A 144,179-nucleotide genomic window follows, 5' to 3' on the forward strand; every position below is an offset into this window, starting at 1 on the left:
AAGGCACAAGCTAATGAGACTGGTTAGTGATTCAAATTTATGGAAATTTTATTAATTACACACACCTATCTTTCATCTGTACCATTTGGTGGTCGATTAATTAAAAGCAACAATGGCAGCCCCAGCATTGAAAAAAAACAAAGCAAACAACATGAAAGAATGCAGAGCAGTCAAGAGAAAGTCTGAGTATGGTGAACTGGGCCTGGCTGTGGGCAACAGGGCCTCATTAAAGTCACACTGTGTTGATCAGCAATTAACCTGCTTTGTTGTGCTTCTGATTTTAACACCACTCTCCCTCTGCTCTTCACTCATGAAGGTTTGTGCGTCATGTTTAGCTCGAGGTGACCAGGGCAGATCATAAGAGCTGCCTGGTGTCATGGAGGAGCAACTTCTGTCGATTCGTCGATTGGAAAAGACAATTGACCCCGTGGAGTTAACAGGCCTCAGTTCATATTGGATATGACTTCTGGCTAAAAGCATATTTCAATCCTATACCTCAAAGAAGATGTAAAAAAAACCATAGAAATAATGGGGAAAAAAATAAAGTTATGTTAAATTCCCCCTTCCTTTCTCCTTCTATTCATCTCCAGTTGTTATACAATTTAATGCATCGCTTTACATATAGTGAAAGGCAATAAAACGTATAGATGTGACATTTCATGAAATTCAATTCAAATGACCTTTAAATTTAGAGGGGGATGTTTTTTGCATTTATTTCAAACTTAAAATCGTGGACATCTCACAAACCTTTAATTTATCGAATGTAAAGTAGAACACTGTGTCGTCTGTATAATATCTACTTTTGAAACAGCAGAGTGTGTAGACGTTAGGACCATTGACACTTTTCTGCTTTGTTGTTTCTTTATGCAAACTTATTTTTTCATTCTATGTTTTTTTCTGCGTGAAAGTTTGTGAAACACAGTAAAAAATATGTTTGTAACTAACATTTTTTTTTTTAACCAATCACAGAAACTTCAGCAAGGGTTTGACATTCTTTTAATCAATCTCTGATTGGTCTTTTAATTGACTCAGACTCTGAAGTGAAGATTAGCACTCAAAACAAAGCAAAATCTGCCTGCTGACAGTGACCCTCAGGAGACCCTGAGCTGTATGGACAACAATTGGATGGTCGGTCTTAACTTTTGTTATGAGCAGTGGAGGTCATATTTAAAATGAGAGATTAGCCACTCATCACAATATTGGTGGATTATCAACTACCTGCAATGAAAGCAACCCCTGGCTCTCGGTCGATAAGAGTTTGACTGCATTTCGAATTAATTTTCCCCAGCTTAGAGAGCCGCACTCCTATCTTGTTATTGATCACAGCGTTAATCCATAACCAGGCTCATCCTCTCCCCACGGAGGGAGCAGGAAAATATAAAACCAAAACAGTGGACGACTCTTGACTCCATATAAAAACTGGAACAGACTTAAAAGTGATTAGACTTCATTATTTCAAGAATATGTTCCCAGACTATTGTTTTACATGGCAGTCCATCTTCTATTGATCTGTACACGCTTATTGTTCTTTTTCCAATTTTATACCAACATTTCTTCTGCTCTGTATTCCTTTGGTCAAGGTTGTGTTTATACATGACGATTGATTGATTTCCCCGACAGCAGGGACACTTCACACCTCAGCTGCTCTCTCTGTTTGTCTTTTCCAACAGAGGGACCTCCACTGTGGATGAAATTTAGCCCCCACCTCCGACCTTTGGGTTCAGCGTTTGTCTCCAGTCCAGTGACCACAAACAACTCCTGGATTGCTGTAAATGTCAGTGCAGCGGCGTCACCGCCCTCTCCCCTGTGAACCATAGGGCTGCACTCAACTTGCACTAATAGGACACTTTCATGAGAGCTCTATTATCGGTTCTGCTGTATTTGATATCTCACATTTCCTCCTTACGATGCCTTTATTAATTAACTAGCTGTCATGAAACAAACGGCAATGAGGCTTAGTCTTCTACACCTCTTTAACTTTATTTTATCCAACTTTTCAAACATTTAATGTGTTGGGACACTGCTTCTGGCACTTATTACAATCCTGGAATTTAAATAGTTTTAAGACTTTAAAAAAAAGAAAGATTTGAAATGCAGAGTTTTTAACACTGCAGGACGGGCTGCTAAAAGTGACCCATTTAGCAGACAAAGCAGCTGGTCCCATCCATCATAAGGCCCAGTTATAATAGAATGTAATTCATGTTCTTCAGACATTGGTTGTAATGCATCCCATTTTGAAGCACTTTGGCTCGCCCTTCCCCCCTCCCATAAACACACACGCTCCTTTTCTCTCCTCCCCGGGCCTCCCGAGGTTGGTGTCTCTGCGTTAGGACTCTATTGTTGCCTACTGCTGGATAATGCCCTTATTAATTGTACCTCTTTGTAAGGTGTCAGCTGTAGCCTCAGATTGAGATGGATGGATCTCTGGAGTCTGCTCCTGGTCCTCCACAGACGCTCTATCTCTGCACAACACACAGATGCAACAGTGAGTGCTGCCACACACTACCACTAAAAGCCCAGATAAAACAGGCATTTTTTAATTATTCCGCCAAAAGATGGAACATGTTTCCAAACTGAGAAGGCTTATTTTTGTCTATGCTAAGGTGAGCCCACATGTGATGTGTTTTAATTATCTGAATATCTGAGCAGTGATGAAATATATTTTTTTTTATTGATTATTTTAGTGTGTTGCAGAAAACTGCTTAATTAGGTGGATTGAAGCCTTGGTGAGATCAACAGCATTAACATCAAATCCTTTCCCTCTCATTAAAGGAAACAGAGTCAATTTAATTAATGCATATTAATCCCTACTGATGCTCATTTTAGCTTTAGAAAAAGCACCATAGTTTGGACCTTTTTTTTCTTCAAGAAGTTCAGGTTTGGATTGACGTATATTTGATCACTTTTATCACAAGATTGTTAACTTAGTAATAGCTAAGTGCATAACTGGTGGATGCTTTTTTTCTGCTCTTTAAAAATGTATTTATTGGTAGGTTTCTGTTCGTACCACGCACTAACTTAATATAATTTGCAGTTTAATCATATCGGAAAAAATCTCAATAATACACATTATATGAGTAAATTAAAAGTTAAATCTTTGGTCATTGGAATAATACTGTTTTGTTTGTGTTTTTTTCAAAATGGCAGGTACTTTGATAGTAGTTTTAAAATCATTTCAGTTCATATCATCCCCTTCTAGCCTCTCTTCCTCTGAAACAGAGCGGTTTCCTTTCTTGTCTTAATGTTCCCTGCTGTTAGCTTCATGAGTGTCAGTGGACGCCACTTTAACCCACCCAATCATCATCACCACACAGTTAACCAGAGGTGATGAAGTTAAAATAATGAGCTGATCTAAAGCCCCTCCTTGTCAACATGTAAATTGGTAATAATCTTAGAGAAATAAAAAAAATAAAAACACACTGAGAGGAACATTTCCACATTGAGGATCCTGCAGGAGCTTTTAGGATGTTTCAGGGATTCCTCATCACTTGCACTCAGCTCTTTAAATGTAATGAAAAGAGACCAAGAAAGAAATTCAATAGTTTTGATTCAATTTCACGCCTAGTGAAAGTGTTTTACAGGTAGTTACTGTCCTTTAAGTTTCAAAGAGTCTAAATGTAGAAGTATTGGACAACTTACTTCCTGACACTAAACTGTTACCTTTGTGCTATTCAGCAAGACAACAAGTGCTTACACACAGCTCCAATAAAGCTCCAAATTTAGAGTAAAACAGCAGAAATAAATAGAACGGGCTTTATTTATGTATCATTGTCACATTTCTCTGATTCTATACAATACTTTTAGAAGTGGAGAGAATACAAATGTTGCTAAGCAAATTATACTAAATCTTTTTATGTCCTTTCTCGTTTGAACAAAATCCTCCCCGTATTTAAATTCCTTAAAGCGCTTTATCCACTCTTCTTCTCTGAAACAATACTGTAGCTGCTCAGGCAGGAGTCTGAAGTAGGAGACAGGAGGTGGAGGATAAAAAAAAAAAAAAAAAAAAAAGCACAGAGCAGAAAATGGAGATCCATTCCCTTCAGATCCCATTTAGAAAGGCCCTGCACATTTTTAAAGTGTCAATTGTTTTTGTCTCTTGAAGTGTAGATGGAATGTTTGAATTCCAGTATTAACTGTAGTGCCTGCTGAGTTAAATTATGGTCCCTGGGCTGCAGGGTGGGAGTAATCAATAAGAATACACGAGGCAGTGTGTAATGTGTCTGCTCCTAGCAGCAGGGACACTGTCCCCCTTAGCCTGTCCCCCAGCAGGTTAGATAAATATGATAGTGAAACAGGGCACACTGGATTATATGATATCAATGTAGAATCAGGGAAGTGCTATTACACTCCCCGAGCCCACTGTGAGTACTATTGACAAGGTTGGCTTTGAACACGGTAGTGTATTGCTCTCTCTGTTTCCTCTCTTCTTTCCTCTCTCTCTCTCTTTCTTTCTGCATAATGTGAGGAACCACAGGAGGAAAGGAGCTATATTTCACTTAGCTTTGATTAAAATGGCTATTTTATGCCTGTGCCTTGAAGTGGAGTTCATTGCACCCACAAGTTAATCTGTGAAGGGTGTGCTGTGATCATACCACCATTTATAAATTCCCTTGTTTTTGGTGCATAAAATAACATAATGCACAATCAATATGCAATTGATTTTTACTGATCATAACATCTTCCGATCTTCCGTCTGTCTCATGTTGACCCCGCCAAATGTCCAACCAATTAAACCAGCATGCCCATGTTGTTGTTGATGTTTGGCTGGTCGCTCATACAGTAACCTCATATCACTGATCTACTCAGACTATTGATTAGCCCTCCTGAAAGGATCAAACCTGGCACGTCTAAAAAGGCCATTATCAGTGTCCACTTCAGATAACCTGCTACAACCTGATACAGGCCTTTGTGCAGGTCGCAACCCTGTGCCCTCTGCAGCAACCAAACCCCCCCCCCCCCCCCCACCCACCCCCCAACCTCCTACTCTAACCATCATTATCATTCTACTGCTAAATGGCACACAGGTCAAGAAAGACTGCACCATGTTGATGTCTCACATGTGAATAATCCATGTCGCTGCGTGACAGCTCCTGTAAAATGTCAGGCTTTTTATTTCTCAAGTACATTTTAACATAAAGGCAAATGTTCTGTATGAAAAACACTGAAAGGGGCAGCCCTGTTTTTTACAAATTAAATGTAATATTCTGTTGAAATCTCATAGACAGGGCATCTTTTTTGAAAACGTGTCAGCTCCTTAATTTCACTTAAGTTTTCACAGTATTCTTTTAAGGATAAAAAAAACAAGTTCTGAGGAGAAGTACAACTAATTAAAGGTTTACAGCAGCAGCAACCCCCCAGTCTTTATTTGTAGACTCATTTCTTTATTTCAATTAAAAACTCTCAAAGGAGGGTTTTTTTTAATTGAAAAGGATGCCGAGGTCTGGATGTGTGTCACTGTTACACTCTCCAAAGTGCATTTTGCATTCTGTGAGGAATCCATATATTGAAGCATGTTTTTTTTTTTTTTTTTGGGCCAGGTATTAGTGACATCGCGGCTGCTTTTGCACAAAAGATTTGGCAGAAGCTAATTTGCATAAAGGTCAGAGTCAAGCTCCTGATGGAAGTTGTGCAGCATCCCCGTCTCTTAGCAACACTCTTTCTCTCCTGGTGCCTGTGCTGAATTGGCTGGTCCTTGGCACTCATCTTTCACCAAGAAAATTCATAATGAAATGCCACCCAGCAACCTGCATCTATCACTAGAGACACTCCTCGCTCTCCTCTTGGGTGGTAATACTTTTACAGTGAAATTAATAAAAAAAAAAAAAAAAGGTGCATTGTTTTAGCGGAGGAGAATGTCACTACAGTGTGTTCAGATTTTCAGGGACTCTGGTTGTTGGGGAGGTGGTGTGTGTGTGGGGGGGGGATAAACATGTTTATTAAGAATTGTGCCAAGATTAGAGGCAAATTAGCAGGTAATTGGAGACACCTGCAAAACAAAGGGGAGGCTGGAGAGGTGGCAGTGTGGAGGGTGATAAAGGGAGAGATTGGGCTTCTGGCCTAGCCTCCACCCATTTATTGGATGGGTGAGGCATTTAAAAAGAGGGGATTTGGTATGTTGAGAAAATGACTTTTGTCCTCCTCCATGGTGACAGAATCCAGATGCTGCAAAGAGATGTTAATAGAGGGTCAAATATTGGACAATAGTCGTTTCTTTCACAGCCACCTCCATCCTCCAAGCTGAATGCTTTCTCCGCGTAAAAGAAGAGGAGATGTGCTCCAATTAGTGTATTTGGTTAAATCATCCAGAATTAAACTATACTGTAATTACCCTGCTGAGGATTTCTGTCACGTGTGGTCTTTCCCGGAACATTTAAACTCTCTGTGAAAGGTCAAATCCATCCACATTCACTCCCACTTCTTTTCATCCTGCACGCCCTTCTGTGTCGCGCAGGTCGAAGTCTTCTTCTTTTTTCCTTTTCTTCTGCTTCTTCTTCTTCTTCTTCTTCATCTCCGCGTCACCAGCATCCAGCTCCTGGCAGGTGCTCCTGTGTGGACATTACACCTGCTTGTTTCTGCGTCCTAGTCTGCCGATTTTTACGAGTCATTTCCAGGCATAGTCCGTCAGAGAGGGACTGTGCCTGAGGTAGGATTTCTATGCACGCTGGGAATTATTTCAGCTCTCCCTGCTGCTGCATACCTGACTGGATCATGTCACCGCGATAGGCGACTGAAATGAAACAATTTGTCATTAGATATTCTTGTTATTTTTATTCTCATTGTAATAATAATTATCTTAGTTATGCAATAAGAATTATAATTGTAATAATAATAACGATAATAATGGAAATTTGTAGTTGCTGTTGTTTGTCATGTTGCATTTATTTTGGCTATAGTAGCCTTTTGGAATATTAACTGGTTTAAATAGTTTTTAGGTTAAAGCTTCAGACTTCTTCATGTAATATAAAAAATTAAACAAATTTATAAATTCTGTTTTTCGAAGTTTTAGCATCTTGACAAAAACTATTTTCGATGTGGCCACGTGTGCAAGCTGCACACATCTCTACGCTGTCACGACAGGTGAACCACAATGTATTAAATTAGGATGTTGGTGAAGACAGAAAAGTGTTTTTTTTTTTGTTTTTTTTATGTCTTTGTATTTTATTTCTTCATTGAGCTTGAATGATTTTTTTTATATATATATTTGGATTGCCCTAATAAAAAAAAAAAACATCTATAAATAAAAGTTATCTGTACATCCACTCTGAATTTCTTTGTTATTGTTTTTGTTTGTTGATATTTTTCTTGAAACACACGGAGCTCGTGTAACCCTGTGTGTTCCACATGCTCTGCCGCTCTGCGTGCGACAGCTTCAGTCCACAGAAGTGAACAGGAGGCTTTCCTCCTCTCTCTATTTCCTCTGCGCGGCCTCACCGGCTACAACATAACCTAATTGTTTCGCTTAAATAGCGACTTAATTTTCCCTTTTAGACTCATGTAAAGCTGTGTAAAATAGTCCTAACGTAAGTAGTGGTAAACCCCTTTGAGGAGCTTATTGATCGCTACAGAGAGAGGAGAAGCACCTGCTCTATCTGTCCATCTCGGCAACCTGAACGCACCACGCAGGTGTAATTTCTAAGACGCTCAGGTGGGATGTGTCTCAATTGGGACTGAGATCAGGGGCTGTGATTGTCTATTGGTTCAGATTGGACTGCTCACTGCAATCCTGGGAACTTTTATTGCAATCCGCAGATTGTAATGATGGAGAGCCCTCGATGTGGCAGCACTGATTACATCACACGCTCCCTGTGTGTGTGTGTGTGTGTGTGTGTGTGTGTGTGTGTGTGTGTGTGTGTGTGTGTGTGTGTGTGTGTGTCTACCTTTCATCTCAGGTATTTTATTCGTTCTGCTCGCGCCGCATAGCCACATGCTTCTATACGTCTCTGTCACTGTTCATATAGAGCCGAAGTCTCCCATTACACACAGTGAGATTACCAATCTGACACTTTGATTTCATCCATTATTCATTCATTTATTGATCTGCAGTCTTTAATTAGAAATCAGACAAAGATAGCTTAAAAACACATCCAGGTGTTTTTATTACATTCTGCGTCAAAACATATTACTCATTTCCTATTGGCTGCTGCAGAGCTTTGTAATTAAAGACACAACAAGTGAACTTTTGTACTGGAGGCTTCTCCTGACGCCTTAATATTTATGTTTTTATACAGTTTTCATTTCCTTTACTGTCTTTAAATTAGCAACACTGGTATATAAATAATATAGTGTTAGAAAAGTGTTATTGGTGAAATGTGCTTAGGATCTAAAATAACATAAGATGTGAAAATAATAATATCAAAGGCTATATAATATTTTCATTATTACATTTATACAATAATGTGTATAATTCTGCTGTTTGTAGGTCTAAGTGGAGCTACTATTTGATTATTTATTAGGCCTATACTGTTTGGTAGCTTCATGTGCATGCTATTTAAAATAACCCTATTTTTGTTTTGTAGGTAAATTCTTAATTTGTGAAGTAACTAAAGTTGTCAAATATATTGTATTTTTGTCATTATGTTGGTGTACAACACTGTGTTCCTGTTAAATAGAATACATTCTATGTTTTCTTCTTTTATATGCACTTTACACCTGCTCAGGTTTTCTTGAATCAAAGGAATGAATCCCCACAAAAACACTTCCAGAGCCAGTAACTGGCTGGCATATCTTTTAATTAAAGAACTTGGTTTAAATGAAGAACCAGAAAGCCCCTAAAAATGTAAACATGCTCTGTTGCAAGTAAAAGTCCTGCATCTGTATGGGGAGAGAAGTGCTCTCAGAAAAAAAGCAGATGAAACTACTTGGTGTGCAGAGAGTAGAAAAACACCATGCAGAGTATTAGATTATAGGATATCAAGGAAATCAGGGTTTTTATTACCGTATTGGATCATTATTACAGACACAATCAATGAAGCATTTCATGTTGTAATTTAAGGCAAGGATGAGGATAGTGAGTGAATTCTGTAATGATGACTCATTGTTTTGTTTTGTTAAATCTCCTTCTCTGTCACTGTCAAAATAAGCTCAAATACGTGTTCTAGAAAAGAAGAAAGCGGCCTGATCCTGAGCTTAACTACAAGTACTTCATATTGCGATCACACACAGTATTCTAGTAAAAGTACTCGGTTACTTTCCCCGCTGCAGCTGATAATAAATCACACTTGTGTGTTTGCAGCCTGTGATCACTATCTGCTTGTGATTTGCAGCATGTTCTTATGAGAGCCCTCCCTGTGACATATGGAGATGCTTCCTCCCACAGCCACACCTGACTGATCCTCTCTCTCTCCCCCCCCCCCCCCCCCCCTCTCTCTCTCTCTCTGCACAGATGATATCGCACAGCTCGCTGGCTGCGACAAGATTCCCAAACGGCTCGTCTCTTGAACAGAGAAAGCATGTCGTCTGACCATGTCACCCAGCTACACCCAAATATTGTGCATTGTTGCTAAAGAGAGGTCAGGAAAACAGCGAGTCAAGTTTTTTTTTTTTTTTTTTCCCAGACTGTGTTCTCTAATTAAGTATTCATGAAGCAGCAGTGGGAGCAAAGTATAGGTTTACACTACACCGGTGGTTCCCCCCCCCCTCCCTGGTGTGCCTCCCCCCCCCCTCCTGCCCGCAGACAGGCCCTCATTCCTAGTGTACTTCCAGCAATGATATCAAAAAGGTTTTTTTTTTGGTCAAGCCAAAGAGAGGTCACACTAATAATACCCAAGGTCAGTGGTGGGAGCCAGCGAGTCTCCCAGTCATTATTCATTTGTTCACAGAGTTAATGACAGTTGCAGGGGGATGAGAACTTGGAGCCAGCAGCCATGTGATGTCACCAACACATGCCAAGGGATTAGGAGGGCAGGCAGGGGACAAGAAGTGTGGATTATACAGGGAGAAAAATAATAACAACAACCTTTTGTGCTCAATCACTACGCTCTCTGTGTTTCCTGCTGGAATTGTGACAAATACACGGAGAAATATCAGTCAATTATGACGAAGTGTTTAGTATCCAAGGAGAAAGCATTTCCAAGTTAGATGCAGCTTTATTAGTGTCTTTATAAATCCCATCATTACAAACCTAGAAATTCTCTTTGGAGATAATTTAACGAGTTTGATTCCCCCTCAGCGTGATGATTTATTTTTAAAACAAACACCCTAATTCACTGGAAGTCTTTTGCTTAGTGTAATGTTGTTGTTTTAATAATTCCCCCCTCTTTACAAATTACAGCTATTCATAGTCACCGCGTTTTACACCAATCTGCAGTTCAATACTGTAACATTTCTGGTGAAAAAAACTGGCGAGAATGAACAATGAACACACCTTATTCAGTCATCGTGCAGGCAGCGCACAGTGAACAATGAACCCCTCCCTCCTGTCTAGCACCATGTCTGATAATGACCACATCCACCCGGCTGATAGCGCTCCTCTTTTATGACCTACATGAGCATAAATACGGCTCAGATAAAACCTTTCAGGGAGGATATTGAGAATATGATCAGCTGTGCACCTGCAGCAGCAAAAAGTGTATTTTCTATGAAAGCCACATGTTGCATTATGTAGAATACCTGCTGGTCACTTGATCCATGATGGGAAATATGTGTTTTTTCTTTTTGCTTAATGCACCATTAAAAAATGATCCATAAGGTATTTTGTTTAAACGTTTAGTGGAACTCTTTGTTGCAAAGCAGCATCTCTCTTGTTCTTTCAGTCACATCTGATGAAGAATTAGAAAGAAAATCATCTGGTTTTTTGAAGAGATTCTGCTGCAGGAATCTCTGTGCCTCAGCTCCTAACATGCAGATACAGTAGATTCCCTGTTTGAGCATAAGGTCAGGGTATACATCTGAACTGCGTTTTGCATTACTTTCAGATGAGTGAAGCTGTCAGGGCAATAATATGAGCTTTCAGTCCTACTTTCTGCCACTTCTCCCCCATTCTAGGACCGAGGGGTCATGTGAAAATTGAAAGTGACAGTCAAAGCAGCATGTTGAACAGGCTGATTGGGCTAAGCTGTCACGGCCCAGATCAGAGCTCTTTAACACCAGGCCTATCAGAGGTCCGTCTGTTGGAGCCTCTGGATGCAAAATATAAAAGCCTGACAAGGAAAAGGAAAATGTGAACCTGAAGCAGAGCCAGAAGAAGTCTGAAAAGCCCCTTTAGTCACTTTTTAGAAGTAACTGATGCTATGATAAAAAAAAAGAAGAACTTAATCAACCAGAGAGACAAACTTTTAGAAAGTCGCCTAAAAAAGCTGCAATAAAAGGTTGAGAGTTCACTGAAGGGCTTTTCGCCTCATTTCTAATCTCGCATGAACGGAGTCCAGCGTGTGTTTTTTTCTTCCTTTTGTGCTCGTCTGAATGAAAATGTTTGTATCACCTGTTTTGCGGATGATTTAATGAGCACATGACGCTGTCAGATGAAAGAATTTTTACTTCTTCCAAAGCACTCCCTGTCAATTTATATTTAGTTTCATATGCAGCATTGCATGAAGCTCTGTCAAAAGCAATCAGCCCGCTGCTGTCCATTCAGATGATAATAAATCACGTCATTATCACTTTTCCTCTGGTCCATCTTTTGAAACACAGGCAGACTGAAATATTTTTGTCAGGTGGAAGAATAACTTATGATCCTTTTATGTCCTGCTGAGAACCCTTGAAAATAATAATACGGCCCAGCAGAAGCACATGAACAAGTGAAAGGCAGAGAGTGTTATAAATCTGATGGGATTTGCATATTTTGCCTCTCAAGAAGCGGGCAAAAGAAATCACATGGTGTATGGAAAAAAAAAAAAAAAAGAGTGGTTAGAAAACACACTCAGAAGTTATGGTGCACATTAAGAGGGATATGTTTCTCCAGAACTCACTTGTGATTGAAACTTGACAATCTCAAGGTGAAAGCTCCTTGAAGAGGTTTTCTTTTTTTTTTTTTTTTTTTCATCTGAAAGACTCAAAGTCAAGATTATTAATCAAAAAAAATCAGTTACAATGTGCTTACTTGACCTTTATTCCTCTCCTAACAGTTTGTCTTTTGTTCAGTTCTCTCTTTTAAAAAAAACCACACATTTGCATTATTACAGCGTTAAAAATGCTTCTTCAAGAGCCTCTAAACACACTGGTTCGTCGGCTGTCAGATAGTCTTAGTCCTTGCTCAGGATCACTGTCATACAACTCAGGAATCAAAGAGTCACTTGTGGTTGTCTCCTGCTGTGTTGGGAGCTTGAAGAGTAGGTTAAGGATTACATTGTTGCGTTTGTGAAGGAGAAGTTGTCAGGTTTTGTCCATTACAATCTGTGAATGTATTGATGTGAACCATGCTGGTTATAAGTGGTGTTCATGTAAAAGGAAGCACTAAAAGGGGCCGGAACTTTTCAAACACAAACTTTAGGAGATGAATGCAAGTAGACCTTTGCTGCACAAATGATAATACTTGTGTCAAAAGTAAAAGATTCCCACTATTTTAAACAATATTACACTATATTATTGTTTCTTAACAGCCCAAGGACACTTAACTCCAAACACTAAGTACACTTCATGCTGCTGAACAGCTCCATTTGATTACATCTAAGTTCTACAACTATCTGCTGGGGCTTGATTTAGTGTTTGTGTGTGCAAAAAGAAGTCGTGTTTCACAAGATACATTCACGTTTGTTTCAAGTTAAAAACCATATACGGACTGTATATATCATTTATCTTAATGAACAAGTCAACATAAGGCACTTAATGTGTTAAGAAAAACATTTCCCCCACTGCTCAACTCCAGCACTCCAAACTTCTGTAGAAAACTGCAATAGTTTGATCTTTCAGTTTTCGGCTCAGAATTAGTAGGTGATCGTGTAATTATCAATCTAACTGCTGCACAACATCCTGTTTGGTTCAAGCATCAGAAATAAGCATGAAGAGGTGCTTATACAAACCACAGAATACTAGCATTTTATGAAATGAGTTACACCCTGAAAACTAATTAATAATGGGATGTATGACTTTCTAAACTGATTCTTTATTTCTGTTTTTGAGTGCCAAAAAAAAATCTACATTAAAAAGGTGTTTCTCCTTTGAACTATAAAGCTTCTTCAACAGAATCTAGTTGAGTCGAGTTGTTTTCCTTCTCTGCTTCTTTCTGTCTACACACACACACACACACACAGAGCAAATTAGAGGAAAGACTGGAGCAGGTTTTGTGCATCCCGTTTCCTAACACACACACTGACACACAGGCAGACATTAGAGACACTGTTGCTTTAATTGTGTGATACATGTTTTAATGTAAGAACAAAAACTTGGGCTCGCCTCCCTCCTCCAAAGGCTCAGGTAAAAGGCTCGTCTCTCCTGCCTTTCCAAAAAAGCACTCGTTCTCCTGTGTCCATCCCAACATCACAATTCTCCAACCCATGTTCTCCTTTTTTTTCTCATTCCACTGATCTGAGCTTGAAATGCGAAGACAGCAAAGCACTAAGCCTTCAAACGTGTGATTTTTTCAAAGATCTCTAGAAGCAATCTCTGCCTGACTGACCCCTGACAGCTGCAGATCTCTTTATTTCTCTCTCTGCTGGCACTTCATTTGGTAGAAAAGCTCTCAGATTCACACCTCTATCAGGCAGCACCAGTGTTTATTATGTGCATACACACAGAGCCTCCCATATAGTGCACACCTCAAAGGCTGCAGGCTTTTAACAAACATGCTGTAAATTAAAAAAAAAAGGAAAAGAAGCCAAAGATAATGAAGCCATTTATGATGCTTTATTTTTCTCATTTATTGCACAAAATGATCATAAAAACATCCTATTTTTATTGCTCAGAGAAATTTAAATAATCACACAACATTTGTTGCTATTTATGTTTTTTTTTTTTAAGGATTCAAGAAACCAAATGTGATGGATGAAATGTTTATTTCATTCTAGTGATGAACCTAAACTGTGCAGATACATCAAGTATAAAAGGTTTAATTTCCTTCTGTGCTTGCATTTCTGCTTTTTCTTTTCTAATGGGACGTTATATCAAAACTAAAGTTACAATTACACTAAAATCCCTCTCCCTCACAGTGGAGTCTAAATCTAATGTAGCATCTCTGTCTGATAACATGATTCAAAGCTGCAAAAACACATACATTTATGAAGGAGCAGTTACATTTAGATACACTCATCCATGTTGTTAGTTCATAAATATCCACACCACAACAAAATGACCTGAACAAAAGCATGTGTTCTTATCTGCAGTTTGTGGTGCTGTCATTGTGGCAGCTCTTCCTCCGTCACTGGGAGTGCAGGGTCTGCAGGAGCCTCCCTCTCTGGAAATGAGACTGCAGGCTCTATCATTAGATCGGATGGCAAGTCTTTATGCAAAGTGTTTTGCATAATTACATACCAAAGCCAGAATAGCCACCCTCAAATTTTATGGGTCACAAAGCATCAACAATTGCTGCGTTATTGTCCACCAAAGTCCAGCCCCACCAATGACAAGGGACCAGAGAAAAGGAGAAGGAGTAGAAGAGAGAGAAAGAACTGCCTCATCTAAGCTGGGGGAGATTGAATTTTCCTTCCAATAAAAAAAGTAAAGAAGATTATTGCCAAACTGAAAAACTTGTTTACATGTAGTTGTAGAGTTCAGAGGACTGGCCAAGGCTTCAAGGAGCTCCAGCACTGAGTCCACAACATGAGAGCTTCATGCAAAAGCTGCAGGATCAGTCCAACCTCTGTACAGAAGTTATATTTAGAAAAAAAACAACAACCTGTTTAATTAAAATAAAAAAGATGTTTACTGTTTTATCGTGTGATTCTGCCTGTTTTTTTTTTTTTTTAAGTATTTCAGTTATAGCAAATGCCTAAAGTAGGAGTAAATTTAAGTAGAAAGCTATGCATATGAACTACACTAACTGTGGTAATGATTCCTTATGTTGTTTTGTTATTCTTTGAACATTTTTATTAGATGTATAAATATAGCTTGCAGGAGAGATTCGTTTCAGCATCCTTTAGTTCAGATATTCAACTTAAAAAATATTAATCAAGAGTCCATGGAATCAGTTCAAGAAAGTTGGAAGAGGTTTTTTTTTTTTAAACTAGATTTCGTTGTAAGAAAAATAAATCGAAAATCAAATGAATTAGATTAAAGCTTTGAAGTCAACAGAAGAGAAACGTGCGATAAAATAGATCAGAAAGATGTTACTTATTTCTCGGTCATTAAAAAAAAATGATTTTGCAGAAATATTTCACAAATATTGTAAGAAGGGTAAGTTTTATCATCACGCTTTAAATGGTAACATAGTCATGTTTTAAATATCCGTCGTTATTTGCCTTCGGCGTCACAAACCTCCAACAGACACAACAGGCCGCCTCATGAAAACAGAAACTGCAGTTCAGCCTAAAAAAAAAACAATCAATCTATTACAATTGTATAAGAACATTTTGAAAGCAGAACGTACTATCGGTTGTAATAAACAAACAAACAAAAATTAAATGAGACATCACGGAAACTGTCATTGGTGAGAAAAGGTCAGATATTAGGATATTTCCCCCTCTCTCTTTTCTGTATAAATCCGGTGTTCGATTATATAAAACAAATCTATTTGAGGAGTAATATAACATTATATGATGACCCGATCTATATTATGATCTAAATGACAAAATATCCCTAAATTTTTTTTTAAGACAACTACGTTTATTTTTTTAAGAATCGAATAATCACAATTATCAATGACGGCCCTGAAGGCAGCACCTCGGAAATCCTTCTTTCATTTTTTTTTTCAATCAAACAACTGAACTCTCTTTGTCACAATGATCGTTTTGATTTTTTAACATGCTATTTTATTCACTAAAAACTATCAGTAATTTCAGTATTAATTGGATAATATTAATAAGTCAGTTTCTTCATAAATTGGATTGTAAAATACAAATTTCAATTGACTACATTTTTAATATCCATCTCACACCGTCTCCGAGCAGAACCACACAGCTGCTTCAAGATTTAAACATCTTAAAAATTGTTTGAATAATATATATGATAGGAAATAGGTAAATAAACTTGATGAAATGTATATAATATAAGAGTGATACTGAGCAGCGGAGCAGCTGAGGTGAAACATGCAGAACAGCGCCATCTCGCTGCAGCGGACAGATTTTACTTCACAGTTTTCTTCTTTTTTTTTTTTTTCTTTTTCCTCCTGCTGCTGAGACCCTCCGTGAAGATTTGTCCTCTCATAAGGTTGACCGGTTTCTGTGTGCATAGCCAGCTCTGACAACAGCCTGCACGCTGCTGTCTTTTGGCGGCCAGCAGTCCTGTGTGTTATCGCTGTTCATTAGTGCAGGGGGTCCCGGAGCGGGGCCCGGACCTGCGGGGGTCACCTAGCGAGGAGGAGGTGGGGGGGAGGGGGTAAACTTGAGAAGTATACTGTCATTTCACCGCAACGAAATTATCACAGTCAAACATGTAGGCCTACACTATAGTGTCCAAAATGCGGTCCCGGGACGCTGGTGGGTCACAGAGGGAGATAAAGAGGGTCCTCAGAAAAAATCAGAGGAATCATTTGATTTCTCTGGTGGGTCAGGATTGGTTTGCTGCTGCGCATCCACGGGATGTTAAAAATGTGGTGATGTTGATCGCGGATTTTTGCTTTTCGGCTGCTCGTCTGCACTTCATGGGCAGCGTGTGTTAGTATGTTTGTGTGTGGAAAAAAATCCCAGAAAGCCGCGGGAAATGTCAGAGGGTCCCCCCGTGACAAAAAAAGAAGAAGAGAAGAAAAATAAATAATTTTAGGCATGAGCTGGAGAATAGTCACACACTTATTGTCTAAAGAATGTGAAATGCGCTTGTTATAGGTAAATATTAAGATATGATGAGGATGCTCTCTTAAACAAAGTGTGGGCATTACAAAAAGGAGAAATAAAATCCAGCACACACGACGAGTTGAGCTTCCCACAAAACTGCGTTGCGGTTTGACAAAAGTTTTCCTGTTTTTATTTTTATTTCATTTCAAAATTCACTTAATTAAAATAAGTTATTGGTGTTTCTAATAGTGTCTAAATTAATAAAGCAACTCATTTTTCGACTGTTATTATAGCAACTGAACGCAAATCAAGAATGCGTAAAAAGCTGCCACATGCATTCACAAGCACATATTTAATTGTGTTCCCGGTGAGATGCCCAGTAAGCTCCGTTCTGCAGAAATGTCAGGCACTGTTTCAATGAACGGTTTGTGTGAAGCTGTCTGCACAACAATATACACCTGCAGGAAAATAAATAATTCAAGCTTTAAATGGAACCAGTTCTGAAGGGAACACATTTTGAAGAAAAAAACCCGCATCAAATTGTACCCAAGGAGTTTTCCTGATAATTTTTAGGAAAATAATTAATTCAACTGCCTTTTTTCACCTGTGGAATTTGTGAACGTGTGGGATATATTGTTGGTGTTGAAAATGATGCTGATGATAATCCGAGTGATGGTGATGGATAGGAAGACTGAGAAGACGAAGAAAAAAAAACCGCTCAGGGTGTGAGATTTTGTCTTTCTTTTTTGTTAAAGCACCTTCAGTCTACCACCAGCATGGAGCAGAATTACGCCAAATTAATTTCACAGTTTGGAGCCAGCTTTGCCAAGTACGTGTTTGAAGTTTCGGTACACACACGCAACCCCCACAACCAGACAGACAGATACACACTCACACACGATTGTCTTAAAAAAAAAAAGAAGGATTTATAGGAAGGAAAAAACATCTCCATGAGCGGAGGCAGACCATGACAGGCCTGAACGCCTTATTAATGCAAACATTTATCACTTATTTTAACTAAATATGTGGCGTTTTTACATCCACCTAAGCTCATATCCAATGTGTTCAATATAGCCACCATCACAGGAGCAGATATGATAATCATCGTTATGAGGTCTGAGTTACGCACACGCGTACGCAGGTGCGCCCCTTTGCGCGCAGAAGACAAGTGTGAGCAAACAGACGTGCGCAATTGGCACCGTCAATCTTAGCTTACTATAAGCAATTTCTTAAACACACACACACACACACACACACCTATGGGACTCTAAACCTAGCACTTGCTCTCTAACTTAATGCGTGCGTACACTGACTTGTAGTCACAGTCAGGCTCCTCCAAACGACTCGAGAGTGACGCGCCAGTAACATTAATACTGCGACCCCTGGAACACTGACAATCACTGCGGTGCACCTAATGGGGATCTTAATAAAGTATCTATGTACCCCAAGTAACAAATCAATACAAGATGTAGGCCCGTATCGACCAATACCTATGAAGTAGCTCTGATGAAATAATGCGTGAGGGTTTTGGAAGGCTGAAGGGGGGAGGGGGGAGGGGGGGCTCTAATATCCAGGAGAGTGTTTGCGGTCTCTGGCTCAGCGCTCATGTCCGTCTTCCCCTCTCTCTCTCTCTCTGTGTGTGTGTGTGAGTGTGTGATCGTAGACATTAAGACAAATCAAACTGCAGGCTTTAAAAGGTGATGCCTGTGTCTGTCTTTCTTTTTCTTTTCTTTTTTAAACCGCTGGGTTGGTTTGATTCCCACCCACTTGCCCACTTCTCCTTGACAGTTTTGTCGTCTTTCGCCGATAAATACTTTTTTTTTAATGACAGACTACACGCGCCAGTCGTGACGTTTCTGTGTCCAAACAGTAGCTTGCGATCAGGTTTATTTGGCATGCAATATTACAGCTATCATAGGAAATATGGGCTGATCCACTGGCGTTGAATAGTATTCCTGTGCGTTAAAATAAAACTGAAATAGCCTTCTGAAAATGGGGGTGGAATGCAACATAAGGTATATTCACAATTTAAAAAAAGAAATATCTACCCCTATATCACCACAAAGCACTGCACCCCTCCACAAAGTCTGGCTCTGTTTTTTCCCCTAATGAACTTTGCCATGTTGGTGTTGATTGGCCCTTTTTCCTGCTTTCCCCTCTTATTTCTGTCTCTTTTTTTTTGTTTATTTCACTCACAACAAATGAACTCAATGAAGTTAGGAAGTCTGGTTAAATTGGACGAATCAAAATCGTAGTATTCTTGTTCTAGGGAGCTGTTATGATCTGCAGTTTTTTTCTTGTATTGGTCTGTGTACACTAAATGATCTGTGAAGGTCAAAAGCAGGGGCCTTTGATTTGTTTTCTTACAGCACCTAACTCCGCTTCACCTCCAAAGATAAAGGGACAAAACGCGCTGATGTTTTTCAGAAACGTGTTCATATTTTTTGTCATAATTAGAGCCGTGGGTCACGCGCGACAATGTAGAAATAATTCTTGGTCATCCTCTTACTTTTCTACCCTCCCCCCTTAAGATAAACTCCGGACTCCTCAGGAAAATCCCTGCTCCCTCTGATCATGAATCTACAACATCACATCTCTCCTCCAGGCAGAGGTGGCCAGTGGCCGCACACACCTCCTCCATTCACACAGACAGACAAACAGACGCAGTGGGATGCAGGGTGGATGACAGGTGCTTAAAACACACATTACTTGTAAAGTTACAGCCTAATAGCAGTCGGCAGCTGCTGTCTTGGTTGTTTGAGGAGGCGCCTGTGCGTGTGCAGCGCCGGTGCCCCTTTTCTCCCTTTGTGTTAAAGTGAGCTGAGGTCTCCGAGGTCTGCGAGCTACAGTTCCAGGGATAGCGGGTAGATGGCACAATTTTCTTACATTTATGGGCAGAATGCAGGAAGCCTGGTGCACTAAGTAGTAGGCGTGAAAGCCAGTGTTTTTAATGGGCAAAGAAAAAGTGGAAGAATGCCCAGAAAATAAAATAAATGTAAAAAAATGAATTAATTTTAAAGGCCTAAAAAAATTAATCAGGCATTTTCATAATTTTAAATCCATTGTGTTAAAGAAAAATAATTAGAATAGACCATATAACACTCATGATATGTTATCTTTTTTAAGTGCACTAACATAAGGAACAGGTGCCCCATCTTTACTCTGCGTTTCACGTTTATGATATAACGTAAATGAGCTGCTATGCGTCATCCTATGCGCAATAAAGCGCATGCTGTATGGGCTAATTTGTCATAGTGATAGTGCCAAGGTGCAAATAATGTGCATATCTGTCGCTTAAATGTGCGGCTGCATGTATGATCGCGTGCGCGCGCGTGTGTGTGTGTGCGTGTGTGTGTGTGTGTGCGTGTGTGTGTGTGTGTGTGTGTGTGTGTGTGTGTGTGAAAGAGGTTCAGGGAGCAAACCATATTCTTATCTTATTAAACAAATAGCCCCACTAATAGCTTGTGAGCCCTGAATCAGTTCTCAGCTTCGGCGTGTAAAACCCAAACAAACTGACTCTACTGTACACACATCGTTTTTTTTTTTTTTAAAGCTACCAGCTCGTGTGTCAAAAAGTTGTCACGTCACACAGGCGTAAATAAAAGTGACGTCGCGGCTGGTTACACCTCATTAGTTTTCTGTACAATGCTAATAAATGAGCAGAAGTACAAATTATTAGAGTTGAGCATTTACATCACGCGTTGTCAAGTAACATCAGCCCAATCTGACCCGTAAATATCCCCTTTTTGGAGCGAATCATTTCTGGGTATTTTACGTCCCGGCTCATCGTGTGCTCCTATTTGGAACTGCGAGTTTTTTCTTATTCTGTAAGTACTTGGAATCATATTGGCTCACTGATGATGGAGAGTGTGTAGTGTGGTGTCCACCCTTAATTATCATAATGGGGCTCCGTGTGATATACCCTCAGAGACAGTTTGCTTGGACAGGCAGTGAAAGCATCACTGTATGGATAAATAGCGCTTTCAGCAAGAATCCTAAGATAAAAGACCATCAGCATCACATCAAATCATCATTTTCATTGTTACCAACAGCAACAAAACCACACAGACACACACATATAAAGACACACACACCAGCAGCAGCAGCAGCAGCAGCAGTATAGCATCAGAAAGCGTGGTGGAGTTGGCTTCCTCACCATCCTGATTAAGCCTCTATAAAACAAGGCTAACTCTATTTCAGGCCTAACCCTCAACTAAGCCAATACTACTAATAATTACTGATGGGTCAAAGGTTTATAGCATCACAAAAGCACGCGCGGAAAGAAGTGGAATTTAAACCCATCAAGCTTCTTGGATATTTTTCACTTGCATAAACCAAAAAGATTCAAAGTTTGTTATCACTTCTTGTTTACTTCAGCAGATGAAAATGTTGGACATGAAAGCGTAAAAACGCAACCGGCGAGAAGTAGAGAGAGAAAGCAATTCGATTTTCAGTTTGTGATTTCACTTATTTCTCTTTCAATAAAACGCAGTTATTATCCAGATGATTTGTGTGTTCATGATGTTTACTGTGTGAGTTCATCATGTTAATATGTGTGTGCGCGTAAACGTGAGGCTCTTTGCGCGTAAAGCGATGAGGAAGCTGAGTTGGTTATTTCTGCACCCTAAGGTGTCATGTCTTCTATATGGGGGGGGGGGGGGGGGGGGGGTCAGCTGTTGTATCTTATTCTGAAGTTTAACACTCATTATTTTCCAAACAGTCTCGTAAAATGACCGATCGGCGTTTTTTTTTTCTGGAAAAAGAATCTTAACCTTGTGGCATAAAGTGAAGCGGGCCTGATGGATGATTGATTAATTATTTTGTAATTCATTAATCACTTTCATGGGGCAAAAGGGCAACATCATGCCACAGCAAATTGACTCCAGTCCCCCCCCCCCTCAACCCACACACACACACACACAAGGACAAGTTCACACGCAGGTTGGCGAAGTTAAAAGAAAAACATAGAAAAACCTTTGTTTTCAAATTCATAAATTATAATTTAATACCAAGAACAAATTTACAGCAGAATGCTTGTTTACAATAAGCTAACACAAACAAACAAGAATTGTGTTCAACTATAAACTTTCACACACACTCACATATATCACTTGCAATTAATAATAATAATAATCATAAAAAAAGTATCTATACGTTATCAATACCCTGCAGTCATATATTTTTATATATTTATATAAAAACGTGGGTCAGTTTAAACTGTTCATAATTACAATCATGTATCATTCTCTGGTCCACATGTGGCTCCGCACAGCCAAAGATCAGTGTTCAATCAGTGATCCCTTTTAATTCAACCACAGCGTGCTGTTTCAGTGTGGCGAAGAAAAGCCTCAAAACAGCTTCCAAATACACGCACACACACATTCGCTCTCACACACCACAACGGCACCTGTCAAAGAGCAAAAGGAGCAATAACACTAAAGTTCAAATATTAACTCCTTTTTTTCCAAACCTGCTCACCCTGTTTAAGTCTGTAGCCTAATAATGAACGCTCGTTTCTTTTCTTTTTTTTTTGTTTCCTTAAATACAAGGGCTAGTGTACTGAATGCACAGATTATATCTATACAGTCAAAAAAGAGAGAGAGAAAACATTTACATTTATATATCAAAGGTAAAATAGGTTAGCGACCTGTGGCCATGCATTCACAGTCTAAATATACATGAAAAAGAAAACATTTGTAGTAATATGTATATACATTAAAAACAGAACTTTCAGTGCTACTAGCTAAGTCTGCCACTCAATTTTGAAGACGTTGTATTACCGAGAGAGAAAAAAAAATGGCAACCACAGATTTTTCTTAATCACATATACTTTGTATAAAGGAAAAAAGTCGTTGAAAATGAATTGACCTATATTTACAAGAATACTGCCTCTAATCAGCGTTTGTCACGTGAAATAACACGACTGAAGTTTCAGATCTAATTGTGTTGTTCCCCCCCAAAAAAATGTCGTGCAGGCCTACTTTAACAACGTTTGGATAAGAAATCACATCATGCTTATCAGGCACTTAATGCTTGAAGTGAATAAAGGGTGACATTTCAGGGACGCTTTAATAATACTGCTATTAAACACTACTCCGGCTAGGCTTCAAACTTTTATGACCCTTGACCTCAAAAGTTTTTTAATTTTTTAATTTTTTTTTTTTTTTTTTAGAGAAGTCAGGTATGATTTCAGTGCAGCTTGAATCACTGCGCACGCTCTTATGTGCACGTGTCACGCTTAAAGAGCAACAGCAGGCTACTTGTTGGATTTTTATTTGTATTATATCAAATTGGGGAACTGTTTATATATAGTCAAACTAGATGAACTGGGAAAGACCCTCCAGCAAACAATTTGGAAAATATATTTTCTAAAAAAAAAAAAAAAAAAAAAAAAAAAAAAAAGTATTTTTCACTGGGTCATAAAGTTGAACATGAACTCCACAAACTCCCTCATGGTGTTGGTCATCCTAACAATATAAGTGCGCTTGCAGCATTAAGCCTAGTTTATAAGCCTATACTCCTATTGCTGTGGTTTTAATTCTTTTTAGAACGTTTTTTTCAACATCATTTCACCTTTTCAAAATAAAATCATTGTCTTAGAAAATAACACCACCTGTACTACAGAAATCACATAGGCCGGTTTGGAACCAGAAAGGAGGAACAAAGAAAGTACAAAACACAGCTATACATGGACACAGGACAAGTCATTTAGAGAAAAGAAAAATTCACGTTTTCGTATTTTCCCTTTCTCCAGTTTTTTTCCTTTTTTGAAACCAAATTATCATTTTTAAATGCACTTAATACTTAAATTTTCCTCACGAAGATCAACAAAAATCCCCTCCACCCCCCTCATTTCTTCTTTCATTAGAAAAAATGAATCGAAGCAGGTTGTTCTGGGAGCTTGTTTCTGCCATTTTGAAAGTTCAGTGGATGTCTCAATTTTTTGGGGGGAGCATTGGGGGGGGGGGGGGGGGGGGGGGGGATTCACAGTCATTTACGTCAAAGTCTTTCTTCATGAAAGCCAGCCCCGTGTAACAGCCGGTTGCTTTTTTTTATTCCTTCCACAAAAGCAGCTATAATCATTGTAGTCTTGCAGCCCCGCGACCCTCCTCCCCTTCCCCTCCCCAGCCCCACCTTTTGTTTGTTCGTCTCCTTCTTGGTTTACTGAATTGACATGTAAGGCCAGTTAAAACTGCTCCCCGACAGCAACATATCCCTGATGAGAGTTTCAATGGGGGTTTTACCTACCAATCGGACGAAAAATAACTGTTCTATGACCGAGGAAGAGACTGTGCGGAGGGAAGGCAAGCGGAGTAACAACTTCCCAAAGCGTGTGGGCTGGTTGGGGTACTGGCTCCGGACGTATTCCTCCAGGGCGCACTGGGACTTCTCCTGCAAACTTTCCACATGGGCCACATCTGAGAGGCCGCAAGCATCTGTGAGGGGGGGAAAGCAAATAAACATTAATAAAGTGTTTCTCTCATGAGGAGGCTTTTCCTAGTGGTGATTTACTGGCGACAACTGATAGCCTGTCAGATAAAAAAAAAACATTTAAATGGGCTGTGTTTTATTAATAAAAGTTATTTCACATAGTAATAAATATATACCTGGTTTAAATTCATTTTTCAAAGTCATCATTGAATATTTAGTAATAGTCCTACTTTCAATTTAAAATAACATTGAGCAAGAAGAATTATAAACACACCGTATGGAAATAGTTTCAATGCAATTTCATGACATCGTATATTGCATTGAAAATGACATAATATTTCATGTTGTGTGTGTGTAAAAAGAAGAGAATTCAAAATAAAATGTGAACTCTTGTTTTGCCTGCAGTCAACAAGCAGCAGATGGAAATTTGAGCTTTGCTTCCCTGACATGTTTCTCATTTTTATCGCCATTACAACCCGCTTATTTCCCTCGACAAAGCCACTTAAAAGTGAGCTAAATAATTAAGCATATTCATAGCCAAAGCCTGTGTTTAGAAACGGGCCCTGTCTTTCACAGTCAGAGGCAGTGCGAGGAGGAGAGAGAGGGGGGGGAGGAGGGTGGGGGGGGGAGAGAGACAGGGAAAGACAGGGAGACCTACTGACCTTTAGTGAGCAGAGATTTAGCTTGGAAAAAAAAGGGCCATAGCCTACGGAGTTGCCGTCATACTACACCACCGGAGACGCATAATCACTATCTGTGCTGCTGCTGCGTGTGGGCGGCTGCTGATTATGTGCCAAAAAACGCTTGTTCGCGCGTTGGTTAACTTTGTAAAGTTTATGCATGACAACAACCCCAAAAACCACCTAAGTAGCAGTAGGCGTGTCATTCAAGCTGCAGCTACACAGCTCAAGTCTAAGCCTCTCTAGGATTCAGGTATGAGGAGGACACATTAAGACATGGCTGCTTTAAAATGAAAATGCAATCACCTGTAATGTGATTTGTACTGAAGAATAGACTAACCATGTGAATCCAGAGGCTGCGTGTTCGCAGGTGTGCTGTCATGTTGAAGACATTCACTCCATAGTGAAACCTTGTAAATCTCTTCCACACATTAGTTATTTTTTTATTTATTTTCGCCATATTGCAGCAGCTAATGTAACCAAATAGCAGCGAGGTTTGGGTCATGACCTAGTTCTGGATCAAGTCCAGAGGCGCCCTGATTCTCACTTTAGGCGCAGAGAATATTCCTGCAAACAAAAAATGAAAGACGCCCCTTCCTGTCACTGCTCAAATGGTCCATATCACACACACACACACACAATATTATTATCCTGACATATTTGCAATTACAGGGTGTGTATGGTTTGTTCTGGGGCTTTTTTCCTCGGACATGTGTGTTCACTAAATGACACGAGGAGCGCTGGGCCCTTCTTTGCTTTTTACTGTGTGCAAATGGCACATTAGGCTTGTCTTTCTTTTTTTTTTCTTTTTTTTCTATTCCCCTCCCCCTCGGAGCCTGACATCATTTATATCTGTCATCCCTACAAACAAGACGTGGGCTTTGCATACATTGATAAATGGCGAAAAATATAATCAAAGTGTAGGAACTCATGTGCAAGCTATTATATTCTTTTAAAAAGGGGGGTTTAGTTTGATTACGCTTGAGGACATTAATGTGAATTAATCAGAATTATATATTAGACCTGAGTGTGTTTTAATGTTGCTGCACTTTCCTCGGTTTTTGTTGTCAATTTAATCAAAAATAAAACTTTATTCGTGGTCATGCTACGATTCCTAGTTTATCTGTGTGTGTGTGTGTGTGTGTGTGTGTCAGATAAATCAGTTGATTAATACAGTGATTTTATAAATCAGTAGCCTGAAGCATGTGACCGTGAACGCGGCATTTAGGTGGACATTTAAGCAGGGTGTTTTCCTCTCACACAAGCAGCAACAACCGTCAGCCAGTGCAGATAAATATTTGGGTCAGGGTTGATTTAGCTGATGTCAGTGTGCATGTGATGAGGCATTCACTGAACTTGGAGTGCGCCCGTCTTTTTTGTCTTACCTGTGGTGAAGAGCACAATTGCCTTTAAGCAGCTATATTCAGCAGAGTCAACGTGCAAAGCCTTGAGCTTCTCCACTTGTTCCTGGAAGATCCTAATGTGGTCCATAAAGGCCACCACTCTGTCCGCGGACATGGGGGAGGCGTGCAGGCCAGCCGCCGCCAGGAGAGGAGCCACATGCAGGGGCATGGAGCACTGCGCCGCGTTCAGCACAAATAACTCACTCCACGTCAACCTCAGCAGAGCCACCTGGTCTGTGATCTGCAGGTCTGGAAAGAAGGGAATATTCCTGGCCCACTCCACGGCGCTGAACAGCATCCTGGCTGCTAGTTCACAAATGTTCTCGATGCCCATGATGTTGTTGGGCTGCATGCATTGGCTGCCATACCGGGACGTCGGATAGGGCTCCGCTCTCAACAGAAGAGAGATATATCCGGATAAGTAGGAATGGCAGTGCAGTGGGTCTCCATTTGTCAAGGCGAACTGACCATGATGTGGCTGTGTGGGTGGCACCCGTCCCCTTTGCACGGCTGCAGTAAAAAGAGAAACTACAGATATTGAAGCCTGAATTCTATAAAACACATTATACTCACAAAGAAGAAGCTGGCAAATATTACATCAAATATTCTGAGCCATCAATCAAATGGTTAAGACAATACATGACACCCAGTATCTAAACATACACACCCACACACGCGCACACACACACACACACACACACACACACACACAGATACATACATACACACACACGTGCATACATACACACACACACACATACACACACGTTATGTTATTGCTGTTTTAAAAAATACAGTAGCATTGTTATTAATGAGGCTGTGGTAGAAATACTAATGTGGCGAAACAGCAGAGGGACGGCTCTAACACGTTAAACACACACCATGTGTATGTCTAGCTTTAAAATGATGTTATTCGGCAACAGCAACATGAGCTGGCTGTGAAGGAACACAAAGAGGGCAAGGGAGACCTTGCATGTTTAACCCTTAACCTACTTAGCAATTCATCTCCTTCTACCATTCATACGGGCCTATTTTTTCGACTAATATTCGGAGAATTTCTCCAGGTTATAACGAGTCTTTGTACGCCTAATACACGCCTGATGTCCAGGTTTTTAGAGCCCGTGAAGGCGACATGCGGGGCTGGATGTGGAGATGTAGCCTGAACACGCTATGTCTTAATTCGATACTCGCCATAATAGCGCAGGAGGCTGCATTGTAGCAGAGAATTATCACAGCTAAATATAATTTCGAATAGCTGTAGCCTGCTCATGGCTCGGATCTTATTTGTAAAAAAAACAAACAAAACGCAGAGCTTTAACGCGCTGGAGCTGTTTACAACAATGCAGCGCAACAAAAAAAAAAAAAAAAAAAAAGGAAGCTCCGGCGAGCCCAGTCTCCTGCACAGCAGAGAGCCGCTCCATGGCGCTCTGCAGCCGCACAGCCGAGCAGGCAACAGTCGGGGAGAGAGAGGGGGGGGGAGGAAGAGAGAACAGCAGGCTATGCATGGAGGGGCGATATCTCATCGTTTCATATCTGGAAGAATAAAACGCACAAACACAGAAGAAGAATAAGAAAACAAAAAGTCCTAATACCTTCCCGTCTCATGCCGACTTTAAGGCATTTTTTGAGGCGGCAGTACTGACACTGATTGCGGTGGTGTTGGTCGATTGGACAATTCCTGTTGGCACGACATGTGTAAGTGAGGTTCCGTCGTACGCTCCGTTTGAAGAAGCTTTTGCAGCCCTCGCAAGTAAACTGGCCATAGTGTTTGCCACTGGATTTATCCCCACACACCACACACTCAATGTGCTGCGGCTGCTTCTCCGACTGCTGCGACGTCTGGTTCGACGGCGTGGACTGCGTGTTGTTCGGGGGTCCTTGGACCGGCGTCTGAGGGGTCGGAGGGGCGACCTGAGAGGCTGTCAGACTCAACTGGCCTGGCTGAGGGGTGGGAAGAGATAGTCCTCCTTGGGTCTGCGAGGAAAGGGTGCCTTGGGTGTCAGCCACATCGTCCTGGGAGCCTCTCCACACTACCATTGCCATATCTATCAGTCAACGTAAAGAAACTTTTTGTCTGCCGTTTTTGCTGTCGCGGGTGGAGAATGTCTCTGGGAAACGAGGCAAAAAAACTGTGACACACAAAATGTCAAAATCTAGCCTACGTTGAATCCACTCCCGGAAAAAAAAAACTGTCGATTTATTGCTGTTGGAGACGCTGCGAAGCACGTTTTCAAAACTGATGCGATGGCGAGCTGATTCGCTGCCTTGCGCTTAAAGGCCAAGTCCAGGGGCGCTTACAGTCAGCCATCCAGCACAGCCATCAATGGGAGAAGACAGGCTAAATATTCAAATACCCAACCGAGGTAGCATGGATTACTCAGAGGAGGATGGAGCAGGTTGGAGAGAGCGCGCCTGCAGCAGCATGAAACAGTCGGTGAAGCACCCTGTAGCAGCCACTATCAAGTTCCAGCACAAGTCTTGGAAGAAAATCACCAACTGGGTAAAAAAAATCGCGTCTTCTTCCTTTTCTTTCCTCTGAGGTGCAGCGCCAAGCAAACCGCGCGGCTCAAGCCAATGTTTTTGAGAGGCTGGAATATGAAGACAACTCTCCCCAACGCAAAGAAGAAGAAAAAAAAAAAGCGAAAGCACTAAAAACAAAAAAAAACAAAAAACAGAGATCACAACCTAGAAAAACCTCCTCCGTGGACCGAAAAATAATCGGAAAAAGGAGCTCTGAATCAAAGTGATCAAATATGTTAAAAAGGCGGAGGTTAGGAAGTGATTTGCGATTGGTAGGAGCCGGGCTGGCAGAATGCTTTCTCTCTGATCAGCTCACTGAGCTCTCTATATAGTGAACTTTGACACGACTGCTGCAACTTAGCACACGTTACCATGGAGATCTGCTGCCATATAAGGAAGGAGAGTGTGTTTGACTGGTCAGAGCTCAGGGACCTCCCCCTCAACCCTATTGGCTAGTCGGCACTTGTGCTACTTGGTACCTTGCCAGAGCCAGCATGGAGGTCGAGAGGGCCGCTTGGTCCTAAAAGGAGACGTGTTTTTTTTTTTTTTTCTTTTTCGAAAAAGAGGACTCATTTCTAGTCACTCTATACACACAGAATATAGACTGTTATCACATGCACGGCCGATATAGAATAAGAAAATGAATAGGGTAAAAAGCATCCTATCCTAGACAGTATTCCATCACAACAACAACAAAAAAGAAAGGTGCAAAGAAACACAGGTGTACCATCTTGACCTGACATACAGGCTATACTCATTATAATAAAACTGTCCTAATCTATTTTGCACTTATCTGTTACACACATAGCTGCAAAGGTAGACTCCTTAAAAGAACCAAAAAAAAGAGAGGACACTCGGGCTGTTTTGTACTTTAAACAACACACATAAAAACCAACAATAAAAAAAGGTGAGGATGTACTTGGTCCGTGCATTTGAAACGACTCACCCACCAGGTGAACGAGACAATAAAACGTGCATTTCCACATTTCTTCTCCAATATCTGCACCAGATAATACACCTATTAGTATTTTCTTTTTAATAAAACTAGGTTGCAGCATCCATCACCATTCACACTTGTTATAAAAATGTTATGATAGGTTCTTAACATCATACCCCCCCCCCCCATGCATGGACACATAGACCACCAAGCAGCAAGCAGCACAGGTCACAAAGGCCAAACGTGTGTCCCCTCAAGTCAGAGCTGTGTCGTCATGTGGTCAGCACGTGAAATGACAGTACAGCTTTAAATAGGGACTGCATTTAAAAATGGTCACACGAGGTCAGATGGCATGCCCTTCACATTAAGTTTAGGATGAACGCATAGCTATGTACCTCACAAAGAACAGTTTGTGACCATTTACCTTATAATGATGCCCCCCTATAATAAAGACAATGTTATAATTCACACAGGGAAGGATTGTAAAACGGGGTCAGCCCAATCATTTTCTTAGGCTTATATTTCATTTCACTGCATGTCCTGAGGTGATCAAAGTTTGACCGCAGGTATAACTTCACCATATAGACTACATAAATATACAACCAGGGCTGTGTGTTAAAGTCTACACAGAGCAGCAGCAGCAGCAGCAGCAGCAGCATGCATTGTCCCAGGATGTATGACAGTATATGGGTGCCCCCTAGCGTATGAAGTTTCTCTGCTCCCAATAAGATTCAATTTAGAGGAGCCATCCGACACGGAAACTGCTTCAGTCTCGTCTCCCGCATCGAGCAAACTAACGAGCACCATTTTAAACTGATGACTGTTTGTTTAAATTCCGCTGTACATGACTTGGACGGCGAAGCTTTGACAGTTGCCAAAGTTGGATTTACTTTTTCGCCACTTCAGACAGGTCCCAGCGGTAGTATTTAGACCAATTATGTCTTTATTCTAAAACAAATGAGCCAATTATATTTTGTCTGCATGACTATTTTGTCGGTTTTTATTTACAGATCGCTTGAACATGAAGAGTATGCAGATAAAAAAAATACTGCGTGAGGTACCGATGGTGCAGCTTTGCTTCAAACGGTGAGTAGCCTACATTTTGTGCACTTTATTAAGATAAATTGGTAAATTAGCTACGCTGTCTTTCTCTGTATAAATTAAATAATCCAAATAAGAGGAACTGATTATCTGTAGTAATAACAGACACGGACTGCTGCACACAGAGCATATAGAAATGTACATGTGCGATAATTCTACTGTGCGCATTAAATACGCGTCTCGGTCCTTTACCTAAATAAAATGATCACAATAAGCCCAACTAGACTGCAAATACTCATTCATAAAGAGATCTGATAGTGATATATGAGGCAGGAGGATGTATTCTCATACACCTACCAAATGCATACGTTGCTGATTCGTCCGTAGCGGGATGCATCTTCTCTTTCTCTCTTTCTCTTAATATATTTAGTCTTCAGTATTTCGACACAGTGCTCAGACTGAACCTGGCAAAGCGTCCTCTCCAACAGACGGGATCAAACACAAAAAAAAAGCACGTTGTTTATTGGAAAACTGCAAATGGTCTGATCATGCAAAAACTTTGGAGAGCCGAAACCATGCAGCAACTGCTTGACGTTATGTGTTGTTGAGGCGAGAAATTGGAAATATAAGTTGACGTGTCGTCCGAGCAGAATCACATTAGACTGGCTGTTGGAAATGATAAGTAGGCTTCAGAACGCGCAGAGATCCATGTGCGCCTTTTCTCTCCTACAGTAATGTGGTGCCGCTGCTTTGTGTGGGCTACAGAGGAGAGAGGGAGGGGTGCAGCCACACAGACACCTGTCTTTAAGGGTGGCGAGCAGCCTTTATTACATTCTGCTTATTAGAAATTATATGCAGATTAGAATACAGTATGCAATAAGACATGGGATTAGAGGCTTAATTAAGAATTTCATTTTAGTGTAAAAATAAAGATTCAGATATATTGAAACATCTAAAAAATGTGGCTAATTAAAAAAATATATTACTATTTTTATTATTATTATTATTATTATTATCATTTAATTCTACTGATTTTAACAACTTAAAAATAGTTTTTGCACACGTAATATTCAAAGTAAAGATTTAGGCGACTAAATAAACTATGATATTTATTTTTTCTATTACCCCTCTAGCAATTTAACATTAAGAAGAGAATAAAAATAGATACATGTAAAATGATAATAGCCCCAATTTACCTCGGCTGGTGGGAAAATTTGACCAATTTTTTCACGCGTAAACATATCACAGCAACACAATTGATGTGCCATTAAAACCCACAAAAGTCTTGAAGTGCTGTACTTATTATTTCCCGGGTTGCAAAGTTTCCTCCGGTTGATAGGACTAGTTCTCCTTTTGAAGCAGAGGAGAAAAGCCTTGTATGTGTCTGCATGCACACAACAAAAGCGCCGCCCAACGGGACCAGTATCGATTAAGACAAGACAGAGGATGTCGCCTGCACTAAATATTTACTGATCACACACAAATAGCTGGATCCTTAACGATTTCCCATGCTCCGGCAGGGAGAGAGGACTAAATCACTTTATTATTGTTAGTAAAACAAAGCGCAGGCGCTGGAACACAGGAGTGCAGATGTGCTGATTGGGATAAGTGCAGTTAAATTAATCGATAGTGAGGAGATAATAGTTGAGATTTACGGGCGTGCAGAGAGAGAGATTTCACTCATGAGCAGGTTAAACTGGCACGTGCACTGCGATTGGTAATTTTACTTTAATGCCAACATGCGCGCGGGGGGAAAAAAAATAATACATTCAACAGTTTGTAGATTAAAAGTTTAAAACGGTAAAAGTACAAAACTATCAGCGTGACGTGGGGTTACATTTCTTACATATTTCTAATTTTTAAAACATCTATAAGATAAACCATGCAGAGGAAAAGATTGTCATGCATCACAGAAAGAAACTGCCTCAAAAAGCGGCGATAGAAGTCTAATCTGGAATAAAAGTGCTTTAATGTCATCTCTTCCTTCATTGAGTCCTTCACCGTAGATAGAGACACAGTGACCCGGGGGTCTCCGGGTCCCCGCCCTGATTAACCCTTCAGGACCCGCGCAGGAGCAAATGTTAACCAGGCTAATCAACTTCAAGAGTCTGACTGAATTAGAAGACTGTTGGATCAGCAGGCATTAAATTGTCTCACTTCAAAAAACATGGAAAAAAAGTTGGAATTATTTAACAACATGGATTCAATTTAAATTATAACAAATAATCCCCCAATAAAACAAATGTCAACATTTGTTTATGTGCAACATGCTATTAGTATACAATTAAATGAACATTCAGAATATTTTGAAAAATTAAAACTCTTTATCACGGGTATAAAAGTTTTTCCTGCTTGATACAGATCACTTGATTGATGATGGTGGTGGCCCATGTGTGTTAGGATCCGCTGCATTGCATAACTAGTAAAGATGTTTATGTTGCTTCTCTTTATAACAGTGCTTTAGTGTTGTCATGCTGTCACTTGCAGAGATGGGAAAAAATAGAGCAATTAGTCTCGTGTCAGCTTTACATTTAGTTTCACTAAGGTGAAGGACATTTGCTGAATAAACATAATTAAAGTTTGAAAAAGTTTATTTGGAATAACATGGCAAGGTAATTACAGTTAGATATATCAGCAAAATCTTGTCATATAAGGAGATTTTAACCTTAAAGATAAAAAACAAGTTCCAATTCATTCATCGTTTTACTATGTGTAAGATCTCACGAAAAAATACTATTTGGATGTTTCATCTCACATATGGCTTTGAGCATGTTGTTACATTCCTAATTTCTTTAGATAGAACTCGTTTTCTTTGTGGTTGAATTTAAGAACGGTTTTTACAGACTTTTAAAACTTTAGTATGCAGGTCTTTGAAATTGCTTTTATGTTTTTTTTTGCCTTCTTTTTAATATATGCCTAGAAAATTTGCACACCATTATTGCAATTAAATTCACCTAAAGGGAAAAACAGCATGTGCATGTTTCAGATTTGAATGTATGCATGCGCATGTTTACTATAAAGAGCTATGTCTGCACACTCTGAGGAAACAATGTATAACAATCTCTTTTAATGTGAAGGTGTGCGTTCATGTAAGCATGAATCCATGTCTTTTTGAAAGAGTTCCTTTAGTGCTGTGGATCTCTCTCTCTCTCTCTCTCTCTCTCTCTGCGTGCCTCAGGGGCTGCTATCTAAAAAGGCAATAGATCCCAGATAGCTCACAGTGTTCAATTTGCCAATGATAGATTATAGTGCCAATTTAAACAGATAGGGATCAATTTGTCTCAATGATCACTCTTTAGGCTGACTGCCAGCGTGCTCTTAATGTATTTGTAAATGCTGCTTGTTCAAATTGCGGCTGTTAGGTTGAAAGTGATAAAAAGTGTAACATGGAGAGATGATATGAGAAATGATAAATGATGGCTTGTTTGGACTGCTAAAGACTCCACGGATGGAGCATGCGTGGTGACGACTTGAGGCGGCAGCATTGTAGAAGTGATGACCAGAAGGTCAAGGGTTTAACTGGGAGGACTCGCTGGGAAAGTCTGGGTAGGGGAATTGTGCGATGAGTGCTCTCTAACCCTCAGGAACCACTGCTGAAGTACTCTTCGGCAAAGCAGCTTAAACTCCATCTGTCCCAGTGGAGCTGCACAGCCACCAGCTGTACAACACTGTGTCTTTTTGAGTGTCACCCACCCTCCCTCTTTCTTTTAAAGAGTGGGCAGTCCACTTGCCTCACACCTTTTTTTTTTTTTTTCACCCTGTGTACTCAGACAGTGATAAAGTTTGAGAGAAGACACGAGAGAGGGAGAGAAAGCTGCTGCAGCCAGACATGGTTCACATGTGGCCCCAGAGGCAGCAGACAGTGGATTGAATTACGGTAACACAAGGTGTAATGTGGTAGCAGGGTGGATGTCAAAGGAGCGGATGTAAAGGAGGGGCGCTCCAGCTTTCTATTACACCTAATTAATGTTTGATTATGTGTTTTATTTTTCTCATATTTCAGGTAACTATTAATTAGTTCAAATGGCAGCCATGCTTTCTAGAATGACCACAAATGTGTAATTAGGACGATTGCATGATTGTTGTTCACAGTTTTAACAAACAGTATAACCGCATACAGAATGATCTGAAAAATCAAATCGAACACTGCACAATCATAGCTCTTGAAGATCTCTGAAATGTCTCTGAGATGATTAATAAAGCATTACTGTTATAAAGTAATATGTAGTGGTGTGTCTAATTGCAGTTTGACTTCTTACATGTCACACGTTTAACAAATAAAAGTTGTAAGACTTAATATGAGACGTGTTTTGTTTTAGTCCACTGGAAATATTTTTCAGCTGCCTGAAGAAATGCCGTCAAACTCGACTATGATGGGCTGAAAATAGAATGCAGCTCATGATTTGTTTAATTGTTTTCGACACGTTCCTAGATCACTGCAGGTTATATGATGATCTGTCTTTTATCTTAGCATTCAATGAAAAACATCAACATGCCACTCTATACATTGTGTAATGACATGCATCTTCCTGTGCTAATTTACACCACAGTATTCAATGTCTGGAAATTAGAGCTAACTGGCGTAAAGGGGGAAATTAACTACAGTGACATATTACTTGAGGTGCGTTTAATAGTTCCAAGCCTACAGACTGCAGCCTGAGGAATTAATAAAGCTTCAGTGTTTGAACATAAGAATTTATTTCTCTGTGAAAGTGCTGCAGACATAAGCTTTAAAACTATGAACAAACCTTGCAGACCATTAATATTGATGATGTTAACTACATCTTTGCTTCCACAGGTACGGATTCAACATTTGTGAGAGAAAGACATTGTATAATAGCACATACTGCCATGTGATGCATTTCAGTCAAACAGATCCACATTGGATCAAGGGTCCTTTTAAAGGGATAAAAGTGAATGGAATGTGAATAGAATTTGATTGAATCTTTATACGAGCTTGGGTTGACAGAAAAAAAAAAAGGTTTTCTCGGTGTGAGGATGACCTCAAGGTAAAAAGCCATTAAGGAACAGGAATCACTTATTCACAGGATCTCGGTTACTTAATCGTCACACGAGGACATGCAGAAGCTGCTTCTCGAGCTCACAACACGAGAGTCAATACTCCCCGGACGACGTCATCCAGCCACGCAAATCTCAAGACTTGCTCCACTGACAATGAATCGAGAAAGGTATTTGAGGAAATGTGATCGTGCACAGAGGTTAGCAAAGGACATGACATTACTTTGCTCTCTGAAACTGAGAAGTAAACAGCGTGTGTTTAACCATCCTGTTTTTTTAATCTGCCAACAACATTTGATCATGCTATTTGTTTTTATCTCATTGAAATGATTTAATAACTTCACACTGAGCAAAACTTTTCTGAGCGGTTATTATACTCTGCAAACATCCTTCATAAAAGGTAGATGATTGAAGAAAACAAACAAAAAACGTATTTCTCAGTGTTTCTAAAGTGCATGTAACAATGAGCAAATAGTTAACTTTACCTTCCTTTTCTCTTGAAAATGTATGAAACAGAAAATGTATGTTACATTAAAACATGAACATGTTCTCGTTCACCATGTACGGAGGCTACAGTCCTCCAAGTGGGCGGCCCAGGTTCAAATCCGACCTGTGGCTCCTTTCCCGCAGGTTGTTCCCCACACTCTCTCTCTCTCTCCCCGATTTCTGACTCTATCCACTGTCCTATCTCTAAAATAAAGGCATAAAAAGCCCCCCCCCCCCTCCCAAAAAAAAAAAAAAAAAAAAACATGAACATGCTGTTGAATTATTGGATAACCTTCAATATAACATAACAAAATCAGTTTTTATTATGGCTGAATTGTAGACTTAATAATGGAAGAATGAGTTTGGAGAGAAAGCTACTGTGCTCGTTTCAGAATAACTAGAGGCTAAGGGAAGACATGATTAAATGCAAAAAATGTTTAAAGTGTAATGAAGTGTTTTTAATGTGGGGTTTAAGTAGCTATAAATTACTCATACAAGGCGTGCACAATGTATTTTTATTGATAGATGACATGAGAAAAAACATCAGTGTTCAAACAAAACAAAAGGACTCTCTTACAAGACAGAGTGTTGACATCCAAGGAGATTCATACTGTGGAGCGCTCTCACAAAACACTTGTAGCTGAATCAGCTTTGCTGAATTACATTCAAAGATCTTACATGTGTTTGTGGATCAATCGGCAGGCGAGCTATACGCGGCGATGGTGTCTGCAGAGCGTTGCAGTCAGAGCATCTGGCATGGAGACACTGGAAGACATTAAAGCAAACAGAGAATAAAAATGAACTTATTAGCCGAGTGTAAACAGTGGCTCCTGCATGATCACCACTGTCTTTGTACTAAAGAGTAAATGCTGTAAACTGGTGTAATTCCCATGACAACAGCTGGCACAGGAGTGTGAAACAGACTATGTGTTTTTGTTGTCTGAAGTTTAGAAGGAAAAATATCAGAAGGAAAATAACACAACACAAACATTCTGTTGGTACCAGTTTAATGTATTAGTGGATTTGTAAATGCTAAGGTTAGCAGTGTTCTAGCGCTTAGGAGGTTCATACATTCTGAGCTGTAGGAAGTCATAGCGATATTGAGCTGCAGAAAAAAATTCCTGGTTTTACTATTCTGCATCTCTTCTTCTTAGAATGATGGTATTATAATGTATCCATGTCGTGTAATGTAATGGCACACAGGTTGATAATGTAGATTAACAATATGACTTATTGACCGTTGAAAATTGGATTTTAATCCCTAAAAACAAATGATCAGTTTGATGTCAACATGTTTAACATATATGGATGAACATTTTGTATAAAAGCACATTATTAATCATAAGTGACATGTGAATCCGGTGTGTGTTTTGGTTATTTATTCACTTGCAAACAACCAATGAACCTCCTACAAAAGTAATTGTACATCTCATCACTCTCGGTGTGTGAGCTGTGGTACCCTGTACACCCACCTAACTAATTTGCTAAATCACTACAATACAAGTAATGATAGTCTATTGCTTTAATAATCTGCAGTGTGATCATTTTTCAGCCATAAAGCCATGAACTCAAACGGTAAAGGTAATAATCTTAAAGACTGCTTATTTCAAAGAGTGATTTATCACCCTCTGATCATTAGCCTGCTTTAGTGTTCTGATTTCTAGCAGCTTTTTTGATCCAGATTTTGGTCTATGAATGAATCGTAATAAAGCCTAGCTTATAAATAAAGAGTGTGACTGATCTCTTCCAAGAAACATAGAGTAAGGGGGAAAAATTCTGTAGAGCCAGGTTGTTAAACCGGCATGTCAGTGGGCCTATAATGCAAGGATTATCTTCAATAGAAAAAATGTGTACACTGATTCATATAACAGGCTAGTAGCACTAAAGAGAAGTCATTCTATGGATCCTACAAGAGTCATCTGAAACATAAAAGGTTGAGCCAAAACATAGATTCTCTTTGTCCTGGATACATTCAGGTTTCTTGTCAATAAAATAAACGTATAGTTTGTGAAAAATAATTATTTGCAGCAAGTTGTAATGCAGCATAAAGGTACAATGAATACCAACATGAATATGTGTGATACTTGCCACCTCAGTGTATATAATGATATAAAGACCTCTGTTTACTTCTGAACTCTGTAGTGACAAAAGGGGGGTCGCTGTGCTAAAACACACAATAAAAAAAACACCACACTGTTTGCAGCTCAAGGTGAAAACAAACCATAAACTATAAGACACCCCATAATAATATAAGTTCACATACCCAGACTGTGAAAAAAAGTAAGGTCCATTTCATCAAGCTAATTGCCTGTTTGTGAGCGGGAGCAAACTTTTCTAGCAGCACTCTATTACGGAGGCTCTTTCTTAATCATAAATAGAGCCCTTGTATCCCAGAGGGACTTGCTATTCTAATTTACAATTGAACTAAAGACCAAAGCTATCAATCTTTCACAGACACTTTATTTCTGCCCCCCCTTCCCTCTTGTAATTGTGGTGACATAACCATAAACAACAGAGAAAAGGCTGCTGTGACTGATCTGTGGAAATGACAGCATTAACACATGAGCTGCACATAAGCACTCCAGCCTGCACATGAGTGTAAGCACATACACACTCACACACACTCACACGTGCACACACACACACACACACACACAGCAAGTTGGAATGAACTGTACAGTCAGACAGAGGGTGACATAAGCTTGAATTCTGACCTGATTTTGGCATTTTGTGTGATGTGCAATGAGGTTCATTTGCAATGAGCACATTCTTTATAAATCAGTTGATAGCCATTTAACAGCCACTTTTAGGTGTTATTGTCTCTTCTTTTTCAGGTAATAATACTGATACAATGGCAAGTAATTAATTACATTCTTATGAGTTTCACAATTATGAATAGCTCCTCCTTTCTGCAGAAGTAAATGTTAGTTGTTGGACCTCAGGGAGTGTAGTTGCTAACTTGGTGGTGGCTAATGGGGATGAAAACAAACAAACAAATAAATTAATAAATACACGGCATACTCAAAAAGAGGTGAATGACATTTTTCACAACCTGGAAAATGAAATATCATGCTTATTTAAGCCTTATAACTGATCTACTAATCTATAATATAAGCATTCAAATATATTTTCTTTACTTTGACAAAACTAAATCTTAATTCTTTTTAAGGGTTGTTTTATCTGAAAGTCTGATACATGATGTAAGATGCTTTCATGTACACCTACAGAGCAGTGAATGAGACAACAACAGGACTCAATAGGTTCACATCATCATAAAGCACTGTGAAGGTCTCATGCTGTCAGCATGCTGCTGTCGAGCCCTGCACACATTCCTGCCTGCAGCGGTGGTGGTGCAGTGTCACCACCGCTGCACCGAGCCTCCGTGATGCCTTTAATGATGAGTCTTTTCATTAATGAGTTAATGCAAAAACTCTCAATGTCATCAGCAAAGATAAGAGGGAAGAAAGCGGTGCATTGTACACATAATGACAGGCTCCCTGCCTGCCCCTGAGATGTCACGGGTCAGCCATGTTAAGAATGTGTGTGCCCAATCATCCCCTGATCTTTATCTGCCAGGCCTGCAGCTAACCATGACATGGGCCCAATCAGGGGTGCTGATGAATGGACAAAGGGGCCCTTGAATTGTTGAAGCTGCCACATGACTGCTTCTCTACTAAATCATGATGACATTAGCAATCAATATACCAATTACTGAACAAGATATTAAACATGTTCTGCAAGGCAATGATCTCTGCGGGCTGAATACTGTACGTTTTGTGGATTTGTGAAGTTTTTGTGTGGGAATCTTGACCTCACTGCCAAGGATCTCTCAAATGTAGAAATGAACCAAAACCTTCTATTTTCTAACATTGAGGATGAATATTGGATGTTATATATTGGTTGAATGAGACAGCGCTCAATAAGGGCCCTTAAAACATGAATTCTTGTACTCACAAAACAAAAACATATATTTGTGATTACAGCAAGTCTTTGAAACAGTCTTTGTATACCACACCTTTATCTAAACCCCCAATAAATGGTGACAAATTAGGACCTAAGATGGCTTTGGATGCACAATGAGATGGAAAATAAAAGGCTGAGGAGATAAATTCCAGCCGTCACTGACATCATAAAACCTGACAAATTGTAATAACAGCCTGTGAAATCCACACCACTGTCATTCTCATGTCTTCCAGCTCTCCCTGACGCAGTTATAGTCTCAGGTTCAGGTCTGCAGCCAGGTTCAGACAAAGAGCCTCATCCGGTCCGCTGGCATTTGTCTTGTTCTACACTATCTGAAATCAAACGCTCAACTCCACTCCCAGCGTTTCAGATAGAACAATCAGTCCGGCCCTAATGTGGGAATGTCTGTAATCCTCACAAAAGGATGCTGACATTTATACCAAGCAGAAATGAATTGGACAGGGCCTGGATTCCTCCAGTGGCTTTGTGCATGGTACACTAGACTGGGTGGATGGATAATGACACTTTATTACGGGGTCATTATGGCAGGTAGCTCTCAACGATGAAAAGGCAGATCTAGTCAACATGGACAGCTCTGAGACGGCTGACCCGACATGTTAACAAATATGGCAAATGGGCTTTATGGGACTCATGAATCAAAAGAAGCTCTGGGGGAAGATCAACATAATAGCTGAGCCAATACGAGGATTGCCAAGAAAGATAAATATCTTAATGCTGGTTCAAGGAACTATTCTCAACTACTGTGACCTTGCTTTCCCACAGTGTTGGAAGATTAGAAGGGGAAGACTTTCAATTATGATTAAAGGGGGGTTACACATGCTTAGTTGCAAATTTATAGGAACTTCCTTTACTCTGGTGTCCATCTTTGTTTCTGATTTGGACAATAAAACTAGAAGTTTATTGCAAAATCACACATTTCTGTTTCACATTTGGTGTTTGAATTCAACAAATCTGATTTCAAATGTCAGCTACTAAACTTTGTAGTTGCATATTTTGGAAAATTGCAGAAAGAGAGGGTGTTTCCAACGTTTCCAGTTAAGAGACATGAGACAAAGATGAGAGTGGTATTGATCTTTTCATCAAACTCTCAGGAAGCATGCCAGATATAAAGAAGCATTTTTTTCCCCTCATGCTTTCAGTAGTGTTTAATGAGCAAGATAAAGATGAGATATTGCTTCTTTAATGTTTTTTGAGGTTTTGTTGGGCGTATATACATTGATCTGATCACATACATAAACAAGTGAAAAATACAAAGTCAAAAGAATCCTGGTCAGTATATATATCGTTACAATATTCTGGATCAATACAATAGTATCATAACCTATGAAGATGGTGTATTAATTATAACCTAATCTACTCCAGAGCAGGCTGTGGTATGTTACTAATAGTCACTGCTGTGAAAGACATCAGGCCAAAGATGTCATCAATATGAACTCAAGCAGTGGTATTACCATGCCAAACCCAAGTTATACACCGCCTTCAAGGGTCAGACAGCATTTTTATCTGGATGCCAATTTGTATAATCCATCCAACATCTGCTAATTTACTGTAGAACTCTGCCAGGTCCAGTCTTTGGTCCAATTTGGCAGTCACTTTTAGGGTAAGACATTTCTCCCTCTACAAGGGTTCCTTTGAAATCCAAGTTTAAACCCAGAATACAAGTGGATATGAGTTTAAAATGATAGTTTTGAGATTCCAATTCAATCTCACTGGAGTCGACATGTAGGCCAAGAAAAGAAAGAAAGAAAAACTTTTGTGTCAAATGTTACTTACAGGTCAAACTGCAGCGTAAAAAAGAAAATGTAAAAATGGCCACATCTGCATGTGTTCTCCTGCAGCTGCTCACAGGGGTCAGGTTTCTGTTGGTATATCGATACTACTTACTGAACTTGGATGTTGATCCTGCTCTTTTGTCACAGTGCCAAACGTTTACCCAATGAGATCAGTCTAGGTGGCTGCAAATCCTATAACATGAGATTACCCCTTTTGACTTCACGGACAAGATAATGACGTTAGCTAATGTATGAACAATAGAAAACCTCTGTGTGCATTCTGATACCTCACTGACAGAGACACCCGAGCATTTGGTTCTGAATTTAAGCAGTTTGCTTTGAAATCCCTGTCTGCAACTGATCAGCTTAAGGCATTCATTGTCATTTCCATGTAATGTGCATCCTGCTTTTCATGGCAAATTAAGAAGAAAAAAAAACAAAGGCCTGTTCAGCTCCTGAACTTTAAATGGGACAGAGCAGCAGAGATAAATTAGAGATAATTAAATTCAAATTATTACCAAGTACAGTATGTGTTATTACCAGGTCACACCAGTGGTTCAACACTGCACCCTCTTAAAAGATGTTAACCTGACAATAGAAGGATTAACCAGTCTAGTTTTTTCTATCTTTCCTCAAGTGATAACTTCACATGTTTTCCTGGAGGATAAGCCTCAAATTGTTGCTCTCTCTTCCCCAGACCATGTGGCAAGTGTGACGTACATACGGTATGTACTGATAGCTCTGTATAGACATTTTCATTACTTAGAGTTAAAGTAGGAGGTCTTCATAGCTAAATTAAATGTGTTTAATGGTTTTCCCCAGAATCATTTTTGTTGAAGGAAATGTTCATTATGTGTTTTTTTTCTCATACTCATATTTGCTTAGCCGGAAAAAACAGACAAGAAAAGGTATCAGCCTCAGATCTCTCTGAAAAGAGGCTTTATCTTTTAGCTACACACAGCACAAAAGATATCCACTGATGATTTTTGTTCAGAAGAAAGCTGACACAAATGAACCACTGATAGTTTCATAAGGTGATTTCACGTCCTTGCCTTGTGTGGATGCGAGAGGGCTCTGCTTTAACTTGATGTCATCACACAACAATCAAGTTAAAAGACCAGGGAGAAGGTTCAAAGCACAGCCAAGGGTGAAAGTCCCTCAGCCAGTGAACTTTGCGACCTGTGGGTTTTCCATGTGACCCTACCAATAAGAAATGCCTTGGGTAATTTAAATCAAGTGGAGGTGTGTCACTTTCAAACAGACTTGGCTGAGAATCCTTGCTGGAGCAGCACTCTGCTCCCTGACCAGATGTGAGGGTCTCTCTTTTTTATTACAAGAGAAGGAGAAGCTGATAGTTGCAGGTGCGAGGCTGACATGAGGGCCGGCTTCGCAGGCCTTCATAAAGAGGATATCCATTGCCTGCGTTTAATCAGAGCCAGTGGGATGGGATGGGATTCATTGCTCTTTGATGGAGAGCACTGTTATGAAGACGGACAGTCACTTTGCTTTCTAAGTGAAACCATCGTTTAGCCTCAATTCCCAGAGAAAAGGCCCATTTGTTATCCACGGGGGAGTGCAGCAGGGGTGGTTATGCTAGGTGGAGGCTGCATGCATTTTCCACACAGTTAGCAGGAATAAGCATACATTTATGGTGAGAGGAAACTGACTATGCTTAAGCAAAAGTGACACTCGATGCAGACCGTGAATATCCTCTCTTGTTATCTCAACGGGGGAAAACTGCAATGCAAACACACACACACACGCACACACACACACACACGCACACACACACACACACACACCACTGTGTATACCTGTGAGTGTGCCTGAGCATGTGTGTTCACCTACTATTGATGCATGTACACAAAGCATTAGTTGAACAGTCGTAGTGGCATCAGGGAAATTATTATTTATGTAGAAACAAGGTTTTTTACTTAACTGTCCACAGCAACTTTGAAAATGTTTAGGTTCAGGAACAATCATAGATAGGCATATACAAATAATGACGGTATAGTTGGGATTAGGGAAACTACAACACTTTGGTAAAAGGAAAAGGAAATGGTGGTTAAATTACCTAACAGAAAACGTTTTATTGATTACAGGCTCCTGATAGGAATTACTTTTTTCTTCTTGACTACATAAAGGGCAACACTTCTGGTTCACTGGCCCTGAAAAACAACCAAGTGGTGCAGGATTACCCAACATGAACAACATTTCTGTGAAAACTGAGCTGAATTATCGCTGCTTCCCTGAACTCAAGGAGAGGATACGCCTTTAAAAGGCAGGTCTTATTAACAGTCTGTCCACTGTTCCAGTCCTGACCTCTATGAGTCTGTTAAGATTCATTTGAGGACAGGTTTATCAAACAGTGTCTTCTCTAACAGGAAAAGAATTAGCCCTGTCAGAGGGAGTGACACTGTGAAGAAGACGAGTCTATGTGTAGCTTTAATTCCTTACTCAGACAACCGGGAGGATGAAATTACACCATGTATCACTCTGATAAAGAAGCTCCACTCACCTTGTTCATGAATTTGGTCTGAAATTTTAATATGCTAAGTGGGAGTGAGTCTAAAAGGTTAATATATCAGTGAGAAGGCCTTTGATTGGACATGAGTTATTGTTAATGATTATAACTAATCATATTAAGCAGAATTAATTTGCTGAATTAGCTATTGTGTTGAAGGCTCACAAAGTCATACTAACTTGGGAGTCACAAAAAAAACTGAGCTGTTATCTCCTCTGGCATGTTGGAAACAAGCCTTTTGGCTAACTCTGGCATGTTTACAGAAATGTAGATTCATATGCACTGTCCCTGTTAAATAAAAATAAATTAATATGTTCCCAATTTTCCAAGTCTGGCACTTTGCCAAGCAAGTATCTTGCTTTAGCTTTCAGATATTTTATGTCTTCCTGCTGTACCCACTTTAAGGGATTTTCCAGATCCGTTGTTTTGTTTCCAAATAGCCGAGCTTGACAGGCCTGCCTTGGACAAGTTCTTTATAGTATCAGGGAATGTGTGCCTTTTCAGCCACATGTTGTATTTCACACTTGTGTCGCCTTGTCTCAGCTATCATGCCTTTGTTGTGTTTAATGCTATCTCCAGCCTTGGACCACTGATACCAGCTGAGCGGTCAGAGTGTTAGCACTCCTCAATATCTATTACAATTAGTTTTTGATTAAGGAACCCTGCGCGGCTGTTTGAAGCCTTTAATGTTGTGTCAACTGGATGATGATGGAGAGAGCAGCATGGACGCCTCCCAGTAACAAAGCGGTCTGTAAAAAGCTCAGAGCGAGCCGTTTTATCTTCCTAATGGAAACCAGATGACCTCTCTTTCTGTTTTTTTCCCTGTTTATAAAGTTGAAGTTTTTCTTGAGGTGATACCAGCTTACAGTGTTCTCTCTCTCACTTAGGTAATTTATGCCATCGGTTTTCGCAGCTTCATTTCACCTTTTCTGTATCAGCCAATGATTTAAAAACTGTGTAGCTTTAAAGCAAAATATACATATCAGTTTAAAAAGGTGTGTGACAGATCATCTCCTGGACAGGCTTATTTAGTTGGTTTTCACCAACAAATATAGAAAAGAAGCAGTGCAGGTTTATAAAAACTGGATATGTGTTGTATAGAAAAGGAACTCATAAGGACGTTTAGAACAAAGAGTTTAAAAAGGTGTTGTAAATTATAAATTTGATTGACTTCAATAAGAATCAGAATCAATGCAAAATACTGTTTAGGCACACTTGTATTGAAAGGAGCATTGGTGACTTCCCTAAGTTTGTTAATCAAAAGTAGGTTTCCTATCCGATCATAAATACAGCTGTTTCGATTTTGATCTGGAACATTATCTTACAAACTTTGTTTGAAATCTTACCTTATTAAAGAGCCCATATTCTGCCCTTTTTGGGGTTCTTATATTTAATCTATGTACCTACTTTTGTACATTCACAATAGATAAAATCCAAAAAAGTGTCTGTTTTCATGTACTGCTCCTCCTTGCTCCCTCTACGCTCTGAGTCCGTCAGCTGCACTCTGTTGAGCCCACACTGTTAGTGACTGCAAGTCTGCTCTAATTGGTCTGCTGATCCGCTCTGTCGTTATTGGTCAGTTGCTCAGCACGCTTCTCGGACATTTCAACATGAGCTGCAGGGCTTGCCACAACGAGCCAATGGGCTTAGATCAGTGATCTCACACTGACAATGACGCGGCACTGACACATTTTTATCGAGGGGGGCTAGAACCGAGTGTTACATGCAGCTAATGTTACAGCTAACAGGAGGACGTAGGAGAAGCCGTGTATCCACGTATCCAGTCCGTGTATGGACTTTGAATTTTTGCACATAGATGTGCCTAAACATGCACAGGACACTTGGAAAACACACTAAAGGACATATAAAACCAGAAAAAGCATAATATGGATATTATGTGGAAGGTTTATTTTTTTGTTTTAAAGAAGACAAAGAAAGCAGAGAAGCATCACCTACTTTCCTTATTTGAACCAAAGTTCTGGAGAACACATGAAGAGAAAGACTCACAGATGGAACACAAACGAACAACAGTTTCAACAGAAATGACCAAAAGTTACATGGAGAGAGGTTCACTTACCATGGAGGTCAAAGGTCGATGCTTAGAGGTGTGTGTAATTTTGTGTGTTAGAAAATGAGAATATTAAACCAAATATAACTTTAGTGCTGCATTTCATCAATTATCCTGCAACACATCGTATTTCAAAAAGTGTTTTCAATGACTCATTCATGATGGTAAATTAGCCTCAGACTTTATGCAACAACCACCATTATAAAGTTTGAAAACTTTGTAGACAATGCCTACTGAGAAATTTTAATTTAGTCAAAGGATTTCATAAATATACATGACAAGAAGTCCAAAGGTCAAACAACCACACAGCCTTTTCTGTATTTTAAGAAGCTTGCCAAATATTCAGGATTCGTTGTTCAGAGAACCCTCATGGTTTTTGAGTGATCACATGTTAAAAGCAGTTCACAGGGAAAATAAGGCTCTGTGAGTTCCCTGCTTAGTTACCAGAGGAATGTGAGAAAGCGATAAAAAACAGTCCTCCGCATTTTATCAAAATAAACAAAATGATCCAATCCACAAAAGCCACAATCATGCTCTGCTGAGGAAGTGTTTTTATTCTTGCAAAGCCAGAGCTGTGATCAGGGCCCATGTTCGCTGTTACTCATTCTGACACTGAATAACCAACTAACCAGCCTTCAACACATCTCACTCAGTGAAACAGTGATAAATCAATGACTAAAAAAAAAGCAAAAAATACATGAGTGTGCTGGAAACAAGCGATCCTAACAAACTATGACTCAGACACTGCTATGTGGATTTCCCACTGAGTCCTTCCAGCACATTATTTCCACAAACTGAACCATCCAGATTTTCACAAAGTAGTGTTAAGATGCTGGAAGTGTTTTTAATGTTTGACTCCGCTGAGGACTGCTCCCTCCCTCTCTCTCTCTCTCTCTCTCTCTCTCTCTCTCTCTCTCTCTCTCTCTCTGTCACACTCACAAACATGAGGGGGAGATAAAAACGTCCTGGCATGCAGCAGTCTGATAAGTTGCAGCTTGTGTAGTTTTGTTTAGTTTACTTAATCCCTGTGCTGGAAATGACCCTGTGAACCTAAGTTGGGTTGAATGTTTGTTCTGCGTCTTCTTTTCTCTTTTTGTTTTACTCAGTCAGCAGCTTTTCTTTCCGTACAATACCTTCGTTACACTCTGGATAGCTTTCAAAAGTAAATACGTAGAGTTTCATCTCAGAAGTGTAGCTGCTCTGCTGTGCTGTTTTTAACCAAACTGATCCACAGAGTGATGTCTGCATTCACACATCGCAGGTCAAAGATCGCTGTCCTAGGACAATTACATTCACTTCTTTAGCACTAGCTCAAACCTGCTGCCAACCAACATGCTTTTGTGCACACATGGTCTATAACCTGGCCAACCTTGGCTTAATCATTACCATGACCTGTTTATCTGATTGTCATGCAGGTAACCATTAATAAGTGTTTACCTTCTGATGACCTCTGAAAATTTTGCCCCACAAATATCAGCACTATCAGACAAGTTGGCAAGATTTTTGTATTTTCTTTGTGTGCACCTTTTACTATAAAAAAAAAAAAATCAACTAAATTCCTTTGATAAAAGACCACTTTAGTAGACTTTATTGTCCTCAAACGGTTCCAATTTCCTTTGAAAACAGTTCAGTCATACTTCATCCCAAGGCACTGGGATTTTTGTTATGTTATAACTTATATAACTGGACAAATTGGGACAAAGAAGTATGTATGAGGAAAGACATATACAGAAAGAAAGAGAAAGAGAGAAAGAAAGAAAGAGAGAAAGAAAGAAAGAGAGAGAGAGAGAGAGAGAGAGAGAGAGAGAGAGAGAAAGATCAATAGAGAGGCAGAAATGGATCTGGCTGAGAATTGTATTGGCTTTGTGAAATCCTGCCATTTCCCAGTGACCAGCCGTGTCGCCCATCTTGCGTTTAGCTGATGCAGAATGATAACTCACCAGTCGTCTTCCTCACTGAGATGGGTAATATATAGCTGCGAGGTGTCCTGACATAGTTATAGCTGTTGGTGTCCTCGAAAAAAGACAAGGAGAGTCAATTACAACGGCCGAGCAGAACGTCTGTACGAATGTCAACTCCCTGCGCAGACGGCTGTGATAAATAACACCTGACCTCACACCAGGCGGCCGTTTCTCTGCAGGGCCCGGACAAGTCTGCACGAGGAGATGTGAAATCAAGGCAGAATGTGGGGCACTTGAGAAGAAAGGTGTAGGGCATCGCGCAAGAGAACAGGGGACGTCTGAATGAGCAGCGAGACATATCAAGAAACATCGTGCAATAGCACTACTGGTGTTTACTTTGTGGCAATGCTGTGAAGATATGAAACTTCACTCAGGGGGTGTTATGGCAGGCCCTGCTGTTATTCATACCTGTTTGTGACAAGAAAAACAAAGCTCCAATCCCGTCCTGCACATACTCTTTTTGTCCGCATGAGACAGAAAGCAGCAGGTTGGTCTGCCCGGAACTCCCATTGCGCTCGTCTGAGTGTAATCTTTGTTGACAGAAAGCAAGTGTGGGTATCAGGTCACTTTCTCTGGCTTCCAGTAATGCACCAGCACAGTGTTCTGAGTCCAGCAGAGACAGCGTGCAGATTGTTGATGCTGCAAGTACACAGACCTCTGTGCATGGTCGTGAACAGACTGGATTATTGGGCCCTAGGAAAAGCTTACAGTAGCAAGGTGAAGGTAGAGGACGCTAATAGAGAGCATGGCTGAATACTTTCATCCTGCGTCTGCATGTGCATGTACTTTGTGTGTTTGCATGTGGGTAAGGGGCACAAAGGGGCAAGTGGGGGAGTCCCAGGTCTCATGGGAGACATGCTGGCTGAAAGAAGGGAGGAATGAGCAACAGGCAGACACAAGGGCACAGGCAGATGTGTGCAAAGATAAATAAGGAGATAAATCACTGGGTGTCTGGGCCCAAAGCATTTGCATTCCTGAAATGAAACTCCAAGGAGAAACACTGGTGCGTACTGAGCTCCAGTGACTTTAGATAAAATATATATTGTATGGATGGTGTATGTACACGCGATGTGTGTTCGTGTGTGGGAGGAAGAGAAACAGAAAAACTATATTTGGCCTCCCACCAGCTCTGCAGTAAAATGTCTCACATTACTTCAAACAATTACCTTTGAGCAAACCAAATGAAGTCAAACGACGGTTACCAAGTGACAACAACTCCTGGTGGGTGTCAGCTTTCATCACAAGTTGTGTTTAAATGAAATAATGAACTCAAACGCAAATTGGAGGTAATAACGATAACAAGCGTTCCTCAGCTCTGCTGCATGCTTAAATAAATGGTGAAAGGAGTCACCTACTCGTGGCTTATTTTAAGGCGGGCCATGTTTGATCTATGGAGGTCCTGGGTTGTATCAAAGTCAACAGGAAGGACTCTCCCCATTTGGGATCACAGGGCCACACAATGTGGTTTTAATGGTGATAGAAAAGACAAAGTTTGCTTTTGAATTTTCCAAATCCTGATCAGAATTATCTCTTCGATGTTCAGCTGCTGCTATAGGAGTACAGCGGTGTGAAAATGAGAGAGAGCTATGATTCTAAAACGTTGGTACTAAATGTTGCCAGTCCTTGATAACATTCACCCCGGTCATAACTTCAGCAGCACTGGGACTTTCCCATGAGCAGAGCAGAGCAGGGAGCAGAGAAAAGTCGTAGTGGGAGGCTCTGGCTGTGTGGGAGGGAACATGAAGGAGAGACTGTCATCACGAATTCTTCTCCAGGCAGCCCAAGAAGTGTTGACTAACTAATGACCTTGTTTAACAAGTGAAGTGTATCATGCTTGAGGAAACACAGCTGGATATGGGCCTTGTGCATTGAGTGATTCAGAAAAAAACAATTCATTGTCTTAAATGCCATCCACCCACAAACTGTTCTCCCAAAGCGGAGAGGATTCATGAATGAAGAAAAGAGGGAATTAAATAGGAGAAAGGAAACAGCTGGATTTTTTTTTTTAAGCAGAATGGTTGGCGGTTAGGTCACAAAGGCAGATATCTCTGTGGTACCATGGTGGGAGTGGAGAATAAAATGGTAGTCCGAGACTTGTAAATGAAGGAAGGAAGGATTAAGATGTGAGTGTAAAGAAAAGGTATGCAACTAAACAAAAAGATTTAGGTACAAATAAGAAGAGAGAAACTGAAATGTTTCCTTTGTAAATCTTTTTTTTTTTCTATCAGCTTGTGCAACAGTGAACTGCGGCTCATTTAGAAGACAGATGTCGTCTTTAATAAAAGGTCTGGAAATAATGAAAATCATCTCTTTTTTTTTAAACCAGAAAACACCTCACAATTACATGGGATTTGAGCATATGTAATCAACTTGTCTGACAATTATTTTCACTCAGATTTGGCATTTGGCTGCTATGCTAACATGTGTCAGGATGATGCCACAGAGCCAAGTTAATGTTTTATATTATGACTACAGCACTCCTGGCCAGACGAAGGCTCATGCTGTTTTGTATTCCTCTCAAGAGCGTGTTCATAACTCATTTCACATGCCAAGATTCTGTTTGCCTATAATGAGGCAGAAAAAAAAAGGAATTCCATTTTACAACAGCGTTCGGTTGAACGATGAACTGGTGTTTCCCTTAAATGCCCCGCTAATGAGCATTTTTTTTTTGTTGCTCACAATCGTTCATGACCAGGCCATAGCTGCCTTTTGACCATGTGATCCAAAAAACTGTTCTTATGTCTATTACCTTATTACCCAACCCTTACTGTGAGTCAGCGAAACACATTGTACTGTTTTGTAGTATTGGACACCGTTTATTCACCCCAGTCTCCCTGACAAGATGAATATATTCTTCTAAGTTAATGTAACATTATGTTTGTGCGCAAGGTAAAACCCTAAAGATTACGTTTTTTTTTTGCGGTTTTATGTGGTTCAGGAATTTTCCACCAATGGGGTCCAGAATAAAACAACTCAACAACTATTGGAAAATGAACATCATGGTCCACAGAGGATGAATCCTACTGATGTTCACCTGCTTACCAGCACCTATACCTGCAAATGTTGAGATTTGCATTAAACCAAGGTTACTGATTTCAAGTGTTCAGAGTGAGAACATGAAAAAAATCATAAATTGTTACTAGACAATGAATTCTAACTCAGTTGTTGCTCAGATAAAAAAAAAAAAATCCAGTTCCACTATTCACACTGTTTTGTGTGATATGCCTAAATAACAACCAACAGAGTGCCATGACATTTGTTATACAACTCCCTGTTCTGCTCATGATGACTTCACTTTGTTTTTCTTGCACTGTGAAGTTCACTTTTTCATTATTCTTTGGCTTGTGGTCAAATACACTAAAACTCAGATGTTGAACAGAGCAAACATTTTGCTTCTAAGCATGTCGGCATGCGCATTTGAGCATTTAGCACGAAGCAGCAATGTGCTTAAATACAGATACAGAATTTCACAAGCAGAACTCAGAAACAAATCTGAACGGTAGTGTGGAAAACATTTCTGTCCTTTTTATATTTAACAACTTCTCCAACATCTCTCCTGTGAGTTGTGTAAAGCTTTTAGACAGATAGGAAATGTTGGGAGGAGAGAGCGAGGGATGACACGCAGCAAAGGACCGAGGTCGGATTCGAAACCCATGGTCACTGCGACTAGGACCGCAGCCTCAGCACATGGGGCGCCCGACACAACTTGGCTATCCGACGCCCCTACAGAAATTCTAATTAATGTTTTTTAGAGACACGCTTAAAAAACAAAAAAAAACAACAAAAAAATCTCTCATAAACAAGGAAGAATCATTTGTACTTTTCAAATCCCTCTTTTAAAAAAAATGGCAGTGGAGACAAGGATGACTACTGGAATGTTAAACAAATAATAAGAGACTAATTTCAGGTCAAAGAAGTTTGAATCAACCCATCAAAAGCTTTTCTCCTGTCAACCCCACACACACACACCCAGAAACACACACACCCACGAACACCCCCACAGCAACATTGGATAAGGAAGCTGTCCTAAGCCACTTAAATCTGTGCTATTTGATAGTGTTTGTGAAACGTTTACTTGTGACCTGCGCTCTCAAACTCCTTAAGCCATCCACATGACGGAGGGAAGTGAAGAGCCTTTTAAGGCCTTGAGTATTGCTAGAGTCCTCCTTATATTACTGATGATATCTGCGCTGAGGAGTTTGCTGACAAGCGCCCAGGGATCAGAAATAGCCATAAAGCAGATGGGAAATTACATCCTATCCAACACGTACTGAAATGGCCTGTCTGTTGATAGAAAAGGCTCACTACAGTGTCTTTAAGCAGGGATTTAACCTTCGACCCGTCCTCCTCGAGCCTGTGGACACTGCTACGTCATGACTCAGTTGCAATAGATAGCTTCACACTGCAACACACTGTGTTGTAATACTGATATGTCTGAGAGCTAAACAGGAGTCAGGGAAATCCTTAAACAAAGCATCTGGCAGAAATACATAATATGTTCTTGTACAGAGGTCAGCAAATGTATGTGTACTGTTAAACTTCAGTGATGGGACGTGTTTGTACAAATCGTGCTGGATGTGCTCTGACAGCACACAGTTTGATTGAATATTGGAGAGACAGAGTGAGAGCGCGAGACAACATTAATCCCTTAAGCCTTTCAATGATGGCCTCTGACCAGGCCATATGAGATCCACTACCCTCTACTAATCTGCTCCAAACAGTGATGAACCCAGAAAGTGGCTCTTCATTTAACAAACTGTTGACAGCAGGATTATCCAGTGTGGGGCAAAGCAAACGTCAGGAATCCCACTGTAAGTGCATGTCTCTCGATGTCAACTTGTAATTTTTTACTGACATACTTATCATTTGACAGTTGTAAAAGTTGCCCCAACATTCGTTAGCTGCTCTAATGATCACTTAACCTCTGTGGGGCAATTGAAGCAACACTTTTAATGTACAAAACCACTTCTGTATTTGAAGTGTGCAAATTGAAGAACTTTTTTGGGGGGGTTTTGTAAAGAATTAGGGTTACATTTTTTTTTTTTAATTCTCCCCACAACAAAACACCAATGTGCATATAACAAAACGTTTCTAAAAAAACCCCACAATTGTTCAACATTTTGTGTTACAGTCAAAGATTTGAATTACCTACAGGCTTCTAAAAGTCGCAGGTCTATTGTGCGAAATGTCTGCTTAACATGGTTACACAAGGAGCAGCACTGCTCTAATAGTAAGCATGAACTCTCTGTCTAAAAGTGCTTGGTTCCTCTCAAGGCCTTCATCTTTTGTATGTGTTTTTCTTTTTCTCTGTCAATGCGGCGTCTCTAAAGAGTGGATCTGCTGCATGTTGGTACCATCATTTAATTCATCGTTAAAAAGGCAAATATTAGAAACAATGTCATTTTTTTCAGCCTCAAGAGAGCGCAAACATGCTGTCCTGCCTGGTGCAAAACCAACACTCCAAATGAAACACTGCACACTGTCGGCTAAAGTTCTATAATATGTGCACAATAGCAGCTTTAGGAAGAGATTACTCAAAGGCTTATTTAATTAAAGGTGAGACATTTGGTCCCATCAAAGCAAACAAAAAAACTTACTGGTGTCAGATCTGTTGACATTACGGTTTTCACATAAAAGTAAGAGGAATTTTTGCATTCAATGTAGGTGTTCAGGTGTCGCTGTAATTCACTATCTGCCTACAAGTATCTTCTGATAAAACTTTTTGTCTATCGAGACTGTGACCTAACATGAAGTTGATGGTTAAATACCTTCTTTTAAATAACACTTTGTTCCTCAGTTTTTAAAGGAAACTTGGCTGAATGAAACTCCTTACTGAAGGATAAGTATGGTTCATGAAAAGGGGGGGGGGAACTTTAACACTCATTTCAAACATCCGGGGTTAATTTGATGTTTCTTCTTTATTTCCCAATAAGATCTTACTGAAAAATGTACTGAACTTAACTGCACTTAAAAAAAAGGAAATTTAAGGGACGTTAACTCTGTCTCTTGTACGCACATTGAAAACTATTAAAGGTGCTTTTTGTGAGTTTCAAATGTGTCAGCACCCATTTACAAATAAATCCGCCAACAATTCATCCTCTGTGATCTGTCACCCCTCATCAGATAAAATCCTTGAGTGTGCAACTGACATTCTCAGCCTGAAGTACACAAAGTAACCTTGTGTGGGTCAGATGAGGGTTCTTGTCTTGGAAAGAAGACAGTGCCAATCGAACAAAAGAACCTCTTGGATAACCTCATATAAGTTGTCTCATTTCTGTTTAGGACTTGGACCTTCATATACGGTGAAGGATGCTTAAAAGACTTGTTTATTCACACAATGATGAAATTTCAAACTTTAAGCATCCTTTGTGTTTTGCTGCATCTCAAAAATTACTTCCTTCCATCATCTTTGAAAAGATCAATGACCATGGACGGTTAACCTCAATAGACAAGTGCTTTGAAGGAAAAAACATTTTGCTTCCAAACAGCAAGCTCCTCATCGGGTTGGTCAAAATAAATACAAGTAGATTCACTTTGCAAAAAGTTTGCCAGAGCAAAGAAATGCATTTTTACCTGCCCTCTTGTGTGATTGCATACACAACATATCCCATTGGAACTCAAACTTGCCCGACACAGGAGCAACATTGTTGAAAAAATATTTTACAAGAGCCACAATCCAATCTTGTCCCTTTCCCCCCCCCTAAAAACAACATTTGAGAATAGAGCTTGTAGTTATATTTGTGGACATACGTTTTCTTTTATTTTTACTCTTATCTTAGGGTATATTTGAACACTGGTTTGTATTGATATCAAATGTGTTTTTTCCCTTTAAATTAATTTAGTTTTTGTAACAAACCACTTTAATCTGCTCATCATAGCCACGAACAGACACAAACACCAGGAGTATGCCTCATGTTTTGAAAACTATGTTTTAAAGTTCAACCAATTGAACCCTGCCAGGAAAAAGGACTATCCAATGATACTGCTGGAAATACCAACATTTTTGATGTACCCTACAGCTACCATCCTGATTAAGCAAAAGCAGAGCGTTTTGATTCCCAAACAAATTGGCAAGTAGTTTTGTGTTCTCATTCTTGATTGCAATAGTTTACTGTCCATGGCAGTGCCTCGGTGTAGGGCACGATACCATCTGTGGAGCCTTTCACTGTCATTCAACAATCATCAGGTTTGGTTGAAGCCGTCCAACCCAAACCTTTCCTTGTAGTGATCAGGGAAGTTCCTTGTGTGGAGGACACAATGTTTTACGCTGCTTGGTGGCAAAGATGCTCATTCTGGGTAACGTTGGTAGTTCTTTCTGTGTCTAATCCAAGTTCCCATGATAATCCTGAATGAAATCGACGGTTAGAGGCCCCCCATCTTGATTTTGGGTATGGGAAGTGGAGTTGCTGATGACAACGGCCTGTCACAAAATGGTTTGGCAACCATCAGGGACCAAATCTAGGCCCAGTCGGCAAGCAGGAGGCATAATCCTGTTTTTACCCAGACTGGCAGCTTAAGGGAAAGTGGGGTCCACCATTTGGATACGCAGATGATGGAGCTGTCTTCCCAGCTGGCCTCTAATCTAGCGGCGGGTGAGAGTATGCCGCCTAGCTACACTGCCATTCTCCATAATATGTAGTCATGCTGCCATACAGTGAGCGGACATGTTCGGGGACAGCCTGGTACATTAGATGAGATGTCCGTTGCTTTCTTCTATATACGACAACCCATAGAAAACAATGTCTGCTCCTGCAGCAATGGGACGCGTAAGGGAGAGAAATTGCTCTGAATCAGCAGACTTTACCTCCTGTTTGTTTCAGGCTCTTTAATAATTTGGTTACTGTTAGTCTTTCTAATGGTCTCTCTCCAGGACTGATGAGATCCAGTGTTCGGAGCATTGCCCCTGACCAAGGCTCATCAAAGTAACATACTGGCATCTTAAAACAGTCAAACTCAGTCATCAGGGAGCCAAGATTGGTTTTGCCATTTTCAAGACAATGGTCCTCATTGCAAATCTTTAAAAAGTTTATTTGATTCTCAATTGGCAGTTGGGTTAACTTCTTTGCTTTGCCATCATATAATCATCTTGTATCATGGCTGCCTACCTATAAGGGTATCTTTCTGGACTTTTTGACCACACTTAAATAAATATACAGGCATTTTTGTAGAGTAGGTTGTTCTGGAATATTGGTGTGGTTAACGCAGTTGCTCGGGTTGTGACTAGTTTTGTTTATGGCTTTGAAAAGCCAACTCATTGGGTGATTGGTGGTATAGTGTATATTATGTATTCCTGTAATTGGAATCTCTCCTATTCTTGTAAAGATGGCGCAATTGGTATGGTGCAAATTTCATTAACTCAAGTTAACTCAAGATGAACTTTAAAACAATTGCACAAATTTACTTCGATTGCATTTTGTATCGGTTGCAATAACATTTTCTGATTTACTAAATTGTTTAATGTTTGAAATTATTTTGTATTCAGAGCTCTACGCCCTGTCTTTTTTTTTTCTTTTCACTTATTTTAAAGAAACCATTCTTTCTTTTTTAATCAGCATGGGGCAGAGTAAAGAAGATGTAGCTGTGGTTTTATGTAGGCTAAAGGTAAAACATTTTCATGAAGTCGCTCTCTGCAATGAAGGCAAATATATTACAAACACAGATTCATTTTTAGGATCCGAAAGACAGAAAAGGCAGGAAGAAAATTCAATAAAGGCCAAGTTTGTGAGTTTTGTCACAGGAAAACATAAAGCACCAAAACACAAGTGAATTATTTAGACAGGATTTGAAGAGCTTAAATATTATACTCTACTGCACAGACAGAGAGATTTATATACAACTGCACACACAATCATAGACAGACAGACAGACAGACAGACACAAACACACACACACACACACAAACACACACACACACACACTCTCAGTGTTCTCTGGTTGGCTAGGAATCAGACTTTGCTGAAAGAAAAATCCCTCCAACTCCCGTCTTGATAGAGTCCATTGAAGCGCAGACCCCACACCACGACTAATAGCAATGGGAATCAGCTGAAAATATGTGACATAATCACATTAGTGTTCTAAAGAACACAAAGCGCATAGTCAACTTCCCTTGATCGCGGCACATCTGGAGGGGCAGGGGACTTAAAACAGAGTCCTGCCTTTCCCCTACTGAAATGAAAACAAGCTGTTTCACTATGCTTCCAGGCCAACGCAGAACAAGAACTTTGACACAGTAATGGATTGCTCCAGCAGCCGCACAGTTCAATGTGAAGATGCCAGAAAAAAAAAAAAGAAGAAGAGGGAGAAGGGAAGATCTTGAAAGGTTTCAGAATAACGCCCACTGCTTTCCCAGTGCGACTGAACTCTAACCTAAAAGACCCAACATTCAATGCTGCAATTTTGCCCTTTTACTTTGAAAGTGACTGTAGAACACTTTGCTGCTGTCCCTTCTATGTTAATAGTGATTACAACTTGCTTAGATGTGGAAATGAATGATCTGCATTTATGATATCTCAAATATAAGAAGAATTAATGTTGGAAATCGACTCCAAGTCTTGAACAACTACTTATTTTTTAACAGATTTCTTTTTTTCAACAAGGGAAATATTTCTTACGAGGATAATAATTTTCAGAGGTAAACTAAAGTGCTGAAATTTTATACACCGAGTTGCCAAAGAGTTTCCAACTGAGCACATACAGAAAGGTGTCATTATAGCGACCTTGTGCTTCGGTCCAAGTGTTCTTTTAAAATATGAATGCCAGTTAATATTTTCCAGAGGTCCTTCTACACACTTTTAATGCCCACTTTTTGTCTTCTGCCTATCCAAGGAACAAAGACTGGTTTCTGTTTCTGCTCTCAGCCTGCTGTGCAAGTAAGGGCCTGGCCAGCCCATTAACACCCACCTCAACATGTTCCATTCCAGCATTGGGAGCTAATTACAAACACTGGCTAGGCTTAAAAACCTCTTATAGACAGCAAAGAAAGAAAGAAAGAAAGAGCGAGAGTGAGGCGTTTGAGGGTGTTAGAGAGACATTGAGGGAGAGAGTCGGTGGGGACTGAAGAGTGGGGAGGCCCCAAAGAGACTAATGAATCCATAGGCAACTCACCGGCTCAGCTACTGCGTAAATAGTTGTTCACTATATGCACTGCTACTTAGGCAAAATGGGGCTTCAAAAATGTTCAGCTTTTGTCGCTCGTCGAATTCCTCAAGAGCACAGGCGCTGAAAGGTGTGGCTGTGTTTTATTCTCCTTGTGCCGCTCTTTCTTTTCAGCCTTTCAACATCTATTCCTGTGTAGTGTGTAGAGGGGGGAGGGTGGGTGGGCAGCAGTGGCCATAACCCCAAAATAAAGCTGGTCAAATCTTTATTTGTGTGTGTGTATATAAGAAAGGAGAGTGAATGTTAAAAAAGGTGTAATTAAAATAAATATTTTTGGAGAATTTGACAAATTAGGACAGCTTGCTTGTAGAAAAAAATTCTAAAACCAGCAGCATTAAACTCTAATAACACATTCCATTTATTTCCTTTTAGTTTGATTTAATTCCTTTTTTTTTAATTCAATTTGAGGATTTCATTTTTATTAGCTGTATTCTTTGATATGTGCCGTCATATAGAACGCTCAATTTAAAACGTCCCAAGCATGTGTGTAAAGAAAAAAAAGGATTTCATCATCTAACAAGAAAGTGATGTAAGTTTAACCAAAATATAAGTAAAAGAAAGTTTCCCCTGTTCATTTCTGTGTTCAAGGAAAAAAAAAAACACATGGTGTGTAAATTGAAAGAGACAAAAAGATTTTCGGAGTAAAGAAAAGCTTTTGCTTTTCAGGATCAACTCTTTTGTGTCAGAAAATGTATTCTGTGATCTGACACCTTGAAAGAGAAAAGTTAAAATACCTGGTGATTGCTTTGAAAATGCTGCCCCCCTTACCTTTGTAGTTCAAACTACAAAGATACTCCAATCTCCTGCTCTCACCCTAATATATCTTAGCAACAGACACATGACATGCGTGCGGCTGACATTTGCTCCGAGTTGTGGTTAGCGCAGTAGTTCCCACATGTAGCTGTCTCTAATCAAGGCCTGCGCCTCGCCGCCTGAGGCACAGAGATCAGACACATCTCAAAGTGTGCCATCAACCACAAATTACAGCCCTTGATTTGAGGTTAACAGAGAGCCACTCCTCTCAGAATAACAGAGACAGTTGTAATACCTAGATTGGCAGAAACCTGTGACAGAGCTTAGGAGTAACACTTGGTATTAAATTTGGCATGGGATCAGGGATTGTAACAGAAGCACAGGGTATGAGATCAGGGACACTCTTTTCGTTGGATATCACAGCGTATATTATTGAACTTTTGTGTTGGATTTGACCAAGAATCAGTAGTGTATCCAAAGGGGAAAGTTGGGGTTCTTGGAAATACACTTACGTTTTCTGATAGTCTGGTCTATTTCCACATGCATGAGCAATCCAAATTCCACTCTCTGGAACACTTAAAAACTAAAACAGGTTACGTGGGTTGCCAAATACCTACTAAAGCAACCCGTAAAAATAAAGAGCGAAGACTGCTTTATTTCACCTCACGAGGGTTTTATCATGTGTACAATTTGGCACGTAAATAAACAGAGCGTCGGGGTGGTGAGTGGTAGCCTCATAAGAAGCCGCACAATGACATTTTGGGTGCCAGAGTTTCACTTTTTTATGTCCAGGCCTACTTTGCAGTCACCTTATTCAGCGCCTTTAGTTACCACATCATAAAAGCTGAGGCAGACTTTTTTTCCCCCTGCTGCTGGCACCTCCTGCTCCTAAATCTACTCCTCAAGAATGCTTGAACTCGTTTGTTACGACGCAGGCCAAAGTAAAGCGAAAACATTTGTCATTAGTTGGCCGAGGCCGAGGGGTGCCCCAGATGTAGCCCTTGTGCCGGCTTGAGCGCAGAGTGTGTTTGTGTGCTAACCAGGCCCCGGCTCATGTGGCTCGTCGGCAAGCGGCCAAGAGAAAGAGGCCTCCTACTGTTTAATGACAATAAATTTACTGCCCCACTCCGTACTGTGCTTGTATTTTGTAAACAAGGTTAATGCTCCTTTTAATTGAGCACCTGGTGACAGAATGTGACCTTCCTCATGGTGACACTTACCTGAACATCTCCCGCCAACCATGGGTCAGTTTTTTTTGGGGAGGGGGGGGATTCAATATTTTAGAAAATGAAATGCATTCTTATAGGAGCTTAGTGCAGTCATTACTCCTGAACTCCTAGACTTGAACATTTTTCTCAAACACTTTCATACAATTTAAGCTAACTTCTCTCTTGTTAAATTCAATTTCTACATCTTCCTTCAGAAGATAAGTCTTGTGTATGTCTGATCTCTTCTGAGGTGGTTCTTATTCTATACCTAAAAACTTAAAAGCTCTTTACCATCACCTCAAAAGAGGGATTATGGCTAATTGAGCATTGTAGCCAGATAATTGGGCCCGAGGACCTATCCACATGGCGAGAATAACCCTCCTAGTCTGATTCTGAAAGCGGGACAAAGCCAGGGGGTGGAGTAATGTGAGTTAAGGGATTCTCACCAGCTCTTGTGAGAGCTTGTTTCACATACACAGCTCAAAGTGGAGCTAATAACTTAACGCTAGTATGTTTTCACTCTTGAGGGGTCTTTCTCCTTGGAGCCTAGAACATTCTCCCAGATCCTTTGGTAAGGACTCTTGAGGGACTTTGTTGAGCTTGCCAAATTCTTCACAAAGACTTTCCCTCTCTTTATCTGCCTCTGTCTGTCTCGCTCTCTCTCACACGCATCAACACACGCCGTGCACACTCAAACGCAACACAGAAAACAAGACGTAATTATGAACTATTAAACACAATTCAGACTCAAGCGAGCCAGTTGCATGTGTCACCATCTGAAGGGAATGTGTCGTGCTGTTTGTGTCGCTCGGCATTTTCATATCAAGGTCGTAAAAACATGAAAAGCTTTTTCTTCTATTTCTTCTAAATAACTATTTTATTTCGGCTCAGTGAGTAAAATAAGAAATATTGCTTCTGTCATTAAGTTAATACAAAAAAAGATGTCCGTCTTCTTTTGTGTGCGCTAATTTTGACTGAATAGAAGATTATTAGTCGGAACTTCTCTAATGCTCAGATTCTGATTGGAGCTGTCACATTTACTTCTGTTTGAGCCAGATGTGTCCCTTGTTAGTAACAGGATCGTATCTCACGTCGACTTCCTGTTGCCTGATTTGAAACTCTGACACTGAAGAAAAATATCATAATTCAAAGTAACACAGATGAACCCATGTGCAAAGAAAACAGGGAGTCAACGCACATTTGAGACTCATGACTTTGTGTTCATTTGATTTTTTAACTCAGCATTATCATGCTTGTTTAATGTAGATAGATCTAAAAGGTGCTTTTCCTCCACTCACCTAATGGTAGGAATAATAAATAAGCGTCTTCTGTTGCCATACAATCCAACCAGAAACATTGTTTCACTTGCTAAAATCAGAGGTACACTTAACCATACTGTTGCAGTCAATTCTCATCTCATCCCTGCACAGTAACACCAAATATACCTCGGGTATCTTTTCCTGTTGTGCTCAAAGTCCTGACCTAAAAACATCATTATCTCTATGAAACACTGCTGACTTGAAGATTCATTTTCTGAGCTAAAAACAGCCACATCATCACTGACCAGGTCTCACTCTCTCAGTGCATTGAGGATAGGTTGTTATGTCCCAAAACACAACCGGCCAGCATAAAGAAAACTTACTTTGTAGTTCTGCATCTTTACAGTACACAAATAATCTCTTTTCAAATGTTCTTTTAGGTTACATTTCCAATAAGCAGATTGTGTAAATTCAGCCATTAAACTGCTCTCTAAGTCAGAAGCTAAGCTAGTGGAAGTAAGTGTAACACTGCTAATGGGGTCTCAATCCTTCTGCAGTGACCCTTACCCCCTCCCATCCTCGTTCAAGACAAACAGCCCATGACTGCCCTTGACTCCTCCTCTGCTGCTGCAGCGTGATGCTCCAGCTCTCTCTGAGTGTGACCCTCGGTTGACAGTTCTCTACAAGCTCCGAACTTAAGCTGCCTCTTGCTAAGCCTGGTCTGACGACGGGCATCAAGTGATCACTGGTCTCGGTATGAGAGCACGCCCCCCAGTGGGAGGCTTGTTAGTGATCCTCCACTGCTTACAGGAAGAATTCTGTCCTCCGTTTCCCTCTCTACAAACTGCAGTCTGAGTCTGACAAAGTGCAGAGCCCAGGTAAGAAATGACACTGTGCTGTGTTCAAACAGTTCAAAGTCTGAGCTCTGCTCTCTTAGATTTACAGAAGTCTATTCTGGTTGATTTCTTGTTTGCTTGAATTTGGATTTTACAACAAACACCTTCCACACAAAATGTTTCTGCTTACTAGTTAAAAATGTGCCAACGCAATCCCAGCACAGCAGTAATGAAGAGTGTTGCAAGGCAATAAAGAAACCAGACATCAAACTGCTAGTTTCAAGGTTAATGATTTGAGTCCCATCTGCAGCTGAAAAGGCCCATTGAAGCAATATTTGTTCCGTTTCTTCCATCTCTGCACAATAATCAACAAAATAATTGTCTACATTCCATTTAATAGCAATGAACGTAATCTTTTTTAACGATAGCCAGTTTTTGTTTGCAGCATTGTACATGTCTGTGTCTTCTTGAAAATGCAGCTCTAATAAAACCGTCTCATCATCATCATCATAACCGGGTTTAGAAGGAAATCCAGGTAATGATATGAATGTATGAGTTCTTTGCCTGAGCTGCAGGAAAAGGTCACATTGGAAACTTATGGGGGGGATAATGGCTAAAATAGCATCAGAAGCAGTTTGTTCCTTTCTGTTAATATCAAAAAGCTTTCTATTGATGGTGAACTGTGTTGTGACCACGAGATTAGAGCCAAATAATTCTGAAAGGTCAAAGATTTACTTTGTCTAAATTTTCTCCAAATGTGACTCCAAGAAAAATAAACAGTTTATGATTGAATAGATAGATCGTTTATTTGTCCGTTAGGAGGAAAGTCTTTTCCACAGTCTGTGCACGTGCGCACACACACACGAATACACACAATCACACAGAGTATAATACAAAAAAAGGAAGATATGCTGAATTTAGCAGTGAAATAGAAAACGCAACAAAGATTTTACGGACTGGATTTCCTGCTAGTTAGGAGATAGTTACTTAATCAAAGCTTGATCAATGCATGAAAAAAGTCGGCAGTCTGTACCTGGTCGTGTTTTTAGATAGATAGACAAATGTACTTAATTGATCTCAAACTTGGGAATTATGTTAGCTGCTGCAGGCTGACAGAGCTAATCAGGCACTGAATGAATAAATACACAGAAAACAAAGCCTGACAAAACAAGAAGAAATACATTCTACTTCAGTGTAGTTGAAATAGACTTAAAAGTATAGTCAATCTAAATATAAAATTAAAGTCTATCTGAAACATACTTTGCAGGGAGGTAGAGGTGTTAATGTGCAGTTGCCGTATAGAGAGCTCTTTATGTGCAATTGTTGGATAAAGAGTTGATAATACGACGAGTTAAAACACTCACAGTGACTGTAAGCGTTTGTGGGAAAAATGGTTTTGTTTCAGTTCTTGGGGAAACATTGCTGCCAGTCAGGGGGAAACTGGGAATTGATACTGGGCTCAGTACTTAAAAAGTAAAACATACTAAAGAAGGCATCCTTACATTATTTTTTAATGTAGAAACATGGAGATCAAATAAATGCTTTTTTGTGTTTTTTTATAGAGACCGTCTGCAGGAGATTCATTTAGATAAACCATCTTATCCCTGTGCCAGTGCAATAAAAAATACTTTCACTGACCTCTCTATTGTATTTAAACACAAAGATTTATTTTCTATTACCAATTTCCCCCCATTTGTAGACTCTGAATCAGCTGAATAAAGTTGATGACCAATAATGGACAATTGTAAGGAATGTAAGTATCGAGAAAAACGCATCTGAATTAATTTTCTACATAACTTTAAAAAAAAAGGCAGATTTATTTGAAAACAGTTAAGGCTAATTTAATTAGATAACAGCAGCTTCTCTTACTGGCGTGGTAGAGGTCTTGAGCAGTGTTTGCAGGGATTGGTGGTAGCAGGCAGCGGTTAAACCACAGTAGCAGAAAGGTTAATACACTCAGCACATGTTGCCTCTTACAACAGGTGGTGCAGCACGATCGGCGGCTCCCAGCATTCCAGCTTTTCCATGCTGGTGGCCCCTGGTATTCTGGGATTTACGCTGCCTCCCCTCTTTTCAACCACAGAGGCCTGACTGACAAGCTAATCGTTGGGCTGGGATCCCCTCAGCTATTGATTCCACTGCAACACAACACCTCCCAGTCAATGAAACTGCAATATAATGCTTGAGCTGCAAAGAAAAGGGGAGTATTAGCGTGTTGAGCAACTGGAAGAAATTTGCTGCTGCTGCCTCCACTGCTTGCTCCTTGCTGCAGCTGCTGGTAGGTAGAAACAGAGCGGCACAAATAAAGTAGGGAAAAATGTGTCTCAGGGGGTAGAAGCTTGAAGGGGTAGGTTATTAAAAGCCACAAAGTGGAGCCCATGCTGGGCATAGAGAAATAGCCGCAGCATGGTAGAGGCACAATGGAAAAGAAGGGGGTCTGCTTTCTAAATTGTTCTAATCCTTTGAGTGTTTTATTTCATTTGGTTTTGTAGTTTGAAAACGCTGTTTTGGGCTGTGTGTGTGAATGCTTTGGCTCAAACACAAAACATCTAAAAGAGCAGGATTTGTGGCCCCAACTATACATTCTTCTAAGATAAAACCTTTTACTCTTTGACTCGGGTAAATGTTTTAAATGTTGTCGTTAAACAAAAATAAATATTTTTTTTCAATAGATTTTAAAATTCCCAATGGCTGAAATAAATACATAAAAGTTGATACAGACGTACTTTGAGAAATCTATAAGCAATCTGCCATGACATAACACAAAGTTATTTGATCACTCCTTTTACTTTTTAGAATTCAATACCCAGCTACTCTAAATATCGATCAGAGAGTCACAGAGGCTGCAGCAGTAACCGCAATTAGTCGCATTACTGTTGGTTCCAGTCATTTAGTCAAGTATCCAATTTCCATGCTGTGTGAACACTTAATTAAAACAAATGTGTTACAAATATATATTGGGGATCAGCAGCCTTCAAAAAGCCTCTTGTGGCTTGGCGAGTCAATGCAACACCGAGGATAGCAAATCAATGTTGCTGGTCACTTATGCCACAGGGATTTAATCAAATGTGAATACTGACAATGGAGCTCAGAGAGGACAGTGAAATTATGGCTAATAGCCTCTGTGGGAAAAAGACCAAACATGCTGTTTACGTCCAGTGAGACTTAAAAACAACTGTTGTCCATTCTTCAGTAAATTAAAAATGCTGGAGCACTTTTTGGAAAAGCAAACAATGCTTGAACATTAATAAGAGCAGGCAGGAGTATTCATCTTGGTGTTTCATGGCTGGTCATGTTTGGAGTGTTTTCATGAGTGTCCTTTTCAATGTCCATATGAGTAACAATGTACTTACTGCAGTGTCACGGTGACCTCTTCTGATATTTGTGGCCTGTTTATATTTGGTCCTAAACATGTCAACATAATTGAGCGGATCATATTTGGATGCAGTGTGAGGGCTGTGCTATTTGTTTCCCAGGATGGAATGCAAATGAATTACTGGCAGCACCGGCTAAATCTGTTACTATGTACAGCATATACACAGAGGTCAGTAAGTGCATTTACATAGAAAAGACATAAACACTGTATTATTACTCTGTACAGATGTCAAACTTGATGCAGACTGAGACTAAAACTGTGCTTTATGAAATCTGTTTTCTCTGTTACCACAGGTGTAAAAACATCTGTTTCTACTGCTGCTGCCCTCCCATCATTTCTTTTAATGTGATCACTTTTTAATCTTCTTGTTGTCAAAAGTAGATCCTGTATTTTAATTAATTCATTGATTGATATTTGCTGAATGTCACATTTCTTTCAATGCTCCTAATGTGTTATTTTTAACTCTTTGAATTGCACATAGCAAATTAACTCCTTTAACACCAATGAAGCCTTAAATCAACATCTACAAACATTCAACTCACTCATGGTTAACTTGAAAGGTCCTTCAGCTGCCGTGATATTAATAAACATCCACTGGGCTGGTATGACACATTAGCTTTGGTTGGTGGCAAAAAGGTCGATTAAAAGGAAACTAGTGTCGACTGTTGGAGTCTGGAAACAGAGACAATCTGCTGTGGCCAAGAAAACGATGCTAACACCCGACATGATGATAATTTAGACTACAGATGTAGTACTGTGGCACTGTCACCCCGCCGTTCCAGATCCAGTGCCTCTTGCGAAAGAAAAAAAATACTGGCGTCCAGACCTGTCAATTAGGTGCTAATGGCATACTTGCACATTTTCACTTTTTTTTCCCCCTCACTTTTCTAACCTCTGCAATTGAGCATTTAAAGTATGCTGTGAGTTGAATTAATGGAACAAATGTTGATACATACTTTGCAATAATATGAAACCAACACTTTCCAGGTAAACTTAGCTCAAATATTTAGTGACTCATTGAAAAGTCAAAGAAATATATAGAGGTTTTAATAGGGTTCAATCATTTGCACTTTGTTTAAGGAGGTTCAGAAAAGCCGGGAAAGGAGCCAAGTAAGCCTCATTTAGGGAACCTAAACCTATAAATCCTGAAGCGTCTGTGCCTCTCAATAACCTTAAACAGAGCCGCCCTGGATGCTTAAATGGGCAACATCTCAGCAGAAAGTTCAGCATTAAAGTGATTAGCAGTTTTCCTAATTTTAAGTGTGTTTCAAGACTTTTGATAAACAATATGTGGTGACAAGTAGCCAACCTTGGCAAAGGTACGACTCTCTCCAATGATGCCCTAATCATTTCAACATGTTCAAGATAATGAAGGAATCAGTAGCAGATGGTTCGAGCACCATAAATAGCAAAGGTAATTAGAGAGCCTGTCAAAACAGCAATGTGCCGTCCGTTCAGGTAAGACAAAAGAAGCATCTGATTCTGTAACTGATGGCCCAAGTTCTCTCCAGGGTGTTACGCCCAACCCCTCAAAGAGTAGAACAGATGACTAGATCATCTTTAGCAGAGAAATTACGGGCTAGTTTGTGTATAAGAGCGTTTCCCAAAGCCAGATGTGTTATTGGACCCCCTTGCCAGATGTGGGAGGGTTATTGTAGAGTTCAACAGGTAAAAAAAAAACACATATGTGCAGCAAATTTACGATAATAAAGAAGATTGCTTCTATTAAAAAAGGCCTAAAGAAGCTAAATGAATGTATGAATTTTTTCCAAAGGTGTAGAGGAAGTAGCAACACAGGTGATTATTAAACATTTTGAGCGAACAGTATAGTGGAAACATAATCATGCATTAAAACGGCATGAGGAAGTCATGCTTTATATGTGTGAGGAGCCTTTCCCTCTGTGAATCTGTTGAAACAGTGACACGGCTTGGATGTTTTACCGAGATGTCTTTTAAATGTTGTACAAAAGCTAATGACGATATAACTCAGGTTTGTGGACATTTTAAAAGGGACCAGCCTCTGATTTATTTCACTGTAATGCTCTTTAAACTTAACAAACATTGCATTTATGGAATAAAAAGTCCAGGCTGCATGATGAAGTTTTATCTCTGTTTTAATGTTGCATAAAATAAATAAAATTGTGCGTGGTTTTGCATGATTCATCATTTTTATATGGCAGCAGCTGTTATTATTTCTGGCCCTGTTTTCTTAAATTGTTTTAATTGGTTATAAGAATCTAGGTTACAGTTTTTCAGGTCACTCTCAGGGAGACTTGGTCCAAAATATCTTTTGAGTAAAAGAGGGCCAAACTGTTTTTTGAATATCCCCCGTGCCCCGACAATGAGCTTGTGCTCTGCATAAACAGCAACGCTCCAGCAACATTTTTCAGTCCTCAGCTATTTCTAGGGCAGGCTCAGACCCCTGGGAGTTTACAGAAATATCCACAGTATCAGAGTGGCTTTTTTTTTCTTCTCTGAGGCTCACCTGTGTTGTTTCCAAGGGCCAAAAAAGTCAACTGGAGCTGCTTGACATCTGACAACACAAGGTTATGAAATCCCTCTTATTGCAGGTTTTTGGAAGTGGCAGGTCTTTTCTTTTAACGGGATGTGTATCGGGAATATTTAAAAGGTAATTAATGGCCATTTTTCCGCACTGCACCATACGACACTTTGTGATCAAATACAAGATTCTATATAAAGCACCATAGATACATACATCATGTAAAAGCAACATTTACCTAAAATTAAAATCTACCTTAAAAATCAAAGTAATCTGACATGGACTCTACAGATGAATTTTAGGGGAACACAATCTAGCGCCGAACGTTTAACTGCTTTACTGAAACTACGTATGGTAACTTTTTACAATGACATGGACCGTCTTACACTGTGGCTTTACGAGGCACAATTAGATTGAAGGGTAATTTGTGAAAATCAAGTTTTCAAGGTTGGTTTGCAGAGTTAAATGGCAATAAATCTTGTAAGAGGAGCACAACCAGAGTTCATAGTTGTGGCGTTTACTGCAGTAATCTTTGCATACTAGTACCAGACTTTACGTACTGAACTGTTCAGAGTTGTTGCCTAAAGTCTTGCACTTGTCTTGTTCAAATTGCTATCACAGTCATTCCCATAATTGTTACTAAGAATATGTGATTTTTAAGAAGAAAATTCATGAGATATTTTGAATGAACTCTTTATATTCTTGTATACAGCTGTAACCTTTCACAACTGGGCCTAATGATTTTAATTCACTCCCACAAGGAATCAATGATGATAATTTAAGAGTGGGACATGGGATTAGGAAACAGAAAGCCGTATTTAAATGTGATTAGGAAGTGGATGTCATCAGTAGTTCAGAAAGCTTCAGACAGGTTGATGACTTTCTCAAAAGGATCAGTCCATGTTTAATGATCAGTGATGGATGATGGTTAACTTTGAACCCTTTTTCAAACTGTGAATTTCTTTTTATTTGTCTTTCTGTTGATAAAAAAAACCCCTGATCTGACAGAGCACAGGAAAGAAGAAAGCCTTACAGTCCTGCAGCATGTAACTGTGAACACTTGAAATGTCAGGCATAGCACAGCAAATTACTAATTTCCTGTCTGTGTGTATGGCTGCAGGAAGTCAGAGATACATCCTCCCCTCTGGCTGAAGGGAAGGAAACAGTGTGAATGGAGAGGGGATGTCACCGACCTCTGTGAGAAGAGTCAAGGTTTGACCTTGAAGCCTAGCTGACTAAACAGACGACTGAAATCACTCACGGCTGAACATGGATCTCACCAGCACAGTCTCCTCATGATCTGATCTTCCTGTGGATCACTCTTAGAATAAAATGAAATCTTTACAGACAGAAACATTCTCTGAAATAAATTATGTAACCACTGACAGCATTAGAAGCTCCTACATGCATTCTCTTTGATGCATAATTAGTGGAACAGTCCAGAAACAACAGAGACAGTTAACTTAGTACTGTTCAGTGGAATAGACTGTATTAAAGTCAGCCCAGCACTCATCCCACAAAACCTTAACATGCTACATGCGCTGGATCATAAAGGTAAGAAGCAACTTCCTGGATTTATGAGCCTACAATGTGGGATGAAACCATTTGGTTTTTATTATTCCATTTACTCTTAGCCGGACCACAAAGTGGTTCTGAGAGCCTGTTTTATGTATTCAGCTGCCTTCCCCTCAACAAGCATGTGGAGCCGCTTAAATAAACCATCAACCAGAGCACAGCTGCAACAACAACCGATCGATCGGAGGCAGGTTACCGTCTGAACACTGCGCCGCCAGCACGCTGGCTTCAGCAGGTGGGGTGGGAGTTGTAATTTGCTGCTGAAGGGCTTTTGTGCCTGCCTGACTTCAGAAAAACTGTAACTTGTGCCTCCCCTGATAGATAGCCATGAAGGCTGATAGAATGTGTGTGTTTGGGTGAGATTCGCCGCTGTATAAACAATCGACTCCCTACCTTCCACAACATCTGGGAACTCTCAAGTATTGAGGCAGAAACAAATAACCAGGGACTTGTTAGTTTCTGATTAGATTTTAAACAACTCATCATGGCTCATGGAGTTCCCCTCACTGTGCTGCATGGCCAGCCATAAAGGAATACAGCAGAAGAAAAACAACGCCAAGCCTTAAAAAAAAAAAAAAAAAAAAAAAAGAAGGGCTAATCAGTATTCAGACTTGTTCTTTCATGGAAAAATCTCAACTGCAATGCTTAATTTTTTTATAGCTAGCTGACCAGTTTTAAAGAACATATTTTCCAGATAAGATAAAGCAGTTTGGTCAACAACTCTAAAAGAGTTGGGGGGGGGGGGGGGGGGCTAGCTGGCCTGATCAGGATGCAGCAGTCTCCCATTGGTATTTAATTCCCTGAATTCTGTGTTCTCACTCTCCTTAATCTCCTCGTTCAAACAAACAAGCAGCATCAGATTCTCCTCGGCGTCGGTCGAATCAGCGGTGTTTGCCAGCTCTTCTTCAATGAAGGCTGTCCACACCAGGAGTAATCCCCTTGTTCGTCTGAGACTAAAGTCTGGATGAGCTTTGAGGGTAAAGTCTGGATGAGCTTTGAGGGTAAAGTCTGGACCATTTATTTGGCTTGGGGTAAAAAAAAAAGAAGGAGAAATTCATATCACAAAATTTCATGTATCACACAAACCTCATGATGCCGGTTAGTTTGCAGACAGAGACGTTAGCATCACAGCTAGAGACGAAATGTCCTAATGAAGGAAATCCATCTATGAGAAGTGACTCAGAAGGTGTGTGTGATGCTTCAACGGATAAACATCTCACCTCACCTGTTTTACAACGTTTATTGTAAGCTGCAACCTGTCCAGCCAGCTCTGCAACAAGCTGCAGTGAAAACACAAAACTATGGCTCACTGTGCCCTTACTGTTTCTCTGCTGTCTGTGCATGCCTTTGACTTACAAATACACACTCTCTCATTCATTCTGTCTCTTACACACACAGAAGATCAAACAATCGTGTCGGCCGCAGCTGAACTTTTGCACCGCAAGGCAAGCGCAGGTTCAGCCCCTGCAAATCCGGTTGCTAGACAATCTAAGCCAATTACAGTATGAGGGCAAATGGTTAACCTCTATAATATACATTTCCCAGCCTCTTTCTCCGAGCTTGCTTGTCATCCCTCGGAGGAAGAGTTATGCACCAGGGCCCAGTGTCCCAGGCGACCCAGTTTGAATTGGCTCAATTCATTAAGCTGGGACCCGTGCACAAGCCCGAGTTCACACAGCGAAGACACTTGCAGCAAACAGCTGCTGCACATTCCTGATGGGAGGGCCAGGCAGATGTCCAAGGAAAATCAAAGGGAGAGACAGGGGAAAGTTTATGAGCCAGCGTTTGCCAACCTCAATGAGAAGCTCTCCATCCCCTCCTCAAAGACAGGGTGCAGCTGGCGGAACTCGTGGCCCCGGCCGTGTTTGTGGCTCCCCTGGTCCTCTCCTCTCCTCTCCTCTCCCACTCACAACTCTGCAACAGCTCAACATGCTGACTATATCAGTTGTCTCCTCAGTGCTCCGGGTTTCAACCACAAACACTTTGGCACAAGCAGAGGTGGTCTGGCTGAGGGCTTCAGTGTAATCATCAAATTTTATCCCTTTGACATTGTTACACTGAACCGACTCTTTGTTCAACATTAAATCCTTAAAATAAACCTTAAGACCGTGGAGCAGTTACAAAACAGAAATAAAAAACTAAAAGGAGGGGAAAGTTGTTGGGATCATTACGTTTGGTGCCCGCCAAGAATTTCCAAACCTGTCATATTCATTTTATTCATATAGTAAGAGAGTATAAGCTCACAACACTTGTGACACAGATTGAGTCTGCACAGTACTTTTTGTAAAGTGAGAATCTTATGTCAAGGATTTAATGTAGCTGGATTTTAAAATGTTCATCCTGAAAGTTTTTGAGCCACATGAATTAAAGCTTTAACACGTTATTGAAGAGCTTTCTTTTTCTTTTTCTTTTTTAAAGAAAATGTTGTGTTTCTCCAACAATGATTATCATCACTGTGTTTTTCCTAATTAACATATTAAAGAAACTTTAGTTTTGTATCTGTCTTAGATTTTAACTCATGTTTTAGGACTCTTGATTCACTTTGATTGATGAAGTTAACGAGGATGAGATGCCTGTCATGAACGGATGGATATAAAAAATTTAATCAAGGAACATTTTTCAGAGTGAAACGCTCAATTAGCATTCATTTTCTTAAAGTGATCCTAAGTGGAAACATACGCCTGTTTCACTGCTGTGTTTAGGAAATGTACTGGAGCTGACCTTTCATTTAATAAGACATCATGATAAAAAAAAGGGCTTCTTTAGAAAAGGATTGGTGTGGATTCCAAGGCTTCTCTTCTTTGTTTCCCCCCCTGAGACTATTCAAGCTGTACAGTTGATTCTCCGATTGTTCAAGAAAACTCTCACATAGCACAGAGCCCCCAGCGCTGTGCACTCCTCTCATTCATCACTTTACAAACAAGGACAGGAGCATGGTCATGCTTCTACATCTCTCTCCGTGATACTCTCTCTTTGTCCTGTATGCCACCTCCTCACCCACTTCACACCCCCCCACACCCCCCACCCCCCACTCATCTCCACCGCTGCTCCATTGCACACAAACCCAGCGTGATGCCCGTTGTAATCGCAGTTGGACACAATTTCAGGGACAATTTCAAGACTATTTATTATCCTTGGTCAATGAAAAGAAAGAAAAAAAGCATTTTTTTAAGGATGTTCATTTGAAACCTATCAACAGATTTACAAATATATGACTAAGTTAGATATTACATGAATCGTCTTAATGTAAATTTTCCATTTTAATTACGTTTGCATACTTTGGCTGAATGCATCAAAAACAACTCAAACCCCTCCTGTCGCTCCGACACAATTTGAATTTTAACTACATTTCGTGTCAGTGAAATCTACTCTCGCATTGCTTTTAGCACGTTACCTACAGAAATGTACCCACACACTGATAGGTTTATCTGTAATGTAAAATGGAGTCAAACATACGACCAGCATTTAATCTACAGTGGTGAGGAAGCTCCTGCCTGGTTATTAAATTGAATATGAAGCCTGTGAGAGATTCCCCCCCCCCCCGGGAAACACTGATAAAACTCCGGGCAAACGGTGCTGCATCCATTCGCGGCCTCTTCAGATTAGGTGGATGGGACAAACTCCCCTCCAGGGGAAAGTTCCTCAGCAGGGCTCCAGGTAACACAAAACTCTTAATCACACATGACCTGGCAGCTATAAGAGAGAGTTAAGCGGCAGCATGGGGCCTCCCATCCCGTTCCCTCCCCTCCCTTCCTACACCATCATTAGCAGAGGCACATGGCCCGCCTGCATCCTCCAAAGTGTTTACAAACAGTATCAGCAGAGACACGCCTGGGAAACCACAGCCTTTTATTTTAAATGTGCTTGTGATGAAATTAAGAGACTTGCAATCAAAATTAGATCTGGATCAAATATATTCAAAATTAGGAATAAGTATTTAACTTTATTTGCAACTACAATAAGGAAGTACGAGTCAGTTTAGACAAATTGCACTAAAGTTTTCAGCAGTGGATATTAATTATTTCACAAAATATTGAAAGCTTTTATAGCTGAAATACACTTTGTTTATATGTCTTTGTACAGGACAGTATTTCAAAGTTTTCTCCTTCAACACAGTTGTACCAGCACACTCACACATACATGCACACACACACACACACACACACACACACACACACACACACACACGCACACACACAGTGCTCATTTGTCACAGAGAACTTTTGAGGGTAAAAACATCCTGAACAGTGGTTGAAGGTTTATATGTCATGAGTCATTAGAGTGACCCAGGGTGCTGCTCAAGTTAGAGGAGCAGTGTGTGTGTGTGTGTGTGTGTGTGTGTGTCCTTGGGAGGAGCTGACAGCAGGTCTACAGTGTTTGAGAAGAAGAGTCTATAAATACAACGTATGTAACTTTAACTTTGACAGGCTCAAAGATACCGTAAAAGTACCGTAACAATGTCACCATGTTAGGGAGGCTCACAACCTAGGCTGGTATATAACAGAATGATGGTAATGTATTTGAATGATTGTTTTATGGATGAAGATAATTCACGGCAGTGTTTGGTCGGTTAGTAAATGCAACCAAGTGGTGAATTGATGTACACAAGATTTCTGAGAGATAACCAACAGATGTGGAAAACTGAAAAAAAGTTGAATAAAGAGGTGAGACTGTGCCGCTAAATGAAAAAAACTAACTCCATATTTTACAATGAGTTCAGTCAATAAACCAAGTAAATAAATAAATGCACTCATACATGGATCAATGGGATGAAGTAGTGGTTTTAGATTTGGCATTGGTCTTTTACAGCAATTTACACTTTCCTAATTTAAATTCAGAAGCCAGATTAACCTGCCGTAATCAGAATTCATTTTTCATCATTAGTGTGTATATTTTTGTGTGTTTTGCTTTTTGTTACTGTTAAGTACAGCTCTTTGTCAGGGTTTTTCTAATATGGCAATTTGAACACCCTGAAGAAGAAGTGCATCTGAAAATAAGTCAATATTAAGGTTTGCTCTGTGACATTAATATATATTTTTTTTATCAAACTGTACCTAATAGATAAAAATCCAGACCTTGATTCATGTTTTAAGAAACAAGAGATCAAAGATGTTAAACTCTACAAGTTAATCTACTCCAACACTTAGATATCTATCTTTGACACGTTAAGAGTTAGAGGATGTTACTGTACACCTGTTGATTTTCATGAACACATATTGTATTAAAATGAATCCTGAATAATAAAGCTGCATGAAGTTGATATCAGTTTCTTGACACGTTAAGTATAACTCCGTCATAATGTAATTTGTAATGTTCAAAGTGCATGGTTTTGGCAACGACTCTTGCAGGGGGCAAAGGCTAAAGGAGGTCTTTAAGACCTGGGGCAGTGGGTCCGCGGGCTGGAATGCAGAGGGAGGCTTGTAAATTAGAGACCTAATGAAAACTCTCTGGTGTCCAACTGAAGCAATCATCTGGTTAGAATCAACCAGTTATTCCACTAATTTACCCTGCCGCTCTCACCATGCCCTGAATGCCTAATTTAGGAGAAAAGTGCATGTTCCATTTTACACACCTGCAGTTTGAACCCAAGACTGTGATCCCTTCAACTTCTTCTCCACTTATTTTTAAAGGGAGGTGAAGAGGGGGGGGTTAAAAACAATAAATCACAGTGAAGAAACTCTCCTGAAATGACCATGAAGTTGTTGATAAGTAATAAAACCAGTTTTGATGCGTGAGTTATCTCAAAGTAAAAAATGACTACAGAATGTTTTTTTGTTTTACTCATATGATCAATAAAGTCAGAATAAATATTTTAAAGGTTTAAATAAATTGTCACAAAAGTAAACGCCTGAGACAAGTCTTCCCTCAGACTTGGTCACTACCTTTCTTGGAGTTATTCAACCTTTCACCCACTGGGGCCCCTGAATCTGACCTTTAACCAGATGCCATTTGCTTAAAATCTCCCTGCCAGTTTCAACCTCTGGAATCTGCAACACATTATGAGAGGAGAAAAGAACAAAGGCAGCAGATTAGAGGGTCTGGTTATTAGTTTGCTGATACAGTCCTACGAGGGTCAACTGCAACGATAGGGAAAATAAGCTGAGGAAGAGGAGGTGAAGAAGCTCACAGTACAGGCTTCTAATAGAGCTGTAGTAAATGGTTTCCTTACGAGGAATGAGATCTTGCAGCTGGAAAGATATATAAATGTGAAAAAAATGGTGTTATTATAAAATACATTAAATATGTCAACCTGTAAGTTTGTAATTATAACACTTAATTGTGTCATAGTGCAGAGTAGCGCAGTTACATGTCTGTGTTTAGCGTCTTTTCCTTTCCAGCGGCTCCATGCAGACTGAATATGAAACGGTCAATTTCTCCTGTTTTCACTTCTCCACTTTGCTCGGTTTAAATTTCTTTGTGTATTTTGCTCCCCCTCAATCTCGTATTATCTCACTTAGAAAGTGTGTTTTTACCAGGGAGGGCGGCAGCGAGTGGAGGTGCTGATGTATTGAGCAAAGTTGCTTGTCTTTGCTGAAAGCTTTTGTTTCCTGGGGCTCTCTATTCATCACAAAGCCTTTGGTGGGAAGAGACATAAAGACAGGCTCTGACCCCGGTGTGAGCCCTTTGACCCCTGTGAACCCAAGGGGGCAGATTTTCAGCAACTGTGCAATCACTATTAGTTGACCGCAGGCTCTGTGGTAGAAGATGGCTGGAGACAGACAAAGTGAATGGAGGGACATGGTGGGAAAATCTGGTAATTTATAGAAGTTGGGAGTCTATTTCAAAAGAGGTGATGGTGGATCAGCTGACATGTGGGGTCAGAGGTGATGTTTGGGCATGATTTCCTGCCGGTGTTACTGTAACATCTGTGTGTCAAGAGACGTCTGGGACCAAAGCATTTTGACCCTCAAGGGCATGATCGTGAAAAGAAAAGAAAAAAAAAAAGTAAACGCTACAGTTGAGGTTGTTGATGTCAATGACCATGTTTTATAAACAGCCTGAAGGATGAGATAAAATCCTCAAACCATTGACAAAATCTGTCTAGTGCCTTGAGCTATTGCAGTGCTTTAATTATCATAATGGTTAATGTGGCATTAAATCTCTGAGTAAACACTTTTTTAATAACTTACCATGACAACTTTCATCAATGCACTTCATTAAATCCACTTGGAAAGACAAAAGATCCTCCTGTAAGACGGGTCCGGTCGTGGCTCCTCTCCTATGAGACCGGCTGTGATGAAGTGGATCGTTTTGGCTCTCGCACTGCCATCTACAAGTGTCCGAGTCAAGAAATACTGAGAGTCCCCAGCCCTGGGGCTAGCCATTAAGTAAATTGGCCTCTCTAGACCTATAGCTGTGTCACTGTCCGTGACGAGCTGCCACCTTTTTGACCCGCAGAGAGGAGTCCAGTGCTGACCAGCAGCTGTTCTGTGGGCTTGTCTTTCCAAGCCTGGGAAGTGGCTCCTAATTAGCCTCCCACACCCATAAATGTGTCCAGTAGGTCAGTCACTCGGCACTCATTGATCGCTGTGATGTGTGCCGTGCTGAGGTTTGACTTAAGCTCCTTCATCAAAACGAATGAGGTGACACAAGCAGTCTGCAAGTGTCAATAAGAATCCCAGAGACAAACACATTATTGGAGCAAATAGAAAAGGCAGCAGTCACTTATTTGTACCTTAAAAACAGGAAACAGTGCAGTGATTAACTAAACATGAGATGTCATGCTTGATTTTAGAGGCGAAATGATGAAAACAGAATATTTCATGTAATGCTTCTATCCTCAGTGGAGATCCCTTTTGATTGATCCCTGATGTGCCATTAAAGACATGATGACCGGGTCAATACTTCAGCAGAAGTGTCTGCAGCTCATGACGGTGAGATGAATGGACAGAGCTACACTCACAGCCCCAGCAGAATATCATCTGTGGCATGCCACACAGAAGACTTCTCCTCTTGACGAAAGTCACAGGAAACAAGTGTTGAGGGCCTGCCCTCCCCGATCACTCGTCCAGATATTTTTCTCGTCCTCTTCGACCCTCCAGGAGTTGTTTTCCTTTCATTAAGCTAGCCTCCACCAATAAAAATGCAAGCCAATTTTCCAGTGCATTAACCCAAGAGATCTTTAATACACAAGAGTTTTGGTGCAAAGGGGACGGCAATGCCTCATGGAAAGATGGATGGGCCTGCCGACTAAGAGTGGGCAGTTTTCCCACTGCCCTGGTCTCAGCCTGGGACAAAGGCCTCATTGAGTGTGATGCTTGACATCAGCATCATAAACTAGTCATTGCTACAAAGACTCTGACACTTTAAAGTACCAGCTACTGCCGCTTTCTTTTCTCTCGCTGGTACAGCATTGCTTAGGCTAATCACGTCACTGGCAACTGTTGCTTTTTTTTTTTTTTTTTCCTGCATCAGCCAATACAAAGACTTTATAGAGAAAAACGTCGAGAGGAATTGGGAGTGAGAGCTTTTAATTTTCACTTTTCTCTCTGCAAGATGCAATCTGGGAGATTTCTAGTGTAACTTGGTTTCGGTGACACCTTTGGCGATTAAGATATCACCGCTATGCTTTTTCCTCACACCTGCCCAACATGCGACGACAGTTATGATTAATTTTACAGTGTATGGCTTAACGCAAAAAAAATAAAAAAAGTTCCCCGAAGATTATATTCAAAAAAAGAAGAAAATCTGCAAGTCCAAACTTCTTCATAGAAACGGTATTTGTTTGAGGCAAAGGGACACTTCTAAGAGTAATAGTGTCAGTGTGTAGTGTGGTCTAATAAGCATTGTAAATAACCCCTTTGAGGATTTGTGTACAAGTTCAGTGACAATAAATAGTATAATATACCTTAAAATCAACAATAATTGTCTTGATGTGTCATCTAAGAGCTACTTTGTACAATATCTTCTCTTTTGATTTATTCTAAACGGTCAGTCTTCTGTGGTATTAACATGCATGATCCGGATCACAGTGGCTGTGTATTGATGATCAGCAACCGTTCATACAACTGAACTGATAAAAGCACAGTTAACTCACAGATTGGGGATTTATTTTCAAGTCTGATTTTCCTTTAAATCGAGCACCGTTTACAGAAGTCACGCATTTATGGTCTACTTTCACAAATGTAAAACAATCCCAGAATGACTTGAACAAAAAGGATTATGCAACACAAAAACAAACAAGCCCAATAACCTTAAAGTCACGGCATCAATAAGACAAGGAGATATGGGCTCGCCTCTGTCAATGCAAGTCTGGTCCTCAAAGATGATGTCAGCTCAAAGCCAGTTTCCGATTCTCAATGTCACAGAAAAAAGGCAGGGGTGCACTTTAATAGATTAAACACTGAGAGCCAGACAACTGCGCTGCCAGGGAGGTGCTGATGGATGCAGTCACATTTAATATGAATTCATGTCGGATTGCAACAAAAAGCACGGTCCACACTGACTGAAACGTAAACATCACGGAGCAAATGTTTCAACATCAGCCTTTTGAGGATACAAAGTAGCATTATAGGATAGCTAATAAAAAGAATGAGTAACTGGGAAACATTAGAGGATGTAAAATAACACTGATGAATGAAATGATGTAGCACTTCTCTTCTGACTTATTTTGTAATTTAGATTACACGGCTTTAAATTGACGCCAGGAAAATTGATAATTACAAAAAATGATAGATGAACTCTCTAGTGACTTGCTCATTTTCTTTTCACTTAAATCATCAGCTGGGTGTCTATATTTCACTCTTTTACATTCGTCTTCATCGTCTCCATTGATCAGGTCATAATGATGTTTGACTTGAAGCAATAATTGCTCTCGAGGGTCCGGGCTCCAGTACATTAGAAGAAAAAGACTTCCACTGTCTGAGAGAGTGATAGAGACAGTGATTTTGTGTTTGTATCTGTGTGTGAAAGAGAGAGAGAGAGAGAGAGAGAGATAGAGAGAGAGAAAGTGAGTGAGAAAATAGGGAGGAGGGAGGGAGGGAGGTGTAGCAGGGTGAAGCTCCGACTGAACTCATATACAGGGAAACAGCTGCTTCACATTGCTAACCCCTGGAACAATGTGAAGATAGTATGTTTAGACAGGTTTGGGCAAGAATGGAGGTCAACAAACCTTTAGGGAAGATGTCAGTCCTTGCTGTCAGCTGCTGGAAACACACAATTACATCAGTCCTCACTGGCATGTTCTGCAGGTTCTGCTGTGCATGAATCCTGCAGGGGGGGGAGAGAAAGAAAAAGGATTTGAAGAAGAAATTAGATTTTTCTCCAATATAAGTGCTGTTTATTTCCTCTGTGTTTTTGTTACAGGGATACGATTTACACTAAAGCGGCAGCCCCACCTGTCACTGAAGTTATTCTGCATGGATACAGAGGCATATCCAAGTTGGGTCTTGAAGAAGGCAAAGACCTCAAAGAAGTGTGACACTATTTGAGCGACCTCGCAGCTGCCCTGTCGATCTATAGGCCGACGTACTGCACTGTGTGTTTTTTTGTCACCTATTTACTCAGGCATGTGTCATCAATCCTTCATGTGTTTGAAGAAGAAAAAATAAAAAAGGAAGACATCAAGGTCTGGAGATTATCACTTCTGCCAGCTGGCTTGACTTGTGCCTTCAGAGCTATATTTGAATGCTGTAAAAATATGAAGAATGAGTCGACAAGGGAACCATTACATATTGGCAAGCCAGTGGCAGATTAAACTGATCCAGTGGGTTAGTTCAATACATTATCTCAGATACAGTGTCTTATCACTTTACATTCTTGATTTATAGTTCTAACCAGTAGATGAACGCCTATTTGTCCATCCCATAAATTATTTAATTTCCTGATCAAACATAAAGCAGTCGCGTTGTTTCACTAAACTGATAATCTCCTGAGATTATTTGCTCCTTCCCTCTCAAACCAGGATCTGCCCTGCCTTTTGAATGACCGTGGCATTATTCTGTTAATAGTTATCTGTCCTCAAGTCCTTGACCTCCTTGAATTGTAAACACGTTTTTTTACACCACTCTCAGCAACTCTTTGACCGATGGGAGTTTTGTCGACTGTGGGGCCCAGAGATAAGCGAGCAGGGGCTGAACCTGTTCCGGCCTGCAGTGCCCTCTGCAGCACCTCTGCTCCACGCTCAGTCAAATTTCTCCCAGCGCTGCCGGATCACATGGGTTAATCTCTCCTGACCCCCGACTCCTCAAAAGTACAAGCCTGGCTCTTTTGGACTCAGTCCCTGTTTTGAGTGCAGTGCAGTGCGACCCCCCCCCCTCCCCCCCTCCCCTTGTTCACTGGCACCAGTTAGGAGACTTCAGAAAAGTGAAGATAAGGTACAAGAATGTCAGGAAGTCTGACACCAACGAGGGGTATGGTAAACAAACAGTTGCAGACGTCTGCCCGCATCCCCGGCCCCTTAATGACCTTCAATTCCACCCTTTTAAATGTCCGGCTGTGAAATATGGCTCTTCAGTAAGGGGCTGCTAATTAAACAAATCAGGGTGCGTTAACTGAACAGACAACGATATGACCATCAAAATCTGATTAAAAAATGAGCATGATTTACTTCATTACTTTATAATAAGTGTTGCTGTAAATGAGATTATAACAGCAGGGTAATAACTTTCTAAATAAACAATAATATCTCAAAATAATTGAATAAGTTGAGACATTAAGTTATAATCACAAAGCATACACTAAGCTTCACAGCCTTATATTCTAACAATAGCTAATGTCAAATTGATCTTACAGTGTCATTTAAAAAGGACAGGTATTACTTAAAAACATCATAAAGATATATAAGTGTCAACACTTATATATCCTGAAAAATCCTCTTTAAGTTCTGCATTCACGGTTCCACAGCAGCCCCATGCCAAAACATTTAAGTCCATATCACACAGCCCTGCGTGCGATGCCTCCCAGAGGTTGCCCGTAGCGCTGTGAGGGAACACTGACGACTCTATATGCACAGAAAGTAAAAGGAGATTTCTACTGGGAGACTCACACTTTGATATCCTTCCCAGGTACTTTGATCCCTGCAGTGAAGTGAAGCAAAGAGCCAATCATTCTTAAGCACATAAAAGTTAACAGAGCATGGCCTGGTATTTAGCTTTATGTTTATCTGTGTTATTAATGTGGGCACGAGGAGCACGGCCTGTCACTGCGGGTCAGATTGGCAGGTGCTGAGCGCCTCTGACGCTGTGATTTCACAGCCTCTTTGCTCTGGGCTTCAGGTGAGTGAAATGATGCCTGCTTTAATAGGGGACCTCAGACTGACATGTGTAGGAGGATCATACGCCTCAACAACAACAATTGTCACACAAGAATCACAGCAATGGTCTTAGGCTTTTCTTTCCTTTAAGAATAAATAAAGCTGGAAGACGTTGTAATTAGTGTTTTGAGGTTTTAAAAAAAAGATAATTGATCTGCCTGTTAAGTCACCTTAAGAAATCGCTAGTTTTCACAGTGCCTTGAGAGGAGATAGCATCTTTGGTGGGCTAAGTGATTGGCAATGGGAGAAAGCCAGATAAAGAAATGTGAGCACACTTTTACACATTCTTTGAAACCACAGGCAATCCTGATGAAGATGATAGAGGGAGTCTCTGATTAACCATCCGGTAAGCAGGATGTATGTCCCTGCCAAGGCAGACAAATGGAACTATTGTAGTGCTATGACAGTCTTTGATCAGTGCTGTGTTCAGGGAGATATCTTCATCACAAGTGCTCCTTGTTGAAGCTGTCACAGGCTAGCAGGCTGAAGTATTTGCACTGTATTAGATTCCATAAGGCATCCATATACAATAATTACATAGAACAAATGAGCAGCCTGAGGCCATTTGAAACATTAAAAGCACAGGATTTGTCTCTAAGTCCATGTTTTATGAAGCTGAGGGAAGGCCATACGTATATAAAAAGTAATTTACCATCTAAAAGGCTCATAAATTAAGCTATTATAATAACCTGTTAGATTCATAAAGTCTTTAATTTATGCGACAGTGTGATTTCTCTGTACCGTTGACTTCACTTTGTAGATTTCTTGGGCTTACTGACAAAAATGAAGATGTTGAACTGCAGACTAATTGACCTATGCAGACAGCAGAAAACTTTTCACAGCCAGAAGCCCATCTGTATGAGTCCACTGAATATGTATGGGGCTAAATACGGTCTAGCCAGAGCCATTAATAATCTTGTCATCATAGCCCAGAACTCCAGCAGTTATTCAGTTATTGTTTTATTTTTTTTTTTAATCCTCTGGATTCTAACGACTTCCCATTACTACAAATGTCACTGCCGGAGTCAAAAAAAAAAAAAAGAAGCAAAACCTTCCCAAATGAAAGCAGCAGTTCACTTTTCTTTGGTGGGATTAAACACTTGGGAGACTTTGAGGTGGATTTAGCCACATACATACAAAATAAATCCTGGCTGCGTGCAGAGAAGACATTTATAGTGATGCCAGTGTGTGTGTGTGTGTGTGTGTGTGTGTGTGTGTGTGTGTGTGTGTGTGTGAGCTGCCTAGGACCTATATGTGAGCAACTATCAGGAGTGAGAAAGCAGGGGGTAAGAAGACTGAAGCAAGGTAGCGTTTGCAATTGGGAGGTTTTGGTTTCAGGCTCTCCAGTCATCAATCATCCCGGGCCTATTCTGTTCTTTGACAGCTCCGTACAAGGCTTGACATTTAACACTCACGACCCTGGACCAGGCTGTGCTCGAGACCGCAGACTTCAGAAACACAAAAAATGAATAGAATGACACTTTCCCCCCCCTTTAGTAAGTAGTAGAACTGAGGCAAAGCAGATACAAATTAATAATTCCCATCTGCAATACACTTCACTCGGGTGAAAATTACTGCTTAAGGCCCCGTGTTCCCCCTTTGCCCCTCACTCTGACATACACAAAAGCGCTAAATGAGAAAGTCAAGAGGCCTCCGGGCCTATTAGACTAAACGCGAGTGTGTTTCTGTTTTCACGTGTGGATGGACCCTGTGAACTTTGTGAAAGGCGGCTTTAAAAGTTACAGCTCACGAAATCATTAGTAGTGTTTTGGGAAAAGGCAGAGCAAAATATGTTTTTGTAGCTTAAAGTCTCAGTTAGCAATGCGGCATGAGGGAATTTGGATTAATTGTACACATTTCAAATGACAAGGAAACATCTCTCTGTCCTTAAGCCGCCTCGGATATTACACTCATTCAAATTTCCAAGGGGAAATGGGCTTATGTTTTGTGACCACATTTGGTTTCCCGCCTTTTTGGGTCAGTGGGTCGCTATAAACAGAGTAATAATATAGAAAAAAACAGTGCTCTGATAATAACCCACATGAACCGACATCCACTGGATAACGCAGCACTATGGCCTATAAAACACCAGATTTATCAAATTTGAACAGGCTTTTTTTTTTTTTTTCCCTCCAATAAGCACATCTGTCAGTCCAGAGCTGCCACAATGTGACCTACCCCAAACTACAAAAACTGGTTCAGCAGCATTATATAACAACCACCACACACACACAGCTCTAACTCTCACTCTCTCTCTCTCTCTCTCGCACGCAAACACAACACATCTGTGAACAACGATAACTTGATTCCATTTATTTACACGGTTTTCTCTCAGGTTCATACTTGTGTGGCCTAACTGTCGTGGGTTTAGTATGTGGACACCGATAACATCGCCTGGACATCAAGCATATCCATTCACTCTTATGTCAGGGAATTGATAGCTTCTTTTGGATTGTGTGAGCCACAGAAAATCTCTTCCATCTTTGTGTGCGATACGCTCTGCTAGCTGCATACTAAACATGTTGCCAGACAACTGGTCATGTCTTAACTGTGAGAGTGGCAACTATTGTTCATGCTGCTATTGAACGTGCCTTTAACGACTCCAAGGGCAACCTTTCATCTTGCACAAGGTACCAGGGAACTTAAGCTGTTTTATATCTTCTTTAATGCATTTAACGTTGTAACAAAAGACTTTAATCTGGATAATTAGAGAACAATAAAGAAACAGTAAAGTGAAAAAAAGGTTTGTATAAAGTTGATTTTGTTTACCAAATAATGTAAAAAACTATTTTAAATATATATACATATCCATAGGAATATATGAGACAATGTTCTTGCATTACGCTCATATGCCATTTAACTGTGTGCTGATAGCCACAAACACGACAGACCCTTGTGAACACACACTAACACATACTAACACACACAGGCACAGCAGTGCAGATTGTTATCCAGACGATTGGTTGTGATGTCAGCATAGAAAACCTCTTTTCTGAGAAAGATTCATCAGATTATGACCAAAGCCAAGCCTTTCTTGCAACACTCCACTAGCTGCACCATATGGTTGGGTCCTAAAGCCATGGGTGGAGGGTTTAATGACAGAGCGGATGTGCAGCGCACATGCCGAGGGATGTTGGGGGGATGGGCTAAAAAAAACACTCATCAAGTCTTTGGCCTGGAAAGGCTGCACAAGGTCAGCTGTGCGGCGGGGGCTGGGTGAGGGAGCCAGACACATGTCTACAACAAAAGGCAGGTGACCAAAGCTAAACTTTGTGCATGGAATATACACAAGTGCACAATAAAATATCTTCCCATCTAGTTTCTTTCAGAAAGCTGTTCTTAGTTTAGTATTTCAGTATTTAAATGTCCATCACGGTGCTGACCTGTTTGACGATTAATAACAACATCTTTCCTCAAACACACAAGGTCAATAGCACAGGCACATCACCAAAATATAGTGACATGGAGATCCAATCCTCTTGGCAAATATGCACAGCTGCCAGTGTGGGGTGTAGGGATGAGTAAACAAAGATGGACTCATAATTAATGTTTACTAAGGCTGATGCAACTGCATGACATTTCTAGTCCTGCACGACTTGTCCACTGACCACAAATGATCTCTTTAAACACTTTCTTAAATCAGACATCTCTGTTTTAGCGCTGCAAACTAGTCCAAACACACTGCCTTAATTCTCTCACCACTTGTGGAAACCTTAAAGCTTCATCTCAGCGGCTAAATCGATCTGATATAGAGAAAACAAATTCTCATTTAGAGTTTAATCCTAGTTGAGCGCATCTGATTTCCTGCCCTCTAAACATGATGCATATGTATATTTCTAACCTCTTAGTTTTGCAGGAAGAAATCACTTTGTGTTTTTTTTTTTGCTCGTGCATACCACTACAGACACAGCTTTAGGTAATATTAGCCCAGCAGTGGTGAGGTGGGACATGGGGCAGCCTGAGGCACGGCAAATGATTGATGGAGTTGTGGTTGGTCTATAAAGGTCTGCAAAGAGTGCTCAGAGATAATCAGAGAGAGGGTGTCTGCAGGCCTCATAACAAACATGTGCACACCCACATACACACACACACACATACATGCGCCGACTCCAGAGAGAGAGAGAGAGAGGTGAGACGGGAGCTTCCGAATTATTAAGCAGACAGAAGCACTGATGATGAAATTTTGAAGGTTGGGCATAACAAGAGGCACCTTACAAGGGTCACGACCTTTTCCTTGCTGGGCGTTTTGTTCTTTGTACCCCCCCTAACAACATCACCTTCCCACCTTTGTGTTCACTGGGGGGCAGGTTGAGCGGGGGAGTTGTGTTACATCCCTGTTTATCTGCTCATGACCTCTAGCCGGCAATTCTGCACTTGATAAGAGGAGGGCTCGTCTCATAATGTGCACGGCAGCTGATATCAGCCCTGTATCCTTGTGAAATTGATTACCAAGGCCCAGGGAGCGTGCAGAATATAATAAATAGAGATGACACATAAGGCACACATGGACTTGTAGGCTGATGGGTAACACTGCCTCAGCAATTACCTGCTACCCACTTAAAACAGGGGTCATGCAGGGCAGGCTGGCAGTGGAAGGAGTTATGGTTATTTCTTATTTTCTCTGCACGGTGAAACATCTCTCTCTCTGTGTCTCTATGTCTCTCTCTCTCTCTCTCTCTCTCTCTCTCTGTGCATGAGTGTGTGTCCGTGTGTACAAGGAGGGGAGGCAGTATTTTTTTGACCTGTACAAGATGTGGTCAAGAAACAGTGCTTTAAGAATATCAAACTGTAGTTCAACTTTCAAGCACACTAACAAATATTGATAGCAAAGTGCTGATTAGCAAACAAAAAAAAAGAATTTTATGTATCAGTTAATTCTTTGCTGAACACTGGCTCAGTTTATGACAGACTTATTATTAATGTGACATTTCAATCAGCTCATTTACATCAATGCAACAAGTAACTCTAAGCCTGTGATTTACTTTGTTTTTGTGTCCTTTAATTAGTCTTTTTTTTGCTGATGTATTACCACATTAGTACTAGTTCATGATGTAGTCAGCAGCTTTGTAGGGTTTTTTCTTATTCTTACAAAAAAAACCTTTATAGCAACCGAGACAACATCTGCACATTGGTGTAACACTGAAATGAAAAAAACAAAACATAAATGTTGTTACGTTGTGTAGTTTTGTGTTATAATTGGCAGTGGAACAAAGACACAGATGTGTAGTCAGACACCATCGCTTCTGTAGATCCAGTCATCAACATCATTAGCGGAGCAACACCGTCATTATGTAACCAGACAGCACACTCCTAATCATCACTGGAAGAACACAATGACTTTCAATATCTCAATATCATCTCATAACATTTACAGTTGAGACATTTTCTTAATCATCTTTAATCTGCAATGCCCTTTATTGTGCCACCAAAGCGTCTACAACCTGTTCCCAACATCCACAGCGACCGTTATCACTGTGGTCGGCCACAGACTTAAAGATGTCAGAGATTTTTATTTTCGGATAATCATCTGTTTTCTCTAACACCTGCATCAGATCTTCAAAACTAGATGGAATAAGGACTTACCTCTCCACTTGTTGGAACAAACTGCTTTGCATTATTTATGTCAGAAGTAGGTCTAACAACACACGTCGTGTTGGGAGTTTGTCATTTTACACTTCAATTCGACTGTGTTTTAGCTCTAACGAGCATCATAAATTATTCTAATTATCATGCAAAAACAATAAAAAAACACATAACACATTCGATCACACGTGTGTTTGTAGCAGAAGAAAACAGTGACTCTCTGGTTTTTAGATGTGATGCATCTATTTCTTAATTGTTAATTACATAATAAAAATGAAATCAACACAAGCTTCCTAGCATTTAAAATAACACTCAGGCTTTTACAGACAGGGGGAATTTTGTCTGAATATAATTATTCCAAAAAATGATTATCACAAACAAAAACAGGGGTATGAAAAACTAGCCAGTCCATCATCATAACAACAAAACTGTGGGAAAGGAAAAAAGAAATGCTAATTTCTAGATTGTTAAAATTCTAATATTTTGGCTGATTTGGTCGCAAAAGTAAACACTTTTTATTCTGCTATTGTTGCTTTAATCCAAATGAAGAGAGTAACAAAGCAACACAGTGATAAATAACACATTACTTGCCAATGCTACAAACAACACATTGTGCTGCTGTTAGGTTTTAAAGGAGCCACATCTCCGACACTGCAGATGATTGTGTAATGCACATTTAATTGGCCAAAAAAGAAAACATTTCTATTGTTGTGTTTTTAAAGTTTCCACCAGAGATATCTCCAGCCAGTGTTGCTGCATAATGCATGGTTCGTTTCCAAAACAGGCACTCCAGTTGCTTAATGTTAGCATAAAGCAGGCCATGTAGATGTGGTGCCGGCCGTTTCAATGAAGAAATCTGAATGGCTGTAAGCTGCCAGGCAAACCTTTATATCTATTTGTTCCACTTGTCTGGCTCTCAATGAGTTTAATCAGCTGAGAAGAAGCCGTGAGGGGGGTGTTGCCTTACCCGCCCATACATTAGAGAGCCCCCCATGCACCACACACTCACACTCAAACACACACAAGCCCACAGCCCCATTCTCTGTGCATCGATGTGAGAGTTGAGGGTCTCCCTCTCCCCTGTTGCCTTACGGATTATCAAGTACACTTCAATTACTGCCGATCGATACACTTCTGGCTGCAAAAGGGAGTGTGAGGGAAATTAGACAGACTTTGGGTATGGCCATGACTACAAAGCAATGGATTAACACTGATATGCATCTCTTCATTTACATCAGGAATGGGCCCATTCTCCATCAGCATACCACACTCTCCTCTGCACGGACGTACATTCACATAGGCTTTGAGGGGACTTTTTGAAAGATTGCTTCTTTAAGTGCCGGGCAAGGTGAGGGCAAGCCTGTCATACACTGCAGGAGGATTAAAACCTACTGTAGTCACCACGGGGAGAGAGCCACTGTAACCGGGCTTTCTCACTGAATACACGAAAAGGAGGTCCTGTGTTAATGTCATCATGATAATAATATGTCTTTGTGGGGTTGTCCTGTGTGTGTTGTGCTCCAAATTGGCCCCTGACTCATTAAATGATTAAATACACACTAATCCCAGAGTGCTCCAACACCAAGATTTATAATCCAGCCGGGGTTCAAATATTTTTGCAGCGAAAGAGAGAAAAAGGAGCATTTCCACTCTTAGAAAATGCGCGTCAGCAGATAACACAATGGCTGGCACTGGTAGGAAATAATGCCGGCGTGCTCGTCCTCCTAAAGCGAGAGGAAAGGGAAATGAAAGCAGTACTGTGGAAGAGGATAAAAAAGAAGTAAAAGTGTAGGAAGAGATAAGCAGTGGCTGTATCCCCCTGAGGGAGGCTGTGAAGGTCTCCCAAGCACGGCCCCTGCCTCTGAACCCCCTCCAGGTCATCTGCCCTCGCTCTCCCACCCTTCCTCTCTACAGAGGCAGTAAAAACACTCAAACACCTGGGTTCCCCCCTCCGCTCCGCTCTGCTACAGTACAACATTGTGTCTCCGACCGCATTATTCATCTGCAGACAACACGGAATGAAAGGCACGGAGAAAGCAAAAAGTGCTCCGTGATTAGACATAAAACAAAATATAATTGTGAAGGTTGAGATATAATGAGCGCCGTTACAACATCTGTAAAGAGGTAATTATTGACTGACCTTCACACATTCCTTAATTCACTGACAGCTTTTTGTTTGAAGGTTTGAAAACCAAACTAAAGGATTCAATCTTTTCGGAAAACCACCCGCATGTTTCCATCAAATCCAAATTAATTAGCGTTACAAATATTTTCATGCAACCCTCTGAAGCTTGTGAATCAAACACTTTGTTTTGGTCACAGTCGTTTAGATTTGTCTGCGTTTACATGGCCCGCTGAACCACATCCACTCCTCTCATCTCAGGGTCAGAGTCACATTACACATTACTACCCTGAGTGGGAGTTCAGTTTTGCGTCTAAAATGGCCTCCCTCTCCAAATAAAGATCCCTCTCTATTGAAAACTCCTCACTCCACCATGAATTTGGTCCACCCCCCTCCTCCTCCTCCTCCTCCTCCTCCTCCAGCCTCCTTCTTCTTCCTTCCCTCCCACTGCAATCTGTCCTGCCAGCTCCCACGGTTTGTCTTTGGAAGTGATCCGTCCCCGAGCGTTGAGCAGAGCCACTTCATGTTCACATCGGCCCCAGAGGCATTCCTGCCTGCCCACTACTCCTGCTTTCTTTTGTCAGCCAAATGGATACCAATTAAATCAACTGTTCTCCAATTAGAATTTGGAAGAATCTATCTTGTTCAGTGTTCTAAATCCCACTGCTTGACTTCTTTCTCTCATGTAGCTCCTTTCCTGGAATCAGTTACAGAGAAAATGAGACTAGTTATTTCCTGCAATAGGATACTCCTGGGTTTCTTTGTTTTTTTTTTTCTGTGTGTTCAATATGTTAAAAGTGCATTTAGGCCCATGTTTATAGGACTGCACACAAGGGACGTTATTATGGTGCAAGTTAGGTGGAGGGCAATGGTCAATTGTGGAAGAGAACACGACTTTGATACAAAAAAAAAGAACCCGAACCAAAGCAATCATTTACAGTAACCATTTACATTTTAGACAGGAGCTTCTGTATTTGAACTGTGTTTTAAAAAAACAGCATTTTCTCTTCTCCCCAGCACCATTAAATAGTAAAACTAATACATAAAACAAGAACTTATATTTACCCCCATTGGAAACTTGCATACCGAGAAACATGTACTCATATACTGCCCTCACACAGGGGCCACTATTTGATTAATACAAGGAGGGGCATGTTAATCCGCAGACACGGACAGCGAATGGCTTGGACCTGAGCCACGTCATTATTGCCTAATAGTCCTGTTCAGAAAGTATGCCCCATTGTGTTTCATATGAGCAGGCAACACCCCCTCCTGCCACTCGAAATCACATCCAGCTAAACAAACCAGCGGGCCCGCTTCCTGTGGCGCAGCGATTCAAATCCCAGGCACTAGTTTAGACCTCTGCAGCCTGCAGCACAACGTGGACACACACGCCACATGCACACGCACTTCTCACCTCTTTGCTTACTCCTCGGCCCTTCAAAGTAAAATGCCTGAGAATAACTTGATGATAACATTACATTTTTAAAAAATCCTAATATGGGATACAATCCCAGCTTTAGTTTACATTAGCCAGTGGTTGGCTTTAGAGTACTGTAATCAGCCCCCTGTAGCGATTCAGTAATGGAAATACCAATCAAGTCCTCTTAAATGTAAAGACAATAAAGTGAGTTTCTTAATGAGCTAAGTGTGTTCTCCCTGCTTTGCTTGTTATTTATTGAAACATCAATAGTCCTGTTGGAACAACAAAAAGCTCAATCAACAAGTGGCAGCGCAAACAAAAATAACCTTGTTTTTAAAGCACATGGGCACTTTAATTCACATTTAATTATGACTCCTGTTTCACTTTGATTATTTATTTTTTTATTATTTCATCCGTGAAATATTTTAAATCACAAATGGTTCTATGTGAACGACTGTCAGACGACCAATACAACTTATTCAGCTCGTCCCTGGGCGAGAATGGCTAATATGTAAATAGTGTTGCTCGGACACTTCTAGTTTTGGATGTTTGACGGCCCCCTACTTTTACTTTGTTATGCTTAAATTCTTAAAGAATGGAGGCTTATTGTGTGGGAACAAAGGAAGCCCTTTTTTGTCCATCACTGAACAAAGATGGTAACTGACATTGTGCAACAACCCACTGAACTGACTATTTCAAATCGCCTGAGGACGGGAGATCTAACTCCAGAGTTAAAATGCATTTTGGGATTTGTAAGTCCAGCATTTTCAACAGTTTTATACTGAAAGTGTTTATCTTAGTTAAGTGTTGTCGTTGTTAAGTTAAGTGTGTGTTGTTAAGTGTTGTCACCAAAAAAGTAAAATATACATCATGGAGATTTTGTTCATTTGGTAACTTATTTTATTCCTGAAGTAAAATTGAATGGTTAAAATCTCCACATATTTGCACTTAATTGTTATTTATATATATATATACCCATAAAATAAAGCTTGGCTGGAAAGTATTTTAAAATGTATGGCGTGTTGTTCAGAACTGACACAAGGCACTCATATGTCAAGACTGCAATTTTCTTGACCTAATATTGCGTAACAGTAAAACATGACCTGATGAGACCTGTAAGATTTTAAAGAACATTCTTGGACCGTAAGGACCCTCAGACTTTGACTCTGTGGTCTAACTCCAGCCCGTTTTCTCCTTAAAAGTTCATATAAACATTATATGAGGTGAAGCATTTCACCTCATATAATGATGACCCAATTAACTCTTTGTCCTAATTTTCTTTTTATGTGTCTGCTATAAATGAAACAACAACAAAATAATAAAAAAAACATTAACTCTTTCTATTAGGTAATTGAACAACAGCACATAGCTGTAGTTTGTTTAATTCACCAATAGTAACAACTGTGCTTGAACTGGCTGTAAATTCATATCTTACAATTGCTGGACAATGTTTAATGTATGGTAATATGTTCCTCTTTGATGCAGGGCCCTTTCTGACGGCACAATATATTTGTCATGAGTCACTCTCTATCGCTTAGAATCTCCTCCAGAAATGAGCTGAAGTCCAAATAAAAACATGAGGCAGACTTGGCAGACGCAGCAGCTCAGTGGACCACAGCAAGACTAAAATATACCGTAGAATAAAGATCCTAATCTCATGTGCTATTTGATATGAATCTGTTCTGTCTATCAATATTATTGTAGTGTTAAATGCCTGTTGCTGCATTACAAACAATGCACTGAACGTTTTGTTGATAAATGTGTATTTTCCCTGCTATACACATGAAAGCTGTTTGTTGGCCTATAAATAAACGTGCTCCTCTTTCCATACTTTCCTACCCTCAACCTCTGAGCTGAACTCTCAAATGCCTGCAGTCGGGAAACCATCTGAGTGAGCTCTTAATGAACACAAAATACAGCTCTTGTTATTCCAGCTGTTGATACAGGCAGGTTACTGAGTGTATAAACACAGAGGACGTAATTTTCACTCTTTCAAGAAGCTTGATTTATATCATAGAGAGCAGAATTAATATACATAATTTCTATCACATGGAGAACATTTGAAAACATTAGTGCTGGAGTTACATTAGAATAGTTTGCTAAGCAGGCTCTACCACCCACTGTTAAAGGCTGCGCTCACTGTAAGGTAAATAAAGGAACAATCACTGATTTTTTTTTTTTTTTTTTCCACAGCCTAATTCCAGCAGAAGGAAAAAAAAGAAAAAGAAAAACAATTAAAAAGTCCCTTCCCTTTTCCTTCTAAACTATTCCCACGCATTTTTTTGGCAGCGCTCCTGTGATGATCTCCAGAGGCTTTGCTTCTCGAGGAACTTGTCAGGAAAAGATCTACATTTCCCAGGGATGAGTGTGGGTGAAAGTGAGAAGGAAACTGCAAGAGGGAGCAGAAGTTTGAGCACAAGCCAAAGGAGGGAGAATTAAAAGTGAAAAGAAGAGTTCATGTATTGACAGGGTGGGGTGGAGACAGGGGGGTTAAGCATTTGAGGACGGGGCTCAGGGTGCAGGGGGATTTGGGATATCGACAGAGAGAAGGAAAGAAAAGGTTAAACTGAAAAGAAAAAAATGGCACCTATCTGTCAGAGATGTTGAGCTGACTTTTGTGTGTCAGAAGACATGGTGGCATTGAAGAACCAGCGGAGAAATATAGATCCTTTAATATCACTTTTGTTCTTCAAACTGTGACCTGCTGAACACAAGTGCATTGCTAATCAGTTTAACCCTGTTATACCAATTCAGCTCTGGAGTTTCACATGATGAGCAGCTGACACAAGTGCCAGGCCCACTCCAGAGGCAGCATGGCCCAGAGCCCAGGCCAGGGCAAAAGCCCCGACCCCAGAGCCACACTGACCTGGCAGGGGGACACCTCTCATGGCATTTTGACATCAGGTTCAGGAGACAATAGAAATCTTCCCAACAGCATCTTATAGACTCCTCAACCTGCTGCTATTATGATATTATCCTTATTCAAATGAGGGCTCATTGCTTTTGTTTTTTGATTTGTCCCCTGTGACATTTTGTTGATGGACTGGGTCAGTGCCATGAGTAGTGGGTCACAAGCTGACAAACATGTCAAAACTGGTTTCCTTGGCTTTTCAAACGCACGCGCACGCACACACACACACACACACACACACACACACACTCCTGTTTGCTTTATCTCTTGAAACGAGGCCGCAAAAGTGACAGATGAGTGATCCAACCAAAACACACATCTTCCATGGCTTCACTTCTGTCCACTTTAACATTTCTATAAATATAAAAGTATGATTGCCTCATACATAACATACAAACTGACTCCAGATTGAAACATCAGATTACTGTTGAGCTGTAATTGAACTGTATGGTTCCATAAAACTACATCAAGAAACTAATCTCAGCACAGTTTAAAGGACTATTTTTACCCTCCCATTATGACTTTTAATATAACCCAAGGATTAATATCTTGTTTTCTTTCAGTCAGTGCGGGACATGTTCGTCTCAGGAGACCGCAGAACTTCACAAGCCCAACAGGAAGTCACTAATGTCACGCCCGTAAGGTCAACAAGCGTTTGTGCATCAGAGAGGGCCCCTCTCTCAGCTGTGGACATATCTATATAGACATGATGATTACACATCTTACTCCTTGTGCTGATGGTTCTTATGGCATTTTTAGATAACAAATAAAAGTTTTAGTGCTAATGTGAAAACCTTAAGAGAGATAAGCTAAAAAAAAAAAAAAAAAAAAAAAAAAGGAATGTTTTTTTTTACCATTTTGTGATAAAAATATAAGAAAACATATCTCATTAAACTCCATTATCTGTGTGGCTAATTTGGATTCCAACATGGATGACTCAGGCTGCAGCTGATTTCACACCACTGTATCATTGGATTGTCTTTTTCCTTGATGTGCGCAAATGACTTGAACACATAGCCTTATCCGTCTGGTTCTTTAAAACCATGTGCCAAACTTAACTGACACACTCAGGCAAAAGTGACCTTACCGTGCCGCTTTTTAAAAACTTTATCAAATTGCTCATTCAAATCAAGCAGCTCAGAGCAAGTACAACTATACTTGTTGTTTTTGGATTTCACAGAATGGTCGAAACTAACTCAAACTAAACTATTTAGACATTTCCGGACCAATACGTTCACATCATTATTTAGCTTTTGTCAATTAAATGGCTCCAGGCATTAGAGACGGACAAGCAGCTGAAGTTTGCAGACAGCCAACACATGGAATGCCAATGCAATACTATGGATCCAAGTGGATGTATAGATTCTTCAGTCTAAATCAAGTTCTTACCAGAGCAACATTTTTAAATTCTTCAGCTCACCTTGAAGCAACCAAGAAGTCAGTGTTCAGTTCGCTGGCAACCACACCCACTACCATCAATGTATGTTGCAGCATTAAAACCATGATAACTAAAATTGACAGACAAATAAACAGGATCGGTCTTTTAATAAACATTATATTATATATTCTGTGTATGTTTATCAAAGCAAAGCTGGCTGAAGATAATAACTTATTTTAAATTGTTGGTTCACATAGATTTAGTCTCTGATATGTGCATTTCTGGGACAGCCAATCACTATTAATAATATCCTAATTGTGGCCATGTTTGTCAGTGACACTATTGTTTTTCAATACTCTGAGGTCACACATGCATTTAGCTTCCTGCTGCCCAATGATAACACGATAAAGCATCATAAGCACAACAAATTATGAGTTCGAGCACATTTTCATATCTGGCATATGAATTCATCTTCTTCCAAGGATCTACTTTCATCTGAACAAAAGATAAGATGTTATTATCACTTCATTGTCAGCACTATTTCCTTTTTTTATGTGATATAGAGATATCTCACAATATATAACTCAAATGAACTGAATCATATTATAATGACCAGGATGTCAGAGTACTGGGTTTTGTGTGCAGAATCTCTCTCTAAATGGGTTTTCCAAAACTGTGAATGAACATTGAAGCAGTACCTTTTAGATTCTGTTTCCTTTGCCTTGACTGAGTTCTCTGTCCCAGTCTTATAATACGGATGAAAACCTATAAGACATCTTCAGGTTTGCTCCAACAGTATTTTGTTGTACTTGTACAGTGACAATAAAGATATCTTATCTTATCTGACACAGACCTGAAATATCTTCAGACATTTTTTATTAAATCTATTTAATTAAACTTTATATGTGACAGACTGTGAGACTTAACCACCAACTTTTCCTCAAAGAGAAAAATAACACAATGAAATTTAAGATTAAAATGAGAATTTATTCTGAAAGTTGATGGATTTTAATCGCTGGATAAAACATGTGGTTGCAAATGCCCATGGGATTAGTAATAAACAAGCCATGTGAGAATAAGTTATGTCCCATGTATTAGTTTACATGGTATTGGTCTTACACTTCTACTTGGTCACAGGCTACTTTAGTAGTGCATGTCAGTTTGTCTTTATTAAGCAACAAGCAAGTTTAATCAATACTGGGAAAACTGTATGCTTTCTTCCCTCTAATGTGCCATTAAGAGCCATTCAGAGTGACTGAACAGTTGTCACAGAAAGTGGAGAAACACTGAGGAATCAATGATAGTTAAGAACTGTAATTTATCACCTTGCCACAACTGAGGCTTTGCAAAATGAGCCCTCCTGCTTGTAGGAGAGAGTGTGTTGGGGGAAGCGCAGGTGATATGGTGGCTGTGGCACATTAGGGTCAGGGCCCAATTACTCTTCATCTACTGCTCCTCATCACCACTGGCAGAAGCACAGTTCAATTGCTGCATTATCTAAGCATATCAATAGTGCGGAATTAAAAGTCATTGATTTCTTGAGTCTTTTTTTCCCTCTCTTTTGGTTAAAAGTAGGTAGAAAGAGCTGTTAAACTAAGCTGATCGCTTTAAATGAGAGAATACAGGACATATTGGGATGAGCACGTTCTGTTGTGTCTTTTTTGATGTGCTCTTTAAAATAAGTTCAGAGTCAGATTTGTCTAAGTCACAAGCAAGGCACAAAAGAAAATGTATTATGAAGATTTGGTAAAAACAAATACAGACAGTTAAGGGCTTCATTATTTAGATAATCTAGGAAAGCAAGACGCACCCTGTTTGCTTTTCTTCTGGTCTTTTTCTTCCTTTTGGCTGTGAAGAAGTAAGTAAGAGTTCACTGTAAGCTGGAGTGTCTGGCCAAGGCTCACCTTTCTGTGAAAATGACCCAATAGACATAAATAAAGAAGGAAGCAATCACACATCAATCATATTGCGCATGAGCAGTCACAATGACCATATCAGGAAAAGGTTGAAAGGGCCAAAAAAAGAGGAGAGAAAAATTTCAATTTCAAGAGCATTATTATTTTCATTAATCATAGCCATGCCATCAACCTCTCCTTATGCCTTAGCGAGAGATCTATTATACGCTCCATTTAGCCTCAGCCATATTACCTCATATGTTTTCCTGGCTGACCAAATAAGACTTAAGAGATAAAACAATTTAGTGTTCATTATGAGCCATGTCACTGGAATCAATCTATTAACCTGTGTTAACTGGGATGGCTGGCAAGATCTCATGACTGTATTGGAAGAAAGAAATGGATATTTATGTTTTGTATGTCTACGCTCGTAAAATGACTGGGCATTTAATTTGCCCTCTCCCACTCGCTGGACGGCTTTATTTTTCCGCTGGCCGAGGCGCCCTCCTCGCCTTTAAGCAGCCTCTGACCTGTGAAAGATTCTAACAAATTAGCTTCTATTGTGAAGCCAAAGGTGCCATCAATGAGGAGACGCTCCGCTGCCCCTAAAGTATGATGGTAGAGGCAAGCAACAGAGCAGAGAACCCTGACATGATTGAATTAACCCTTTGTAGGAAATGTGCTGATAAGGATGGTGGTACAGGTGGGTTAAAGGGGCTGGACCGAGTGCCTAATATGACAAGAAACAGGTGCCACTCCTGAATCTTACCACCCAAACACAATGACTGTAGACAGACATCTTAATTGATTTGAACGGAAAATCAGAAAATATTTAAACTGTAAAGTAAAAGCAAAATATGTGAACTTGTAAACTTGAAATATGTAAACTTCTTACCTAATTAAATGATGGGGCTTGATACAGTAGCTGTAATTGGCTAGTTTTGTGCAAACTAACCCTGATTGATTCAGACTGTATTCGATTTTTAAAACCCTACAAAAAGTGTGGGTGCACACAGACACAGTTCAGATGCATATTGATTTAAAGGAACACTTCATGCAAAGATGAAAACATGTTCAATTCAAACAAAATTGTTTTGAAATGATGTTGACTTCTGTAGTTTTTAAGGCTGAAGAAATGTTGAGTAAAAATGAATTCCAATCCACTGTATGAAAGTGGTTCGGATAAAGTGTTGAAGCCCAGAATAAGACTGTCTGCAAAAATATGCCCTCAGTTGGTGCAAACAAAGCCAGGAAACCTGAAAATCACTAGTCAAGTGAAGTCAAGTTTGCACTTCTACTAGCTACAGTACGATAGTTGGGCTCTCAGCCTCTGGTTAAAGTTCTGGAGTACCACGGACCCACAGCCCACGAGATGGCTGCACACCACCACTGGTCACCCATTGACTTTAACTTAGGAGTCCTTCAATCAAAAGAAAACTCAAGTACACAAGGTATTTTACCAAACAACATACCATTGACTTCTTTAATAAGTAAGAATTTCATACTGGTATTTGGGTCGCACTAGTATATAGGAAGCAGCCAACATTTTGGATGGGAAATTGGTTTTAAAAGTGTATCTTACTGGTGCGCTGAAGGCTAAGCAGTTGGGTCAGGCCCCATGTACAGAGGCCAGTTCTCCATGCAAGTGATCCGGGTTCAAGTCCGACCTATGTCATTCCCCACTCTCTCTCCATATTTCCTACTCTATCCACTGTCATATCTGAATACAGGTTAAAAAGCCCGAAACTAAATCTTTAAAAAAAAAAAAAAAATAGTGCTTCTTATACACTGGATTTTATGATAAGTTGAGACATCTTCACAAAATTATCAACATTCACAACACAGTTTTATTTGATAGTCAAGACATTACATTGCTCTTGAAGTGGTTCATTATTATTCTCCTAAGATATATGTTAGAATTGGTTAGGATTCCTTATGTTTTTATTTCATTGCATTGTAAAGGACTTTTGATCAACCATGTTGACATTATCATATTTTTAATCAGACTTCCCCACCTGTGACACTTTCCGCCATGACATGAGAGGGTGTCACCTATGAATATATGTTTGGATAGAAAATTAAGTTCAGAGGTCAGCGGCATGATCTGCACGCTAACAGGCAGTGACAGGCGGTGAAATGTGCTTATTTGTTCTTAACTCTAGACTGATTTCATTAAGACTGAGGAAAGGTCACTATGACATGAAAAAAAGAGATGTGGTGGGAACAAACCACACACATCTGATGAGTCTCAGAATGAAGGGTTGTTGAGGAAGCTGGGTTTACTGGTTAACACAATGCTGGTATTTACTCACCATAGACTGCTTTCAATAATATGTAAATATGGTTAATCCACTCGTAAAATAACGTTTTTTTATGAACTGCAATGATAAGCGAAGTAAACTCAGCCAAAATGAAGCGTCAGGTTTAAGATTAGATACATGTGTTCATAAATATGGTAACTCAACCTGTCTGTCTGATTATGAGGCTATCAGGATAGGTAAACAGCATTTAAAATCAGAATGTTAGCTGACTCTGGGCTCGAATGTCGGATGGTTTACCCAAGGAGATGTATGTACCTCATGGCTTTAACTGCAGCCATACAAAGAGAAAAAAATAAATAAAGGGAAGAAAAGATCCCATACCAGAGTATTGCCTTTAGGGCACGAGGAGTGTGGAGAGGACAATGGGGTCAAAGCAACTTGATTTGTATCTTCTGTCCTGTGGGACAGGAGAATACACCAGTCAAATCCAAGTTACCTGGCCTTTAGCTACCGCTTTGCTCCTAAACAATAAGCCAGGATACCACTAGATGTCTACCCCAGAGGTGGAAAAAAAAAAGAAAGGGAATAAAATGGTGTGACTACAAGACATAGCAGAAGGGAAAGTGAGAAGGGCAGAGGAAGGGTCATAAGTGGTATGGTTACTTGTAATTGCAAAGGTACAAGGTTTCTACTTTGGAATGAAATGTGATTATCTTTGTAAGGAACACAAACATTACCATCCACATGTTGGGCAAATTCCAACTGAAGTTCTTGGAGACAGGAAGTCAGTATTCATGTAGTGTTAGGTATAAATACATATCTCTCTTCATTACACTTGTAAAATAACTTTGCAACAGAATGTAGGTGGTGCATTAAAAGTGTTTTTTTTCTCAGACAAATTACAGTATTTGCTGGTTCGTTCATGGATTCCACTCCCCTTTCGAATCACAACAAAGCAGGATTCATGGCTGAAAATGAAAACAAAACTCAAGAGTTAGTCACTAAGAAAGACTCTACCCTTAGTGATATGGAACTTGAGGTCAGGCCCTTGATTTTTCTTATTCATTTTGTGTGTTGTTTTTTTTTTAGCTATTTTTGTTGGCCTTTATTAGATAGGACAGCTAAAGAGAGAATAGGGGACGACAAGCAGTAGAGAGCCGAGGTTGGACAAGGACCCTAGGTTCCACACAAACAGCCAGGCCATAGGCACCCAAAAAAATGATGTTCTTAAACAGTGCTGCCTAAATCCTAAAATTTGGGATATAATGAATAGGTTTGTTAACACACTCAAGTAACAAACTAACTGTAGGATAAGGGGTCAGTGTTCTTTTTCTTAAACCTAAGTGATTCTTTGGTTTTAGAAAATGGTGTACAATACATCAATCTTAGCGAGAATTTGCGTGTTGTTTTCACAATTTAGTTTTAGTTTTGAAAATGATGAGGTCTGATGACCTTTTAAAGGAAACCCCTGTAGTCAGTTAGCTTTCCTGGTTATAATCCGGTGACCAACGTCTCTATGGTAACAATATAGATTGGTTAACATGTGTCAAAGTTTGGTTAAATTAAGCACTGGAACTCAGTCATTGTGTCAATTACTGCAGATCTAATTTGCATTCTGATAGCTGCAGATACAAAGCAGGAGAAAAACCCTCTCTCTGTTTTGTTTTTTTAAAGGATTTTAAGCACACAACAACCTGATTAAGCACATGGTATATTCTTTTTCTTTATAATCCATGATGAACAGACCGATAAAAAATAAACAGATGCGGACTAAGATACCAATTTGTCTTAGAACACAGAAAGCAAATCTAGGCCAGGCATGGGGAGAAATGATTTGGCACATAAGCTCCTTGTAGGATATGCTCCAAAATATGTAGCCAAATATCTTATCCGGCCCTGTTACGTCATCATCATCAGGTGGAGTGATCGGATGCTCTACAATACTGACCTTCACCCACTTTTAAATCCAAATCTTGCCAAACATCAAACAGTTGGTTAAGAGTTATTGAGACAGCCCGGTCTTAAAAAGGCAGAATCAACAGGGAAGAGAGGAACCACACTGGGTTTTTATCAAATGAGATCCAGAAATCTAAATACAGAGGTTACCCTGAAAACAACTGTTTGGTGCTAATAAAATTGATTTTCCCTTTTATGTGCAGCTGTTTCTTAATGATATAATATGAATATGTTTGCAACTGAAGTCTATCTGGATGAAAACCTTCATTAACACAACAATGACCTGTTTAAAAAAAAATATATATATATTACTCTATACTAGAGTAAGGAGATGATATTTACTGTTTGGATTCTACATATTCAACAATATACAACATGCATTATATTCTTTTTGGCCCTGTATCTGTTTCACGGTCAGAGGTTGTTGGCTGGTTAGAACACCATGCACCTTTTTTTTCTTCTTTGTCCTTATGGGAGCTGCCGATTATCTAATGAAAACGTAATTAACTGCTGAACAATGTGCAGTTTGGACATTTTCAGTTTTACGGATATTTCTGCTGACAGACGGCTAGGATACAGCAAGTTCATCAGCACTGCATGACTGCATTTTCTATTGGATCAGTAGCGGAGAGTTGTGCAAACCTTGATCTCAAGGGGGATTGGATTTTTTTCGATGTATTGGTGAGGTGATTGCATTCCTTATTAGCTCCACCTTCGGCAAAATACACCTGATTGATTTGATTAATTGATACACTTACACTTAAAAAGAAAAAATACTAATGTGACGAGGTGTGTTACAAGAAGCAGTTAAGTAATAATGATTAGGTCTGAGTGACCAAAGAGCCTTTTGTACACCCATAACTGCTCACAGACATACATGGTTCTAGTTGTAAAATGCTTTGAGAATAACTTGATCAAGGAAGAAAAAAAACAGAATACGCAAAGAAAATGTCTGTTCTGTTCAGGATTTTTATTTTTATTTAATTTTTTGAATTTTATTGGACTTGAAATTGCTGATTATTGGCAAATATAGGATTTTTTTATTTGTTTAGAAAAAAAAATCTGATTAAAATAAAGTCTTATAATCATATGATTCCCTGCTTGCTTCCCTCTCTCATCATGGGCCTATTTTGAGAGATCTTTTTGAAAATGTGTATCAGCCTGGCATACTGGGACCATGATCCCTGTTAACACTCCTTATAGGGACCACACCCCCCCCCCCCCCCTTTTCCTTTATGGGTCTTCATTATTGGTTCTGACCAAGGAAGGCTCTCTTCATCAGCAGAGACCTCTGTTTGTCTCCCTGATCTAACATGGGATTGTTTAGACCAATAGTTTCCAGCTTTTGGGAGCATTTAAGTGTTTTTAAGCTCAGTCTTGTGGTTTAACAGGAGGAGCTATTGACAATAAAAACCACTCAAACAGCAGAAATGTGAGTGTCTGTTTGGTGAACACAGTGAAATATTAAGCAGCCTAAGAGGAATATATTCTTCCTCAAAAGGTGGTTTACAGCTTTCTGCATTGCCCCTATTTGGCCATATTGAAATATAATGCATGTTAAAATGCAGACGCACACTATTCAGTGAAATAAAACTTGTTTATCACACAGAGTGTCTTGTTACATTCCACTCCGGCACCTTGCTTTGAAACAAATATTCAATGGACACAGGTGTAACAGTAAATTGGTAACACGGCTGGTCAGTTTAGCTGAACCCCAGAGGTAATTAAATGTTGAGGTTGTCTTCACACTTCTCTAACTCATAAGGAGGAAATGGCTCTGGAAGCCTATTATCAAGCTGTAATATGACACGACTCACATAAATAACAACTGTGGCTTATGTTTTTGTTTTTTTTGCTTTCATCTGGCGTTAGGGTTCATCAGCTGTGTATTGACATGTTTTGGCTTCCAATTAAAGTAAAATTGAAGGCATGGAGAAAAAAATCAATAGAAAAATATTACCTAGTTTAGATGAGGTTGTGAGGTGACTGCAGTAAGATCATAGAGCAACAAATCACATGGTTCACATCCTCTGGAGGATAGAGAATTGGTAAAGAAAAGCAGGCGATGGTGTGTGAGGTGTTCCTGGGTTTTTATGAATGAAGATGTTAAAACACAATACATGTTAAGGTGTTAAAAGAGATCCTGCTAAATAGACTGTATCCAAACAGCTTGTTGAGGAAAAACAGCAAACTATCTCACATCTCTGCCCTTTTGTTTCTTCACTGCTCCTCTTCAATTCAAGTTTCAATTCAATGAATTATTTATTCATGTCAAATTAAATTATTCTCAAAGCAGTACTTTCCAGCCGTTTATGGTTTTCAGTTGCTATTAGTTTGTTTTAGTAAGTGCAATACATCCTGACAAGATACTTCCATGACTATCTACTGAATTGCGAGCACGGTTCCTTTTTCTTCACTATCTGCTGTTAAATCGCTATTCTTACTTCTTTTTTTTTTCAACTGGTCATTCTGTGGCTGACTTTCCATTTTTACTCGGGTTTATTCAAAAGTAAATTACTAGGGCAGTAACCAACGCTGGACTCACCTATTTGTGTGTTTAATTGGCCATGTTGTCGCTGGAGTTAATTGGTTCTCTGAGTCCAGGTAGTTACTAAATGTTTGGCAGCATTAGAACCTCAGCACTTTTCCATTAATGGTGCGTGAAATGAAATGTTTGATACTGCAAATAAAATCAGTGATATTCAAGGATGTTATGGTTGGTAATGTGTTGAAACTGCCATTTAATGGGTCCTGGAAGATTGGGGTAGTGTCAGCCGGAACCGCCTGGGCCCTCTCCTGACATTGCTAGTTGCCTCTCCATTCCCTTAACGACTGTCTACACTGATTACACAGACCCCCCGAAAGCTTAAAGCTGGGGAAACAGTCTCTATTAGGAGTCCAATTAGAGCCATTAGCATATTCTACTTCATTTTGATGCAATGATTATGCTGCACAAAATATATATAAACCCTTATATGGAGGAAAATTAAAGTCAATAAGAAGATCCAAGAAGGAAAAAAAAATCAGGTTGGCTGAGGAGAAGAGAGAAGCTCTGCAACATTAACAAAATGATGTTATCTTACTAACTGTAACGGCGGTAAATGTTTGAAGATAAGAAAGCAGATTTATGAATGATTGACAGGCGTAAATGTTATGGTGACATGCATGAAATCACAATTCTAAGGGTCTAGTATGGATAATACTGTCTTATGAATATTACATCAGTAACTGTACAGGCCTATTTAAATCTGCTGATGAAGAATGAACATTAAAAGACGGGTAAATAAGATTACAGAGAATAAACCTGAACCCCTAAACAGGTTTGTGTGTGTGTGTGTGTGTGTGTGTGTGTGTGTGTGTGTGTGTGTGTGTGTGGGTGGGTGGGTGGGTGTATGTATTAAAATGTACAGAATGCCATCACTGTGCACATGTTGGTTTGAAAGCTGCCTAATTGTTGGTCTCTTATTTCATCATATTTTTACTGTGTTTCCATTTTTGTAGGAGACTTAAATAATCAACGTTATCAAATGTATTCGTCCAGAATCCAACACAGTTCAACACTTTTGAAAGGACACTTGATTTTTCTTGTTTATTCATCTGACAGATCACACAGAGAAGTAAACTAAATCTTTCTTTTATGTCCATTGTTGTCCAAAGTTCTTACTTACAACCCTTGGGGTCAAACCGGCAGGTATAAAGGTTTTCACATCATGCAACTTGCACAAGTTTGACCTGAGGATGATTTAAGCGTGTTCAGACCAAAATTTAATATTTTTCATTTTTTTGGTTTGCTACATTTTCTGGAGAAGATTGTTCTGATGTAAACCAACTAGAAGAAATGTTTTAGATGAAGAGTGTCTGTTTCTAGAAAGTCTCACTTTCACTTTAAATAGTAAGTCACACAGAGGCTGCACCGTGGCTTACTTCAGCAGTATGACTAGGGATGAGGATGGAAACCCAGTTCAATTACCCCAAAATCAAAAGTGTTTGAGCTCATGAATACTGCTATCTCGTCTCTTTGGTCCTATAACATAACATTATGTATCTCGAGGTTGGATTACATTTAAATCATGTAAAAATAAGTGTGCATGCAATTATACCAAAATGGAAATTCTGTTTTCAACTGTCTTTGAGTTTGCAAAAACATACGTCAACTAGGGCAGGTGCTGCTGTGGGACAATCTTCCTCCTCCTCCAATCAAAGCAGCCGTGATGAGAGCGCTAGAACTTTGTAGCTGATCCTGTAAAAGAAACAATATTCATTTAATGAAGACAACTGTGTTTAAATTTGCAGGATAAAAGCTAGCTGGCTAGCTAAACAAGGTGATATGAGGTTAGATTATTATGTGCTCAAGGTCGGATCAATAAAATGACCATTAAGCAAAGGTAAATAAAACGTCATCATGATGTGTTCAAATGTAATGTCATGAAAAAGAAAAGTCATGTTTTGGTGGTAAACTTGAATTGATGCAGTTGTTTGGTGGATAAATATGTTTTTCCAGCATTAAAAAATAGATATACTAGTTCTGTTAAAAACGGATATTCATCTTGTTTCTCCACCAATGAAGAAAAGCATTGATCGTTGTATAATTAAAGACTCAGATCGTAAAGGTGTCTCGATAATGGTATCATTATCAATGAAAAATATGGATCCCCATCCCTCTTATGACCGATAAAGGAAAAAGATTTTCTGCAGATTAACTTGCATTTAACAGGTCAAAAGTTTGCCAAGATCAGAACAGAATATTCCAGACGTGTGAAAAGTATTTATAAAAAAACAAACAAACATGTTTTGTCAGGTTTTTCTGCAGGAAGAGAAAAAAAAACGTTTCCAACGCATGCTGTCAAATCTAGGCTGTATTGAACATTTCTGAGTATGTCGTAAAAATGTGATTTACTTTTGGTCTGAACACTCCTTTGATGAAAGACATTTTTTCAATGTAGGGACGCACCAGAAACATACAAGATAGAAGAAACCAGGCAGAACAAGGGATCTACACGGGCAAGGCTTTCTCAAAAATATAAAAGAAAATGTTCCATACAACTTGTCAATATGGCTTAAATTCAGTTAATGTCATCCATCAAAACCATACAGATTCATCCTCACAGGCTTTGAACACTTATATCAGGATAGAATTCGTCAATTAATTACAAGCCCAACGGTCCCTTTGTAATGTACAGATTTTGAGTCATTCTGATTCTCATGTCGACTCTGACAATGATAAATGGTGAAAACAAAGCAGGGCTGTTTGTGAGCGAGAAGGATGACGGACAGCTTTTAATGAGCACAGCGGTGTGACAGTATCAGGTGAGAATGGAAATGAGACCTCAATCTATCTTTGTAAAGGTTACGTCCTTATTTCATAAGAACATACAACAAAACCGTCTTTTGCTCTCTAATAAATTTCCATTTTCTTTCCACTAAATGGACAGTGTGATATCATGAATCAGCCTCTTTCATATTAAATTAAGATTTAGATTTTTCATCAGGACTGAATGAGGCATGTTTTTTTTACTTTCTTTATCTATATGGACATCAAGGAGTATTAATAGAATAGAATCAGCTTCATTGGTCATGTATGCTTACACACACAAGGAATTTGTCTTCAGTAACTGTGCTCTCAATGTACAAGGTTAAACATTAAACATAATATGAGCAAAAACTCTAATATATACAAGGTTAAATAAGACAATTAACATTTAATGTCCACCTCTATCCTCATTAGGTGTTATTGTATTGGGTATAAAGGTCCTAAAAACACATTTGACTGCACTGGTTGCTAACCCTAACCCTTTTTTCCCCCTTGTAATAGCTATTATGGATGGCTGAATGCATGTGAGGATTCAGTGAATGTTATTGTTTTCTTATGGAGATGCGCATGAAAATTTGTTGTACAGTGAGCAATGACAAAAAAAAACAAGTTTTTCATCAAATATCAAGCCACTTAACATGTTTACAACCAAAACAACAATGGCAATCTTTTACACCCAGGGGCCATCGCTACCTCAGAAACTTGACCAGTAAGAAGAATGACCCATGTGACAGAATAAATGTGAAAATCAATGAACAACAATTTATGACTCATTATTCCTTCGTGCTTCGTTATTAAGTCGACCGCTATTGATAAGGCAATACAGCATGTGCCCCTTGAAAAACCATAAATTAGTTGACTTATCAGCAAACACATTCATAGACAGTCGAGGTGTAACTTATTCTGAACTAGAACTCGGAGGTGGAGGCAAACTGTAGAAGTCAATCAGAGAAAAACATATTAGTATCTGTAACATGTAAACATACCTGTGGGTGTAATTTTTACTAATTTAGCGATGAAAAAGGATAGCAATAGCCAAAGCAAATTTGCACATTTCATTAAAGGAAAGCTCAGTGTGCTTTACATCGAGGGTAAAAACATGGGAATACAAGAATTAACAATCACTTCCATATTCATGACTAAGATACAGAATGAATAGATACATGTTTAAAGAAGCATTTGGGATTCAGGCTGATAAGAGCCTTATCACAAGCTTGGGTCTATCATGTAAAAAGATGGAAATATAGAGTAAAAGAGAGGTGAAATTAACTTTAAACACTCAGTATTGTGATACCTTCTTCTACATTTACTAAAAAGATTTACAGCGATCAGTACGTCAAACTGGTCCTAAATCTAATCTCTTATTTGTATTTGTGCAGGTGAGGGGATTTACATGCTCCTGATTCAAATATCAGCTCGTTCTTCTCGAGAGAAAAAAAGACCTCTATTTGTGTATAAGCTGGTAAACATGCAGGCAGGAACACGGGTCTGTTCTTTGTGATAAATATTCAGTTGCTGATGACTGGACAAGATAACTAACGTGTCTTCAGAGGTTATCGGAGAGGCTGCCACATTTGGATATATTTTATCAGAGTTTATCTGTTATCTGTTTAGCTAGTGGCTACCACAGGAATCAAAACAGGGGGAGATTTGGAATCAAAATGAGATCGTATTAGTGAAATCAATATTTCTCTCCCTACATAACCTTTGGTGTAATATATGGATGATGATGCTACATTTTGGTCTGCTTTTAAATGTTAATTGAACATTTTGTAAATGGCTTTAAACAGGTAAGCAGTGTTCGTCTGCTCTGAAATGGCTTATTTGTATCAAAGAAATGTCAATTATGCCCGAGAAAATAATGTCAACGTCAACATGTGGCATTATGTATCAATAAAGTACATAAACAAGGACCTAAAGGTTGAAAGGTAAACGATATGAGATTACCCTTATGATATTAAATAAAAGCTATTTGTATATCCCTGCTGATAGGCTTGATGAAAAGTTATTTTGAGTGAATGAAGAAGGTACAAATTGTATTTCCCTTCACCTACACATGGTGAGAAAATAAAATTGTAATTAATAAAACACCCAAGAGCCAACATCTGAGATTTATTCTATACCTTTTTTGCCAATTAGGCCTTTGAAGGTGGGAGCTCTTTTGAAAGAGGCTTTTAGATTAATCATATTATCTGCAGGTTCTGAAACAAGAATGGTTCCTGACCTCCTCTTCCATAAGAATCCATTATCTTAAACTATCACAGTAATCCTGGCTTTGGGAGGGGAGGAGAGGAAGCAAGAATCAAGCCTAATAGATAGCAAATAAGATTAATCTATGATCTAAGTGCCGATTACACTTGGACCTGCCCTTGAACACTCAGGTGTAACCTTGAGATCTGCATCCACTCTTCGCAGGCAATTGGATTGAAAGTCCCTTAAGGGCCTCGGGAGGTGGAGGGGCACTTTGCCAAGACCTTACCCCTGAGAGATCAAAAAGGCCAAGCAGCTTAACCCTTACAAAACCGAAGGTGTTAAATATCATAGGTAATGGCTGGTTATAACAAATCTATGGAAACCTTTTATTGGTGCACGCCCCCTCTTTGCTATTTAGAGCTACTTAAAGCATATTTTCAATGCCATCATGTGCCTATTTACATTAAGTAGGATATAAAACATGAAGGGCCCTATATGACGTTATGGAAAGCTTTATTATTATTTATTTATATAGGTTTTGACAATGGGATAGTCACAGCATTTAAAAAAAAACATTTCTGATAAATACTAAACATGCTGCCTGGATAAATATTCTCTATTAAGTACAGATAAAGAACAGGTAGCAGCAGGTAGACATCTGCCTCTGCTCTAAATAATTGTTTTGTGATGGACTGTATATGTTTAACATATGGAGATCAATATATAAGACTTTCACTCAAGGTTCAGATCAGCGGCACGGACGAAGCGTAGACAAACACAGACTAGCGGATCGATGCTCCTCTCAGTTTGACTCTGAGGCTGACTATTTGATTAATCTGCCGGGGCAGGCGGGGAAGAGAGAGCAGGCATACAACAGCTGATAGTTTCATGCCATTAGGATGGCTAGAGTAATGAAATTTCATTTAATTTGTCAGGAAGAGAGTGCTAATGTTAAAAAGCTTTTGGGTAATAAAAAAAAGTCTTGAGAGATGTGAAGGAAAGCCTTAAGTAATTACTCTGTGTATCTTGGGTCCTCATGATGGAATATTTACATTACTGTCATGGAGGTCCTAAGAGTAATTAAATTAGTGAGGTGGGTAAGCTCTTTATTTCCACATTTTTCCAGCCTTTTCGTGAAAGAAAAGACTAATATGTGGACAAAGCCACTTTTCCTGGTGATGGAATTGCTTTGCAGTCGGGACACCGCGTGCAGGCTTAGTGAATGACTGTTATTTTATTGCATATAAAGTGAATACCACCTTTACCCTGGTGAACTTGAGTGTCTGCAGCGGTCCAAACCTGTGATAGTACAGAGCGAGCTTCACTAAAGGCTTTCCAGAGGGATATGAGAGTGGAATTGTGCTTTTCTGTGCAGTTCATTTTGATTTTAACTAGTTCAATTAAACTTGCGCAAAAAAAGATCACCGTCAAAAGATGAAACTGTTTTCATCAGTAGCATTTTGCAGCTGACAGCTCCAGACGTTGAAAGAATGGACTGAGTGATGATATGACGGATAAGTAAAGAAGCAGGTACGACGTCAAGAGCAATGCTTTTCCAGTTTACACTCCAAGGGTACATACTCCATGATGGTGTGAAAAAAGGTCTTGAGTACAAAATAACCATAAATCCAGCAGGCTGTGTGTTGCGTCTGACATCTCTATCAGGGTCTATCAGCATCCTTTCTCACTCTATCCGAGCCTTACTAAGACAGATGTGTGAAAGGGCCTGGAAATGTATCTGACCGCTGGCTTACTCTAATGAATAACTTCCACTTTAGGTCTTGCAATGTAAGCAGAAAAGCCACCTTGCAGACGCCGGAGCCCCATCATGAATCTAACCCGACAGCCGACATAATATAAAGGCGACAACACTTGTATGACTTCCATTTTCTTTGCTATCTATTGATTTTCAGTTAATAACAGAGGGAAATACTAAACGTCCGTGCTGAGTACCTAATAAATCCTGTCTGAGCTTTTTTATTGAGGCGAATTTAATAAAAGCAGTGGGCTAGGCACGGGGATTTGTCTCAGTGAAGGCAGACCGAAAATAGGGATGAGTGGGGAAGGGTAAATCCAGATACTAAACACTCATTCACTTCTTATAACCATGGCAATTTATCCATCCATTTTATGACCCTGCGTTCTCCTTCTACATTTCAGAAAATCTTTTTAAAAAAGTATCGTTTTAAAAAAAAAAGACACATTCAAACATTTTAAAATTGTTATGATGGCATTGCAAGGATAGTTCATGTTAAGTTTAAAGGCTGTGGCCTGATTCTCACAAATGCATGTAGCCACAAACAACATGATGTCTGGTCAAATTCCTGGAGGCCTGAGGAAAAGAATTACTTTATTAACGATAAATAACTAATGGCATGACTGCAAATAGTAACTAAGTGGTGAAAACGGTCTCCCCTCAGGGTGGAAACTCATCAACCAATGCATAATTTGTCCTTCACAAACATCAAAACATGTCATTAACTCAGATGTCTGTGTGTTTAAAATGAAAAGCGGAAAAGAGGAGAATGTCCATTTCATTCATATCACGCCAAGAGGGCTTCCTCACTACAGCTCTATTCACCCTCAGGTGAAAAGAAAGAAATAGACAGCACAGATGGGTCATATGAAGGTAAGACATCAGCTATGTAGCCGTGATGTCAATCTGTTAAGGTTGGGGTTCATTGAGCCAAGGGTCTTCATAAGGGCTAATTACGTACCTTTGAGGACCTATTTGCAATAACCATGCCACAGAACAAAAATAACATGTAAAGAGGTGGATTGTGATATTTTGAAGCTTGAGGGTCATTACTAGTGCTCATGTCAATGTCAATGACTTTTTGAACAATAATTGTCTCATTACAATAATAAATGCAAACCATCTGAAACATTGATTTCAATGCAATTCTAGCATTTAAAATCTAGAATTTATTATGTTCTCATACAATACATTAACATTGGATATGATAATTGAAAATTGGGTGAAGAAAATGGAGAAAAAGAGAAACCCCTTAGGCAAATAAAAGCCCTAAAAACAATTAGTAGAAACATCACTGCAGATAAAGGCAACTCTACTGTGGACACCATTGCATCAACAGTTAAAAGGAGCTATTACACAGGACTTCTCCTAAATGTGGATCCTTAATTATAAGGATCTTAGTACTCCATTAGCCCTGCAGCCAAAATGCATTATTCCATCATGAAAAGTACTATCACCAATCACATAATGGTTTACCCAAATTGAAAAACAGTATTACAACACATACACCTGTAACAGTGGTAATGCTGACTCCTTACACTATTTGGTCTGAAGTTACAAGGAGTGCAAAATACCCTTTCAATGTTTGAATAGATTTAAGTTGGCTTAGAAAGTTACATCCAGAGGATATTTTTTAAACAGTGTAAAAAAAACTAAATACATTTTGTATTGCACTTTCATTAATTTGGACATTTTACAAAATAGAAAAAAAAATAGTGTCAAACTAAAGCGCTGCCTGAGTGCAAGGTGAAGCATTTCAAATATTAAAAATATAAAAAAAAAACACCAGCAAACACTCCACTGTTAAGGAGTTATTTGGAGGTGGGTCTTTTATAGGTGATTAAATCACACCTGGTTGTCCAGCCCATTGAAAATGCTACATAGCTTTCTTCCATTTTCACAATACAGCCAGTTTTTAGAATAAGTGGAAATACCCTTTCATAAGAAAATACTTAAAGAAACAGTAAGGAAGGGGGGCTCAGTGACTGATGTATTTGCTTAAACAAATACAACACTAAGTGTACATAACAGGTCTGTATAAAGACCTCATAAGGCTAATCATACTAATCATGATACTTTAGTCACAATACAATACGTATCATGACCACTGCTGCTCTAACCCTTTTGCTTTAGGCTCAAGCAGCCAGCCTACAACCAAACATCTAGAGGTGTGGAGGTTGTTGTGACTACAGGAAGGGAAGGGAAATAAAAGCAAAATTTTGATTGCATTAAAACGCTTCTAATGTGTTAGGGTCATGTAAAAAATGCCTTTTAGATTTTTTTATTGGCACAAGATTTTATGATATCCTCAAAAAAGCTTTATAAACACACAAAACAATTTTTTACCGTTTAAGTCAATTCTGAAGGTCTCTTAACAAAAAAGTGACACCTGTGGTGCTACAGGTCAAATATGACCCGGCAGAAAAAAGTGGCTGTTGCATGCATCCTTTAAGTTGTGGGTCGCTCTATGGATCAAATCTGGCTCAAAGAAGATTCATATTTGACTCTGCACACCTCCCCCACCCCTCCCTTCTTTGGTGGGAACAATTATTTTCCCGTAGTATGGACTTGTCGGGAACACAACTTTTTCCACAGAAAATTGAAACATGTTAACCAAAACTGAACCTCAGTGTTTCACGCACACACACAAACACACAAACACATGCTGCACACACTTTCTTTTGCTCCACAATTTTCTTTTTCTCATAGCCAGGTGTCATCTTGAGAAGGAGGGGCATGAACAACATTATACAGAATTCTCGCGCAATTGGTTTCTATAAATAAGGCTTGTTTGAGTTATTATCAATTTCATTGTGCTGTAGCATGCAGTGTGTTTCATCATGAGCAAGAGGTTGACTATCTATGAGGCCATTGACCATATCTGTGGTCATGAGAGTGATTTTACTTTGAAAACACACACACACACACACACGCACACACACATACAATGGTTCATGTTAAAATTACACCTGATTTCTTATGCAAAATAAAATATGGTTCTACTGCATATAAAATAAATGGCTTTTTACCTTCTTTCTAACATAAATCTATTTTGACCCCGAACACCACAGATGTCACTATGGTTAAATACATTATATATGTATATACATTTTTAAAACAATCACAAGTAATTCATTCTAGAAAGTTTGTTCTAGTATTCGTCTATTACAGTCAGATGACATAAATACCTATTTACTTATATTCAGTAAAATACAATGCATGAACTTATATATTTTTTTAATTGAAAACGAGTGGTATATTGCAAGTTTAAAGTTCCATGGGACCATACAAATTCAATTTAAACCAGCCTTTGCATGGATATGATTGCATAATAACTTAGTTATAAGGTGAAAAACAATATTGGATGAGAATGATTGTTTTTAGAGTACTTTAGGCTGATTTAAATTATGGGTCAAATTTGACCCGCTAACACAAAAGGTGTGTGCAACTTTCTAACACATTAGAGGGGTTAAATGGATCAGTGTGAAGGGTGGGAAAATTAACATGATATTGTGAAAACAAGTATTGCAAAACTTTGCTGTATCATTTTATAGATACAGCCCTTGTACATAGAGTACAATGATATAGTTTTCAATTGTTTGGATACATCTTTCAGTATCTCTTGGTTTGATTCAATTTCTATTCTTTAGGTCACCATTGGATTCAAACTCAATTTTTGATCCAGACCGATTCCTGATTCGAATGGCATTCCTTATATCAACTTAATGCAATAATGTAAATAAACAGACCTCCAAAATATATAACATGTATGCTTAACTAGTTAATTACTTTTAATATAAATACAATCTGTGGGCGTAAGAAGGCTAAATATGTATTTAGGAGAAACTTCATCATCAAGCCTGTACGCGCTGTAGAGCTGCAGTTCTTTGAAATTAAACAGACAGTGGATCTCGTTTTTTCTTTATTGGCCATTAAGAATTCACTGGCAGATTGGTTAAGTGTAATTGTTTGAGTTGGTCAGCTGTTTTTGGCCATTTTTCCACTTATTTCAACTCAGGACTGTTTAAATATGTCAGAAGTTTAGAAACAAAAATGGACCTGTTTGGAGTGTTAAAGGAAAGGTCAGGGGATTCACTGATGAACTGCAACCTTGAACTTATTAGTACATCACTCTGTGAGGCTACGTTTGAGAAGGCAAATGTCCCTGAGAGTGGACAGGACATTAAACAGACTTAACTGGGTCAGCTCGATGGTACAGAGTAAGTGTAAAGTCCAGTTGAGCCAATGTGTGAATGGAGCGGTCAAATGTTCATGATGTTGACAGAATGGGACTGATTTAATATTGTTCACTCTCTTTTATATATAGTGGAAAAACATTTTATATGTTATCTTTAGTGTTTCTTACCTAACCTTGTTAGTTGTTTGGAATTACTTTAGATTTTAAAAGATGCCTGTCTCTGAAAACTAAACTAAACTTGTATTTCCAGTAAAACGATGGCAGCTTTATTACCTTTTCCAGGCCCCTGTTCCAGTTCTCAACATCTACTACGCCTCTCTTTTGATTTCCTTACTGCCCTTTTGTCTCTATGAGAAAAAGCCACTCAGGGTCAAGCCATTAAAGGACTACCCCTGCAGTGGCTACATTTTCTCACAATTGAAAGCTAAAGCAAGAGATTACCAGACAATTGATTCAGGGGAAGAGGAAAACCAGGTACACAGACATGATAACCTGTACAGGTCAAGTATCAACATCAGTGACGACTACAATTATCTGCCCGTTACAGTTGCATGCCAAGTGAGAAAGAATGAGAAAGTAGTGTTTAGACTTAGTATTTAGACTTAAACAATTACAAAGCTAAACGAATGCTTAAATAACATGCGCCCTTTGACCTTTTATCTCGATAATTCTCAAACAGAGCGATAACATTGTCTCCATCAGTGGTTCTCAACCTCCTGGGTCAAGGAACTGGAGCAAGCTTATGGAAATACAAATTTAAAAGTCACCTAAAGTTATTGTGAGCTCAAAATGCTCTGGAGGGATGAGAAGGGGGCCGTTAGCTTTTCCCAGCATGCACGGCTAAAAAAAACATTACAAGCAAGGCACACTTATAATTCAGGGTTCACCGTTAAGACATAATACTAGTATGGAAAATTATATTTGTATTACTATTAAATAAGGAAGATCATTTAAATTTATTTCCCCATCTTAAGTTCATCTTATTCTCTTTATATTCATACATGCGTCTGTTGGGTTTGGCATTGTTTCCACTGTGTGCACAGAGTCTAAAGAGAGAAAACAGGTCAAGTCTGGATCTGCACACAGAGCAGAGTCTCGAGTAATTGAGTGGAGACATTTTAATAATCCAAGTTATAAACATCAAGTACATCAGCTTACAGGACTCACAAACATATGGTAATTAACGTTTACTGCGCTGATATAAATCCACCCTGCCCTCCTCCTGAACACACACATGTACATGCACATTCACGCACACACACACACACACACACACACACACACACACACACACACACACACACACACACAGCCATTACCATATTGCATGAGAGGAATCATTTGCTTGATTGGACATAGCTTTTAAATACTTAAGAGGTCCAGGAACCCAGTGGAGGTCTTTTAATTTCCTCCATCATAATTAGTACGTGTGAATTATTCACAACGTCTTCCACTGAAGCAGCACAAGTGTCAACTTCAAGAACAAAACATTGCAAAAGCCCCACTCTAATTTTGAGAAAGTCGATCGAGTCATAATTCAGACATTGAAACCAGAAATCTTCAGAAAACATAGGACTGGCAAATTTTTGTAAACTCCACCAAATTTTTTTATGATACATTAGATAGAAGCATGTTTTACTTTTGAATTCTTTTGGCTAACCTTTAAGCGAAAAGGTGCATATTCATACACTCTTTTTCGATTATTCAAGCCATGATCTAAGTGTTAGTTCAGAATACTTTTTCTTCTTTTGGCTCTAATAACTTTAACAAATATCTTGCTCTTAGATTTGCCAAAAGGATCACTCCTCCTCCATATGTTTATTAACTAATGTGGCACTGTGTCTGACAGTCTTTTGCTCATAAACCTGGTTTCACCCAAATAATGGCTTACCCAAATCAAAATGTTGCAACTTGGGTTTAGTTTACAACTATAATTAACTATATTTTTTAATTTAAGGACATTTCTAAACTTAGTGTGTCTCAACAGTGAAAAACTTTTTAGTTTGTAAATCTCAAACTTTCAAGGTTCGGTTAATTATTTTTCCGATTGTCAGATATTAATTTACAAATAAAATAATAGCGGTTTGGATTCTTTGCTTTAGCAAATATAAAGTCAAAACGTCTAATATGTTGAATCACATTTAAGCTTTACCTCCATTTGTGTTTTTTTAGTGCAGTCGCAGGGCGAATAGGTCATTATCTATCTTTTTGACATTTTTAAATAAAACATTAAAATTAAGTCTACTTTTGTCTTTCCAAGCTATATCACAGCAACAAATGTTCAATAGTTTTGGGTAGTAACTGAACTTCAGCGCAATCATTACTCTATTTTTAACCTTTATACTTCAGTTATAGTAAATAGGAAAGTAGTTTCACTCTGACAACTTCTGACATTCTGTTAAATGTTCATGATAAAAATCTGTAGCTCAGGACCTTGCCTTTGTTTTGGTGAGTGTGCCTGTTCACTTTTAATAGTGCGAGCAGGCGGCACAACAGTTTCCTGTGTTTTAGAGCGACTAGCACAGGACCTTCTCCATCTACTCAGCTGCTATTATTCTGTCAAGAGCTCCTGTGTTTTCCCGAGAAAAGGAAGTTATTTCATTTCCACCTTTTGTCTCCTTCTGAATGCGAGCGTCGCTCGTTCAGCAATATTCACTTGTTTCAACTCCGCTCTCCATCCTAACCAAAATATACAACCTCTCTTTGCCCTATAACTCTTGTTGGTCCCAGAAAAATAGGAATTTCCTCAATTGGTGTAGTTCTCCACACCAGATTTCAGCAGTTTTTTTGCCTAGCTTCAGCAGATTTCTGCCTCTCTATCTGCTCCACAGACTGACAGCCTGTGGAGTGATTGTAAGATGAGAGGAAAGAGAAAAATAGATGCCAACAAATGATCTGAAATGTTAAATGAAACATTTGAAAAACTGGATGATTTTAGAAGAGGTAAATATTCAAAATGTTAAAACTGTATTTGAAAGAAATGCTTGGTAAACAGAGATGTGTTCAGAACAACATCAATAAATGTGACTTATTGATAATATTTGTGTATATTGAGGTTTTTTTGCCCCCAAAACTTTAGTTTCATAAGATGAAAATAAAGCACAAGTACAAATTTGAAGCACAATAACTAAGTTCTGGGAACCATAAGCTTGAAAGGAACTTAGGAATATGCAGTGCGAACCAAAAAAAGAGGCTGAAGCAGAATTGAAATATAATGGTGGATTGAAACAGCAGGTACAGCGTAGGCGGAATATTCAAGGCCAATAAAATCATCTCCTTTCATCTGCTGTAAAAGCTGTGCCCCAAATGATTAACATTTTTTTAGATTAGGAACTGCGTCCAGTGCATCTTAAACTGAAAAAGGGTGGCAAAGTTTAAAGGCACAATTATGCAGAGCCTGTAAATAGTTTATGTTGTCTGAAAACACTTATAAGGTGAAAAAAAAGGTGATAAACAAATACACATTTGTGCTTTTATGTGCAGAAAATGCACTTCAGAGTGAACTATGTATCAATGTCATCAGAACAGTGAGTGGTCTAACTCTAAGGCAAAGATGGCAGAGTTATTGCTAAGGTAAAAGGGCTATTGCAAAATTGGAAAATGGGCCAGTTATCAACAGCATTATTCCTTTTTATGTCATTACATTGTTTATATTCAAATATGTTTATATAGCTGACTTCATATGATGGTGGCTGGATAATTGCACAATTCTCACAATCAACTGTAAAGGTCAGCGGCAACTTAAGGTGGGGAATGGATGCTTAAATATTGTGTAGAGCTGCTTTCTTACCAGTCCTTAAAAACTCTCCCAGACATATGAAAGTAATTAACTTAACGTTATGCTTATAGTATGGTAATCATTGTCTTTGACCTACAGTTTTTTCGCCTCTTCAACTACTGATTTTACCAAAGACAGACCGACTACTCAGGGACAGTGTTGGTCTCCCTTCTGAGTAAATACAGGTCTTAATCCAGGCCAGGCAAGATGATGGTATAAACACAATACACCAGCATGCATTCCACTTGATGCTTTGGACATGGTCTGATCGGGCAAGTGAACTTACATGCAAACACTGCCATCATCAGTGGAACCCAGTTGTTATGTGCCACTGAAGTGAACCTCCCAGTATATAACATCTTTCCTGCCAGCAGCTTTGCGCCAGTAATTTTACTGTGGCAAAGTCAGTCTTGCACCATGTAGCTGGGTGATATGACACTAGTTGTCCATGCTTCAAAGAATCACAATCTAAAAGTCAGGGGTGTCCTTCACATCCCACCACTCCAGTTATTGTTGCTTCCTGACTTATGACCTCTCAAAAGACACTCTGCTGCTAATCCTGCAAGAGAGGCATCAGATCCTGGGTAACCTCAAAAGACTACAGGCTATCTAATAACAATGTGCTTTATTATGTTACCTTGCTTACCAACTGGTATCTTAAGTGTTTGAATCAATTTTATGTTTCCTTCTTATGACGCACTCTTTTTTTCATTTTCCGGATGAAAAATGGGTTTATCCAGTAATCTCTCACTTCTAGCTTGAGTCCACTGATGTGCACAATATATGACCCATCCTCCTGCTGGAGGGAGCAGACACATTAAGAGCAATGAAGCTAATGATATCAGAACACTCTATAGAGCACGTCAGTGCACAGAGATGACAAAGCTGTCACAAGGCATAATCTAGTAGGAGGTTGTAACATCCTCAGTAAAATGTACCCATTTGCACCTTTTGTTCAACCATCCCTTAATAACGGAGCAACATAAAAATCCTTACCTGTCACCAGGCAGCCAGTTCACAGGTAATCACCAATGGCATGAGGAGATGAAACATATCAAGGAAAAATGGTTTCCCTTCCAGGTGCCTTATACCTTGTTAGGGTCTTAAATTTCTGGGATGTCCTGAGGCTTTTTATCACTGGTGGGTTTGTGTTGATTTGTCTACAGAGGAGAGCTGCCAGTCATTTATATTTCTATTAAAATACAAAGATAGAGTGAGTATTCTATTTTCAGGTTCCTGTGACCTTAAATACCTTTATTGGCATCAATAGAATATCAAACAGTTATAACAGAAAAGGTACCACCATTGGCTCTGCTGCAGTTTCCAGTGGGGGGATTGTATGTATGATTTTTTAAATTTTGCTTAAAGAAAAAAAGAGTTGCAAAAATGTTTCTTTGGGAAAATACCCACTGCATTTGGAAAATATCAACACATTCTAGTTTGATAATTGCTGTGAGTCTAAGTTTTACTACTTTTATTGTCACAATAACCAGTAGAACACAGGCTACAATAAGCCAACACCACAGAGAACATCTCAACCAGATTTTAATGAAACACCTCCAAGTGTTGCGACTATGGGTGAGTAGTTTTTAAATAGCAACTGAGTAGAAACCTCCAAATGGATGGCTTAAAGTACTAGAATACCTAACGAGACAGTGTGGTAGTAGGGCCTAAAAAGGTTTGGAACAACCATTAGACGATTCAAGGGTACTGATATGAACTGTGGCTGTCTATTCATTTACATTTACACTTTAAAAAGTCTTTTAAATCATCAATTGTCATTTCTGACATACGTTTCCCTACTTATTCCATAAGTATCTTAAAGTAGGTTTAAAATGTGAATTTTATCGAGCCAATACGTCCAAACACTAAATATTTTTTCAAGACAAACATAAGCTTCTTGTTTGCTGACACAATGTAAGATAAATCTGTAGTCCCTTATCTTGTTCGTTTTTGTAAGAGGAGTGTTATGACAAGATGAATGTATTCGGATCAGGAGAAGGAAAGGGATGTTTTTCAATCTGACATAGGTTGGATGTCAGAGATAATAGAAAAGATTGGTGAATAGGTCTGAGCTCTGAAGCGTACCTGTGTTAATCCTGCTCTAGATTGCTGTGCTGAGACTGCTTGTATTTACATATGCAGAGGATCCCGCTGTTTTGAGCACACCATTGACAAGACAGAGCAATTAATCATCCCCAAATACTCCCGCCGAGCAACAGACGACCCTAGCAGAACAAGCTGCCATGAAGGGTGTGCAGGTGTGAATCAAGCTGCAAGAGGAATTTTTTTCTTCCTCAATTTTTCCTTTTTGTCACAAATATCTCTATATTCAACAATGTTATGTTTTCCCCTTCCCTGTTTTTGAAAGGAAGCATGCTTTTTCACACTTAGTCAATTTGAATTTTATTTAACCTCACTGCAAAAACATACAATACAATTGTTTCTTTCTTGGTTATGTTAGGAAATATAGAAAGGCATTTGGATGTATGTCCTCACTCTGTTGTTAGATTAGCAGATTGGAATATCACATTAGTCCTAAACCTGCAATGGTTACCTAAAAGAGAACTGTTTTTTGTGGTTAACTAAACCTCTGTCTTACATTGTTTTGATCAAATTATATATAATTTTATGGCATTTTTTATTTCCCTTGGGATCAATAAATTATCTATCTTACTATTTGTAACCCTTTAGTTAATCTCTACAAATTGCAGAATCATACGCTTTGAGGTTCGCCTTAATGTTGGACTTTTCTTTGTAATCAGTCAGTCAGTTTTAATTTTAATATATTAACACCCAAATGAATTGCCAAGAAGAGTGCTATTCCATTCTGCATAGTGAGCTAGTTAGGCTTTCTACAGTAGTCTGCAGAACTGAATGATGAAACATTAAAACACAAACCTATCGTGATTCATTTCCACAAGCTAGCTCATAGGTCCTGTGCATTATGGGGGAGGAACATTAAAAATTAAGAAAGCAGGTAATTGAGCACATGCTGTAATCACTGCACACCCATAAGGATTAATCACCAACATTTTCTTTATGTTTCCAGAAAACTTCAAATCTACTTATCATCAAGAATAAAACTAGTAAATTCAGGTATGGGTGAACCGGTGATGTTCAGAGCAGAATAGGTGATGTGAAAAAACACAAAAACAATTTTCAATACATCTTAAATCTCATAGTTGTCAATGAATAAATAAAGTTTCAACTTTGGTGATCAATTTCGGCCCCAAAAACACAGGAGATCACAATGCACGCAAAATATACATAAATGGTTGGAATGATCCCAAACTGCAATGTAAGCCAATAGTTTACTACTACAACACATCCAGCCAGTCCCATTAGAATCATTTGTCACCTGACTCAGCATGTTATGTGTTTGGCTTCTTCATCACTCATTGGTAGTTTCTGATTGTTTTAAAGCTCTGATTGTTCTGAACAGGTAGTTTACCTTGGGATAGCTGATATCTATAGGTTTACAACCACAACCATGATTTCAAAGGCTTACATCTGCAGTTGGGAGATAGATAATGACTAAGACTTCATTTGAACAACCTTTCTTTCAGTTAAAATAGTACATCATCTTCAACATGAAACTCTTTTTTAACACAAAAGAAAACATACAGAAGGGTATCATCTTTGAAATGAATACAATCTTAATCTGTGTCTACCCTTTTCTCTAGATTGGTTTACTTTTTAATATTGGGTTTAAACTGTCGTATGTATTATAAATATTAGAGAAAATTAATATATAGTACACGTCTTTATTTTACTAATCAGTCTGTCTTCTGCAATCACTGCATACTACAGTTTCATTACTACATATTTTAATCACGTTGAAGAGCATTGAAAATACAAAACTTAAATGGGTCTGAAGCTTCTTAGTGTCTATGCCAACAAATCAGATAGAAGGTTGTCTTATTTTATATCAAGAGACATTGACTCCCAATTGTTTTCAAACCCCTGGAGCAAGGGAAGATTGTTGAATTTTGCTGAAAACCATCTGCTTGTTCTGAACAACAGGGGATAAGAACATGCTGAGGAGTAAGCTCTCCTGATAGCTAGCATTGGCTTCTGATTCTTTTGCCTTTAACGTTCCTTCTGGCATCCCATCTTCAGAGATACCACATCCACAGCCAGGCCTCTGGGGGCTCAGACTTGTTGATGAGTTGATATATCAGCTGTAGATTCTTTGTATTTAAGGCTAACATCTAATCTCAACTGTCTTGTCTTACAATTGCATTTTCCCACATTTTGAATGAAAACCATTCTCTTTGGGAATCACCACACTCAGTTTCATTGTTATATTTTTTTTTCTGTGTCCAGCACAGTGTAGCACTGGTCGGGTTAGACAAATGACACACCTTATTTTAAATACTGCCCCTGCAGCCAAGGGCAATTTGAAGTAGAGAAAATAACACTGTTGGTTGTATGAGCATCTGCTCCCTGGGTATTTGATTTCCCAGGCAGATGTTAGACCCCAGCTGCTATCACAAGATAATTTGTATGTTTGTGAAGAGAGCTCCCATTTGGCTGCTCTGTTGATAGTTATGTCTTCCTTTTGTGAATGAGCCAGCGTTATTGTTAAGTATGTTTTACAGGCTAACCCACACTGATGTCCTCTGTCCTCCTGACTGTATTGATTAGTCGTAACATTTTAAAATATTTCAACAAATTAAATCAGGTAGTGTCTTTCTTTTTGATTTGAATGTATGTAATCACATGTTACTGTTTGTGTTTTTTGTGAACTTAAAACACATTGTAGCATGATCTAAGACAATGTAAAATGAAAAATCAGATGGCACGGTATATAAGCAGATATTAGCACATTTCTGGTAAATTTGAACACTATAAAACTATTTTATAAGTTACAAAAATGCAGTAAATACCCTTTAAAAAATATATATTTAAGTCATTTTGAAATAGTTACCCTTTACAGATTGTGATACTGCAACAGCGGACAACATGACGTCTTTTTTACTTTTTACTTCCACATTGCTGCAGAATGCCGTACTATTGGCATCCCAATGTGCGTTGCAGATAGGCGACAGGCACAGCGGCTGAACATACAAACACACTCAGACATGCGCAAACACACACATCGCCACGGTGTTCCTCCCATTGTGCCTCTGTCATCGTGTCAATGGCGCATCTGGGTCGAGACAACTTTACGCGACCTGCCGCGGTGCGTTACATATTGCAGATGAAATATGAAGAATTAAATCAAAGAACTTATCAGATTGTACTGATACAAGTTTTTCATTTAGCTTCCAGTTCATTTCATACTTACATACATACAATTCTTTAATAACAACATTTAGGGGTTAGTATCAAAACTGTTTCTTGAATATTTGTTTTATTATTAAGCTATATCACACAAGAGAGATAATCACTGTAGTGCAGATATTCAGTTAAACATCACTTCCTCTGGTGGGATATTGCTTTTGGTTATATGAACAGCACATGAAAGAAAATAGTGGGAAAAAATCTTTACACCTGCAATTTAACTATAGTTCCACCTTTTAACTGAAACTGACCTGTTGCCAAGCAACCCAAACCATTTCCTGCACTCTTGCTACTCATGCAGCAAATCAATGTTGCTTTAAGGGTAATGTAAACTTGCAGTACACAGAACACCAGGCTATGGCGTAGTGATACACATTGGGAAGAGTCGGAGAAAGCAAGAAAACAGAGAAAAAGACAAAGCTTCAAGACTGTGTGCATTATATCTGTCCTTAGTCAAGGAACTATCCTACAATTAGCTTCTACTTAAATAGAGTTTTGTAGTTGTTATAGTGTTCATACTGTTAATAAGAGTGTTATACTATGTTGTAGTTTGTGTTGTGAAATATATTAGTTACAATTACTTCTGCATAAGTACATTTTGTGTTAGCTAACTAACTATAGCCTGCTAGCGAGCATATACAAAGGCATTTGGCTCAGAGAGGGGGGAAACATTGCCATGGTAACAGCAAGCTTCACAACCAAAGACGTCGCTGGGACACTCTGTGGTCGTGGCAAGTGTAGTTCTTTTCCCCGATATCGCAAATACATATTTTTTTTCTTAAAACAAGGTTTATATCATATGAACTTGTGTCTTCTACAGGAGCGTACACCATCGTTTCACGCTCAGGTAGCTCATGGTAAGTCTACTTTGGATAGTTATTACATAATGGCCAATAATCAAATCGGCTTTGGAGAACATGAATGGGATTTTTACTTCCAGAACCCCACTGTTGAGCCGTATATCAGCACTCATGGAAAGACTCTTGTCCAATCAGAATCCTCAGTTAGACAAACTGTTGGATAAAAAGGTAAATCTGTACAATTTCTATACAGGAGTTTGAAATTGACTAGCAGCCAAAACTTGCTTCTTCAAGTTTTATTTTGTTTGAATTGTTTTATGTTTTCTTGCTCATTAAGTGACCTTGTCCCAGTCATGATGACATCACTGGAGACAAAATGATACTCCCACAGAAACCAGTAATCAGCAAGAGCTCTTTATTGATTCTGTCATGTACAGAAATCGCTTCAGGTTGTAACATACTCTCTGAGACTACTGAACGTGTAACATTATCTTTAGGCATGCTGGCGACTGTTTGAGGACAGAGCAGGAGATAAACTGCAGTGTCCTAAAAGTAAAGAGAGGAAATATTGTGCAGTGTCACAAGAATCTGCATGTCGTCACATTTCCCACGGAAAAAGGGAAGATTTCAGGGATACAAAACTCTGAGATTAAATTCATTTCATAAATGTATTTAAATCTAACTTCAGAAAAATAGAGGCAGAATATCCAGGATTTTACTTTGTTTGATTTCACTAAAAAAAAACTAAAAAAAAACTAAAAAAATATCACAAAGTATCATGCATAAATAAACCATGTAATCAAATCACTCTAATCTTACACCAGCATTATCACAACATAGTGACATCAGCCTTACTAAAATATATATGACTATATCCTCCACAGCGTTGCTGCACTTTATCCCCACACTGTGACCAGTTCAGGTCCAGGTAATGTCATCACCTGTGACATGTGAGAGAGTACGCAGTCTACAAAAAGATAACTCAAAAGAGATTAGTCCCACTCCTGACCCAGGAAGAAAAATGTAGCATTATCTGCTAGAAGAGAAGTGTGTCAGAGTCTCACAGGTCTAAACTGACCCCACCACACCCCTCTTCTTTTCGAGGCTTTAAATTCTCCCCTCCCAAGTTCAGAGTCGATTTGTTATCAAATCAAGCGTCGAGCGTCTGATTCATTGCTATTCAGCACTGCGGCTGATTTATATGCAGAATGTAAAACAGATGCCTTATGCGATACATATTTATGGTGAGCCCTGCTCTGGCAAGATTTATTATAGGTTCTTTCATCGGGGTGTGCAGGAGCTCTACTATGATGACTTGTATTTCCCCTCAGCTGCCAATGCCAAACTCATTAAAAAGAAGTGTGACTATTAATATACATTGTAATCCTGACAGCTCCTAATTTATAACCCAAGTACATGTTTGGGGTATTCTTCTATCCCTGCCTCTCATTGTTGGGGTGGGGGTAGTTATCTCTTTGTGTCTTCATAAGCCTGTTCATCCTTCACAAATGTTCATGGCCCATGTGTGCACAACATTACAGTATACATATGTTCAATGTAAATGAAGACACTATTTGAAATCCTTTTGTTCCTTATGTATATTGATCTAGGTGTATTCCCTTGACCCTCATATACTCTGCCCTGAGCTGTGTATAGACTAAACCATATCGTTCTACCTTACTACTACATGAGAGCTTACTGATCACATATGAGACAATACAACCATGTCAATCTTAACTCTATGTAAAAGATTAAAGAGCTTGAGCTTGTAAAGAACTTTTCTTTTTACTCCACACGTCATCCATGCCACATTCCCACACTGATGGCAGAGGCCGCTATCTTTCCTTCTCTCATTTATTTTCTTCAGCAGGGTTAAAGGTAACCTGACCAAGTCAAGAACTTAAAGTCGTCCATCAAATGAAAAATGATTTTTTTCAGTTATTATCCATCGTCCCTGTGTTAAATGTTCATGTATCTGCCAATTATATTTCCTTAAAGCATTATCTGAGTATTTCACATTTAAATAACCGTATTTTTCTCTTCCTGTAAAACGTTTCAAATGTCGGATGGCTCTTCCTACAATTCACTTAGCAGACGCTTTTATCCAAAGCGACGTACATCAGAGAGTAAGAACAACACAAGCAAGGATCTAGACAAAAGGGAACAATGTCAGTAAGAGCAAACGATCAGCTTTGAGTCTGATTGGACACACAGGTGCTGACAGGAAGTGACCAGAGGCAAAGCACAACATTGAGGGCAGTTCTTGAGAGCTCTAATCAGTATAGAAACCATCTTATAAGTCGTCGTTATCAAACAAAAACCATCGTCATTATCATCATCATCATCAATAATATGGAGACCATCATCATTAAGTTAGTAGGTATTCATGAAAGAGCTGGGTCTTTAGCTTTTTCTTAAAGGTGCAGAGGGACTCTGCAGATCCAATGGAGTTTGGAAGTTCATTCCACCACCGGGGGGCGACAGAGGTGAAGAGTCTAGTCAGCGTCTTTGGACCCTTAGGAGTCTTCCTGCTCTCAGGAGTGTTAACATTTTTTTTTGGCCAATTAATAATATTTGTCAAAGCTCATGATCCAATCAAATTCAGCCCAACATTATGTCCCACCTTCTAGCTTGTGAATGATTCAATCCCATTTAAGTTGGACATACGTCACGACACGGCAGTAAGATACTCTTAAAGTTCAGTTTCATGAGGACTCTGTGATTGAATATTAAAAGGCAAAGTAAAATATACAGAGAAGAGTTCTTATGTTACAAACTAAGTTCACTGTCCTTTTACACTTGGGATGAAATGGCTTTACACAAAAAGTTTTGTTCACTGCAGCGATAACTTTGAACAAACATTCTTCAATAAATGCAAATAGATTCATATAGAACAGGTAAACCTTATAACTGAACATAATTCAGATATTTAAAGCATTGTTTAAATATCTAAATTAATGTCTATATACACACATGTTCACTGTGCTGCACTGAAACTTGTCGCATTGTGCCGTTACATAATGTACAGACACACTTGAAATCATAAGAGCAAGTTTTTAATGGAATTTATTGTTTATGCCAAGTTCATGTGATGTGGGAGTTGCTGTAATTACCAGTTTCCTATTTGTAAACACTGTTCATGTCAGCAAGCGAGTCATAATTATGACTGTGGAGCTCAGATTCTTTGAAAGCGCTGATATTTCAGACTTGGCACTAAATAACATGGAAAGTGGCTGAAAAAGGAAAACAATTTAAGAAATAAGTGAAAATGAAAATGGATATATTGACCATTTACAACAGGTTTTCTCTACAATGAAATACCCAATCAAGTAAAAAAATAACAGTAATCCTTGTTGGATTGTCTCTATTGATTATCTTGCAGTCATTCAGAAATAAAGAAAAATCATTGCATATGTGTACCTGTACTTTAATGGAGTTGCCTAGTATTACCTACTGCTGAACATATTGTTCATTGTGAGACTAAATAGATACACAGCAACACACACACACACCAATGCATCCCCCTGCTTTTTATTTAAAAGAGCACTTACTTAACTTTGCGACCCATAACTCTAGAGTTAGATTTGTTTTTGTCTACAAGCAGCATCAAACTGTAGAGCTATTGTGTCAAATTGTATCTGACTAATTATTACATTAAGTTATTTTCAGGTTGATCAGCTGCCAGACATTGAATTGTAAATAATAGTTTCTCTGCTTCACAGTTCAGAGCCAGGACAGCTCACCAAGTCGCTCAACTATCTTGAGCTTTAATGTGGCTTTGCCTGTCACTTAGAGAACCTAACATTAGCTTATCTAGAGAGAACGAGCTCAGTATCATCCTGGATAGCTGTCTGTCGAATATACAGTTACAGCCTACAGACAGCTAGCTTGGCTTTGCACAAGGATGGAAACAAAGGGAAACAGCTAGCTAAGATCTGTCCTGCAGTAATTACTGTACGTCTGTGAACTCTCTGTGCAAGCTAAAGACACCGCGTTGAGGTTTCATGATTGGCAACATGCAACGCAATTTTTCGCTTGGATGTATAAATCCTGGAGCCCTCAGTGACAAGACTTTAAGAAGTCACAGCAAACAGCAGGAAGTAGTCAATGTGTTCAAAGTAAAGGTATGGTATTAGTAAGGCAACTAGAAGTATTTATAGGAAACAACAAATGCCACTTGTCACCATAAATCTACACTGACTTGAAACCAATCGCAGATTTTTTTCTTTCTTTCTACTTTCATACAGAAGTGGACAGGTGATGACAACCTCGTTTTTTGGTAAAATGTGGATTTATCACCAAACAATGCATTAATGGTCGTCTGATTATTGAACAATATGGGCAAAAAAGTAGACGATTCCCTTTGAACATTATAAATGATTAAACCCCTGAAAGGACTGATAGAACTGCTTGAATAACGTTAAAGTTGCTGAGAGCCTAAAAAAGACAACGGAACAAACTTAAAGCCCTGGCGCCAGATACCCTGGACTATTTAAAAAGATTTTCTTTCAAGAGAAAGGGCAATTAAAAAAATAACTTCAAAAAATGCTAAACTCAGAATAGTGAAAGTAAGCAAAGGAGGCCATGCAGTATGCCTAATTAAATTCATCAGAGGTAGATCATAACTACAGAATTGATTAAAAAAAAACCTTTGGTTTGTTGTCATCATGATGAATTATATTGCTCTGTGATATACTGTCTGAAGTTCTGATCTATTGTCTGCGGTGAGGCCATTCTTAAATGGGCTGCTATCATAATTTTAGCCATCTTTCACAATGAGGTTATTGTTATACTTTGGCTAATAAAAAAAACACACATTATTGCTGTACACTGTAAAAATAAATAAAAAAGTAAAATAAGAACAAAAGCTGAATTTACGACAGAAATACCATTAATTGAAGATTGAAAGTTTTAATATGTTTTTAGAACTGTTGGATGAATTGTTAAAGTAAAAACTTAAGCGTCTACTTTCATTGAAAATATGGATTTAACAGGTGTTTTGCTTCTGTGAACCATCAAAAACAATCCCTCATCTGGTGAGACGACACAGGCTGGTGCTGAAAGGAGTCAAATGATTCTGTGCTCTTCACGTTCCAAATTCATCGCAGCCATCTCTTCTCATTTCTGTCTCTGTGCGTCTCTGCCTCAGCCCACACTTAAGGTGCTTTTATGTTACACGACCACTCGAATTTGAGCCCAGGGGAACTCTGGGTCCCTGAGCAAAGAAAAGCCCCCCCAAAAATCTATAGACCAGATGTATGATGTTATATGGTCAAACTGGCAAACACAAAAGGTCTAAAAACAAAAGCCGTGAATTAACTGAAGGCTCTCAACAGAGTGTTTTCAAAACAGCCCAGCTGAGCGCTCAGATGCCTCTCCTCCCTCTCTGTCACTCCCTCGCTGCAATCTCACTCACAGCATTACCCTGTCTCCTACCCCTCATACCCCCCCCCCCCCCTCTCTCCGTCTTATTCTCTCCCTGCCACCCCCCGAGACTAAATGCTTAAAAAGAAAAGAAAGGACACCATTTTTGCTAATTAGTTGAGGACTTAACAGGCGCAGGATATGCTGCCTTAGTTTTTCATCTGCTGTCCACGGGCTGTCGACCGTCCTGTGAAGTTGAGCCTGTGTGGCTAAGAGCAGAAGAAAGGAGCTGGGTAGACACACACACACACACACACACACACACACACACACAGAATGCCTCAGTGGAGATCCTGAACAGGCCTCCAGTGGGGGTTGAGCTCAAAATGGGGGCCAATCATTAGTATTTAACATTTGAGAATAAAGAAGCCTTAAATAAGAAGTGTAAATGGCTCCGAGCCCCACCTCCATCTTTAGAAATGTTCACAGGCTTTTTCAAATCAGTTTTTTTATTCTTCTTCTTCTTTTTTTGGCATGTTTGCATGTGAGGACCCTGCATGTGTGGTAACAGTCACCTTAGGAAGAAAGAAATCCACCTAAATACAAATTAATCCTGCAGATTTTTCTAGAGTTAAAGTATGGTTTGATCAATGCACTTCTCTTCTTTTTGTCCTTAATGTCATACTCTAAATGCATATCATAGATTTTTGTCTCGCAAATTATATTCTAAATGTTACACTTACAATCAAACATAGATTTATGATAACACATTTTAAATTCCTGTGTACATTTAGCTGAACAGCTTGCAAGAAAAAAAAAAACATGCATACACCTAAATTTGTCTTGGTGGAATTTAACACTGAGGCATTCTGGGAGCTCAGATGCTGCAGACCCTGCAGCATAGTATCAGTAGACAATGATCAATGTTGTTTATTGATTAACATTATATAATGTAGTGCATAATCCTGGGCTAGTTTCACATTATTAGTAATGATGTTTATGGTAGGGGAAGAGAATATGAACACAGCACTATGTTGCCACCAAACTTGTCCAGGAAGTGAAAAGTGAAATAAATAAAAAATAAAACTCCCACTACATCTACAGAGGAGAAAAGTCTAAGTTCAAGGAATCAACTTGATTAACATTTTAGAAACCAACAGATCAGCCCCTAGGTTATTTAGTAAAATATGTATTCATAATCACAAACACATATGCAGGACTAGCGCACAGCTTTCAACTGTAAACCCTAAAGAAGAAGAAAAAAACAAAACATTTTATGTCATTGAATCTGAGAGGAGTGGGGGGGGGGAGGGTGTGATGGGTAAGTCTGAGCATCTGAAGTTCCGAGAAGCACAACAAAGTGGGAAATTAACAGAGTGGAAACTTAATAAACAGTTGTTTCACTGCAGCACAAACTCGGGGTAATTCCCGCAGGAAGAGAAAGGCCAAGAGCAGAGGAATGGCAATGAGACTGTTTGCAGAGTGAAGACAGGAAGTCAGGGGTGAGAGAGGGAATCTGAGAGTCAGAGTTCAGCAATCACTATTAAAAAGGGCCAGAGTGTCTTTGGCTTTTAGCAGCATTTCTGCCTGAAAAGCGATGTTCCAAACACTATCTTCTCCCTGATAACTGAATCAGATAAAGCCTCCGTCAAGAGGTAGAATTGGTAGTTTAGTTGTCATGTCCTAAAACACTTGTATCGAGATGTCTAAGTGGCTTTTATATTGCTTGCTAAAAGGAGCAGGAAAACACTGTATGGGCTGCTAGCATTCACTGCTTCCTGGATCAAATGGGTGTATTTATCAGAGATGTAAGACACACATCCTATAAAACCAAGGGCACCAGAGAAATTCCTCACATGATCACCGCGGCCCCATAACTGTCTGCGACTCAAATGGAGGCTGCGCCGTATGTCAGTTATATGGAGCAATAACCAACTTAAAGAAGTGCGGTAATAGAGCCATTTACCTGATCCTGAGAAATGAGGAGAGAGGACCCCCAACCCCTCCCCCCCCTCCTCAACCAATGACCCCCAATCCCCCGACCAGCCACCCACACGTATAACTGCACCAGACATGTCCAAAGTTTGTTTTCTTTAAATATACTTTTGTTTAAAAATGTTAAAACAATATATTTAAGGTTCAGTTCAGAAAAAACGAGTTCAAATAAAAATAATAAATACCAATTTAATATATTATTATTGTTGTTATTGTCAAATAATACCCCATTCTGATTGGTTGTTTCAGCAATACAATATTGCCTACAATATGAAGATGCTGATTCTCCAAATTGTGACTTTAATGTCTGATGAGGCTGTTGTGTTGTTAAATCTGTACTTATTATTATTCCATGTATCCTTTACACCTGCCTACTCTGTGTGTATCAGATCAGACTTATTTTATGTATTTTGGCCAATAAATAATTTAAACACATTAAACAATTACATATAAATTCAACATTTATTATCAACATTAAATAGAGAGAAGGATGAAATGACTTGAGGCTATCTTGAATTTATTTAGTCTCTAAAACCAGTCATGAGAAGAATAAATAAAATGATTAATGACTGTTATTGCTCTTCTTGTTTTAATACAAACAAAAATCAACAAGTCAACACACATTAGTGTACTGTGCAGTGTATGTACAGTGAACTAATGAGATGTTACATCTGCGACCACAGCCATTACTACATGTTTTGATGTATTGCCAGTGTTTAAATAAATGTTTTGTTGTCAGTGTTGTGGTTTATCTTGTTCCTGTGGAAGCTGTTCTTGTCAAACACAAATGCATATCGACTCGCCACACTGACATTTGTTACTGAAATTGTAAAGATGGCTGATGCAGGGAAGTGAACATACAGTAGCTTAGCTCAATGTGCTGCTTTCTATTTTTGACAGGCAGCCTGGAAGTGCTGAGTAATGGGAAGGCAATAAGATAAAACAACAAGACACCGGCTCACTAAGACGGGAGTAATACTAAAACACACACTGATGTAACTGTAGTCAGAAGAGAGTATCATTAACGTTAGCTTAATAATTATAGTTCACCATTGAGCAGACTTAAAAGGATTAATTGTAGGTGAGACAAATAAGGTTCCCTATAGAATCATCTTCCTGGCAGAAAGTATTTTGTATCAACAATGCGTCATTGCAGACACAGACACAGAGAACAGTTTCCTTACAGTGCAGGTTGTGAGAGTGTGTGAACTAGCATGTTGTTCAGGAGTCAGGCAGGATTATGTGCTGAAATCCTCTGAAACAGGAGCAGCAGGGGCCACTTGAGGAAGGGCAATTGGGCCGACTGAGAAGCAGGTCTTCAGCAGAAATGTGCTTATTTATGTATTCATGCAAGAAAGAGCTCCTCTACTGCTTGTGCAAGCTCCTTAGATGGGAACTCCAAGCTCTCCTTTTCTCTTATTCAGGATCAAAATAGCAGTATAACTGCTCCCCCTGGTGTGCTTATCACTGCATTGCCTGGGAGAATAATCTGTGGTGTAATTAGTATGCACCCTCAGGTCAAAACGGACTTGGTAGGAGAGCCTTTTTCTCGTAATGCTCCAGCTCAGACCCCCCTCCCCTTCACCTCTCCTCACAGACTCACTGCACCATAATCCAGCGCTTTGCTGAATAAAATGAAAATAAAAAAATGCTACAAAAAACTTGCACTTCTCAATTTAAACATCAGATTTCACAGACAAACTTCCAAGTATTGACTATTAAGCTCATCATTAAGTCTTAAGAGTTTCAGTCCTGAGGTTGGAGTATAAAGATTTATATCCCTGTCAGAGGTTCCTAAATGAAAAAAAAAAAAAAAAAACCCTCCTTGGAAAGACACACACATGCTAACACATACACAAACTCTTGTAAAGACAAAACGTACTCCTCATAATTCAGTAAGCTCATAAATCACTGCAGGTTAATGCTCCACAAAACCCCTCCAACATCCTCTAAGTGTTAAATCATCACTTCGTGGAGGGAGTTGGAGAAAAGACAGGGGAAAGGGGCAGAGGAGCAGAAAGGGACAGTGCTGTACTTTTTCAAATCTGAAGTCTGGGAGTGTGTAGATCCAGCCCTTCAGTCAAATATGTTGCCATGCGAGGGGATTAGAGGTCTGTGAAGCACTATAGGTCTTGACCTGCAAGCCTCGGAGCCTGGCTGTAACCTGACCCAATACCAGGTGTGTGCCTGGGGGTCAAAAGGTTGGGAAAGCATGCAACAAAAGACAGCTCTGCAATAAAACCCTCACTGCTCTAATTAACCATTTTAAACCTTGTTTTCCCCCTAAAGCTCCTGCAGTGTAGTGTAAAAGCTCAAGGTTTGCAAAGTGCGGTGAAAAGCCTCGTATTTCCTTAATTGTAGAAGCCCACACAAATGTCAGCTAAATGAAATGTGTAGCGTGTAGATCCTAATAGAGAGAATGTTAATGGCATGCTTACTCCCTGCACCCGCCCGGCTTTGCTTTTACTTTCAAAATAATTTACTGCACCTTTAAAGCAGCCCGTCATCTGCAGCCAGAGACCCATAACTGTCATGTGAGTCGATCATTTACCCAGCGATCTCCTAAGTGTTACGTGTTAATGGGTGGAAGCGGTAGAAAACATAGGGAAATAACTAACACCTACAGAACCAACAGATCACCTCCGCAGAGGGGAAAGCTGTATCATTTCATAACACATTCAGGACCGCGGCGGTGAATCAAGCTAGCTGCCAGGAGGACGGCCATATCTCAGGAACATGTCAGAGGAGAAGTCTTTAAGTACGCTCATATGGGACTGTCCCACTGAGTGGTATTCTTCTTTCACTTACATTAGGTGTTGACACCAGGGAACTGGGAACATTATATTTTGTGGTGACAAGGTTAAGAAACATAATGTACGCCTCCAATATTCTGTGCTCATTTTTGTCCATAAAGTATTCCTGGAGTTGTTATTTGTTATATCTAATTGTTAAAGTCGAGATTCACAGATTAGAAAATATGCACACATGTTAAAACATTTCCACATGGGAAGCTGGTGAATCTCCTGAATATGAAAATAAAAAAATACCCCAGTAATAACAGCTCTGATTACTTCGGTATTTATTAGTCATTCAAGGTTTCAGTGACCTCCCGGCTTTAACGGACTTCTCTTGAACTAGCCTTCGACTGGCCCGACTCAGAGGGTTATTAATTGCTCCAGCATGCCCTCGCACATTGTGTTTGGATAGGTGTTTCTTGTGTCTAACAAAAAGCCTTTGTATCACTTCTCTTTAGTCTCCGACTCAATTAGGGAAGGAAATGAGAGTAAATGCAAAAAGCCATTGTCTTTTTTTTTTTCCATGCAGCTTGGGCTGAAGATGTTGCATAACCTACAATTTATTGTCTGTTTGTGGTGTCATGCTTTTTAGCTGCAGTGGAGGAGACATTATGAGATTTGGGAGTAGGTTAGTTTGATGATGCAACAGTGGGGATACAGGGGGTAACCAAGTGGCTTTGTTAGTCTGACATACACTCAGTGTGCTGTACCAGTAAATGAACCTGCTGTCTTATAAAGAGTCCTAGTTTGGAGTCATTAAAAACATGTTTATTAACAATAAGTGGATCAACATGTGAATTTTACCATATGCTAAATCATGATGGCATAAGGAGCTTAAAATTACCATAACTTGTATATTTTAATGAATAAATTAATTCATGAGGTTGCTATTTAAATAAGAAAATACTTTTTTTTTATTTCTTAAGGGGAAAGTGGTGCTTTCAGATTGCTTATTTGTGTCTTACCAACAAACAGACAAAAAATAATTCACAGTTCACACCATAAAGTTTGACTTAAAGCTGGAATACTAATTATACGTATGTGGATTTTATTCAGCATTTGTGTTCAACCAATAACTTGTTGATGAACCCATACAAAAGGGTGCGCGCCACTGCAAGCGACGTAATAATCGCAAACACTTTAAATAATAAATTAAAAAATGTTTGTGATCATTTTAAATGGTTTTAGCGATTTGTTGTTGCAGTCAAAATAATATCAAATCATCTTGAAAAGTAGAGATGCACAACCCTATGACTAACATAAATATTCAGATTAACACATTAAAATTTAGGACTCTAATGAATCATTTGATTAAATTGTATAAAACACAAAAGCTGTTCTCACTGGTTCACTTCAGCATCAAACAAGCTTTCCAGACACATTCCTTTATAACTGTGTTCACAGTCTGCTTTGTCTCTCTCTCTTTCACCTCTCTGTGTCCCTCCCTGTCCAGCTCCTCTCATTCACCCACTCATCTTAGAGAGGGGTTTCCTACTGAGGCGTATTCCAGCGTGCACTTGCCAGGTGACCCATGACCATGGGCGGACAAGGTTACCAGTCATGACTTTTACAGCCGTTTCTGCCTCCATACCGGTCTCCATGTCGCCCTGCCTGAAATAGTTAGTCGGATACTGTCGTAATGAAAAGCACAGAAGTGAGAGGCTCAGGACAAACCTGCTGCTCTGATGCCCTCCAGGCTCAAGCTGACAAGAACGTCAAGACAATGACAGCAAAGTATGAAAGGTGAACAAAAACCCAAAGGATGTTAGCGAGAGAGGGGAGCAAAAGGTGACAGAGCAGAGGAATCTACACGCTAAATAAGAGTGCAATGTACCACCCTTATGGGTTCTTTGTCTTTTACAGTGCACCTTTGAGTGAACACTGATAACTGTGGACCCTTAGACCTGGGAATAAATATTAGGCATATCTTAAACTGAAATATTGTATTTCAAGGGAACATGTTAACTCTTTGTTGTACTCTGAATTTCCTTTTTGTGAGAGAATTCCAACCTCTTATTTCTTAAAAACTAATGTTACATTTTTATGCAGTTATAAGATAAATGTAGAACAAATGTTATGTTACAATAACTCAATTAGGTAATACAGAACAGCCAACAGAGTTAAATCCCTGTACCGTTTTATTTAAAGGCTTTATATGCGATTTTTTGATCCAGCAGATGTCGCCCTTGAGCACCAGCATGAAACCAAAACAACTCGCCCTGCATTGTTGTGTTAGCATGCTAATGCTAGCGATCTTTATTATGCTGGTATCTTCACACTGCATGTAAATTTACCTGAAATGAGCGTGATCTAGAAACACAGTTAAGCAGTGAGTACAGTATGTTATTCTTCTTTTCTCTAGTCCCTCAATTAAACAACTTTTATACACGAGGGGAGGAGTCAGCCGGCCGTCCTGGCGATGTAAACAAACTGAAGATAGGACTCTGAAAACTCTGAAAGCATCACAGACAGTGGGACTCTGGTGTTACACCCATTGTAGACAGTCATGATTCACAGAGTTATTTTCAGAGGATATACTTGATTTATATTATATTTAAGTGTGAAAAATCACATAGAAAGCCTTTAAAGATAAATATTTTGTAATCTGTAAATGCCTGTAAAGAAAGTACATGGTATGTACTGTAACTGCTATGAATAAATAATTGCATTTCAATACTACTCGTTGAGTGTAAGATTATTCCTGCTACTCCAATTTAGAGGGGTTTTAATTCTATTTCAGTGATAAACAACAAGCTAACTCCTCCGTACCACACAAAAGAGTCAATATGTTCTTCCCATTGTTTCCTACAAGAAAAATGATCCAGAAGAACAAAGACATGTCCTCTGTTGACATGCAGTGTACTCTGAATTCTCTGTTTGAGTAACACAATGTGACAGCGTGGTCAGTAAGGCTGATGTGAACCTCAGTCATGCAGGACACTGCTAACCCTGGTGGAGATATATATAGTCCTGTAAAATAATCCCATCTAGTGCAATAAATTGTGCATTAAAATCTTATAGGTGATATGGGCATACTCAGGAAATCAGAAACACTGGCTAACAGGTTTATGGCATGAGTATTTCAATCTTTTGTCAGCAGTATTAGTAAACGGTCAGTCAACGGCGCTAATCCTACTGCGGTAGGTTTCTAGTGTCGCTATCAAAGTGTAGACAACTAGACAGCTTTGAGAGGCATCATGCTTCCTTTGTTTGTACCATTTAGCTAGCTCAGAATATAAGCATACACTTAACCAGTGGTTCACAAAGTGGGGGTTGGGACCCCTTGGGGGAGTCATGAGACACTGAGGGGGGGGGTCACAAGATGCATTCCAAAATCAAACAAAAATGTATTTAAATTGCATATTTTACCCGTCACCTGTATGTCTGTTTATTATTATTATTATTGCATGTCCACTCAGTGTGAGATTATCTGTGTTCTACTTCTGGTGTTTCTTGCTAAAATAAGATTATGGTTTTTAGGCTTGTGTACTCTTTTGTGTTGTTCTAATGACACTGTTTGGATAGATGTTGTATTACATGTGCTCGGCTGTGCACATTGTTAAATACTTTAACCACCTCCAGGGACAGTGGGGGTCCCGAGTCTCGAGCACTAAGTCTGCTCATCAGTTATTTGGGAGTCACAGGCGGAAAAGTTTGGGAACCCCTGCACTAAACACTACAAGAGTTCTGAAACTGCATCCCATTAGTTAATAACCTCTTGTGTTAAATTAGGGAAGCTTCCGTTTATGGCCGAGGTTGGACATATTACAGTAGGTTATCACATCTTTTTGTAATGTTAACAGACAAAGAGTAAAGTGTCTCGAGATAACACTTGTTATGAGTTGACGCTATACAAATAAAAATTGATTGATTGATTGATTGATTGGCTTGCTACCTTTCAAGCACATAAAGTAAGCAGTGAGTGCAGTTACTTATTATATATTCAGGCTGTAGGTTTGAAATAAGGTTCAAAATGAAGCGAGAAGGGTCCAAGTAAATGATGTTGATCCAGCTCTTTCACCGAGAATGATCAGGATAACTCTTCTTTAGGAGATCATCACACCAGATGCCAAACATTCATCATCGTATTCACTCCTCCCATCTGCTGGCATTGGGGCTCGTACCAAGTTATTTTCTTCCTCTTACATTTATAGCTGTACAACATCGGCCTCTGGTCACAGTGGGTCCACTCTCCCTTGACTAGGGTCCCTTCTAAGTGTTCCTTCTTACTAATAACAGTGTTACAGACAATATGTAAATGACTCAGTCAATATTTTAACCCAGGAAGACTTCACTCTAATTTGAGTGTCAGTGTTTCCTCATTTATTAAAAGGCAAACCTTATAACACTACAGCCATAACACTACTGTTTGATAATTTTGGATATTTCATAGAGCTTGGTGGGTTGAACATATTAAAACATACAAAACAAGCTGTATTCATTCGAGTGAATTAAGCACCCTCAAATCATGTATTCATTGGGTTTTTGTGTGTTTATTTGTCTGTGAAGATTGCATCAAGTGGGAGACAGATGACCTGAAGGGAACAGGGCTTCTCTTTTTTTTAAGAATCAGATGAACAGTAAAAAAAGGAAATGTGAGGGGGGAAGCATGCATGAATGGCAGCCGGTGCAAAGTCTGAACTCTGTGTGTGTGTGTGTGTGTGTGTGTGTGTGTGTGTGTGTGTGTGTGTGTTTTCATGAGAGTATGAGCCCCCCAGGGTGCAAACCCTGTCAGAGAGATCATAATAAACTGTCATCTGTACAGCCAGGGGCTAAAATTCCATGCTGGTGCTGAGACCACAGGAAGACTGAAACACTAACTGATGCCAGGCCTCAGAAGCTCTCTGTGCTGTGAACACACATGCCTGAAGATGAGGGGCATCAGGTTTCCCCCCCCCTCCATCACCTAAATAACAATAATACCATAAGCTACAAATCAACCACATTTAAAAACAACAAGAAGCATTGTTGTTCAGTAATGACCGAGGGTCGCTTATCTTTTTCTGAAACGGAGAACAAACATGGATTTGTGGTTTATTTGGAGAAAATGGCCAAAACAGCACTCTCCCCTGTCATGCAGCGGGAAGAATGGAGGTTTTACGCTTTTAATTCCTCTCTTTCTCAGGAGTAAAGCTATTGTAAATGTCAATATGTCATGTGTGCTTGTGTTTTATTTGTTAAAAAAAGTCGTCATTTAGAATGTCATCAATACAACAAGTGAGAATTACAACCCTCTTTGACCACAGCAGCCAGGTTTTGCATTTTGAGACCAATGTGTGATTAAGCATATTAATAATTAAAATAAATAATAATCAGCCATCTCTATAGTAACCTTATGTCAAACACATCATGTGTTGCTCCCAAAAGCATCATCTAAGCAAGACCTCACACAGTGCTGCAACAACTAAACACAACAGTCAAAAAGTTAAAACAGTCAAATGAGCCACTATGAGCAGATATTTGATTGAAGAGTTGATATCAGGGCTGTCAAATGCTTAAATGTTTAACCCTGAATAATCACTACACTACAATAGTCAATCGCAACTGTTTCGAAATTGAGAAATCCATTGACGGTTTTATAGATTTCTTGCTAAAAACAATATGTAATCTAAGATGCATTATGTTTGCAGTATCTCTAGTGTCTAGTGTCACTATATAAGATCTATTAATAGTTTAAACAAAAACTTTAGTATGATCTAAAATACTAGTTATTTCCAAAGTTTGAATATAAGACTGTATTACTTTAAGATACAACTTTTAAATAATGCAAGTTTCATTTTTTCCCCCATGCCACTGCTGTTTGTAAACTTGATAACAACTTCAAATTAATTCAAAAAAGGTTTTCTCTAGGTCTTTCAATAAACTGGCATTTGGCTGTGTTTATATTCAGTGTATGAATGCTGTTGGACTGTAAGCACGTTACCCTATAAGGGTCATTTATGACTGCAATAACTCCTCTTGGGTTTGATCTTTCAGGCCCGGCCACTCATGACCTACAGGGTAGTAAATAGTGCTGTAGGAAATATCAAAGTCAAATACGTTTTGAAATTATATACTAAAGATTTACATGGATTTTGTGAAGCCGACATATAAGCTCTCACAGCCCACCCACTCTCATTCGAGAAGAAAATCGAGGAACTAGCAGACATGGGGGTCAATTGTACATGCTCACTCACTGCAGCGTCATGTGAGGAATCCTTCACCAACCAGTTCGCAATTTCACGGCAAATTTTCACCACGGACTACATCTGTTAGGGGAATGTAAAGTGAAGCGGCGGGGGGCAGTTCTCCTGGATTAAGTCTGCTCATCAGTTTATCATTCATCAGACAGCAGGAGATTCACTACAGAAGAAAAAAAAGAGGGAGGAGGAAAAATCCCTAATTTTTTACAGCCATACCTTCCTTTGTACTCGAGGATTAACGACAGGGCTGAGAGGACCTGATGAGTTTAAAGCTTCAGAGGAGAGCGGGGTGAAAGAAAGCCAGATCAGAACAGAGATACCATTAGAGAATCTCATAAATCAAAAGTGCTTATAGTGAGGGGGGGGGCATGTTTTTAAAGACCATCTGGACTTTCCAACCTTAACATTTATTTTCAGTGGTCTCTGATGGGGATTTGCTTTTAAGGACAGATTTTTTTTTTCAGTGTTATTACACTTAAGGAGGCTCACTTTATGTTGCCCTTACTTGGTCCACTTTCTGTCAGTGATTAATAAAGACTGGGTATGTTTTAGTTCAACACACAAATGACACCATTTAGCCAGAAAATCAGCGCTGACGTCAAAAGTGAAAAATTAAAACATTGCTGCAATAATCTTGCCGTAAACACGTTGTAAATGATGCAGTACTGTAATGTCAACTTACTAAAAAACGGTGTCAGCTGCTCTACATGGACCTGATGTCAGCTTGGGTGACACGAATGCCTCTCTGAAAGATAAGTGTGATTCACTGCGAGGCCTTCACAGGCCTGCCAGCTTCCTGCAGACACCTCTTCCTTTTGCGCTTCCTGATGTTATCATAATCCGGGACCCAGAGTGGACCTTTGTGGCTCATGGCCTTGTCTTCCGCTAGCACACGTGTGCGTCACATTATCTGCTGAGAGGCCAGACTTTGCATCCTGTCAGGTGGGGGAGGGGTTGCACAGCAATGTCGGGAACAGGAAAAGGAAGTGGACAAGAGCAGCGTTAGGTGAGAGAATGGAAGGAACAGAGTACAATATCTATCCCCCGTCTCCCTTCAATAATTTATAAACAACAGTGTTAGATTTTCAAAACTGTAAAAAAAAATAAGGGGGGCGGGGGGTTGGGGGGACTTTTGTACCTGGTCAGCATGATTAACAGCATCTGTCAGGAATCAAACTATATGACCCCAAGTCAAACAGTTACAACATTCATTTGCATTCACACCAGTGTCAGTCTGCTGCTGCAGTCTGACACTGGATCTGAAGAGCAAAAGACCGATACATTCAATAGAGAAAAGAAGAGATGTGTTGTCTTCGTGTTGTTGTATGTGTGCTCGCACATGTCTATCAGTTGTCCCACTGCTTGGCTGTAGTGTGAGGGGAAAGTCAAGCCGTGAGCTTGGTCTGGCTCTGCACACTTAACTGGGCTAGGAGCTCTTATTTCAATGGAAGCCTAAGTAGAGTTTGACTTTGAAGGCTTTGATCCGGAGGCAATGCTATGGCATTTGACTTCTTGCTAAAAAAAAAAAGCAGTGTGTCAGACCTCTGGGGTCACTGGGATCATTTATCGCGGCTGAAAATAACCAGTGGCAAGCCATGATTTTGGGAATCTAAAAGAGGGCTGACATTAGCAGGTGCCCTGAGGGGGAATAGAGACAGCTACAGAGCAGGTCACTGACCTTGGACCACAGAGAACTTCTTTTTCTTTTCCTATCTTTTTTTTTTTCTTAAACCCGAGGGCCTGGTTTCACTTAGTAGAAAGGTTCTTTAACTGAAACTAGTGAAGAGCAGAAATATTCACCTAGTGTATTTAAACCAGAGCAAAACAACAACAACAACTAAACAAGTGCAACAAAAAAGTTCTCCTTCTTTAGAGCTGATCTGGAGCTTTCAGTGTTAACAATATTTAAAAGACAGTTACCCTAAGACAGGTTCTTATGACTTAGAATTTTCAAAAGAATTAGGAAAATCACGCTTATGTAAAAATTGAAAAGGTTGTAAAACATCAAAGATGTCACTCCAATAATCTAGAATGTAAAACTTAAGTAAACTTCTTAACACATCCCAGGCCACATGGTTCTCGCTTCTTAAAGGCTTTCTATGTGATTGTTCACACTTAAATGTAGAAATCAAGTATATCCTCTGAAAATAACTCTGTGATGCTTTCAGAGTTTTCTGAGTCCTATCTTCACTTTGTTTACATCGCCAGGACGGCCGGCTGACTCCTCCCCTCACGTATAAAAGTTGTTTAATTGAGGGACTAGAGAAAAGAAGAATAACATACTGTACTCACTGCTTAACTGTGTTTCTAGATCACGCTCATTTCAGGTAAATTTACATGCAGTGTGAAGATACCAGCATAATAAAGATCGCTAGCATTAGCATGCTAACACAACAATGCAGGGCGAGTTGTTTTGGTTTCATGCTGGTGCTCAAGGGCGACATCTGCT

The 144,179-nt window shown here is 39.5% G+C and overlaps 1 protein-coding gene and 2 long non-coding RNA genes across 4 annotated transcripts; 1 reads left to right on the top strand and 2 right to left on the bottom strand.

Moving 5' to 3' along the window:
- Positions 1-23,176: 23,176 nt before the first annotated feature.
- nr2f2 (nuclear receptor subfamily 2, group F, member 2) lies at positions 23,177-29,176 on the bottom strand. Of its 2 annotated transcripts, none has more exons than XM_020643549.3 (3): positions 27,906-29,176; positions 26,296-26,841; positions 23,177-24,235 (listed from the first exon to the last, which is right to left on the bottom strand). In XM_020643549.3, exons 1-3 carry the CDS (start codon positions 28,354-28,356, stop codon positions 23,961-23,963), a joined length of 1,272 nt encoding a protein of 423 aa, XP_020499205.1. In that variant the 5' UTR covers positions 28,357-29,176; the 3' UTR covers positions 23,177-23,960. The 2 variants fall into 2 exon arrangements, with proteins under 2 accessions (XP_020499205.1, XP_020499207.1); XM_020643551.3 differs by having other exon boundaries at positions 26,296-26,823; positions 27,906-29,175.
- A 1,130-nt stretch (positions 29,177-30,306) lies between these two features.
- LOC109991281 (uncharacterized) lies at positions 30,307-35,108 on the top strand. The gene is made up of 2 exons (XR_002278275.3): positions 30,307-30,856; positions 34,582-35,108. It is a non-coding gene; the product is annotated as an uncharacterized lncRNA (long non-coding RNA).
- Positions 35,109-36,541: 1,433 nt separating this feature from the next.
- LOC136179726 (uncharacterized) lies at positions 36,542-106,307 on the bottom strand. Its single transcript, XR_010666709.1, has 3 exons — positions 106,219-106,307; positions 80,399-80,496; positions 36,542-37,081 (listed from the first exon to the last, which is right to left on the bottom strand). It is a non-coding gene; the product is annotated as an uncharacterized lncRNA (long non-coding RNA).
- Between the last annotated feature and the right edge of the window lie 37,872 nt (positions 106,308-144,179).

This window comes from Labrus bergylta, chromosome 7, assembly GCF_963930695.1.
Source record: "Labrus bergylta chromosome 7, fLabBer1.1, whole genome shotgun sequence".
NCBI lineage: Eukaryota > Metazoa > Chordata > Actinopteri > Labriformes > Labridae > Labrus > Labrus bergylta.

Bases quoted from the DNA above. Each gene is read 5' to 3' on its own strand.
- nr2f2 (XM_020643549.3), bottom strand. From the start codon at position 28,356: ATGGCAATGGTAGTGTGGAGAGGCTCCCAGGACGATGTGGCTGACACC. The intron at 26,842-27,905 runs GTATTAGGACTT...CAATATCTGTAG, and splicing joins AGTCGGCATGAGACGGGAAG to TTTCTCTTTTTACTGCAGCC. The intron at 24,236-26,295 runs GTAAGACAAAAA...CCCCCCTCACAG, and splicing joins AATTGTGCTCTTCACCACAG to ATGCTTGCGGCCTCTCAGAT.